Source organism: Lepidothrix coronata, unplaced genomic scaffold (assembly GCF_001604755.1).
Source record: "Lepidothrix coronata isolate B3197 unplaced genomic scaffold, Lepidothrix_coronata-1.0 Scaffold15, whole genome shotgun sequence".
NCBI lineage: Eukaryota > Metazoa > Chordata > Aves > Passeriformes > Pipridae > Lepidothrix > Lepidothrix coronata.
In genome coordinates, this window is record NW_016690195.1 from 171,105 (window position 1) to 314,662 (window position 143,558).

General features: G+C 43.2%; 4 protein-coding genes across 8 annotated transcripts; 1 reads left to right on the forward strand and 3 right to left on the reverse strand.

The window, feature by feature from the left end:
* Window positions 1–5,166: 5,166 nt before the first annotated feature.
* On the reverse strand, window positions 5,167–15,889 carry GDF6 (growth differentiation factor 6). The gene is made up of 2 exons (XM_017806348.1): window positions 15,553–15,889; window positions 5,167–6,080 (listed from the first exon to the last, which is right to left on the reverse strand). The coding sequence occupies exons 1-2, from the start codon at window positions 15,887–15,889 to the stop codon at window positions 5,218–5,220; spliced, it is 1,200 nt and encodes a 399-aa protein (XP_017661837.1). The 3' UTR covers window positions 5,167–5,217.
* Window positions 15,890–48,163: 32,274 nt separating this feature from the next.
* Window positions 48,164–52,801, reverse strand: LOC108493254 (cytochrome b-c1 complex subunit 7). Its single transcript, XM_017806434.1, has 4 exons — window positions 52,734–52,801; window positions 51,432–51,503; window positions 49,587–49,753; window positions 48,164–48,403 (listed from the first exon to the last, which is right to left on the reverse strand). The coding sequence occupies exons 1-4, from the start codon at window positions 52,750–52,752 to the stop codon at window positions 48,326–48,328; spliced, it is 336 nt and encodes a 111-aa protein (XP_017661923.1). The 5' UTR covers window positions 52,753–52,801; the 3' UTR covers window positions 48,164–48,325.
* A 1,432-nt stretch (window positions 52,802–54,233) lies between these two features.
* On the reverse strand, window positions 54,234–68,008 carry MTERF3 (mitochondrial transcription termination factor 3). Of its 2 annotated transcripts, none has more exons than XM_017806433.1 (8): window positions 67,793–68,008; window positions 66,993–67,343; window positions 65,380–65,532; window positions 64,222–64,411; window positions 60,931–61,078; window positions 59,625–59,696; window positions 56,721–56,882; window positions 54,234–54,487 (listed from the first exon to the last, which is right to left on the reverse strand). In XM_017806433.1, the coding sequence occupies exons 2-8, from the start codon at window positions 67,321–67,323 to the stop codon at window positions 54,293–54,295; spliced, it is 1,251 nt and encodes a 416-aa protein (XP_017661922.1). In that variant the 5' UTR covers window positions 67,324–67,343; window positions 67,793–68,008; the 3' UTR covers window positions 54,234–54,292. The 2 variants fall into 2 exon arrangements, with proteins under 2 accessions (XP_017661922.1, XP_017661921.1); XM_017806432.1 differs by having other exon boundaries at window positions 67,891–67,914.
* Window positions 68,009–68,150: 142 nt separating this feature from the next.
* PTDSS1 (phosphatidylserine synthase 1) lies at window positions 68,151–98,884 on the forward strand. Of its 4 annotated transcripts, none has more exons than XM_017806445.1 (13): window positions 68,151–68,387; window positions 73,518–73,609; window positions 75,134–75,178; window positions 77,357–77,481; window positions 80,486–80,644; window positions 83,509–83,660; window positions 85,616–85,757; window positions 86,681–86,793; window positions 88,183–88,248; window positions 92,233–92,332; window positions 93,483–93,551; window positions 94,063–94,132; window positions 95,418–98,884. In XM_017806445.1, the coding sequence occupies exons 1-13, from the start codon at window positions 68,209–68,211 to the stop codon at window positions 95,525–95,527; spliced, it is 1,422 nt and encodes a 473-aa protein (XP_017661934.1). In that variant the 5' UTR covers window positions 68,151–68,208; the 3' UTR covers window positions 95,528–98,884. The 4 variants fall into 4 exon arrangements, with proteins under 4 accessions (XP_017661934.1, XP_017661933.1, XP_017661936.1 ...); XM_017806444.1 differs by having other exon boundaries at window positions 68,152–68,387; window positions 95,415–98,884; XM_017806446.1 differs by lacking the exon at window positions 68,151–68,387 and adding an exon at window positions 71,790–71,860 and having other exon boundaries at window positions 95,415–98,884.
* The last annotated feature ends 44,674 nt before the right edge of the window (window positions 98,885–143,558 follow it).

Sequence of the window (143,558 nt, forward strand, 5' to 3'; positions counted from 1 at the left end):
CTCCTTTCAGACATTTTCCTATCAATTGCCCAAAGTGAGGAAATCTGCCACACAGGAGTCATTTGGTCTTGCTCTCCACCTCTCAGGCCTCCTTTTCCACAGACATATGAGCTCGCATTGCCTTCTAGTAAGCTTCTCTTTCATATCTATCATAGCTTATCTGGCTATGTCTCCTGTAACTGCCTTCACTCTAAAACAAAAGGCTGTCCCAACACATTCAAAGAACTTGAGGAATTTTTTGTGCTGTGCTGTTGGGGTTTGGGGTTTTTTTTATTTTTCTTACAGCAGATAACCTAGTTAGACAAAGTCCTTGATTACCATTACCTCATATCCTCAGGCAATGAGTTGTCAACCAGACCTCCACTTTTCTTACTCACCTGAGGTCTTTCCTGCCCACCCAGTCAAAACCTTCTGTCTTAGGAGCCTTTTCACTAATTTTTCTCTAGTAATAAAATTCTCACATTCTGGAAAACAATGCTTTTTCACTGATTAAACAATGCTCCATAGGATGCATTTTAGGAAGACACAAGGGTCTTCCTAAAAAATGGTGCAGAAAGTTGTTAGTAGAAAGCAGTCTTATGGGATAAAGGTCCACAGTCTAATTTCAGACTTCTCAGTTCCAGAGAGAGGGTTGACAGCGCTCATAGTTTAAATGAATACTAGTTTTGTCAAAATGCTAGCACATGGGCACATATAGAGTCCTATACTCTGCATCAGGCTGACATTGTGCAAAATCGGCTCTGGTTAAAACCTTGGGAGAACTCTTTCTAATTCCCAGCAGTATAACACACTAAATAATAACATATATTAACTAAGACAGTGGTACTTTTCAAGGCTGCAGTCATCAAGGAATAGGCTGATGATGAGCATAGTGGGGACAAGATGTTGATTCTTCTCCCTCACAATTATGAACAGCTGGAACATCCCCAGTTTACAATGGGTCTGACACTGCAAAGAAACGAGAACAAATATTTGGAAATCTAATCACATAATATAGCTGAATGCTGACAAGAGGACCCTGCTCCAGGGGAGTATACTCCTTTATAGCACACGGTTGCTATCTGAGAGAACAAGTTACATATAACTGAAATCTGCTGTCCTGCTGCCCAGCCTCTGAATTATTGACAATGGTGAAGTTCAGTCACTCGACTTCCTCAAAGCTTCAGATGTGCTTCTGAAGCAAAGACTAAGAGGTCAAGAAGGAAAATGTTTCATACAACACAATCAACTCTGTCCCTCAACTAACATTTGAGGTTAAACATTGAGACGTTAAAAGTAAACATGCTTATTTTATAATTTCAGTAAACAGAACAACCTTTCATCTATATGAAGATAACAAGGAGGAAGAGTGGGTCAGCTCTTCATGGGGAGTTTCCAGCTTTTTACCTACACATTTTTAAAAATACACCCCTCCCACAAATAAATGCAAGAGGGAGTCTATGGTCCAACAGAGATGTACTTACAAAGTAAGGACTTAAGTCTCACACTATCTTTTTTCATTCACGTACTCAGAATTTGTTCCAATGCATATCTATACTTCAAAGATGAGTCAGTGGTTTTCTTGTGCTTGAGCATCACAGCCAGTGTGACGGATGAATCATGTAAAGTCTGCTGATATGCATCGCACCATCAGCCAGACCAACTTCAGCTGTCTTCTGTCCATCGGTGTCTATTCCCACTATTTTATAGATTCTGCTCCCTCTTCTGGCCAGTAACATAATAAAAGAAATAATTTCCCCTTTTTAAATGAAATTTTGAGCATGGGGAGTTGAGAAATGGAAAAGAAACTTTGTATTACTTTGGCAGGACAAAGAGATCTGAGCCATCCATCCACTGCATTTCCATATTAGGATTTCTCTGTAACAAAGGCTTGCAGCATTTGTGGTAAAAGCTGAAAAAATAATTACTGGTATTTTTTGTTCCATGTACTGGCTATCTCTTGGGGGGAGGGTGGGAGAGAGGAAGAGAGGTGCAAGGAAGGAAAACCATCAATCAGCTTTTCTGTATCTTTTCACTTCTCCCCCTCAGCATCATATTGCTCCTTTTCAGATTTCTGCAAAAGAATACTGCAGATCTAAAAATGGAAGTGAGGAGAAATTCCATCTTCAGGAATAGCAGACTTGCCAAAATGGGCTCAGACAATGTTATATTACCTATAGCATCCAGAGCACACGCTCAAAAAGGCCAGAGTTTTCTCTCTTTCAGTACGTAAAATCCAAAAAGTGTGCCTCCAAAGCAGATACTGCAGTTTATAATTATTTTTGCCTTTTTTTAGGTTCTTTCACTTACCTTTGAGGTTACCAAGCAGAGACATTTGGGACAAAGGGCTTTGAAACCTTTTCTAGCCATTAAAGATGTCACCAAAAATTCAGCTAATGTAGAAGGTACAAACTGCACTACACTGTACATCCATGACAGCAAAATATTGCCCCTTTGACAACTTCCTTTGATGGGAGATTTCTGAGGCCTCCCACAGCTGAACTTTGTCTGATGAAGCTCCCCAAAGCCACATCTGAGGTGGAGCAGAAAGGACAACTCAGTGACAGTATTGCTTGCCACCAAACGTGTGATAAGCAGGCTTTCAACAGAAGCAGTATTGGGTTTTACATGGAAAGGAAACTGCACTGAAAATCTCAATGTATGGTTTTAGCCAAAGCATTGTCTGTACATGCAATAATTCATTTGCTCAACAAAATAAAGAGATACTCATTCAGCCTTCTCTAGCTGAGAATTTTGTAAAATTTCAGATTTTTACATTATGCTCATTTCAAGTGGCCATTGTCTCACATATCTTGATTACCTTTCCTCAGAGAGTACATTGCAGCCTGTTGGGCTTGAGCCACAGCAAAAGACTGAACTGGTGTGGTCCGAACAGCAACCAAAGTTTGCAGTGAACCTGGCTTTAAAACTAGAGCTGTTTTTAAAGCTGCAATTTCCAAATCTACTACAAGTCAAGAACACTTGAAACACTACTAAGTACTAGAAAGCAATATTCCTCTGGCAGTTATACCAACTCTAAGCCCAGAGTCTTCTACAGGTCTCTGCTGCTATTCACACACTCAGGCCCAACTCTGCACTCCTTTGTTCAAGCACCAGTCCAAGGGAGTGAAAGCTGGTCGGAGAAAAACGTGTGGCATCAGATCTTGTGATATGGTAAAAAAATTACACTTTCTATGAAAGGAACCTTGTTTTCAAACACATTCCACAAGGTGAGCAGCTCTTTCAGTCCTTCTGCATGTAAGATGAGGGGTTTGTTTTTTTCCCTGAGAGTGGGGCTCACAGCCCCCACACTGCTTGCACCATCTTCTCCGCACGCATCACTGAGAGAGGAGGGAAATCCTTCTCTTACTGAAACAGCTACTCATTGAATAGTTCTTCATTATCTAAGAGATAGCCAGGAAATATTTAATAAATATATTACCCATTGCATCAAAATAAATATAATTTATAAAACATTCATTGTCTTTTGCTCATCATCATCATCATCATACAGTGTATATTAATGTCCCCAGTACAGATGAGATTTACAAACGTTTGCCTGAATTCTTCCCCTTAATGCATTTTCCCACTTACAATAATCATTGCATAAAATGCATAAAAACATAATGCAGCTTTATGCCACCGGCATATACGAAAGACAAAACTAAAGACCTTGTGAATACAAAAAGTCTTCAGATAGGAGGAATGGCTTTAGGTACGTCTTCAAGTGGCACTTGCTCCAATTCAACTGTGCAGCATTTTAGAACTAGAGCCAATGTTTACTTGAGAACTCAGAGTTACTTAATCAAATAATAGAACATATAAAAAGCAAGCTGACTTTTTGGAAAAAAAAAAGTTTAATAATACAATAATAGTTGTAGTATCGTCCAGTAACGGTGTATTGTAAAAATGTTCTGAATATTAATTTACCTCAGATAACTTTAGAGTTGTAAATACTTGCATTATAGTGAGGTAGACAGTAAAAAAAAAATCTTTTCTCCATTATTAGCACAGAATTTAAATCTTGTAATAATATCTTAAGGAAATGATAATGTTAAGTAAGGATGAAATATTTGATTAATGCTTAATTCTGTACAACTCAAATATAAACTTTAAAAAATATTAGAAATTATAACATTTCGAGTGCATATCATGTTTTGTACATTAAAAAAGAAATGCATGTTGTTCATCTCCATTTTGCACTTTTCAGTCTGTTTAAATAAACAAATATTTACAACTTTTATATGAACAACAGTGCATCCAAAGCAAAATGTGCATTTTAAATTAATGCTCCTGGTCGAGTCTTTTTATCAGCATTTTATATTATTATTCTATTCTCTTTTTAATTTTTTTTCCACGAGTTTGTAGCTCTGCAAAACCAGATAAGCCAACAATTCTAGAAATCAGTGGGGAAAATCCTGAAACTATGAACATAATAGTTACATTAAAAAAGGGCTAGGCATACTTCGAAGTGCACTTCCCTCAGGTGAAGCCACAGCTGACACCAAGGGTGGGAAAGAAACAGAAATCTTACACAGAACGCCTTTTCCAGCACAACATTTTCGTATAATACTGCTGCAAGTTGTAAAAGCTGCCGAGTCAGAACTACCCAGAGACCTGGCAATGGCATCCTTGCACTGTTCGTGAGATCCGAAGGAGTTTTCTTTCCAATCCACCCCGGTTGTCCTTTCTGTAACACTTCGCTTTTCACAGTTTTTCTTTGCTGTCTTAAAATGAAACCTAGCTGGTAATTACAATCTTAAGCAATTCTTTTTTTTTTTCTTTTCTCTTTTTTTTTCCCTTTAGGGGGTGGGGGCCGTAGGCTATTTCTGGCTGGTAAGCTTGCAGGAATGTGAAAGAGAGAGGGCAGAAATGAAACAGCCCTCTTCAGAGCAACTTCAGAGAGAGGGATCAGTCTGCTCCCTCTCCCTCCCCCGACTCTTTTTGTACTTGGTAAATTGCCTTCACCTTTAGAGGGAGGAGGATAGATCGCCAGATAAACCCCGGGGGGAGGAGACGGGAGCGGGGAAGGGACCGGGCGGGGGCCTCGCCGCCTGCCCGGCCCGCACACCCTTCCCCGCCGCCACCGCGGGCACCGGCACCGGGCCCCGCCCGCCCTCGGCCGGTCCCTCCGCCCCAGCCGCGCTCGGGCGGGCGCGGGGCGAGGGCCCCGCTCGCCTTTGCCGGCGCTCCTCCGCCAGACGCAGACCCGGCTGCCGCCGAGGGGCGTCCCGCCTGCTACCTGCAGCCGCAGGACTCCACCACCATGTCCTCGTACTGCTTATACACCACGTTGTTGCCGGCGTCGATGTAGAGGATGCTGATGGGAGTCAGTTTGGTGGGGACACAGCAGCTGGGCGGCGTGGAGCCGGGGTCCATGGAGTTCATGAGGGTCTGGATGATGGCATGGTTTGTGGGCTCCAGGTGGGAGCGCAGCGGGAAGTCGCAGACCCCCTCGCAGTGGTGGGCCTCGTACTCCAGTGGGGCGATGATCCAGTCGTCCCAGCCCAGCTCCTTGAAGTTGACGTGCAGCGGCTTCTTGCTGCAGCGCAGACGGGACTTCTTGCCGTGCCGCTTGCCGTGCCGGCTGGCGAAGGCGGCGCGGCGCTGGCGCCGGGGCGGCGGACGGCGGGCAGCGGGCGGCGGCGGAGCGCCCAGCTCGGCGCGCAGCTCCCCGAGGAGGCTCCGCCGCCGGGCGCGGGTGAAGACCACCAGCAGCGCCCGCTCCTGCGGCGGCCGGGGACGCCGCCCGAAGCCCAGGCCTCGCAGGTCCAGCCAGCGCCGCGGCCCGCGGTCCGCAGAGGCCCGCAGTTCCAGGCACAGCCGCTTCCAGGGCCGCTGCTCCCGCAGGCCCTGCCGCACGTCGAACACCTCCCAGCCGGCGGCCGAGGTCGCCCGCGGGTCCAGGGCGCGGGAGTCCAGGGGCCGCGGCGAGAGGCAGGCGGAGAGCTGCACATGCAGCGGGGCGGCGGGCGGCGGGCGGCCGCGGGGGGGCCGGCGGAACAGGCGCAGCTCGGCCCCCACGAGCTCCTCCGTCTCCGAGAGGGTCGACACATCAAACACATACTGCTGCCGCCTCAAGGGAGCGGGCGAGAGATCGTCTGCGAGATAAAAATAATTACAGTCAGTTGCGCTCGGGGGGGATCTGCCGAGAGGTCTCTGAGGCGGCGAAGGGCGACCAGCATCGCCGGCGTGCCCGGCCGGGGCCGCTGCTGCCCGCCTCACCCCCGCCCCCAGCCGGACCGGGACCAGGGGAGGGCGGGGAGAGGAGGAGAAGGAGAAGGAATATGGAAGGACCCGCACCAGACAGGAAACCACTCTCCAGCACCAGAGGCACACCCTACTCCACGCACATCCTCTGCCTATCAGTCCCACCAGCAGTGTGAGACTGGCAACATTTGTGTGCCCATGTGCATTACGCAGATACATGCATATACATATATACGTATCTATTCTCCTCTAAGAGAAAAACCTGGACTTCTTTTTTGACACATCGGTGTACAAAATGCAGCGCAGAAAGCAAACCAGATTCCCTTGAGCTGCTTTCCAATAAAATGTTTACAACCCAGCAAATACAAAAATTCCCAAAGCCCCTGTGTTTCCCCAGAAGCTAGTAAAGCTTGTGTAGATTTCTATAGTAAAAATGTCACTGGAGCCTCTGTTCAGCAGCCCCTCGCCGCTTTTCCAAACTCAGCTCGCTCCAGGCATAAAAACAGATACTAGAGAAATATACACCCGCCTGTTATTTATCGATATCAGAGGTCATTGCCATTCCTAATCAGTGTGCTTCACAACCTCGGCTCTACCTGACAGGTCTGGGGGAACCTCTTGCGGGGCATGAGGGACAAGGGGATGATTTATGCAAACGAACATCTTCAGACGCGCCACAGCGATGTAAAAATCAATCCGGATTAACGTGCAGTTAATCAGTGCGGATTAGCATACTCGACAGTCGCCCTGCGTCGCTGCGCGTTCCCCTAGACGTCAACAGGGAGATGGAACGTGGAGTGGAGCAGGGACAGCGGGAATTGCTGGGAAAAAGACCTGCCCCGCAGCCAGGCCATGAGACTCTCTGGCAGAGCCTGCCTGCTTGCCGAGCGCGTCGCCCCCACCCCGCTGCCCGCCCGGCCCGGCATCCCAGGATCCATTCAGAAGCTGGGCACTCGCCGGGCCCTGCACACCTGCCCTCCCCCTAGAGCCAGGCGGCCGGAGCACGGCCGCGCCCCCCGCCTCGCCCTGCGTGGCGCAGGGGGTCAGCGGGAGAGGGAGTTCGCGGGCCGGAGACTCCCCGCCTCCACGGGGCCTGCGCGGCGGCGGGAGCGGTGGGGAGATCGGTCAGGCCCTTCAGGCATCCCGGGGAATTTGAACCCAGGCCTTCCGCATCCCTGCCGCCGCCTCCCCCTTCAGGCTTAGCTGTTTCCTCGCGGCGGGGCTGCTCCTTACGCAGCGAGGGGGCGAAAGGCCGCCCGGCCGGCCGCGCATCCTGCTCGGGGGAGGGCTGGAGGAGACTGCAAAACACACGCACCGAGCCCAAAAAATGTCGTCACAGTCCGTGTGACGACAACAGCTGCTCTATCAAGCTGCTGAAAATACAACTGAAATCCATCGGCAGCTGCCTAGAGGCGCTGGACGGTTTCGTCAGCGCTGCAAGTACGGAGCAGGATTTGATCCATTGTGGATTTGAGGCGGGAAGGGGAGAATAGTTCCCCCCTTCACAGGCTTGGGCCGTCGGGGCCGGGGGTTGAGGTGCACTTGGGTTGCGGGAGGAGGATCCGGCAGCTTGGATCTCTGAGACCATTGCCCCGTCCTTCAAGGGGGTCCTTGGCAGGATTGGGGGCTTCAGATAGAAGGGGATGTGCACCCCTCGGGTAAGAAAGCGCAGGTTCTCTTCCTGCTTCTCCTCCTCCTCCTCGTCTTTGGTTTTTTTCTGCGTCCAGCATCTGTCAGATGCCCGGACACTCGACAAGGCACAGACGGATCTCCTGGCCCTGCCGAACTGCCTCAGACCTTCCTTCATGGGTTCCAGCGACCGTTGAGGAAACCAGATCAGCGCCTTCTCCTGCCCCTAACCCTGGTTTTGCGGTGTGGGCAGAGCCGAGCCTGGGGATAGATCTGCTTTTAGTTGCTCTTTTTGCTTAGGGAATGAAAAGGGGGATGTCACGCTTCGTTTCAAAGGGAGATGATCCCTCTCTTTGGTACTCCTTGCGATGGGGTGGAGGTGAGGAGAGTGCTGCCTGCAGCCCGCCGTCCCTCCGGACACTCCCGTGTCCTACTCTTGGCCAGTGTCACCGTCCTGGGGTCCCCCGCATCCCTGCCGGGGTGAAGGAGCAGAGCAGCACTGCCCGGCAGACCGAGCTTTCAAGGAAAGGGCGGCCCTTTCCCGGGGGATGGGGGACACGGAGGTGACAGCGCCCACCCTGTCCCATTCCCAAGGAAACCTCACGCAGGTGACCGGCCACGGCGCGGGGAATCGTCCCATTGGGGGTGACATCCAAGCATGCGTGTTAGACGGGAGAGAAGCGGAGAGAGGCTGAATTCCCCGCGTATCCTCGATGCTGAAAACGGGTTTTAAAGGGTCTGCAGACCCCTGTCATACGGCGGTGCTGGGGGGAAGCCAGCTCCGGCACTGCCAGTGTCAAAACGCTTGCTGAGGGTGTGCACTCCCCAGCAGCATCCTTTGAAACTCCAGTTTGGCAGGGGTTGAAGGCATTGCAAGGCTGCTCCGGCTCGCTCGGTGGCATGGCACGCTGGGGACACGGCCGAATAGCAGAGAAATGTGCCCCCGGTCAAGCGGGTTTCGGCAGCAACGACTCCGTGCTGGAAAAGTCCCACTGGCTTATGCAGCTGCCGGCTCCCGCACCTCTCTCCGAAAGGGGCAGAGCTGCCGGTTATTTCAAATGAGCAGCTTTGAATCCGATCAGATAAACGCTATTTATTCACTCTTGTAACCTAATAATTCCAGATGAATACATAATCCTAAAACAGTACTGGCTCGCTCCCAGGGCAGTCAAGGGGGTGGGAAAAGCAGCGGAGGGCGGGGAGGGAAAGCGCGACCTCCGGAGCCTCCACAAAACCGGGAGACGGGTCTAGGTTGGGGACCCTTTGTTCCAGCGAAGATGCCGTTTTCTCAGCACACAAAGAGTGGCAGCAGAGACGGCGTGGGGACACGCTGGCTGTCCTTCTTTCTCCCTGTGAGGAGTGCACACGGATCGGGGCTGGTTCTCTTCAATATTCCTTTAAACCCAAGGAGCGGCTGAGGTGTAATCCGGGGTTTCTAACAGCCAGCTCGAGATTTGCTTTTTTCTTAGGCCAGTTGAGGCTGTCATTAGCGCTATTCCCGTTACTGAAATACTTGGTGAGAGCAGCAAAGTCATCTCACGTCCATCCGGGCTGGGGAAAGCCACACTGCAGAAAATGCACCAGAGAGGTGTGTTTATATTTGTAGCGTTAATGTAGATGAATGTTAGTTCCGCAGTACTTAATAGTTCTATTTCGACTCTCCATAGTTCATTTTTTTCGGGCGAAAATAAAATATTGGGAGCGGGAAGGAGGGTCAGAAGGAGGAACTAGGTCTATCTGGAATTTAAGGATGTATCAGTGGCGGGGGGAAGAGAGCAGCCCTACACCGTTCTGCCTTTCCCGAAGCGCCCAGGCAGCGGCGTGCCCGGTGCTCCCGCGGGCGGGCCGGGCCGGGTCGGGCCGGGCCGGGGGTGCTGCGCCGGGTTCTCGCCCACCTTCTCCCACGCTTTTCTCCGCGGTGCGGTGGCTGCGGTTTTAGCATCTCCGAGGTTAAATGAACGACTGGGCTGGGACGTTTCCCTCAGCTCCCTGTGTGAAACCGCTCTCGCTTCCTGGGTCGCTTTCTCGCCGCAGCCTGGGCTTTGAGGCGAGACGGGGGTTAGCGAAGGCTACACAAAGTTTGCCTTTTCATGGCAGATCAGGTACTGGGCTCCCAGCCAATTCATCAGGGCTCAGATCTTAACTTTACATCACTGCAAATTATACCCAAACCACATTCAAGAAGAATTTTCCCATTCCCAAATTCTCTTTCAAGCCATATTTAAACTCGCAAACCAAAAGCACATTTGCAGTTTAAAGACACTTTGCAGGCATTCACACAACAATAATCTGGAAATTAAAACATAAATTGTCCCTAATTGCGAAGGTCTGCCCACACGTTGTCTGCAGAGTCGCAAGGCTGACAGGTATTTCTTTCGGAGCATTACCCAAGCTGTGGAAACAAGGGGCTGACTCTCCATGTGTGGTATTTCTTCGGGTTTCAATTCCGCATCTCCCAGCGCCTGTCTCGCCGTGGTTTTCTATTACACCGAGTGATTAGATTTAAATGTATCGTTCGCTTCGCTATCGAGTAACCGAGAAAGACCACACCTTCCTCGGACGAATTCCCAATCCTGCCAAAACCCCAGCTCGCCGATGGCGGGCTGTTTCCTTTTGTTTTGTTTTGTTTTGTTTTCGTTTATTCTCCTCGGAGCGCGGAGGCACCTGGCTGTGATGTACCTTTGATCACCGCTGTACTGTACCTGCTCCGGGAAGGCTGCCTGCCCTCGCCCCACTGCCCCGCTCGTCGCCGCCTCTCCGCTTCCCACGAGAGACACTCGACCCTCAGGCGCAGAGGGACCGTCACAACACCCGCGGGACATCCCGCTGGGCTCCGGCCCCCTCGGCTGTTGGCATCGTCCCACGAGATGCGCTGAGGCGGCGAGGAGCTTCCTTGAGGGTTTCTACCTGCTGTAACAGACCTTAAGCGAGGACCCTTCCCTTTCCCCGTTTGCGGTGGTTACGCTACCCTAGATATTTCGATGGAGGAGAAATAATTCCTCCAGAATTATTCAGGTTGAGAAAATCGGACTAAATATTCCCAGCGCTCGGAGCTAAGAAATGGAGCAAGGGAACGCTTTGGAGTATATTTCTGAGCGATATATGTGGAAGCGCCGGGATACAGCAACAGAGCATACAGATCTGGCTACAACTAGCAAGAACTGAAACGTCCCCTTTCGCTCATAAATCAGACTTCAGGCACGGGAGGACTCGCAAACTCAGTTCCAGCCTACCCCAAAATCGCAAGGAAAGAAGGATTTCTACGATCGGCTGGTTTTGGGTTTTTTTCTACTACGAAGCGAGGATGTAAATGAGGGGAGCGAGGCGCCCCGCTGCCGTGCCCGGCGCCGGGTGACCCCGGCCTGCGTCGGTTTTCCTCCCCGCGGGCCGCTCGCCTCCCGGCTGGGGCCAGCCCAGCTGCGGCACGGCACCTCCCCGCGGGCGGCGGAAACTACACAGCTCCGAGGCGGAGAGCTCGACCTTCCGTCCCCCCCAGTCCCCTCCCCGCCCCTAAAAAATCAAACGCAACGCCTCAGCAAGTTCCGCAGGAGGGTTTCTGGATTTTAAAAATATGAAAAAAAAAATCAGGAGCGGGTCCGAAATGAGCCACCGGAATGGTGGCTTGACAGGCGTTAACTACTCGTTCCCGTTAGCAGAGCGGCTCCGCGGCCGCGCACCGCCCCGCCGACCTACTTGAGCCGCGGGGCTCCCGGGGCCGGTGTGCGCTGCTCCCCTGCATCGCCCTCCCCGTCCCGCGGCGCTGCCTGTGCGAGCTCCCGCGCCTTCGCAAGGACAACAAACAAACGAAAGGTAAATAAAAAAATACCCCCCCGCCGACAGCCCCGATTTTCACCGGGAAGAGGCGAGAGGTGCCGCCGCGGCTGCTGAGGGGACGCTGCGCTCCGCTCCCTCCTGCAGCTGCTGCAGCGCGGGGGGTAAAACATCGACCCCCGGAACACCCCTCCGGCGCAGGCAGCGCGGAGCCGCCGCCCGCTTCTCGCTGCCCCCGTCCCGCCGGCTCCGCGGACGCCGGGGCCGGGCCGGGCCGCCCGCTCCTTCCCCGGGCGCACGGCGGGGATGAGGAGCGGCTGCCGCGCTCCGGCCGTCTGGTCTGCATTAGTGTTTTTATAAGGGTCTCAAACAAATCGAATACAAGGTCACCAAATAATTAACAGTTGTGAATTCCCTCCTTCCCCATTAAAATACTTCCCTGCTTATTTTTCATTTTCCTTCTGCCAACGACAACATTGCCTGGGCAAAGGCGCTGCAGAGATTACACTACATTGCAGCTTTCGGTCCACCCAGAAACCCGCTGTTTTGCATAACTACGTTGCACTAGATGAACTTCAAGTGGGATTTACACTCTTTTCTTCTGCCACATGCACAGCCGGGCCATTTCCAGTTTCTCTGCACACAGGATCCCCCTTTTGTCCTGCCCCTCTATTCACCCCCCTCCCGACCTTCCTGGCAAGAGCAAAATAACGATGGTCGGACCCCTGCCCATCCAAATCAGCTGCCCTCCTAACTGGAACGAGAAACTGCACAAAGAAAACGGGGAGGGAAAAAGGAGACGATCTCGACCTATTTCGACTTCCCCGTCCCTTAGGCGCGGAGCGGAACATTTCGCATGCGGCCGCGGTCCCGTGTCTGCGGGCAGCTCTGCAGACACAAAAGGGAGAGGCGAGGGGCACCCGCGGCAGCCGGCCCTTGTGGCACTCCCTTCCCACGGGAGATCCCTTCGAAAATCGCGCTCCCTCGCACCCTGGCTATTTCCTTTTTGTTTTCGGTTTGTTCCGAGTCGTGCCGCGTTTCTTGCTAGCCATGGAATTGCTTGTTTATAGCTCCCTTCTCCAGCTCCCTCCCGCTCTATCCTTTTTTTTTTTCCCCTGCCTGGTGGAGTCCTCGCAGCTCCTAATTGTCCTGCCTTACTGTGGAGCTCCAATGCTGGGGGTCCTGAGGCCAGTGAGAGCACCATCTGCGTTTTAATGAGTTACTTCATGTGCCAACAGTAATTTTCCTACATTCAGCTAGGTCCTGTCTGATCTTGCGACCGTAACAAGGGGGAGCGAGTGGGGGGCGGGAGGGGGTGGAGAGGGGAGAATAGCAAACCCTTTACCCCCTTTCTGCGCTCTTTTTTTACCGATGGGGAAAAAATTATATATATATTATACAGTAGTGTGGCTTCACTCCTTCTCGAGCTACCCTGAAAACGATCTTATTAGCTTCAAGCGGGAAGGGAAGAAACAAGAGGCGAAGGGAAGCATTTGTCAGTGTCCACACCGAAGCCTCGGAGTACGGTGGGACGGGCGGGCTTGGGACTGCTGCGGCCGAGCTGCCTGTCCCTCCGGACCCTCTCACGGACATGCAGGCACAGCAGCCCACGTCGTAAGGGAAGGGTATTCTCGGCAGGACTAAAAGTTGTCTCACGCTTCTCTCCGGGCTGCTGTCCCCCCTAAATGCTGCCATGAAGGATGGCGTGCGGCAGGTGGGACAACCACCGTCGTCTCCCCTGGGAGCTGCCGCTTAGGTAAAGAGCAGCTCATCTAATTGGGTCAATTTGGGCAGCTATATTGTCTGCAAATGAATTGACAGAAACTCTGATCCCCTTCCCCGTTTTCCCTGAGCAAAGACTGTTCACCATCAGCACAACTCCAGCTCGCCAATTAACTGGGCTAGGAGCCCACGGGGAGGTGGGCAGTAAAATAGCTACCACTTCAGAGGAACGGAAGCTCTCTTGAAGTTTTTTGGTGATGTGCCATTGGCTGGTTCGCTTCATTATGGGAGACTAGACAATATTTGATATGTTATGACATGAACACTCAATTAGATCACTGAGTTGAAATACTCCAATCAGTGGCTTGATGCTAAGCAACCCTCAGAAGGTCCAGCAGAAGGTCACAGCCTGTGACACATCAAATCAAAATCAACGGGGAAAAGTGAGGCTTTTCCTTAATCAAACCAGGACTTCTGTTAGCAAATCACTTCCCCTGGAGTAGAATCTCACATGCAGCGAGATGAGCTAAATTTGTTAAATTAACTGTCTTTCTTCTGGTTATCAAGAATAAGATGATCTCGAGCGCGGCTCCATTTCCTGCAGCTCGCAGACTTAGCATCCCGTTTCCTCTTCGCCAGGAAGAGCGGGCCAGCTCCTTTCTGACGGCTGAATTTTCGAAACCTTATTTCTAGAAGGCGAGTTCTCTTCCCCCCCACCCCCGCTTTCAACAGCGACGAAGAAAACAACCCCCATAAGGCGAAGGCAGATAGGAAAACCCGTGTCTCGTCTCCCCTCGGAAACGTCTGCGCTCTTCCGACCGTGAGGAGCACACAATGTGGGCGCTTCCACGCACCCTCCCGAGCCCAGAGTGGCTCGACGGGCACTGGGACGGGAGGCGAAGTGCCCCGCCGAGCTCCTTCCGCGGCTAAGAACCCCCCCGAGCCGGGGATAGCGATGGGGCAAGGGGCTGAGCCGTGGGTGCCGTGGGCGGGGAGAGGCTTCCGGCTCGGGGAGGCGGAGAAGGGGATCGGTTTGGGTTCGGTTCGGTTTGGGGGGCGATCGGCTCCTGTAGCTCCAGGGAGCTGCTCAGTTTTCCTGGCACTGCGTTTTGCCCTAAAACGGCTGGGACGCGGGGGAAGGGGGGCGAGCTGCCCCGGCAGCGGCGGGACGGCGCTGCCAGCCGCCGGCAGGTACACGAGGGCCCCGGGGGGCGCGGACGGAGGGGAGGGTCTTCAGAGCTGGGAGAGGGGGAGGAACGAAAGCACAACCTTCATTAAGAACCTGTTAATTAGTCTGTTCTTAATGGCTCACAACCAGAATAACGAAAAAAAGAAAAAAGGGGGGAAAATGGAGGCGTTTTTTATGGAAGGGAAATTTTACTCTGGATCGGCGAGAAACCTGCACCCGCTGCCCCGAGTACGAGCGTCCCGGCCAGAGCTGCAGGTCATGGAGGGGTCCCGGGAGCCCCGCGGCACCGATGCTGCCCGGGGAGAGCGGGGGCAAGGCGTGGGGCCCGGCTGCCCCCGGCGCCACGTCCGCCTCCCTCCTCCGGGGAGGCAGCCGAAGGCCCGGGAGAGCGGCCTCGGCTGCTAGTCCCAGACCGGGGGTGGGTGACAACCAGCCCCGTACACACCAGGCTCAAAGGGTGCGGCCCCGGAGCAGATGTCAAGTTCGGCCGCCCCCCACTAAGCCGCGGGGCCGCAGCGGAGCCGGCCGGTCCCAGCCCCAGCGCGCTCGGATGGGGCCGGGGCTCTTCCAGGTAACCCCGATAACGCGACCCGAGGCGAGGGCAGCTTCAGGCAGCAGATATTTGCCCTCGGTCAGTTTGAACTTTCTTTCTGCCGTGCAGCCGCGGCGATAAGAGCGATCCTTTCTCCAGCGGATGGAAAGAAACCAGAAGAGTGATACTAATTTTCTTTTTTTTCATGACTGAATTTACGCCCAAAGTGCGCCTGCAAAGCTGGGACGTGTTTCCCACCACCTCGTGACGATTCGGGGAGGAACACGCGTGTTTCTCACAAGCAGTGCTTACGGCTGCCACGGCGCCGTTTGCTTTAAAATAAAACAACGCGTCCCCCAATTCACCGAAAAATATGCACTTTTCTGCAATACCGGGGCGGAGAACAGCACCGGTGACCGCTGCAGAGCGCTCCCCGACTCCCCCAGCACCAGGCCCCGCAAGAAGGGGCGCCTGCAGCCCCGGCGGGACGGCGAGGGACGTGGAGGGGGCCAGAACTTACCTCGTCCCCTGTCTACAAAACTAGAGATGGTGTTGGCGGACTTGGACGACTGAAAAAAGCTGGCGTTGATGCCCAGTTTTTCCGCGATGGAGTAAGTCCTGAACAGAGACAACATGTACTCGTGGGGTTCTGCCCGTGGGAGCGCCCGGCCCATGGCGTGTCCCCCTTGCCGCGGGCGGTTCTCTCGTGGAGACCGCGGCACCCTGCGGCTGCGACCACCTTTGGAGGAGGCGGCGAGCTCCGAGGCGGCGGGGAGGGAAGCCGGGAGGCAGCAAGGTAAATCCCAGAGGAGACTGGCGAACAAGGCGGCGGAGAGTAGGGCCCGGCGTGCATTCATAGCGAGAGGCGGCGGCGGTGGGAAGGGAGAGGGAGGGCGGCCCGACGGGCGGCTCCGGCGGCCCACGGAGCGGCGCGGGGACTGCGCGACGGCGTGGCGCGGAGCGGGGACTGCACCCGGCCGGGCTCGGCCCGCAGCAGCCCGCCCCGCCCCGTGGGTACCGCCCCGCCGCGGACCGCCCTGTGGGGGCACCCAGCCCGCCCCCGCGGGGCGGTCCGCGGCGGGGCGGGACACCCCTTGGTCGAGTGCCTGGGGGTCCCTATGCTTTCTCCTTACTGTGGACGCCACCCGGGAAGTGGACACGAAGGCTGGGGAGAGATGCTGTACATCTTGCTGCCACCCCTCGGGTACCGCTTCTCATCAATCTGCCGATGTTTTCATCTGTTCAGGTGCCTTGCAGGTGCTTCAGTTTTGGGTGTGGGCAGACTCGTGTGATGTTAATGACTATTTGAGGCTCTCTGTATTCCCGTGGCTGTGTGCCCAGGAACTTGGAACAAACCAGTGGTCTTTCAAGAAAAAGAATTTTGTGGAGAGTGTCTCACCTTGGGATGTGCCAGGGCCCATCTAGTGAGCAGCCTTGAGGCAGGCCCTGCCACCCATCAGAGAAGGAAGAGAAAGCATAGGAAGTGCCAGAGACCATTCTCCTTGTCTCAAAGTCTGCAAAAGATGCCAAAGAGGGGACCAGTCTGAGAGGAGCACAGTGCCAGCCTGGGGCCTGGGAAAAGGCAGTGCTGGGGGGCACTACTGGGGCAGGCAGCACTGTCAAGATAATCAGGGCAGCCTGGGGCAGGCAGAAAGACTCCTCAAAGCAGGGCACAGATTTGCCTTGCACTGATCATGAAGAAGACAGCAGTGAAGCAGAAGTACGAGTATTCAAATATTCACCCACCCCTTTCAATTTGGCTTTTCAGAGGTGCATCCTGCAGCATAAGAGTAGTGTCACCTCTCCAATGGTTTCACCCAAGCACCTGTCCACGGTTCAAAGCCGTGGTAACACACTTGCGTTACCCTATCTGTCCTGATCACTATTTACTTTCTCTTCACCTTCTCATCCTCCTGCCTGAACCATGTCAGTGCTGCTGCAGGCAGCCACAAACCACCCTCCTCTGCTTCCCAGTGTGGCTTTTCTTTGCCCTATGCCAAGCTTCCCTCCTCTCCTTTCCTGATCTCCCATTTTCTAGTTCTTCCTACCTCTCCTATCTGCCCCAGCTCTGCCACTGGTGGATTTTCCTCTCATTGCAGCAAGAGGTCATGTGCATTTAGCCATGAAAGCTTGGTCCATAGTAAATAAAAGGAATCCGGCTTTCACCCCACATGGAGACCACGCTCCTCCATCAGGTGCTGTTCTTCATACGTTGGACATTCTTGTCTTTTTCTTCCCTGTTCTCATTTTCCACCGAGAGAGAGATTCATACCTGGATTTTGGCACCACTCCCAGTGCAACACAGCATCAGTGAGATCAGGCAGACCCTGACAGGGCATATGGAGCAGGTATCTAGCTTGGCAGGTCCCAGCTTGCCTGTAGGGTCCTCAATCCCACTGTTCTCCCCAGCTCCTAGGGAGAGATTCTGGGGGAGATGAAGAGCATGAGGGGAACGTTCAAAGCAAGTGAAGGACTCACGTTCCAAGTGACCCAGGCTGCATCTCTACTAGGGAAAAAGATAATTCCGAGACAGAAGGTCCTGCAACCCTCCATGCATGGCTTAGAGAGCTCCCTGGTGTGATTTTGGCCCATGCCAACAAGTGCTTTCCCAGCTGGTACCCAGGCCTGTTACAAGTTATGGCTTGTGCCAGGTGCTCTCCCCAGACGGCCATTCGGATGTGACCATGTAGATGTGAGACACATCATATAGCTGGGATTAGAGAACAGGGTCCATCATTGCCTTGGCTTCTTTTTAGTAGGACAGATGTACTGCAAGGTGCTGGCAGATGAACTGTGAAGAGGCAGGGCTACAAAAGAGTATCAGTGACAGTGCAGAAATGAGGCAAGTGTTCTGCAAAAACAATTCCTGCATCATTTCATCCCATTTTTTCACCCCATTTTATTTATTGCGCTTTCAATCCTCTGGCCTATCCTCTGGCTTCACAGATATCCTCTTGACCATTTCCCTCCCTTTTCATCAGCTGCTTTCTGCACTGAGACCTTCCCCTTTCCTCCTGTCCCTTTGGCTTCACTTTTCTGATGCCTCACTTTTGTTACTTCTGCTGCCCTTTGCCACTTCCATCCTTTCTGCTCTGTACTTAGCATTTTCGCTATTTTTTTCTAGCCATGACCCAGTTACTTCTGGCACTTTATCATCACTTTTTTTTTTGTTTCCTTCTGCCCTTTTTGTGCCCTATTCGCTTATTCCACACTCCTGTCGACTATCTCCAATCAGCTGCCCAGCTCCAGTTTCTCCTCCATCAACTTCTGCCCAACCCTAGACCCCCAGGCTCTTTCTTTTCTCTCCTGCTGCATTTCATTGTCCTATTTTCCTTTTCTGATATTGTTCCCACTTCCCACATCCCCTCCTTGTGGTCCAAAGTGCTGCTGCTGCACGGCTGCCCTTTCCCACTCCCACCCTGCTGTTTTCCAGGGACCCCTCATTGCTCCTGGAGTGTCTGTTCCCTTCCTGCCTTTGTCTCTCAGTCTGTCTCTCTTCTTCCCTCTTTGTTCTCAGCTTTTTCCTCCCTTGGCCTCCTCCTCTCCCAAGGGAAGGTGGTTTCATACTAATGCAAAGCTTCAAGGATTGGGTGGTCTCAAGAGCAACTTCCATCAGCCTGATTTAATTTCTACCTGCTGTTTTTGCATGTTTTAATGCATTTCTCTAAAATTGACTTGGATGGCTGCTTTTCACTCTCACTTTTTTATCAGGAGCCTGACTTGAAGCCCTCTGCAGCTGACGGGGGCCTTTCCCCTGGCTCTGGTGACCTTTCAGGCAGTGTGGAGGCCGAGGGAGGCAGACACCCTGCTGATAGCACCCCAAGACTGCGTTGCTCACCAGATAGTAGTACACACACAGGTAGTAGTAACAGTCATAAAGCAGGCAGTGTTGCTTTCCTGCCTCTTTCTCTCAGAGTTAGGTTGCTCAGGGTGTCCTCTTGCCATTTCGGAAGACAATGCCATTGTTCAATACAGCTAATTGCTAAGACAGTCACTTAAGGGAATGACAGTGCAAGGAACTGTGGAGATACAGCACTTGTGGCACCCTATGCAGCTACACGGTCAGGTCACTGTGAGGGACTTGAATATATCAAACCATCTTAAGAAATTTTAGTTTTGATTGTCACTGAGAAAACTGTGTGGAACTGGACCTGGGAACTACAGGCAGGAGTGGGCAATTTGCAGGGCAGCATGGAATGAATCAGCGCCTGTGAAATACTTGGGATCCTGCCTTCAGCGCTCAGCAAAGGGCGTAATAATGGCAGAAACAATAAAAAGAGTAAAATAATAGCAGCCACCAGAAAAGAAGAATAGCATTTTTTGAAATTATGTTCTTTCCGGTTTTCTCAACAATAAAAGTTGGCCGGATTTCAGTTTATAATTGCATCATAAATATTTTGTAACTATTTTTTTATTTCAAATATGTTAGTTTGGAGACAGCAAAATTGCAGTTTTAAAACCAGTTTTATTAATGTCCTTGCACTAGCATGCACAGTTTTCACATCTTTCACATTTTTTACTTTCTCTGAATTTCCTATGCTGGGGAAAAGAAAAATTAATGGAGGCAAATTTGAAAGTCAGAAAGCAGTGCAAATGAAAGGTGATTTTTTTTTCACCTCGAAGTTTAGTGGCAATGTCTCTTGCTATAACCATAACATGAGCAGTGATGTTGAGGAAGAGTGTCAGAGGTTAAAATTTGTCCCTGCACAAGTGGTCAATCCAAGACCTAAGCATCACTTATTTCACCTCAGGTTTGTGGCCATTTGTAAGAATTACGGTGGTGCATAAGGGGCATTAGTACAGAGTCGATCAGTTTGTAGACAATCCTTCTTAATATCTTTTTATTTTTTGCATCTAGGTTGTGGCTTGTTTTAACATGAACTATCCATTGTAGGATTTTTATTTCTGTGAACCAAAATCATTCTTTATTAGGATGACTAGAAAATGTACCCACTCAAACTATGGACTTTTTCCCCCTTTACCACAAAAAGCTTCAAAAAGACTGTGGTCACACCACATAATCATGGGGTAGTGATTCCTACCCACACAGCAGTTAGCACAACATTTTCTGAAATGCCTGTGTAGTCCATATGTGCTGGTTTTCAGCAAAACACCAGCCTTCACAAGCCTTGGCTTTCAAAACAGGACTTGTCTTTCAAAGGCCCTGGTTCTGAAGCATTAAATTCCCATCGCTTTTAGCCTCAACATTTTTAGCACCTCTACTTCCTTGCTGCAGTGCTCCTGAAAAGCTTGGGTTTCAGTGCTTCATACTGGCAGGAATATTTATTTTCAGTAGGTATATTTTGACCCGGGCATTGTTTCCCCTTCCCCAGGTGGACTTTCCCTCCTGGGTAAGGTGCCAGCTCCTCTCCCTGCCTCCCTGCTGGCTGGGCTGCCCTGATCTTGGCTGAGAGCATCTTCTGGGATGGAGCACCAAGCTCCCTTCTCTGCTGCCTGCATCCTGAACCATCACATTAGCCAAATATATATTTTTTTTCCTTTTTTTCTTAATATGGAAAACCCATGATTTTTTTTTCTGAACGTATTTATTTCAGCCTACCCCATCTCCAAACTGTCAACATAAACCTCAAAAGTCTATGCAGACCAAGATTTTTAACTGCCAAAACTATGGTGTGCAAGCTAACAGGAGGTAAAGGGGCATAGCCAAATAAATAGGGTTGCCTCAGGAGAGTCTGAACTATCTCCCACATTGTGGTCCTCCAAAGAAAGTTCAGTTTCACTTTCCAAGCATCCCACAAGGGATCTGCACCTCTCCCAGCGCCTCACAGCCCACAGGGCTCTTCCAGGCAAGTCCTCTGCGTTCCAGCTCAGTGGAGGCTTGTGCAGCCCCACAGCATGAGGACAGGTTTTCCCATTTCTCTTCCTTTTGCTCCTGCTTTTGGTGGTTAGTCTTTTCACAAGAAAAGTCATGAGAAGGAGCAGGGCTAACCCTACGCACCGCTGTTGCTTTTTACAGTGTTTTATTTTGCCACAAACCAGTGGCAACTTTGCTTCTCTGCAAGCTCTCTGCATTTTTGTCGCTGTCGTAGATTAGAACCATATTGTCTCTCACTCACAGTTAAAAATTTAATATATGGGCACGAAGAACGAAGCCACTCCTGCATTCTTAGTGCACCAAAACATATCCTGACATCAGGGAAACAAACTGTGGCACATAGATCAGGAGAAAGGGAAGAGGTTTGCAAGAGTGGTTCTGCTTTCATTTGCTCTGATGTAGAAAACTAAAATGGTGTAGGAAATTGTTTTTCCTGTTTAGGATAAATTTGGGTCTGAAAAATTACTGCTAACTTTGTAAACATTAAAATAGATGCAATAAAGATGTGAAATTTCACACAGGGGATCTACAATGTTTGTATAATTATAAGCATATGGTTACTTTACATGAGGTCTCTGTTATACTTTTATTTACTAGTGCTTGGGGAAAACAGAGGTTCTCAAATTCAGTGTTTATTTACATGTGTAGGGAATGTCACAGTTCCCATTAACCTGTCATAATCTGTATTTCTGTCTCGGAGCTCCAGCTATATAAACCGAACCCCCACTCATACTATCATTTCTAATTTGTTCAGCTACATTGCTAAATCAGACAATTTCTGTAGTTTCTAAAGAGTGCATATCTTGTTGCCGGTGGCAGGATGACAACTGCTTACCACTTCAGTGCCTGCTCATTTCAGCTCTTACGGGTGTAAAAGTGAAAGGCTATTGCTTCAATGCAGTTTTCTTTGTTCTCAGGAATTCAGTGGCACTTAAATTTGCTGTTTTCTTTTTAGTCTGACTTTCCACAAGGCTACGAACCAGCCCCAGAGGATACTCAACATTTCTTCTTTGATATCCAAAATTCCTAATTCTGTAGGACACAAAAGGAACTCAGATCCAGCAGGATTCAGCCCTGCATTTATGGGCTGAATTACATTATTTGTTGTCTTTAATACTGAGTGACCATATGTCTAGGGCTGCTCTCTGCTTCAGTGAATGCAGGAGCTCTTATATGCATAGTAACTTCTGATCTTATAAAAATGTGAAATAATTTGCAGACATTTCTTGCACTTTTTCATTCCATGTAAAGATACTTATAGTTTTGATAAGCTAGATTTAACTGTGTGTTTGGGTTTTTTTGGGGGTAACTACCTCAGCTCAGTCTTCCAGCTTTGGCTTCACTCAGGCTATTGCTAGTAAATGATGCTCGCTGTCACGAATTATCACAACCACACGTTCTGACTGGAGAGGGACAAGGACATACAGCAAATTCCTTTTTAAAGAAGATGAAGGTATCTGTACTAAGTGTTGCATCATCACAGTCTGGCCTAACAGCACAAAGAAATTTATTTGCATACTTTTATTTTACAATTCCTTTCTCGCTCCTCTCTTTTCCCTAACTTCCCTCTTATCACCTCAACACTGCATGGCCACTTGTGGCACGGTAGCTGGGTTTTCTGACAGACCCTGAGATGACTTCAAGATGTCTCATTTACTGTTCTGCTACCAATTCCAGAATGCAGACAAGCAGCTTACCTAAGACCACAGTGACGTGTGTACCAATCTCACCTATACTCACACTACCTCAGGAGTGTCACTACATCTCTTCTTACTGTTATTTCTGCCTCAATCCTTGTTTCAACTGCAAATACTTCAGGACAGGATCTGCTTCCCACCATACCACTGCTGTTTACTTTTTTCTTGGTAGGAAAAATTTAATTTTTCCTTACACTTATGCAGTTCAAAGCAGTCTACCAGTGCCAGCTCTGCTGAGTCCACTGGGTGTTACTTACTGCCTTCACAGCCACTTCCCCTAAAGAAACCCTTTAGGAGCAATGCAGAAGAATCATTGCATACAGACCCAAACCAGGGGCATGCCAATGGAGCAGCCCCTGGCAAATAAATCAAACTCCTGGGAATTACAAAATTTATGTTGACCTTGGCAACACTTTGGTGTTGGAAGGAGATGAGCTGCGGCAGTCCTCAGGCTTGGGATGTTCCCTGGTCCATGGAGGTTATGCCTGAGGATAGGTGCAGGGGAAGGAGAGGTGCAGACTGAACTGAATTCCACCTTTTCCCCCCCCTCTTCTCTTTTTTGTTTGGTTTACTGAGGAAGGAGTGAAATGCATAGATGGGAAGAGGAGGGGATCAAGGAAGGAGAGGAAAAGGCAGGCTAGTAGTGGGTTTATATCGAAAGGTTAGCTATCAGCTGGATATTCCCTACTGAATAAAGGGGCACGCTCAATGTGAATTCAACTCCGTCTCAGAAAACATGCTCACATGCCGCAAGTGTTCCTTTCCCTTGATATTTCTTTTTTTTTTTTTTTTTTATTTTAAAATCTCTGTGATTTAAAAAGTTGCTTTTGCTATTCCTCGTACAGCATGAGAGACAGGCACAGCAAAGAGAAGCTGATGACTTGCCTTGGAGAAACACGAAGTATTTCTCCAAGGGGCAGTGTTACAGCACACAGCCCCATCCCTGCCAGCTGCCACCGAGAGCTTCCATGCTCCTACTGCAGCCAGCTGTGGTGTCCACATCCTCTCCTAGTCCCAAATTAACTTGGCTATTTTGCTGAGTAAAAGATGATTAAACAAGCAATAAGATGTTAACATTAGAGGCTTCCTATTAAACTATGACTATAAATACTGGCATAGGGAGGATAAAGCTTCCTCAAGCTAAGCATGTTGGAAGCTAATGTTTCCTTAAACATTGTCCACAAAATGCATTGGTTGACCGAAGTGTTTATCAGTACTACTTCTTAGGAAACCAAACCAGTTTATTTTCAGTTTTTCTGACTGCTTTATATTTAGTGCAGTATATGTGGTCACCTTTTACATAAAACTACATCATTAAATAGATTCCCCAAACCATTTTCAACACCACAAATGCAAAAGACTCATACAAAAGAATGCAAAGGCTCAAAAAGAAGCATTCACCAGCTAGAGCACAGCAAAAACCTCTCATGCATAGCATATTTCATTTCCTTTGCAGCTTAATCATAATTCTGGATTCCCTTATATGAAATGCCTTTTCTGGGATTAATTAAATCAGCTGGTCTGATCCTGGAGCTACTGATGTGTACACTTATTCTTTCTTAATGTGCAGCAGGTTTTTTTCTATATATGAGGAGTGGTAACAAGCCAGAGCAACACCAGTGTGCCACAGCAAACAAAGAGCTCTAAAGCAGAAATGGATATTGGAATATCTTTTCTCCCCACAGATGCCAATGCTGCCCCGGCACAGAGAATCACACTCCTACCATGTCCATGGCTGCTGGTGTGGGCTAACACCAGTGAGGCAGGAAGGAACTGAGAGTGACGGCAGAGTAAGGGTATTACTGCATTTACAACAAGAAAATGTGAGCATGGCCTTTATCCTGGGTATTTTATCCATGCTAATCAAGCAGCAAAAAAGCCCTTTAGAAAAACCAAGCTGAAACTGTGCAAACAGTGCAGATAACAACCCCCATGCTTGCTGCGGATGAACAGAGAATAAATATGCAATAGTTCGGGAGGTGTTGGTTTGCCTCTGAATTTCCGGAGTTTGGAGAGATTTATTCATTTTGGGCCAGAGCCCAAAGCCATCCACAGGCAAGGGGAGTCTTGGCTGGGGCAGAGAGCTGACCTTTTTATTGTGGGGCTGGTCTACTGTGATCAAAATAGAGCTGCTGCCGTTCAGCCCGCATCTTCTTCGCACAAGGAAACACATCAGTGTTGCTCTCACTGACATTAATGGGAATTATTGTTGCAGTTTAACTTTCTCATGTGCCAAGGTATCCCACAGGTAATGACCCGGGTGTGTGTATATGAATTAGTTCTTAAAGCCGCACACATTTCTCCTCTTTATAAAAGAAGACCAGGCACTCTATAACTGCTAAGAACAGGCTGTCTGAAAGGTGTTTTATTAACTAAAGTTGGGGAAGAAAATGAAACTGAAAAGAATACGACTGCATATTAAACTACATGAAGTGGTCATGACAACTGGGGATCTTGGTATCATAAAATTTTAACAGCTGGATGCAATCAGTGGGGATTTTCCATTTTTCTTTTTTGTTAAGCTTAAGAAAGAAAGAGAGAAAAAAAGGGAAAAAAAAAAAGGCTTCATTTTACTCAAGCAAGCTCTTTATCCAGCTCAGCTTTCTTTGCTTAATATCAGAAGTTGTCTTTACTTCTCTATAAATCTCAGCACTGCATGTGCTTGGTTGACATCGTCCTTTTCCCAGGGCAGGGATTCCACAACAGGAGGTGTTCAATATCCCCAACAGCAGCACGACAAGGAATGGAAACCAGAGAAATGCATGTTATAAGGAGACTTCCCCAGCGTGTATGCAATTTTCAGAACTTACCAAACAATTAATCAAAATCAAATTTTGCCTCACAATTCATCAGGACTCATTTGTGCCTGAAATGCCACAGTAGTTCTTCAGCAACAGGACTAAATTCCAGGGTAAGTCAACAGAAATATTTTAATGTTTGTCTGGGCATCTTCCATTTCATTGTATATAATCACAGCCCAGGCTTTCCCTTATATACATTTATTTTGCTCTTCTTGGTAATGTCATCACTTGCTTTGAGGTAGCTGAAGAAACATTTCACAGACTGAGCTCTATCAGAACTATAGAAATGGAGAGCATTGCCAAAAATAATGTAATTGACTTCCTACCCTCTAAGAAAAGCATATGTTTAGAAAACAAGTTCAGAATTATATATAACTTACTGGAATTGTATTCCTTGATAGCTCCAGTGAGGACTGGCTTATTCATCCAGGGAGTAATGGGATATTGTTCAGCATAACTAAGTTTGATGGCTCTCTGTCTGATTTGTATGACTTTGCTCAGGCAGCCTTACAAACAAGCAAGTTTCCTCAGTTTGTTGTAATTTCTGTGTCTGTTAAAATGCAAATCAACGGCAAACTTCTGACTTCACCTTCCAATGGTTACATGTGCTTGTTTGTTTATTAAAATAACTTAATTTTTCATTTACTGATGGCTCATGAAGCCTACAAAAAAATCCACACATCTGAAGAAAATCTGCTGCTCTTGCTGCATTTTCAGCCTCTCCAAATCCCAGTTGTCTCTGAAGTCACAGGTTTTCCAGAACAGAGGTTGCATTCTGGATAAACTCCTAAGCCCCTGTTTTGAGGACTGTAGATGGGTCTTGCCCCTCTTGAGGGACTCAGCACTGCACACTCATAGCAAGGCTCAGAGCAAGGCAGGATGGAGCACTGAAGCTGCAAAAAGAGCAGATGTCAGCCTGCGGAGTTTTCACCTTCAGTCTCCTGATTCCTTCAACGGGTTGCCCTAAATAATGTTTTCCACATTTCTCCCACAAAAGTAGTTTGGAAACACCTGTAGAAGGGCCAAAATAAACATTAGCTGATGGTGGTTGGAAAAGGTCACAGGCTGCCCTTTGCCAAGGTGCCTGGGAAGGGAGTGGAGCACATCACCTGGCAGTGCCTGTAGCAGTGAGCTATGGAGAGAACTGGTGAGTGATAAAACACTGGTTGGGCTTGGTTACTGCTGAGACCTGAGATGGAGATCTAGTCTCTGATTTTGGGTGAACATGTCTGGACTATGAAGGACTTCTGAATGGTATGATTGCTTCACTGCCAGAAGTCTCTGAACTGAAGTAAGCCGTTTCCAAATGATATTGTGAAGCTGATGCATGTACTTTGAGCACTGATGTGAGCTCAGAGCCACCAGCACAGGTTAAGTGATCAGAGAGAAGAGCCAAGAAACATGCTTGTCTATGGAGGACTAGTTACTAGTAGGACCAAACCACTGTTATTAAAATACATGATGTATTTCAAAGGCACTGGGCAGGGATAAGGTTTTTACTTCTATTCCAAGAGAAATTGCCTCCTCAGGGGTCCTACGGGAGGATCACCGAGTCATTCCATGCATTACTCAAAAAGAACTAGCAGGACCCAAGTGAAAACCCGGGCAGCCTATGAATGAACATCCTCAGAGGGAGATGTTCGAGTGAAAAAAAGGATCGTGCTCAGACCTGACGGGTGTCACCAGTGGGTGACTCGGAATGCGCTCTGTTGGACTGGCACTTGGGCTCTGAGCAGAATTTCCCCCCTTAAGGCCAAGGGTGAGCCAAGGGAGCGTCCCTGCTCCCCTCCCGGCTCCCAGGCAGCCTCCCTCCCTCCCTCCCTCCCTCCCTCCTTTTCCCTCCTCCCTCTCCCATTCCCGGCGCCGCCGAGGGGCGGCCGGGCCGTGCCCGGGACGACAGCGCCACCTGGCGGCTGAAGCGCGCCGCGCCGCCGGCCCCGGGGGAGCCCCCCCGCCCCTCCGGGGGGTCTCCGAGCTGTGACTCCACTTGTGACAGACGGGCGCACACACAGTCACGCACACTGCTCGGAGTGTCCCTGAGCGCCGCTGTGACAGGCCTTTTCGACGTCGGTTCCCTCAATTATGTTTCCATTCCCTGGGGTAAGGCTGGGGTGCATCCACTTCCAAAAAATTTCCGAGCTTTCTGTGTTCATTTGTTCCGTGTGCTCAGTCCTGTCCCTAATGCAGCAGCCTGCAGACAAATTTTCCCACATGATGCTTGCCTTGCAGAAATGACAGCAGAGACATGAAGCAGCTACAGAGAGCCCCCTGAGGGGGAAGAGGAGAGGCAGAGGTTGAAACAGTGGCAATCCAACCTGGAAATCTCACAGCATAGGGGGATGATGGGATCAGGGTTTTTCTTACAGTAATGAACTAGAGAAATGCGGGGATGTAAAAAATCGAAAGTTATTTTCCTACACTTATTGTAAGTCCTGGAAAAGTGAAAGGTTTGGAGAAAAGCAGCTCAGTGTGTGCTGGTCCGTGACCACTGGCAATCTGATGGGTCCAGCAGCTGCCCAAGGGACTCATGCAGCCTTCACTGCAGGTGTTCCTGCAGAGGATGCAAACTTTCCTATGATTCATGCTTTTTTTCCACATCCTCACAGGACAGTTTATAAACCCTGTGAGAGTTCTGCCTGAAATCATAGGCTCTCAAAGGTACACTACAAAATGATAAAGCCAGCATGAGCTTCAGATACAGATCTGAAACACGAGCGCATATTCTCATGAGGCTGTGCTGAAGCCAAAACTCTGCCCTGTGTGTCACTAATCAGTATCAGAAACACCACTTGAGTTTCCAGATTACTCTTTCATGATGGTGTAAAAGTGCTAGACCACAATTGTGGCAGATAGAGGCAGGTTATATTCTGTTGTGTTGCCCCTGCTAGGTAGCAATGACTTCCAGCAAACCACCAAGAGTCTGACACCTCAAGCAGGCATAGTGATGTCTAACAGCCTGTCTGTCTGCAGGAACCATAGACACACAGGCTTAGCATCCAAATGGTCTGTGAGATGACACATAAGGTTCTGCACTTCTACTTGCACAGCCAAGGCTCAGGTGCAGAAGTAAGGTTCTTCTACGGCACCTAAGCCCTGCAGGTTGCCGTTTTCCACTCCTTGAAAGATTTATTCTTGATGTAGAATGAACTTTGAATGATTTTTTTTTCTAACATGCACATACATTTTCTTCTTTCAACCTACTGATGAATATAGCAGCCTGCTTTCCATTTTCCCAATGTGTTTTGCCCATGAACCTAATCTTCTCATCGGATGTTGAGAGCTGCAGAGGCACTTGGAAAGTTCTTGGCTCACATGCACTGCCCCAGACCACACCTTCTCCTTGAGGAATTCACAGGCTTTCAACTCCAGACTGTGATCTCTGTAAACCCTTGTCTGTGATGTCTGAATATTTGTAATGCTTCTCATTGTTCAGGATTTAGCTCCATCCAAGTGCATGGGGTGACTTGCCTTTCACCAGCAGAAATGTTTCAGGCTTCCTCCAGAAAGTTTTTCTCACCTCTCCAAGCTCTCCTTTGTACACTGGCAGGCTGTCAAAGACAGCTGGGAGCAGAAAATCGTGGTCCCCTCAGCAGTCAATAGAAAACTTCCCACATGCTTTTGCTGAGTCCATGCTGTGCCTTCCATGCCTTGCTGACAACCCCAGTTCTTCAGCAGTGTCCCGGATCAGCTCCCAGTGAGGACTTTGGCTTCTCCCTGTGGTAAGCTGTGAGGTGGAAGCGTCCATGGCCAGGCAGCGAGTCTGAACCTCCCTCAGTGCTGTGTCCTGCTGGGTCAGCCACTGGCCATCTTTGCTGGATCCATAGAGCCACACAGTTGAGGATCCTAAAGGATTTTGTGGGTGAGAGCAGAAAGTCTGCTCTTAAACACACTCTCTCTGGGCATGTGAAAGATCAAGTCTTCAAATTGTACTTGGACTACTTGGTGCTTTGTAAGCTTTGGCGCAAGAAATGGGAGAGCCTGGGAGTTCCAGTGAAAGAAAAAAGCCCACAGTACATAAATAAAATTTAAGACTAATGGAGCTGTAAGAACAATAATTGCAGAACTACATGCTGGTAAATTTTTATCACACAATAATACATATGGCACCAGCAAAGAGAGTCTCTGATTTCTTTGCTTAAGTATACGAAGTACCACACATTTATAAAAGCAACCATTTTTGTTCTCCTATGCTGTTTGGAATATGTTTGAAAAGCACATTAAAGTGTGGGGAAATGTCCAAAAAAGTTGCATCTGTCTGGTTTATGACTGACAGGAAAAGCCAAGCAATTATCTGAACTCCTGATGGGACAATTTTGTTCAGATGTATTTTGGGGTCAGGAGGCAAGGATTTCATCAGAGAGAGTTCTTCAGTTTATGAAACATACAATGTGTCCAAAACGAGGTCTGAAGTTGATTAGACATAAGTATTCAAAAGGAAATGATTTACATGACAGCCCTGGATGTATCGTCCTCTCTGTAAGATCTGACCCATCAAGGCTGAGAAAACTCACTTATGAAATAGGGCTTGTGGGCCCAGATAGACAATTTTTTTTTTCATTATAATGCTTTGCAGGGAATTAGTTTATAAATCTTCAGGAACCAGGTGAAAATATAGGAACAGTTCCTCAGCTGGTGTAAATCAACATAACTCCACCAACTGTGCTAGAAAAATGGGGACATGGTTTCTAGATGGGCTGAAAGGTTTTGCTGTTTGGATGCTTTTGGCAGGTGCTTTGAAAGAGGCATTTTGGGGTATTTTTGCCAGATTTCTAAGTACCTGCCACAGACAAATGACAGGTTCATGGATTTTAGTGAAGCTCTTGTAAAATGATGCCAGCGTGACTGTTCAGCACTCAGGTTGCCCGGGCAGTTATAAAGCTGAGCATGTGCGTGGCATGTGCTGCATCTTCCCCTTCTATGCAGCCCATGCCACACACACACACAGCCTTGTCATGGCCACTGAGTCCATGGGGCCTGCTCAGGAACAGATACCAAAGACAAAAGAAGCAGCTCCCTTGTCACACAGGGCTTTGCCACCATGAGCACACTGGGGACACCTGCAGTTGGCGCTACAAGGGAGCAAGAGGACAGAGGTTTTGTCTGCAGCAGCATTCCCCTCTTCTTTATCACCCACAAGACATATAGTCTGAGTGCCTTCCTAGGAACAGATCACATAAAAAGTATTAAAAAAAATAGTTTCCCTTCATGTTCTCCTTTTCCTTATTTTTCCAGTTACTTTTCTAGGGGGGAGGGGGTATTGCAGCAGACAAAGCAGTCTATTTGCAAGTGTTTCATCTTTGCTGTGTTGAAGCATTTTTGTTTATTTCTATGAATTTTGCATTTTTGTCTTCCAATTCTAGTATGCACGTAGAGTTTAGTGTGAAAGATGAAGAATAGGTATTTTTAAATACAAACAGGTTCACTTTTGAAAGCTTTCTTCTTACAGGTGAGATCTCTTTCTCACACCTTCTTAGAGGGCTTTGCAAAGGTCCCTCATGCTTTTAGCAAGACAGGCTTGATGTCTCCAGAAGATTTATTATGAGTCACAACTTAATCAAGGAACCAAGAAAGATTCATTTTTCATGCAACTTGTACAGCATCATCACCTGAGAGGCTCAGCACTAGTAAATCTTGCTGCCATACTGTGAAGGGTGATCCCAAGTTTTCAGAGACTCCCCAAATGCAAACTGAAGGGATACACTGCTTTATGTCTCCTTCCAAGCCAAAAAGAAATATGTTGGAGAAATAAGCCCTCTAGATGGTAATTTAATTTGGGGCAGATGTGCCCAACAGCTATGATATCATCCTAAGGCTGGTCTTTTCTCCTTCTTCACTCACCCCCTCCCCAGCTTTACAGGAAAGATATGGAACATAAAGGGATTTATCAGGTGTCTTATCATAAATGTGCTTTATATCCTGAAGTGCATCTGTGAGCTGGTTCTCATAGGTAAAACCAGCTGTTAGCTTTGAATCAGGACAAATAAACAGAAAACAAAAAAAGACTGTGCACAGGAAAGAAAGAATTTCCAGCAATCATATGTGTTGTGGGAAAGAAGAATAAAATCAAATATACATCTCATTGGTCTCTAAGCATGTGATTTCTTTCACTGTTAGAACTTAGGTGAATTTGCTTTCATCTGAAAGTGAATTCAGCTCTGCATTTAGCAGCAAGCAGTGTTGCTCACTAGGAACCTGGAGAGACCGTCTTTGGCTGATGGATCAGGCTCCATCCATTTAATCATTGGCACCTCTGCTGGGGCAGCCAGCGCAGATGTACAGTAACGGGTTCCGGTCTCTGAACTCCCCTTCTCAAAACTTCCAGCCACCACCAAATTAATTTAACATTCATTAACAATTACCATTATACCTGAGGGACACATGGATGTCAGAAGGGGCCTGGGAAGTACCCGATTAATGTAAGTACCTCCTGGGAGGACGTGACCCTGGAGACTAAACCATAGCCTAGGATCTAGGTGGATTTTTGAGTCTAAAGTCCCAGTTTAGTTGTGTTTTAGGTGGCCTAGATCTTGCCCCTGTTTCATACCACAAGAATTATACTAGAAGGAAGAGACATGGAGCTTTGAGCTGCAGAAGGCATAAAGGGATCTTGTAGAATGCTTTTGTAGGCATAGCATGGAAGGGATTTTTCTCCATTTTCCATAGCTGTACCAGGAAGCATAGAAATCCCTTAATCTTAGAGAGGATTTTTTTAATGTTATGATTTGGGGTTTTTTTATGGGAAGGTCTTTAGGTTTTCAGAGACCAATAATGTCCCGCCTTTTGACAAAAATGCAGAGATCTCTTGGCATAGTCCAGCTTGTAAAGGGGAACACATAAGATACCTTATCACTTCAGCCAGTGCTTGGGCTGAATGCTGAATGTGAATCCACTGCATGACAGAAAAAACCCTATTCTTTCACCACCCAAACCCCACATGTTTTCTTGGGTAAGGCGGAAAAGTTTATTGCTCATCACTGCACAGTGCTTGCTTCATGTCCACAGAAGCATAAATATCTGCCTAAATGAAAAAAGGAGAAGGAAAAATGCTAAATGAAAAAAAAACTAAACCACCCAAAGTTAACTTCAGTACTTGCTCTTTTTGCTCCTTAAATATCTGCAGCCAGCAATGCTCACAGGGAGTGCCAGGAATACGAAAAGGTTGATGAAGGGTGAGCACCAGCGATCTCAGTCTTTTCACACTTGTTGCTGCTGAATCATACATAATTCCACATAACTCCACATAGCCCCATCTGGGGCTGTGTGAGCCATTGCCAAGAGAGTGACATCTTTGGGCCAGCATAGCTCTGCAATGCAGAGAGCTGCATTGACCATTCTGAGAGAACTAGTGGGGGCAGAATTTATCCAAGCATAATAGAAATCGTGTATCTTGGGAAAAAAAAAAAGGATCAGGATAAAATTAATTTTTACTGCAACCATTTAGGCCTTGGCTTTGTGAGAACTGCTTCAAGTCATTGCCTTTCCTTAGGAGGGTCAGCAGGCCAAGTCCAATGATAAATACAAAACTCTGAGATCATTATTCCCTTCTTGGATTTTAACTGATGAAAAGCTCCATTCTGTTTGGCTGGGCTGCAGTCCAAAGACCAGTGACCACCCTGCTGCAGCAAAATGCTGAGTTAGGGTATTCTTGAAAACCTAAAACATTGCTTTTCCTGATAGGACACAGATAAAAGCCCACTGTGTCTCTATCTTTAATTGTCTATACCCTTGCAGTCCTCTTCCTCTAGACTTGGTAGACCCCTATTGCATTTGAAGAGTGTAGCAGTTTGGGCTTTTGGTGCCAGCAGAGGTTTTAGCACAGGGATTTCACTTGAAGCCTGGGGAAGGCTGGCTGCTGGCCAGGCAGTGCATAGGCAATGCTGCCTTAAGCCCCACACAGGCTGAGCTGGTGCTGCTGGCTGAGGAGTGACTAGGACACCTATCTTGCCGCTTTTTGAAGGTACCCACCAAAATCTGGGTTGAGAGCATCTGTTTCACTGGTGTTAGCAACATCTATGGGATCATGGCTAAAGTAACATTTACTTTGTCTTAATGTGGGGCATGAGCTCAGTGCATTTTCTGCGGTCTTAAACACTGAATTCCAGTTATCCTGTATGTTGAAGCTGGAATATTTTAATTTTAAACTCCACCGTACTTCTGATTTTAAGTGAGGATGAACATTTCAGGACAAAGAGAAACCCAAACCCCTTAAACCTATCCACCTCCACTGCAGTAGGTGAAACTTGCTTTCCACAAGAATTCCCAAGCAAATTATGGCAAACTTCCCCAACTTCTCTGCAGCTGTGCTGGCAGGGGGCCAGCAGGCTAAAGGCAGTATCAAATTGAATGTAAAGGTGTAATATACATAGCCCAGAGCTACCAGCAGAAAAGACTCTGCTCCAAATCCTGTGGCTGCAGAAGCCACCATGGCACCCGATATACACCCGGCCCTGGGCAACCAAAATGTGTATTAAAAATTATTTTTCTCTTCCCTTATAACAAAGTTCTGTCAATCCTGGAGCATCTTGTTCAAGCCTGAGCCTGAAGAGCATGGAGAACCTTCTCCTATGCTCTCCCAGGAGGACATTTCTCCTCCCTTTGAGGGATCTCCCATTGTTGGAGGTTTCCCCAAAATGCACGTGAGGGCTGCATGGAAATGCTACTCCTTTCTTGAATAAAGGATAATGATTTTTACCTTGAAATAACAACAGTATGGCATTCCTCGGCCTTTCTGAGTCTGAGAGTACTTCTGCTCTCACTGCTGACTGCCAGAGGTGTTGGGTTTTGGTTTGGAGTGGCCTATGTATGTATGGACCCAGGTGTGGATCAGGATGAGGGAAGGTGCCTCGGTATAGGCTGCTGCTTCCCATACGGGACGCTGCCTTGCTCTGCTCTTCCCTTCTTAGCTGTTTCCTTGGGTGCTTGCTGGTAACATTAGACTCATGATCATTGCAGACCCCAGCACTGATCAGCAGAAAGAAAAAATGTATTTAACAATTCATTTTTTTACAGTTTTAAAATAGCAATTGCCCCTATTGAGTGGGGCATTTGAATGCATTCCCATGGTGTTCTCCTAGACAGCTAAGGAAATACAGGCTAGGTGAAATCATTAGGCAGTGGGTGCACAAGTGGTGGAAAAACATGCTGAACTTATCACGGTTTGTCATCAAACTGAAAATTCATTTTTAATAGGGTCACCCGGGGTCTGTTCAGGGCCTGTTTCAGTTTGATATTTTCATTAGTAACTTGGATAATGGAATAAAGTATGCTTATAAAATCGGCCCATCACACTAAGCCAGGAGGATTGCGAGCATATTGGGGCCCAGGATTAAAATTCAAAATCGCTATGAAAAATCGGAGAAGTTTTCCAGAATCAACAAATGGAACAAAAGAGAGATACATGCAAAGTGCTAGGAGGTCAAAAGGACTTGTACTGAAACAGGGGGTGACCAACCAGGAAGCAGAAGAGACCTGGAGGTAAGCACAGCCCAGGTGACCACAATGACACCCACAAATGACACCCATGGGGGTGTGAAAGGGAAGGGTTGGGTGGTAACTTCATGGCACTGGAGACTTCTCAGAAAGTGTTGCATCCAGAAACTGGACATCACCTTTTAGGAAAGACATAAATGAAATAGAAAGCCCTGTGACACCAACAAGGATGTTTAGAGATTTATAAAACCTGACCTGTGAGGGGAGATTGAAAGAGTTTGGGATTGTTTAGTCTAGTGAGGAGAAGATAGATAGGTTTGAAGGGAGCAGGGTAACAGCCTTCAAATCTTACTGTAAAGAGGATGAAAATATGTTGCCTTGATGTTCACTGAGAGTGGACATGGGGAGTACTAGATTTAACAGGATGCAAGGGAGATTTAGATTTGATATTAGGAAAAACGTCCCAATTACAATCAAATAAAAGCTCAGGAGCAGGCTGCCTTTGTGGACTGGAGGAGTGCAGTCATTAGAGGGTTTTAAGAACAGATTAGATGAATGGCTGTCAGAGACAGTCTATTACAGCTCTTCTCACCTCAGCACCACAGAATAAGCCACATGGTCCTACCTTGATGGGATTATTTTATCTTTCCGTGCAGTAGTTGACAGGACTTCTGCAGGAGCTGAGGAAGCTGTGCCAATGGCTCTTGGTCTGCTGCTCAGGAAGCAGAACAGCTCTGGCAAGAGGAAAACCCAACCATCTACCTGGGACGTGAGTAACATGAGCATGTGTTATCTGGTAGTTACACAGGCATTAGCCACAGCTGCATGCCTTGGCTTATAGAGCAAGTCATTGCAGAACTCCAATTCAAGCTGTCCTTGGGCTTCCTTGCTCAGTTGGGTCTCCCTTAACACATCTCCTAAGGCACCCAAAGGCAACAATGAAGTGCTTCTCTCAAGTCATTCCTGATGTTTAAGCAGATTTGGTCCTCAGAGGCAGCTCTCATAGGCACCATTCTAACACCACAGTACTGAGGTTTTAAACTGAGTCAATCTCCATGACATAGTTCTTAACTAAAGGGATGAAAAGTAAAATATCACAGCTGTAAATGGCAAAGGCAACCATACTGCTTTGTACATTAAAACAAGTGTATGCTGATAATTCGTTGTCTTCTGACTTCCCTACCTTTTTTTTTGTGTGTGATACAGCCTGTGATAAAACATGATTTAAAAAGCAGATGGTTAAACAAGATGTGCAATCTGCTTACTATTATAGCTTCTACCCCAAGCTGTGAATTAGTGCCTCTTCACTGTGACAGTCCAAGATTATTCAAGCATATAAGTTTGTGTTCTAGGAAACAGTAAAAATTGTCTACTCAATGGTAAATAATTACTTCTTCTTTAGAAGCACTTGTTATCACCTCCTCATACTGAATATTTTTAGTATAGCAAAGTATCTTCTTTTCAGCTCCCTTGAGACATCTGCTCTCCATATGGTGGACTTGCCTATGCTTATACAGCCGGTTTCTGGGAAGGAGTCTCCCGGTATGAAAAATTGGAATTATTTCCAGGTCTTCAAACACTTCACTAGTTCCTGACTTGTGTAATTGAGCCTAACAAATTCTGCAATACTGTACATGTTTTAATCCCTCTTGCCTACCTAATTTTTGTCATATTGCTTCCACTGACAGCAAGCTGCCCTTAAAACATCAACACCAGATTGTCAGCAGTAGAGCCACTTAGGAGCCAATGCTGGTGCTGAGCCCCGCTAGGGTACATCACCTCACCAAGCTGTCCCGCTTCTCTGCTCTTTGAAGTAAAGCTGCTGCAAGCAGCATGGTCACCCCATTCTGGCCATGACAATGGGGCCACTAGCAAGGGAGCACAGCCTCTTTGGGCATCTGTGCCAGCTTCTTAGCACTGTGACTCTGAAACAAAAAAGGGGCCACCCCGTCACACTGTTTGCTTCCCATGGTTTCTGAACTGCATTCTGTGGAGCAAAGACTCCTGCAATCGCACAGAAAGGGGACAGTATTTTTTTTTCCATTGGTTTGACAGCAAATGCCAGAGAATGGATCAAGACCTAAAAAATAATCACTCATATTTGTGTTTTATGCATATATCTATAGTTACCCTCTTATTCCCCATTGTAGCCTGTGATGTATGTATACTCTCTGACCTCGCACTATAAAACATATGCACTATTCAAATATATTTCCTCATGCCTTACTACAGAAACTGCCAATTTTAATTTTTTCTAGAAGCTGTTACGGTACAAAGAGACACAAAGCTCTGTCAAGTAATTTACTCCACACAACGTGATATTGCAAGTAACAGTGGAGGAAAACCACACAGATGATATTTTAAGAGCAAGACCTTTGTATAGAATCAGTGGACAGCACTGAATATTGATACCTCTGACATGCAATGTTTGCGTATTTTAATAACACTCAAAGCACCCGTTCTCCTTCTGTGCTTACAGAAATCAGGGAAGTGCCACATGAGCTGATGGGAAGAAAGCTGTGTGCACGGGGAGGACCAGCACCAATGCCCTGCCAAGCTGCAGAGAAGCAGGGAGCACTTGGCATTGGCAGACCTCCATCGTGCTGAGCCCCCAGCATGCGCTGGCCGTAGGTTATACTGAGCGAGCTGTGATTTCATCTTGAAAATCTAATGCTTTAAACTATTCACACAGCATTTTTTCCAAGATCTATAGCTAAAACTCCAAGGATACTATATGTAGCCTTGAGAAATGCATCTAGCCATACTATCTTTTCTATGGTACGTATTAAATCCTTCTTAATTAGAAATAAGAGGAGTCAATTGTTTTGGCAGCTGAATGACACATACAAAATACCTGAAGAATAGAAAAGTATTCCGGATCCTACTGGAAATACTGGGGGCAAAGTAAAAGCAGAGTAACCCAGATGAAAACTAAAACCTGAGAAAAATCACAGTGTTTTTCTTAAATTTTTGGTTAGTGAGAACCTAACCTACCTGTCTTTTTATCCTTTAAATAAGATACATGAAACAAAGATTTCCTTCTTTGAAAAGTAAAGTAATATGTGGACTTGCTCTTTCGAGACAGCTCAGAAATCTGTGTTTTATGGAGTTGCAAATAAATTTGCTTATGAAGGAGCAGATAGGGCACATTCAGCAAGCATGTTATTACTTTTCTCCGGCTAAACAATATTAAATGTTTCAGTAAATCATTGCATCGTTAAGGACCTAAAGGGCAAAGATGTGTCAAATTGAGTATGCTGCTTTGTCTCAACTTTTCCTACATCCAAGGTTACAGCAGGACAGTTCAGTGGCATGTTCCCAAACATTGAGCCACTGCCAACATTTTCTTAATGGGATTAAATTGTGCCTTGTTACTGTACAAAGACACATTTTAAGTACATTTGGCCATTTATTTGATGTATGATTCTCTTTGGCTGAATTATTAGCCTGGAATTGTGAATGGTAAAGTCTGTATTTCATTACATTCTGTAATTCTCCTAAAATTTATCTAATTAATGATAGAGATATTAATAGAATGGAGAAGTAAGATGGGTCATTTAGCACTTCCATCAGGCTAAGCAAATCATGCAAGAACTGCCTGTTGCAGAGGTGGGGAGGAAATCAGAATTTAGATGCAATTAGATGTGTTATATGTAGGTGTCAACTCCAGGCAGGTGACACTCATGCAGGACTCCAGCCAGCAGTGCTGGAGACCTCTGCATTCCCACAAGTGGGTGGCTTGCAAGATAGCAGCAGCATGCTAGAGCATCACAATAGCCACAATTGGTATTAATCCAGACCAAGCTCTTACTGCAGAGTTGTTAACCATCATAAAATCTATTCTACAATAATTTTTGGGAACTCCACACTCACTATGAGCATATCACGACCAGGACTCTACACTGCTTGGTTCCTGCAATTGTCCAGCAGTTGACGTCCTTCGCTCCCTAAAACGTTGATTTATTAAGGACTTGATTCTGATCTTATTTCACAGGTATATAACTCTACTGCTATGACGTTATCCCAAGTGACTTTAAAATACAATGCATAAATGTTGAAAAATTAGAAAGATTGCCAAATGATGCATAGGCAGAACATCCATGTATTTCATTTTGATGCTGAAGACCATAAGCCTGATTCTCCCCTCTTGAAGACTAGTAGAAACCAGAGGACACATATATTGCATTTAGGAAGATAAATACAAGAGTTTAATCAAGACAATTATTTATATCACAGATTAATTTTCTGTCTTTTGTTTTATTCTAAAAACCTTTCAATTTCTGTGTATAATCATCAAGAGTGAGTATTGGTGACTAACTGCTTTATAATGAAGCAGGGTTGCCCAGCTCCTTTCTACAAAGGATCCAAGTCAGCACTACCAAGGTCTGCACTGCTAACAAGGACTGTATCACTTCCAGTGCAAAAGCCACCATTGGTAGAATTAAAACAAATTTATGGCAAAAATTAAAACATTTATATTTTAACATCTCCAGACTTTATTAGGTGTTCTTTATACAGTCATCTGGTATGTTTAAAGAGTGAGCAATCATATAAAAGGAAATATGGTCATAACTGATTGAAGTAATAAAACCCTGGAACTAAATAACATCTCATAACTCATTACACAACATATATTAGATTTCATTACATCAGCATATGACTTAGTAGTAAATTCTCCTGTTGGTCATAAACCTCTAAAGTGTTGTCATCCTGAAAAATGAAATTAAAAAAGGGAAGAAGACAATGCCTGGACACTCCAGTGGTGCTTGTACTGTTACAGCACAGCCCCACCTTGAGTCAGGGTGAGCTGGCCTTGATGGGTGATGCTGGAGATCGGTGATGTGTTTCTCCCCTCTGTTGCCACTGTGTCCAGGACAAAACCACCCCTCCACATGGGGCATTGGCATTGACAGGGGTACATTTTTTTGCAGCCAATCTGTTGCTGAGTTTGTCACCCTCGGGTACTGCTGAAGCCACATCCATTTCCATCACTGGTCAGCTCCTGCAAGAGTGATAGGTGAGCATACCCCTCCTGTGTACACCCCATTCTGCTGGGGGTCAGCAACCCACCTGAGCAGGTGCTGGTAAGGCAGCAACATACCAGTAACAGATGCCAGAGCCACAGGTTTCCTCTGCTGTGGCACCAGGCAGTGTGAGCTGCTGGGGTTGTTTGTCACTCACCGCCTCAGGCAGGGCACGTGGGGGGGTGCTGCCCACCTATCCTCCTCATCTTCTGCCAGAGGCCACATTTTCACTTGCCATTGTTCACAGCCTGACCTACTGCTGTGAGCCAGCAAATGCAAGCTGGTAGCTCTGTCACGTGCCCCGAGCTGCAGGTAGCTGGCTGGACACCCCAGCTACTCACCATGTAGGAAGCGGGCAAACAGCCCAGAGGGATGGCATGGCTGGAGCCCAGTAGGCCTATGAGCTGGGGCTGTCAGAAGGGACCTCGGAGAGGCAGCTCACCAACTCACGTTACCCCATGGAAACACCAGCATGGGGGATTTCCAAGATCCCCTCTCTTTCTGAGGTGAAGCTTCTCCCAGCACTTGGGTTGCTGAGTGCCAAAGGCTATTCAGGATGCTAGTGTCTTCTAGCATCCTTCAAAGGGCTGAGCAGAGGTTCATTGATGACCTGAGCATGCCCCTCGAGGCCAATGCCCTGCTTGTGGGTGCAAGGATGGTAGCAGCCACCCTAGGGGAGGAGAGGAGTCAGGGCTCATTCCTGGCATAAGCTCACCAGCCCACAGCTTCTCTATGCTACAAACAGCAAATGCTGCACAGAAACTGCACAAAAATGAACCTTTGAGCTGGAGACAGGCTCTGGTAAGTGTCTGACCCACCCAGCTACAGCATCAGGGACCTGCTCCCCATCTTCTTGCAGCTCCCAAAATCTTGAACTCCTGTTGTGCTGCAGCACAGCACAACACCTCATCTGGAGTTCCCTCCTCCAGCTGCACAGGCCCAGTCCAAGTGGGGGACCAGCCTTTGGGCTGGGAAAGTTGTTTTCCCCTAGGGCCAGCAAGGTGGCAGTTCTTCCCTGTTTCCCCTTCCCCACTGAATGTCATCTGCTGCCTCAGGATCAGATGGGCTTCTGCTAGTGAGGTGAGGGGCAGGTCCCTCACCCCAGGCTGGGAGATGCTGCCAAAATTATTTCTGAGCAAATTTGCTAGGATCATCCCACAGCAAACTCCTTGCTGAAAGGCTCATCTCCTCTATGCAGTGTGCCATAGCTCAGGCATAAGTTAGGCTCTGAGGCATGTCCATGACACCAGTCTGGCAAAGCCCAGTATAAGCAGAGGCTGTTGCGGCTCTGGGTGTCAGCTGTGAACAGTGAATGTTCTACTCTTTTCTTCCCGAGAAAGGTCTTATGTTTTTTCCTCCGAGAACCAATGTCCCCTCCTCCATTTGACAGTTTATAATTACCCAGAGCAACTGATCGGCAACTGTAGCATTTGCAACATCTGGGAGATCTTAAGGCATATCCCAGTCCAAGCTGCACTGATGTAATTGTTTTGCTGGGTGAAGGACGATAACTCTCCCTGCGTGTGTTTATACTCCTTCAAAATAATCCAATGGTTTTTTTGAGGCTCACTTATGTCAACACGTGCTTTATTGTGTCTTATGTGTTTTTAAAGTGCTGGGTGGAAGCAGCTGGAGGAGAAGTCCCCTTTCAAAGCATACCTCCACAAGTTCTTTTTGAAGTAGCTCGTTGAATAAGGCTTTAATGGCTGTTTTGGAGGTGTCCAGACACGCCACTAGGTTCAATATACTTATGAAAAACCAAAGAGAAAGAGATCCCCCAGAGCTTCAGAGGCGGAAGGGTTACACCTCTTCTTTCCATAAGAAAACATAAGAGCCTGTGACCAGATAAGAACAAAGCTGTGCAAAGTCAGGCACTCTGCTACCCAAGCTCTGTACCAAGAACCAGCTCTGGGGAACAGCTGCCAACCTAAAAGTTGGCAGTTGGCCCAGCAAAAGATGCTGCTTCCAGCAGAAGTTGCCCTGAAGATCTGGGCAACAGAAGGGGTGATACTGATGCTCTTTGAGGTAAGCCAGGTGAACATGAGCTACCTCGTGCAAACATTAAACTACAAATCTAAATGTCTAATCTGTCATAATGACAACACAAGTCCTATAATAGGAATAGCAGCCTTTCTGTAAGACAGATGTAAAACATGTACTTTGAAAGGAAATATGCTCTGTTACTTTTCCCCTGGAATTTCTTTTATTCTGGTTTGTTGGTTTTGGTGGTTTGAGTTTTTTTTGTGGGGGTTTTTTTTTGGTTTTGTTTGTTTTAGTTTGGGGTTTTTTTTATAGAAAAATTAAGCATATCCATTTGCTGCCAGTGACGACTTGACTTTGCCCCGCTACAGCCTAAGCGCTCCTAGGCAGGGATGACTACCTCCATCAAGCTCTGAAATGCTGATCTCACCCCTCCTCTGGTACCTCGGCTTTTGCAATGCACAGAGCAGAGCTGAGTCATTCCTCACCTGCCAGCAGAATGCATTTTGCTTTTTATCAGAGCCACCTCCACACTGCTGTGACAGTCTGGTGAGCTCCAGCAGGCAGCCTGGGCACAGAGCATTGCTGGGGGCCTGCCTGCACACTGATGGAGTTTTCTTCCATCTTCTTCAAGATGAGAAACTGCAGCTGAGAAACATGGAGGATTTGGAGAATTTTTAGTTAATTGAAGTAAACCAAACATATCAAGCCGCTTTTATGACTATTTCATAACAGAATCTTTTTAAACTAATACTCCACTGGGGAACACAACTTGCAGACAGAAAACCCTCTGAAGTGCCTTGAAGAGATCTGAGCTTTGGACTCTGAACTTTGCTGCCTATAAACAATCACTTCAATCTGCTTGGCCGCAGTGGGAGTATGAGGCTTCATAAAAGGGCTTAGGTGTTGTAATACTAAGTGCAGCAGTGCTTAACTCCATGTCTCGCTATCCAGCCTCCCCATGCAATCCAGAAGATTTAGACACAAAGAACCAGATCTGTGCAGGCCAGTAGGGAACCGCTTTAGGAATGGCTGAGGAGAGCACAGCCCAGCTGTGCTGAGGTACCTCTTTCTGATCGGGTTTCAAAGTCCAGATCCTTTCCCAGCACAGGAACCAAAGCAGCACACTCTCATAAAAAAAAGCAACAGCAATTCCACCACTTGCTTAGGGTTTGGAAGAGAAAGATCCAGTGCTCTTTTTTTGCTGCAGAGATGCAAGCATCCAAAACTCAGACCTACCCTACAGCTGTTGGGGCTTATTCTTGAAGCTGCTCTAGTTTTCACAAAAGGAAACAGATGAGGTTGGGCCACAGGAGATGGGCACTTAGGCCATGTCCAGACATCATGGAGGCAGGACAAGGACAGCTTGGGTTCCACTCATGTTAAGGTTCAGTGGATGATCCTTAAATATTTTTTAGCGAAAACTTAAGCCTCAATGAGTGCCATGAACTTGGCAAAGTTAGGACACATAGGTGTCTCCCTCTGCAGTGGCCTGCAATCACCCTGGCCTTTGCCAAACCACCACATACCTCACTCCTCAGTATCATACTCAGTGATTCCATTTCCCAAAATGCATTCAACTGTGTTTGTGCATAAATGCATCAACTTCATCTCATCCTCACCATGCACCCTCAAAGCAGGTAAAGGGGATTGAGGTCTACTTATTTTCCTTATACTTCTTTCAAATCCCTGCACCTGGTTTCCTAATCCTGGGTCTGTCTCAACCCCTCACCCACTCTGCATTCCTCGCTCAAGCCCTTGGCATATCTCCTTGATCTGGGTGCCAGGCTTCAGATACTACAGGAGAGAGCAGGGCAGAAGCTCATGGGCAGTAATTGCCCAAGCAGGCAAATGCCTCTAGGCAGGTGGAGTCAGGCATTTCCCTTATTTTGAAGCAGCTGGTAAATGAGCCCAGAAAGCAGCCGTAGCCAACCAACCAGTAGTGTCTCCTGGTACAGTTCATTAGACCTTTCATGCAGAACAGCTGGCCAAAGGGACTAAATAGCCCCACTTGCACTCCAGAAAATATATAAGTCAGAGATCTAAAGCATTTTCAGAGAAGGGGACTGTGAATCCATACCTTTTGTGAAGAAAAAGGAACTGAGCCCACAGGCTGCCAGCATAATATAGCTTTAAATCACCAGTGAGCAGAAGGCACTGAGGGCTCCTTCTCCAGACGCACCATGAGAACACTCACCTTGCCAGGAAGGCAGAGGTGCAGATGCTTTCTGGCATTCTGGGGCATCAGACCATCACGTCATCTAGTCCCAGCACTACCAGCACAGAGATTCTGGGTGAGCCAGGAACTACCCAACACTGAAGGAAGCTTACAGCTCTGCATGGCCTGCAGGAGAGTTTGAGGAAACAGAGTTTTGGGATCAGGCCCAGTTCAAGGGTACTTAGATGCTAACATAGATTTTTTACAATGGAGTTGGTTGCCTACAGATTTTTCAAGACATTAGCCCTTTGGGCCCTAGACCAGCTAAATGATGCTTTGAGAAGTGAAGAAGTCACCCTGGTCTCACGCTGGAGCAGCAGTGGCTCAGGTTGCCTCTGCCTGTTCTGCTCCACAGGGTCAGCCCTTACCCCGGCCACAGTTTTAGTCTGTGGAAACTGACTGCAAAGGCACAGCAGCACTGTGGGGAAACCCTGAAGATCATCTTGACCTTTGCTATCTAGAGAGAAAATGCTTCAAGTCGGAATGTGTTTACCATATTAATGCTAAAACAGTTCCATTATAATGACAAGCATGATGTTTCATCAAAATTCTTATGAGATTTATATGTGCTGTAGCTCTCCTTCAGATGGAAGTTGGATGTAAAACAAGCATATGTTTCTTGTTACAGTGCTGAAAAAAATCCATTGTTTCTGGGTTGACCGATTCAAAATTTAAAGAAATCAGTCTGACATAACAAACATGATCTTTAGCAATCAAAATATATTTTTATATTTCACTATGTATTTAATAAAAAAAACTTCCAAGTGAAGCACAGGTTTGCTTAAAAGTGATGAAAAATAATTCAAGATAAAACTGTCATCAAACTGCAGGATTAGCAGTGTCAGCTCAGACTCTTACACACATAATTTCGATGTAGTGAACTCAAACTACAAAAAGATCTCAGTAATTTATGGAATCTCTGTAAAATTCATATAAAAAACCCTACATGAACCAAGATGAAGGTTTCAAAATCAGGAATTAGGAACTGCAAGATTCACTATTGCCTTGTGCATTTTGATATGACCTTAAATTGCAGGCTCGCATTTTTCTCAGTAGGCACTCCTCTCATTCAGGAATTCTTTTCAATCCTCTTCAGTGCACAGCTCAACTTTGCTTCCCGAAAGCACTTGGTACAGAGGTCACAAATGTATCAGCTTCTTTGTAAGTATTTCTGCACTTACCATCAGAGGAATAAGGATTGTGAGAATCCCTGTGAAATTTGCTCCTTGTACCACCACTGAGTGTATGGCCGAATATCAACACTTTCACCTAATATTTTCAGAACAGATCTACTGAACCTAGATATAGATGTGATTACTCTGCACTTCTGCAGATGTAGCCCCAAGCACCCACATATTAAACATTTAGCAAAATTCTTAGTGGGCTTCTGTGAGCCAAGTGACTTTCTCAGTGTTATAGAAGAACCTAGTGACAGCAGCAGAAAGAAAATCCAGTTCTCCTAACCAAAGAATGGTCTTTCCTTCTGCATCAGACTTTTCTTCTTTTTACACCTCTGGCAATTTGACCCCCTTTACTGTTATCAAGCTTTTCCTTAAAATGAGGCAACTTTGCAGATAGTGAGCTAACGGCTGCACAGTCTGCAGTCATTGACTGAGGAGCACATAGCCTGCACAAGGAATATGGCAAGATCCCACAGAGAGCTGTACAGGTGGGAAGGAAACATTACAATTAATGGCAGAGCTGAAAACCAATTTTTACAAGTCCATTCCTTCCCATCCCAGATATTTTTAACGATAAATGCAAGTATTCAAAAATGGGAATCATGCTGACCCTTCAACTTGTCACCAGCAGGATTCAGATCTTACATACAAGAAAACTCCAGTTTCTTCTAGCTACAGATTAATGCTTGTTTGCTCAGTGTACGCCCAGGGGAACACCACAGGGTGAAATATGAAATGTCTTCCAAGTTACTCATGCATTAGCCAGAAGTATTTTTTTTGTATGGCCAGTCTTCGCGAGCGAAGATTTGGGAAAGGTCATTAACCCTTCGAGCCTGCGCAGTGGATTTTTTAGGTGAGACCCAGCGTGCGCTGAACTGAGCCCACCCTTTAATCCTGAGGTTCATCTGCCGGGGCCGAGCAAGCTTGGACAGTGGCAGTGAGGGTCTCAGGACGTAGGTTTGTTTAGAGTGACCTTCTCTTAGATGGATGGCCTTGCAGAGCTGACGAGCTCCATCTGCCCGGAGGGCTGGGAATCGAACCCGGGTCGCAGCGGTGAGAGTCCTGCACCCTAACCACTAGACCACCAGAGGCCCCCAGTACAAGCATACAAATCTCACATCACATATTTTAGAAGAGTTTACAGTCTCTAACACAAAACTGCTACAGCTCCTGGTTCCCAGGCAACAAATATCACTCTTGCACCCACTTCCTTCCTCATCATTTTTAGATAATCCTAAACGTTTCAAAGAATATACCTCCATCTCTGTTAAAAAAAAAAAGACATATAATATTTCCTTCAAACACCCTTCTAAAATACAATAGTATTCAGTGAAATTTTTCAAAATACTTCAACAGGAGATTACTGCACATTATAGAAATTTAAAGTTAAAAATTATCACTCCAAGTCAGAAGCATCTGGAAACACATCTAAATGAAAGCTGCTAAACAGCCTCAGTGAACAGGCAACCTCTTCACCTGGCTTCATTTTCCCTCCTCCCCTTGAGCTGCCATAAAAATGTAGAAAGATTCTTTTATTAACTTCTACTACCCATCTCTGACTCTTAAGATGTTACATTTGAGTGTAAGGGCATCAGTGATTTCGGATGCTTTAGGCCAACTGGAGCATGGCTGCTTTGCACTTCACTCAAAGCCTATTTTTAAGTGCCTGATGCCAACAAAGTCCTTTTCTCTAAACCAAGTAATTTTTGAGGGATTTTTTCCTCAATCCAAACTTACAGTCAAATAAGCAGTGACTGTCTTTCTACAAAATTCTAACTTTTGTAGAAATTTGACCAGCTATGCCTTTCAATTATCTAACAGAAGTAGCTCTTTAGACTTCTAATATTATTCTAACAGATAATGAAATAGTTCTAATTCCATTAGAAAAGTATATTCTAATAATTCCATAAAGAGAAGTGAAACTTCACGTCCTATTTGTCTCCTGGGAGAAAAACAGAAAGTTCTCAAAAATACATCAAATTATATATGATTCAATCACTAATTTTACTGTAGGAGATGTAAGGGACTTTAGCAAGCAGACAAAGGTTCATAACAGGGCAATGAGCAAAGCTAAAAGACAGCTTCCATTCTAGCTTCTAATCCAGTATCATATTTCACTGATCATATCAATTGAAAACTGCAGGTGTGTTTTCCTCTTTTTTTTTTCTAAACTACTCTAGCTTTTTGGTAAATGGAGCATTGCATTTGGCAGATAAGCATGCGTAACAAAATGAAAAAGATAAAAACCTTGAGACTATCACAGAAGTTGTGTACTTCATACAGGCACATCTAATACCAATATCTGTCTCAAATTAATACTACTGTTAAACTATGGAAGACTAAAGGTCTTCAGCCAGTAAGAGCCAGTACTTTCTGGACACCAAACACTGTAAACTACAGCATGCTTTAGGTGATGAAAAAAATACATGGGAAGTTAAATATGTTCTTGAAAGCACATCAGAATACCACTTTTACCCTTTTAAAGAACAAAAATTCTAAAGAAGCTGAAGTGAGACAGTCATTACAGTTTATATGAAAATAGTCTTTTAAGGATTAACAATGTATATGATACAAAAAGCTAGTGAAATATTTCCTATTTTATGACTAAGGAATCATCTATATTTTCCATTTTTTTTAATATGTAAGTGCTCAGATGCACAGATATTACACTCTGCTGTCTTACAATACCATTGTAACATCAAACACTGGTCCAGTATTGTTATCTACAGAGAGAAGTGACAAATGAAATACAAACTCCTTTTTAATTTAACAAAGCAACTAGCACCAGCAGCCTTCAATGTTTCTTACCTAATCCTACAACTGCAGAAAACAGCTGTACTATGAAAAGAGTAAGAATCAAAAAGCTGGACTGAAGACTGCATACCACTAAACTAATATGTAACGTATATGTTCATAGGAAAGATCTGAACATTAGCTTGTTAACATTCAAAAAGAACTCATCCAAGATTTTTTACTTCGACATGTTTATTTTGGTTGGATGAACAGACTCAATGAACAAGCTGAAATAGTATTCTTCAGCCACACAATTGCCTCTCTGTGGACTTTTATAACTAAATGTTTGAAAATATCAGAAATACGTGGATATTTTCATGAAGTAGTTCAATAGTTACTTCTTATTCCATGCTTCCTTTTCACGTCTCTCACGGATTACTTCTTTTAGGTATGGTTCAAGATAATGGTTATCCTAAAAAAGAACAGAATATATTTAAATTTATAGTGAGGTCCAGAAACATCTCAAGTCATTCCTACAGACTACTTGTCTCTCATTCCTCCTCAGATTTGACTAAACACCAACCTAACAAGGGGAAAAAAAAAATCAAGCCTTCCTTAGTCTGAAAAGGTAAACTTTCTATCTGTCAAGTCTGCATTGAGAAGTTTTCTACTACAGCAACCACTAATGCCTAATTCCTCACCAACATTAACAAGCAAAGGGATGCTTCCAGCTACAGCTCTAGAAGCAATGTTCTTTTGGCAGATACCCAAATGTACAAGATCCACTTTAATTAGTTTAAAGTCCAATTATAATAATCTGGAGAATCTGTTTTTGAGCTTAACTTCTAAAACCTGGGATTTGGTGGAAACTTGTAAACTTGAATTTGGTGGAACATCTTGACCATGTTTAACACTTACAAACCAAACTGCTGCTTTAGGAAATATGTAACTGGTTATCTGATGGAGCAGTTACCCAGATATACCAGCAAGACCACAAGAAAAATCCTCTGCTTACACACAGACACATTAATACTCTTATACTATCCTATAGTCAAGGGTTTAGCAATAAGATTCTTCTCTGCCTGGTAATCTGGAGAAATCTGAGGTGGACAGTAATGCAAAGTATGCGAATCAATTCACTTCTAAAAATAAAAATTAGTTAGATCTGAAAAGGAAAGTGTAGTTTGCTTTTCAAATTACAAGATGATGCTTATTTTAGTGCAAGATTTCCCTTTAACTTATTCTTCCTTGGCACCTTCATGAATAAAACCTTTGGCTCGAGATTTTCTATAAGATTAAGATATTAATCAGAAAAGCAAGAGACCTTTTGTAAGAATTTCCAAGCTATTACAGAGTATTTCTTTATCTAATAGCTTAGAAGAAATATTTTGTCTGAACACAATGTGCTATGATTCTGAGCTGCAGCTTGAGCTTCTGTCATTGTGAGAAAAATTTGGTAATTTCTACCAAAAACCAGAGATTTCTAAAGAGCCATCAAAAGCTGTGTTTTCCAGAGGTGTTCTGTGAGACACTGACTCATGTACTCATTATAAAGAACATGTAAGCATGTGTCTCTTCAGCAAATGACAATCCCAAAGGCCAGTCACAGCAGTGCCATCTAAGACCTCCACCCTGAAAACGCTCTGTACACGCACCTCCTCATACTTCACCCACTGGTCTTTCGGAAGGATCTGATGTTTCAAGCTCAAATCCAATGCTCGCTTTATGCGAAATATTCTTTCGTTGTAAAGATGTTCTGGAAGTCTCTTCAGTGCTTCTTTTACATCATCGTCTTCGTACAATGTATCATCTCGCATTAATCCTGTACCAAGAAGTATCGCTGAATAAATATTCCTAAACAAGATTTAGGATTGACACAAGTGTTTCTAAGTACCACGGGCAAAACACTTCCAAATGCAAAATCATGAAGAAAAACCAATCCAGGAGAACCATTAATTGCTCACAGACAACATGCAATTCTAAACACTGGCTTTCACATACTCTACCTACTTTTTTTTTCACTCCTTTTCTTAAAGAGAAATAAGGAAAATAAGTATTTAATTCAATGTGTTTAATAAGAATGTGTTTAATACAGAACAGTAACTTTTCTGGATCTGAGGGGTGGACTTATGCTCATCTATTTTTATATCTATATTTAAGATGACTCTCTAGGCAAAGGGTTTAAGAGCTCTGAATCCATTAGAGTTGGTCAACCACAGATGTGACTCCTTCAGTACTGAAGAATTATGCTCTAAACTCCCCTATCCATAATGACCAGATCTCCATTGATTATATTAAGCCACGGAAAAAGCTCTATGTTTGTGCATGAGTTCCAAATCAGAAGTTAAATCGGGGAGAAGCACCCTGTTTTCTCAAAGCCAAGAACACTCTCACACCATTTGTGGAACAAAGAGTTCTTGAAACTCAACCAACCCCGCTTAAAAGGTTCAGTATTAGCAAAATAGGACAAAATATTATTTCTGTAGCATTCCAAGACTGATGCAGATTACAAGAATATACCTACTGACTTGTGGTCAAAGGTTTTGGTCTCACAGTAAAACAAATCTCTTTTGAGTCATATATTCTTGAATTCAATTTTATAACCTATTTCAAAGGCACAGGGAGCACTGCTGCTACTTTAATTACTACATTAAATTTGGTGTTTCTCAGTTTTTAGTCACATTTCTAGAAAAGCAGCAGAAGTAAGAATTTCAGCAGGCAGACATAAAAAGAGGCGCTAAACACTTCAGCTCTGGAGGAAAGGTCTAAGCTTATTCCTCTACAGTTGTCTTGCAATTATTTTTTCTAGCTTCCCCAGGACAGGTATATTAAATTCCTTTAAAAGATTTGCACTTATTGTGGTCAGCAACAAATTACAAGCACTGAATATTCAGGTTCTTATTCAAGAACAGTTCTGCCATCTAAATGGTTGAAACAACTTTGGTAACAACTCTGAACAAAGTGAAGACAATACCATAAAGACAATCTTCTCTACTTAAGGAAACACTGTTTTGACACCTATTCCAGCACTGTTCAGGCCAGGGAGACAGCAACTGAAGTTATGGTGACACAAAGGGCAGAACTAACTAAAACCTCTTGTGCACTTTGGATACTTTGCATAAGTATTGTGGACGGACTGCTATCAGTGGGAACCTCTCCAGTTTCAAGAGCAGTCTTCCAGTTAGAAGATACTGGCTGGTGAAAGTGACTTGGTGAGGAAAGGTAAATAATCAAGCTTTCAGGACTGCTCTGTGAAAATTTTTTCAACTGCTCCAGCTTGACCTTAGCTGTTATGAGTTAATTCACTGAAAACGTGAGCAAACACAGAAATAACAGAAAAGTCACTGATTCATTACTAGATAGAAATCACGATGAGTGAAGCTACTGCCAACCTTTTTCCTCCACAAAGGTAGTAGCTAATTTTGATCAAAAAGACTTTAGCTAAACTGCATGTACATATGCCAATTATGAACCATAGCTAAATTCAATCCAACACTTACCAAGCTTGTTGAACCCAGCTGCATTATAGTACCACTTGCGAATGCTGTCTATCAGGCGACCACCTCCTGTGACTGAACGTGACCATCATCAGTTGCAGAGCAAGACAAAAATGAACATTACACATTCCTATGACAGTACACAAAAATTCGCTGGCCTCCTTCATATGCAGTAATATAACACTGCATCAAGTTTGAATCTGAACATATACAACTTGGCCTCTCACTTCTCAACATCCCTTAACTGACACTGACCAGGTAGGACTCTCATTATGTACTGCAGTTTGACCTGTTTCACAAAATTTCAATATGAGACTGCTTTAAGAGTTTAACAAGGAATTGGTCCACTGTTCCAAAACAGCACCAGCACTTCTACGCTCCATAACTCTTACATGAGCCAAAATGGTAGCGTTCTACAGAAAGCAAAACCGTCACGCTTTTCAAATAATTTATCAAAGTTCCACAACAGTGGGTTAATGTGATTTCAAGGCCAGTATATTAATATGTTGTTAACCTTTTGCTTTCCTCTCCAGTCACTTGACTGCTATTCCACAGCTTCCTTTATCAAGAAACTGCCTAAGTGAACCAAAAAGTCAACACTGAAAAGTACCCCCCAACAGAAAGATCAAAAAACAGTTTTAAAAAGAAAACATAAAAATACACAGACACCACATATAGCACATTCATCTTTCATTAAATGTGATTCTGGATGGAAAAGGTGCATTAAAACATAATTAAGTACGATAGTACAAATACCATTGAAGTAACGCAACAAGGGGTACAGCACAATATGGGCAATGCAGCCCGGGCAAGCTGTCTTATGTGACTTTTAAGACGTTTGTCTTACCAAGTCACCCCAAAAAAACAGTGGTACGTGTGATACCAGTGCGTCATTAGCGCACTATCCCATTCGGTTATTTTCTGACTCCTGCGTGCTTTAGGGCCTGAGAAGGAATAATCTTCCACCAGCCATGCGTGCAGTCGGTACCCGCGCAGGACAGCGACACCCGAGGCCCCTCCGGAGCTGCCCAAAGGCTCCTCCAATGCTCCCGAGCACCCAGAAAATCCCGGTATCGGAGCCAGGCTCCCTCCACTACCACGGGAGGGACGACAAGGAGACCCGCCAAGGCTGTGCCGCAGCACTCGCTACCCCCGTCAAGGGCACACGGTGCACATCGGCTCCCCGGTTCTCCCTGCCCCCGTCGCGGGCCGCCTCGCTCCCCGGCGTTGTGCGGGTTGAGCGCAGCCCCGCAGGCGGAGCGGCCCCTATCGCGGCCGCGGCCCCGGCGCCCCCCGCCTCCTCACCAGACGCCCTCGCCGCCATCTTGACCTCTGCGCCGCGCGGCCTCCTGGGTAACCCGCAGGGGCGGGCGCGGGCTCGCCAATGCCGCCCCGCCGCCGGCGCATGCGCCGGGTTAGAGTGGGGGAATTTGTGTGTGCGCAAAGATGAACATTAGCGAAAAATAACGACAATAAAATTTATCTTTGTAAAGCACTGTAAGCAAAGTACCGATCGATCACAGGAAGAAGCAGAAACCTCTCTCTGCTCAGGTATCGCAGCTGCCCGGTGAGCAGCTCTGCATTCTGAGGCACAGATAGCTGCCTCTCTTCCCAGCAGTTCCTTCAGGAATGGATCACTGCGTTTTAAAAGAAATAAAATAAATATGCGGGATTAGTCCAGAAATACGGCTGCAACAGGCAATTTTTAGTCAGGAAAGCAAACAGCAGAGTCCAGACTGCACCAGGCCGCGAAAGGTCTTTGCCGTGTTGTACCCAGCGAATCAACGTGTTCAGTCCAAGACTGCCAGCCCTTGTCAAGAATAGCCGAATTCTAGCCCAAACATTTCTTCTAAAGATTCTTTTTTCATCGTAGAGCCACAGATTTTTTACATGATAGTTCTTCTATCTTCTCTTCTTTTCCCATAAAATCTTTTGCTTCCTTTCTTCATAGTGTTTCTGGGAAGCTATTTTGGCAGAAGCACATGCATTTAACATTTCAAAGAAACTGGTTTAGCTCTGGCAGCGATCATTTTTACATTTAAAAATAACAAGGGAAGTAAAAGCTCAAAGCTTGAGGCATTCAAAACAAATTAAAACCTCACAAATCTCTTTGGGGTGTGGGGAAAACTCAACAAGGGAAAGAAAAAAGTAACTTACATAAAGATCCTTCTAGATTTCAGGGACACTAACAGTTTTCTTTCTGGAATTTGCCTTGATTCAGTTTGCTGATTTTTTTTTTTTTGACATTTCAAACCAGGCTGCACAGCTTTTAGGATATTAATTTCAGCAGCCAGCTTCACAACGGAACACCTTTGTAACCTGTTGAAAAAACGCCTTTTTGTATGAGGAACTTCACATACGTAATGGTGTACTTTTTTGTACAGGGAAAATAATAACATTAGCTCAAGCAGGTAAACACAACACTTCTTCACTACTGCATTAGCTTGCTATTCTAACTTTTGGGAAAGAGGGTGAAGAGAGAAAAAGGTAAGGGGCAAGACAGGGAATAGGTCACTAGCTAGTTTTTCCATTTCTCAAAACTCTGCCATTATCGAAAGAAAAAAAAAAGAAGAATCCAACTTTACTTTTCTGTTAGAGTGCTGCATCATCCACTTTGAATAAAGTTAGTGATTAATTACAAGGATTGCATTAACAGCAATCCATGGAATGAGTATTCACTCAATCCTTCTGAAAAAAACTTTAAGTTACTATAAATATTACTGTGAGCCTTTAAATCCTACAAATGTTTCATAAGCAATGAAGTCTTAAACGAGTAATAGAAAAGTTTAGAGTCCTTAAAGGGGATTGGTTCCATAAAGTATGTTTATTTCATAACTTTATTCTATTATTTTTTACATGTGTTACTAAAGTGTTTTTAAGAAATTTTCGAAGTCCTGTATAGAAGCTTTGGCAATCTCTGTACAAAACACCTCATCAGGCAGGGATACCAGCTGGTCCAGAGAGATGTAACTGGGTTGTGCTGGGTCATACTGGGCTCTTCCCAAGAATGCAAGAAACATGTGCCTCTCTCTGATTCGTAACAGCTTTGAGTTGAAAACCTAAGAAAGAAAAAAAGGGAAGCAATTTTTAGGCTGTCTAAATTTCAGACTACAAGGCATCTAAAATAAGAGCATTTTTTAGACCAACTGAAGATCTAGGAAGAAAACAAATCATTTGCGTATTTTCTTCTAATTTATGTCAAACACCAAGTAGGTTACATTTATATATAAATTACCTAAACTCTGAATGCCTCAATACAATACACTGACCTACATACACAAAGACAATCAGACAGATACAACTTTCAAGCACGTTAGGTTTTTTACTTATATATAACAACTATATTATTTTTGTGTAATCACAGCCAAGGAAGTGGAGAAGAGATATTCAGAAACAGGGAGCATTTTCCCTATACTATCAGAAGCATTTATTGTTACAGACAGATTCAGATGAGCATTGTTACAAGGAAGAAATGAACAGGTGACCACATGGCATAATGTGAACCAACAAATGGCACAGTGGCAAGGGAAAAGGTGAGTGGCTGCAACTGCTGTCATAACACAGCTAAAAGGCAGAGTGTGGTGGTTCAAAACAACCGCTTGTCTTCTGCTGCACTGCAGTGCCTACCTTTGAAGATACCTGCCACAATAAAAATCTAGACAGTGAAAGGTGAGAACAATGGTAAGGGAAACATCAAAGAAATCAGCAGAACATCTAAAAAGAGAAGGAAGTAGAGAAGATGAGATGCACAGTTAAGTCTTAAAGGCAGACATCTAACTGCATTTCTGAGCAGTACTATTGCAGAGAGAGAGGATAATGGTGAAAATATGAATGCTACAGCAAGCAGAGATTTTACTAAAAAAGAGAGACTACATTGATGAAAGAAGGATTTCACGAGGACGCAAACTAATTGAACTAGGAGAGAAACAAAACTACTGTTCCTCCTCTGCCTTCCTTGAATTTTAAGAGAGTGTCAGAAGACAGGAGAAAAAAATTTCACCACCTTTTGTGGAGTTAGCTGATAGAAAGAATGGTTACAAGAACAGCTGTAATATCAGAGAGCATTTGATGAAAAAAAAATCCTGTATACCTCTTATCTTCAGCATTATTGTAATTTGGGATAGAAGCAAGTACAGATAGAGACATATATACATTTGTAAATGCACAAGTTAAAGGCCAGACCACCAGACTGACTTGCACTAACCATATCCTGAAACTCGCAGTTTTTGAGGATGAAAGGGAAGAACAGGGAAGAGAGGAAGTGACTGTGCCAAGAACAAGGAATAGAGGTCTCCACTTACCCTTCCAAAGAAAGAGAAGAAAAATAATGAGGTGAACCACAAAGCTAACAATAAGACAACTGAGAAGGAAATGAGAAAGACCTGTGGTCACTTATATATCAAGGAGGGCAAAACTGACACAGATTGGAGTTACTGCAAGCATCCTCCTTAAGTAAAGATATATTAAACAGCAAGAGAAGCAATCAAAATCCTGGGAAGTAGTTTTATTTCCCCATATAATTTTGGCTTTTTAGTCAGTTAGATTCTCTACTAGACTTGCTTTAAAAGAAAATTATTTCAGTTCAGAAGCTGCAATTTGTCCTTTCACTTTTACCTTCTAAGAAGCTATTGCAACTGCATGTCAGCATTGAATGAAGTGACTACAGCTTTCAACTTTTGAGACGAAATAACAGTAATGAGGAGATAGAAAAAAATTAGTAATCAGGGAACCAATCTATTTTCAATCCTGTGGTATTTTAGCAATTGCCACAGCAATAGGAACACCAATGAGAATCTGAGTGCCTAATGGACAGAATTTCTCTTCTCTTTACACTCTTTTCAGATCCTAAATCTCTAAAATTAGTTTAAGTAGACAAATCTGAAAGAAATGTTTATATGTATACATGTTATCTAATGAACAGATCTTCTGCATAATCAGTCTTCCCTTGTGTCTCTTAGGTAAGATTTCAGGACAAGCAAATCCCTAAACAGGCAGTAATCTCTCTTGCATGAATCCAGAAGAGATAAGCATGACTACCTCTGTTGAAAACGTAAAAATTCACAAGACTGGGGTTAGTGATGTAACGTGTCAGGGGAAAAAAAGCAACACTTCCACACATGAATCCTCCATGGTTTCTGAATTGCCAATATAAGTTGTCCCAGTTACTCACAGGCAAGTTGAAGAATTCACACCTGAATTCACTGCATACAGTGAGGCTCCACCTTCAGCACCATATTAGTGAAGTGGCTGTGACAAAAGCACCTACAATTTATTCCCAGATTAACAACTCACCTGAGGAAAGCGAGTAAGCATGTGGTGGGGAATGCCCATTATGTTGTGTAAGTAGTCAAATGTCTGTTTGAGCCTCTTTTTACTTGCTGTTAAAATCTTGGGGGTTTTATACACTATCTGTTGAATTTCATTGCGTTGAAAACCAAGTTCAATCTGACAAACCTGAAAAAGAGCACAATTTTACCTTTACAAGTTAGCTACAGCAAACTTGGCTTATTTAAATGTCCACTGAAATAAACTGATGTAAAATTCTTCTACCCTTTGTCACACAGCAACAAGAATGCATCCCACAATAATATCCACCCCTTCAGTTGTTCTGAAGTCAGACAATGCAAGTTATCATTCTGGATTAAAGTGTAATTTGTTTACAGAGTATCCCCAAAGTAAAGATGACTTCTGTGAATGCTATGTTTTTTTCAGCTTGTCTGAGATATCAACAAAAACCAGTGTCTACATATGCGTGGCAGTCACAAGCATAAAAATTCTCCCCTAAGATCCTTCACCAGTTTCAATACCAAGCTGTCAAAAGACTGACTTTCTTGTTGTGGAGCTGCTGAGCTCTGTCAAACACAGCAATGAAACATTACTTCTTTGCTAATGTATCCAAGTTACATTTTTTATAATAGGGAGTATAATTTCAGTCCTGTAGTCTTCAACTGAAGACTGTTGAACCTGAAAGAGCTGTGTAGAATATGCAGTGTTATCAACTTATTTTACAGTTCAATAATGTCTAAAGTAAGATGTCTTTTTCAGAGACTGCCTTGACTTCAGTTATGATTTCCCAAAAGGAAAACAAAACACATTTTTTCAATAAAATCATAAGCACTCCTCCCAGATTGCAGAATGGCAAGCAGTTCATTGAGTTGTTGAGAAAGGAATTCAGCATACAGGAGTGTCTGGTAACTCAGCCATTTCTTCTGTCTTCCAGTGACATTTATAAGCAGCTTGTTTCCAGCCATGAAGCGGGTATGCTTGTCAGTCAACATAACCAGACTTTTAAATCCAACCCAGGTACTACTTCAATTGGCAAAAATGTGGTGCTTTTTGTTTGTCCAGTTTGATGTGCCAAGACTGCAGCTCTCTTCCAGAATTGCTTGGCAAATACAAAGGGAAGGGCTTAGAAACTGGGTTTTGAAGGTACCTTAGGACTTACAGATCCTCACAGGGAATTGCTTCGAGAGGTGACTATAATCAGGTCTTTCAAATCCTGGTTTTTCCTTATCTGTTTTATAAATATTTGTGCATCACACAAAATACCAATCAACTAAGACAGCATTCAGGCATGAAAAGAAGTGTTTGCATTCAGAAGTATCTTCCATGGATCTGAGCTGGCAGTGGTAAGTTACTGCATTACGGTACACAACCTGATAAGACCAAATGTTAAATCACTGCAGTTGTAAAGCTGGGCCCACTGTAGGGGTAACTGTGACAAGAATCCTGACCTTTTATCTTCTACTCTTTGAAATGGAACAGCTCCCTCATGCCAGGATCCGTGAGCTCAAGTGTAAATTGCTTTGACTGCACTCAGTTTGACAGCAAACATATTTAATATTCAGTAACTCTCTAGGCCACATATGCTAATATTCTTACTGTGTAAGTCTCAGCAATATTCAACTTATTCTATATTATTCCCACAATAGGCAGTGGTAATGCAAGCTGTCAGGTTTTCCTGTGTTAATCTCTAATCGTGCTGGATGAAACCTTCAAAGGATGGAACAAATAATAATCCTTCAGATCATTTATCATGGCGGGTATCTTTTGACAGCCAGTAGTTGTTTCTAAATAACAGTCCATTCAAAATGAAGGAAATTACCTGATCACTTTTGAACTGGTGGTACTTGGTTTCACTTTCCAAGTACTGCCCTCCCACCATCAGTTTAGGACATACAGGTCTGAACCCAGATTCTGAAACCGAAATATCCAACCTCCTGAAAGGCTAGAGCTTCTAATTACGAGCAGATTTCAACAGTGAGAACCTAAAAATCCTACCTCTTTCTCCCTCTCTCTCACACACATGTTAAAAATAAATGCTATTTATATATATATATTTGATAGATAAACAAGATAGTCACATAGAACATAGAATCTTAAAAACACATTCATTATAATATACTGAATCCCTAGCCTGTGGAAACCATGTTCATTAAAAAGAAAGCACTATTAATTAGAACAGTCTGCTACTTTCCAGTCTCCTCCCTTACCACACACACATTTCAGATTGCAAGATTTCTAGTGTTTAATAGTTTCAGAGCAGTGAGTCCGTCTGAAAATTATACATTTTAATTCACAGTTATGCATTATAGGATAATGGAATTTCACAAATTGTTATAATACATCATGCTGTTTGGCCTCGATGGCTTTACAGCACAATAATTAAACCAATACATAGTTACATTTTCAAAAGGGAAAGGAGTCTCTGTGGGTTTGAAGTTATTTACCCAACAGTTGTTAATAATGACCATCTGCTATCAGACAATAGGTGTCAAATGCACATTTTGGCAGACTAGCTACCTGCCAAGAGGAAAATAATCAACTGCACATTTCTTGCTCCTAAATACTCATGGACAGCCCAAGTTAGCAAAAACCCGTAATAATTAAGGGGGGGAGTGTTTTTCGACTCATAAAACACGGGTAACAATTTGTGTCATCAGATAGCAACTTTTGGCAGGAGGACACTGCATCAGAGTACAAGACAATAAGATACTGCTCCATGTATTCTATAAGCTTGCAAGATATAGAGGAAAACAAATTTTTGAACAAAATCCTCAGTTATTTTATATCTCCACTAAAATTATTTCGTTAAATACTTTCTATGCATGAGTCTCCTCTAGGAATTTTATCTTCTGACAACTCTTGAACTATATGGATACACAATACACTTTTAATATCTATTCACAAACTCACCTGAAGATTTTCTTTTACAGGTTCTAATTTGCCAGTCAGTAGCCTTGGAAGACGAACTACCAGGTCCTTTGTCTACAATTAGGGAAAACACAAAAGGAGTATTACTGAAAGCTTGTTTGTGAATTCATTTGTGAAAGAAAGATCTCATATAAACTTTTTTTTCTTTTTTTTTTTCAGCCGGAAGAGGGATGCAATTCATTTTTATTTCTACACCAAGGAGGAGTTTGTATGAAGCAGCAGTATATTAAGATGCAAAAAGTTACTCAAATGGAAAACAAAAAACAACATAGGTGTTGTGAAGCAGATGGGAAAAGGGAGTAAAAGCACGCGTCAAAAGCATGCTCAAAAGCTCTGTCTCTCTCAGTGCTCAAGCTATTTCTTCCCATCTTTTTAAAGAAGTTAACAACACACTACCCAATAAGGCTATAAAAGGATTTTTCAGCTCAGTGGAGTTTGTCTAATTCAGGATCTGGTTAGACCATAGTATAATGGCAATACAAGAAATTACTCCACGTCCCCTAAGCCACGTAATCACTTGTAATCCACCCCGAGCACAAGGCAGTGACTAAACCCTTTTCTGGGGAGGTGTCTTACCTCAAGCATAGAACGGCCAGCAACAGGCACTGTGACAGCTATGACTGTTCAGCTGATAGAAGCCAGCAAAGCAACCCTGATTCCACTTGGAATTTGACATTCATTGCAATCCTCACCTATTGTAGGAAACACCTAACACTGCCCACTTATTCCAAGCAAGTCCAGCTACTACCTCCCCTGAAGATCCCAAAGCAGAGTGCTGAATACCTGCTAAGCACAAAGCGTGGTACACAGTCACAAGCAAACCCAGAGGTTACTCATGGTGAACTGAGTGTATAATTTGGCATTTAGTTTGATATGATATAATATTCACAGATTAGACAATTTTTCAATTATGAGTTAAGTATTGTGCAGTATCTTGAGGAGATGAAGAGAAGCATTTAATTTTCCAGAATTTATAAAAGGTGCTTGCTGTTTCAGTAATGAATTCAGTCCTCTAACTCACCTCAAGTAATAAAATTGGACATATGCGTGCTTGTTTGTAAATAATCTGTAGCGAGTCATCTTCAAAACCTGTACTTCAGGACTTCTGAATGTTAGGTGTCTATATCACTTCCATAGGCAGTTAAAACCATGTTACCCTCTTGTAACCCTCTATGTTCTCATGGTAACGTCACTGATGTTTGTGGATAACCTTCAAACACTTGAAATATTCATACTGCAAGCCCTTACAGTTGTTAATAAGAAAATAACTAAAGACTTCAGTCTTTACCTTCTTTACACTGAGACCAAGTTCATTTTTGAAGAAACCCAGTCTGTTATCCAGTCTTTCCACTGAAAACAACAGCAGATATGGAGCTCTCGAGACCATCTGAGCAATTTCTGACTTACCAAATTTTTTTGATTTTAGGTAAGCCACTCTAGAAAGAGAACAAAAACAAAATAAAATCCAGTGATGAAAATTTTATTGCCTCCATTTATTCAGTACTGCTTAAATTCCTCAGTGATATCTTATAAATGGACAGATGTTCTAGCATTAACATGCAACCCTGCCAAAAATAATTAGGATGAATTCTGCAGTTATCGTAAAAGCAAAATACCCTCCCTTCCAATTAATTAGAAGTAAAATAAACCTCAGAGCAGAATGTCAATACTGAAGACAGATTTTAATTCCTTCCAGCTGTACTTAAGCAGATAACTATGTTAACCTACATTTAACTACCAGCCCGTCTCCTAGATTGCAAACACATTAATAGATCATCATAGGGTATGGACAAGAAGATATATACAGCTTTTTGCTATTTTAATGAATTCCATTTCTACTGCTGAAAGAACATTGTACTATACCTCATACATCCCTGTTTTGCCAATACCCTACAACAACGTTATGTGTAGAGACATTGTCCGAAAAGACATCTCTAGATTAGCTGAAGTTACATTCGTTGCAATAGGTCCCTACTTTCAGTCAGTGGTCCAATGATTAAGTAACAAATATCTGGTCATCGGAAAGGAAAAGGAGCTGACTAAAGTTTTTATGTTTAACAGAGCTTTCTTTCTTTCCAACTCAATACTTTTTCCAAACTTTGTTAAATTCAGTGAATGTGAAATCTTATTTCAAGTACTATTTGCAGTAGATGATTATCATACATGATTACCAGAAAAAGGAACAAAGGAGGGCCAATACAGCACATAAAGAGAGACACAATTAATCCATGTCTCCATCTACAAAACAACTGAACTACAGTTTGGAGAGATATCCTTTGGTTGTAGATGAGAGTATATGGAAGTATTTTCTGTCAGATGAAAGCACATAAGAATTGTTTCTATCTGGCAGTAATTTAGATACTAAATGGATTGCAGAGTATTCTGCAGAAGCAGGTATTCAGCAAAAAACAGGCTCTGTGTTAAACCACATCTTGTGCAGAGAAAAAAAAATTACCTTCCAGTCACTACAGCCTCCCTCTTTCCACAAACCCTCAAAAATGAAGTCATCACAAGCCAAAAAATGTCCAGACAGAAGATACAAGAACAAGCTCTAGATGACCAATTCCTGATTGAGCAGGCACCCCAACAGAGAAGGTAGCAGCCTAGGCTCCAGACAGTGCTGATGGAACTGGCTGCAGAAACCTCAAAGACAAGGAAAGGTTAAGAGGGGGAGAAAATCAGAACACAACAATAACCACCTGGCCCTTCAAAAATTATCCCATTATGTTTCGAATGCTGCAGCTTGGCTACACTATACTTCTTCCATTCATTTTTTCAAGGACACAGCTGCCAATCATCCCAGAAACATAGCTAAATGAGCAGATGAAAAATAAAATCTTTTGGCTGTCCTGGCTCCACTTGTTTTCTCTTAACAAGTCATTAAGATTCACACCTGAAGCATTTCTTCACATTCTGGAAAGGCAAAAACTTAAAAGAGGGATGGCAAGATTGTAATAACCTGACTCCAGAAACTGGTATATTAAAGAAACACAATCATCCAACTTGGCCAAAGTTTGAGATACATCTGTGAGTGTTGGCACCAAGGTTAGCCCTCGTTCTACTACAGGGGTCAGCAGTTCTATGTAGCATGTTAACAGTTTTAAGTCATCATTAACAATAACGTAAAACAAAGCATCTGGTGCAGCTGCAGTACAGACACTGATTTGCAACTGTCAAAATTGTTATGAATTATGGAATGTTTTGACTTTTATGATGTTTATCTGAAGTCAAATGCCAAATCTATTGAAATTTGTGTTTTGTTTCCTGGCAACGTGGAATCCATAGCAATAAAACATTCCAGAGTGATGTAACCAATACCATGTCCATCTGCACTGAACTGTTTATGCAAAGGTGATACTCAGCTTTCAAAAGACAGCTATCTGAGACACATTCACTTCACAGCCTTCACAGCACACTTGCTTTAAAGCTTGCAGGAAAGCACTCACCAGTGTCAAACTTACTGAAGAATTGTAATGCAGAAAATTAAGGAGAAATTGGACTGCTCTGTTCAGTCCCTACTTCGCAAATTTGCTTTTCAGTGCCACAGGACTGTCAATGAAAAGCGAATTTGACTTCACTGAAGTGTCAGGATATTTATCATAGCAAAAAAAAATACTCTTTTCAGCAGAGTATAAATAACTCTGATATCTAGACTCAAAACTACTGCTGAAAAATTATACAGGTTCTCTTTGGATATTGTTTCTGAAAGGCCACTTACTGAACAGGAGGTTTGAAGAACAGAGAAAAAAGAAGTCAGGTCTATCTTATATATCCAGATCATGTGCTTGTTTCCAAATATCCGTACTTTCAGATTTCTGTCTTGGACAGCTACGACATGCAAGAGCCAAGCAGACAGACTTTCTTTTCTGGAATTTTTAAATAGTGAGAAGTTCTGTACATACATTCATTAAAAAATGTATGTACATTCACACACGAGTTCTTTTGAAATAAACTGTTGAATTTGAAGTAATGTTAAGAATAAAAGTCCATTTTAGGGACTGAGGAACAGTGTAGGGCCATAAAGGTGTGAATGAAAACACACACAGAAATTAGTTCATTGTAATCTTGTGTTCAGTCTGAGCTGGACAACAGGAAAAAAGAGTGTCGCCAAAACGTTCTGCTGCTATTAGATGTCATCACGGAAGAGATCTGGTCTGCTTCTTTTACTGCAGAACTTACAAGGCAGATGTAGCATCTAGAAGAGTGGTTTCAAATCGTGACTAAAGAGGTTAATATATTTCTATGAAGCCTCAGGGACTGACATTTTGGAATCCAAGCTGATGCAGGTAAAGCAAGTGGCCTAGGAGGGCAAGCTGCTTCCTCTGTGGCAGAGAGATAGGGATGGGCAGTAAAATTTTTTAACGGTCAGTTTTCAGGCAGATCAAGGTGTTGACTTGACTTATGATATCACCACACGTCAGTGCCAACAGATGGGAAGGCACAAGAACAAGGAGCCAGGGATTGAGTCAGAAAGGAAGCAGGAGGCAACACACGATCATTCAGGCAAGGTTAAGCCATAGGGGAAAGCAGATCTTCAATGCAAGGGGCTTAACACCCTGCTGCTGTTTGAAAGTCTTACCTGGTTTCTAAAGCTTCCAGATCTTCACCAAGGATGTATGGATTTTTGGTCAGGAATGGTCCCAGCTGATTGTCTTCTACACCCACATCCTTAAGAAACAGAAGTATTTTTTTTATATCTTTTTCAAAGTCCAAGGTCAGTAAGAGCTGACCTGCCTTTTGACGTTTTTCCACTTGGGATAGGTCAACTCCTACAACAAACAAAATTAAAAATTGTTTTAAATAAACTCAGATGTTACTTCCTGTAAATGTTTCACAAAGGCACGTTGGAATTTACAGGACTACTCCTTTTTTTGCACTGATTTGGCATACTTTAATTGTTCAACACAGCAAGGTCATAACACCTTGTATATTGTGGAAAGATTCCAGATAAAACAAGCAGTCACTTTAGACACTTTTGCTGAGTTTATTTTTTGAAGGAAGACATTTGCAGTGAATCCTTCATGTGCCATATGCTCTTGTTGCAAAGAAGTATGTGTGCAAGAAATTCCCAACTCCATTATACAAAGGAAGAGAACAATTGTGCAGTGAAGTGCCTTTATATACTGACTCACACATAGTAATTTGTTACTACATGGGGCCAGATTCCCCCCTCTCAAATAATTATTTCTCCAACCTTCTTCTAGTGTTCCTTGGATGTTTGGGCAACAAGGAGGTGGCCAGCAACCTTGAACTCAGATATACCTGCAGTCCAACTGCTTTTTGATGAGAAGTAAGGTTCTTTTCCATCCTTCATTCTTGCCTCTAGTTTACTGTGCCCCACTTCTAAGGTTCTGCACAGCAACCACTCTCCTTCTTTCCAAGGATGGAGAACTGCATTTTCTTTTGCAGCAAATTAAAGCAACCTTAGCCAGCCCAAAAGAAGAGAGACCAATTAGGTTACATAGAGTGTTCCCCATCTCCAGAAGCTGTGAGAGATGCCTCCTCCTGGCACCCAAAGCGCTAAGGGACTAAAACTAGCCAGCTTTGTTTTCAAGAAATATGACATTGCTATTGAGTGACACAGTCCCCTTCTTTTTCCATTTACTCTGGATAATATTCTGCTGCTTTTTGCCATTAGTCACCATTCTGTCTTTCAAGTTTACAAGGGAACCAGTAAAACACAAGAATCTCCAAAGCTCCAGACATAGGCAAACTACACAAATAAAATCACACATACCTAGGTGGACAAGCTTTGCAAGGGTTTCTGAATGATCAACATAATCTCGGAGCGTGGTAGACTGAAGGGGAAGAATCGGTTCTGCGATGATCTGTACAGCTTCTTCCTCAGAAATCTCTTCCAAGGCAGATGAAGGTGGGATGTCATCCCAATCTAAGAAACAAATGTGGATGACCCAAATGCATTTTGTGAAAGACAAAGCTGCTCGCACCAAATGCTATACAGTTCTCCTAAAATCCAGTTCAAAATGCAGGAACACTGTGCATGAGATGAATATTCAATCTATTATTTGAAAACATAAGCTGTACTCCCAGTTTTTGCCTCTGTTCCATCTCCTTGTCACTGCTCATCAGCTCTTGCTCATGTGTCCAAATCAGTGTAGTACCCAGCCAGCCTGCCTTCAGTCTGCAGACCATATCACCTTCTTGAAAAAGAATCTCCTGTCTTCACAAATGCATTCTTGCCTGATCATATCCAGAAAAAAGGCTACCGCAAAGATTATTTTTCATAACCTGACAAGCCCACTATTTTATGCCTCTTTTGAATCTGATGCCTGAAATATACTGAAAGTTAAAACAACTGCATTTCACAGCCAACTCCAAACAAGGTATCATGTCTTATCCATTACAGAATGGTTGCTGACTGCCACCACCATTAACAGCAAAAGAAATCAAGCTCCATTTCCTACTCACTAACGTTTCAAAGAGAACATTATTATGCTTGTTCCCCCTTAAGTGTTTGAAGTCACAGAGCTTAGTGTCCTTTAAAAAATACTTCTATAAATGGATCTATTCTTCCACTGACAGGAGCTCACAGCAGCTAGATTTACTGTTTCCAGGCTGGCTGCTAGCATCTTCCTAAATTATCAGATTGATTATTGATCAACAGCCCTGATTATAAACTCTTCAGGAAGGGGGTTTTCTGTCCCCTGTACCTTTGCACAATGCCATCCTAGAGACTAGGGTAACACTCTTCCATGTCAAGAAAACAAAGACACACCAGAACTACCAAGACAGATTCCACAGTAAGTAGCATGATCCTAATGTTTCAGGAAGAGCTGCACATTGTATTTATCTTCTTTCATCTCCTTTCCTCAGGAGACAGTTGGACGAGCATTTCTCATCAGAGCAGTGCTTAAAGCAGGCTTCACACTGCTGCCTCCTGTTGTTCGTTCCTGATCATTCAAACGGCTGTATTGCGTGAGCTGCTTCAGGCGTGGACTCCCCCAGCCTTGTTCAAAAAAAAACCCAAACAAAACACCCAAACCAATCCCCTTAGTTTGTATCAGCAGGTATGTGAGGGAAAGGCAAACACTCAACTGCTGCAGGTAGATTTATCAAAAGAAAAATCCTTCAAATGGCAGCTCCAGACCTACATTTCTACCCAAAACATTTTATCTTCATCTCACCTTAAAGGTATGCTTTGGATGCCACGGTGACCACAAGAATATTTGCATTAACTACGGGGCTAAAACCAAGTGAAAGTCAGGAACTCCAGATAAGTGTTTTAGATAAACGGGCCAAAAAAAAAGAACCCAGCTGGGGTTAAACCACAACATACTGAAAACATGATTTCAAGATTCGGGAAAAATGGTATCCCTTAAAACCTCTTACCTTCATTCAATATTTTTGCATTCAGATCAGGTAATGCTTCTACTTTTGCTTGTTCCTGTTTTACTGGTGAAGGCAAATTACTTTCCAGAGGAGAGAAGGATCCATCCTTGGCACTGTCGGGCGCGAAACAGCTTCCTACAGACGCATGCCTGCATACCTGTAGTCTCCACAGAACACCGTCCTTTCCGGCGGGCAGCAAAGCCAGAGGGGCGAACTCACGGCAGGTCCGTGCGGGGCTCCCGCAGCTCCTCAGCCTCCGAGGAAACCCGGCAGCGCGGGCCGTGTTCAGCAGGCAACACCAGCGGGAGGCCTGCCGGGCCCACAGAGCCATCTCCACCTCAACACAGCATCCTGCCGGGAGAAAAAGGGCTGAGGGGCGGCAAAGGCGCTGCCTGCCTGGCCGCAAAGCCGGGAGCGCGAATACCCTGGGCGCTACAGCAATGGCTCACTACAAAGCACCAAGGAGAGGCTTTAAGGCTTTAAACGCGTGGCAAACAGAGGAGGCAAAACTGGGGAGAGAAGCCGGGTCTGAAGGCCACTGCCCGTCGTCCTGTACGACAGCTGTCCCTTTGGAAGCACGGGGGAAGCCCAGCCAGGACCTCAGCCCTCTCCGCGGGACAGGGCCCTCTGCGCAGGGCCGTCACCGCACAGCGCCGCAGGGCAGGGGAGGCTGGGCCCGGGCGCGCCGCGCTCGCCGCCCCTCGCAGGCCTCCCCATGCCGGCAGCCTCTGCGTGTGCAGGAGAATGTGGAGACCATCGAGAGACCATGGAAACACCCCCGAGACCCGCCAAGACCTCACCTGCCCCGCTCGGCGCGGCCTGACCACGTGTGTGCCCCGCCCCCAGCCCAACCCAGGCGAGACCATCCGCGAGGAAAGGGGGGGGAGAGGGAACATACAGGCACCAGAGTGCTTCCCACCGCTTGCTCAAAGGGGGCGGTGTGGCTCCACCTCTCCCCCTCCGGCGCTGCCTTCGTCCTTCCCTCGCGCGTGGGCGCGGCCCGGCGAGTTCCTCCCCTCCCCTGCCCTGCCCTGCCCTGCCTTGCCTCGCGCTCCCCTCAGCGCGGCGGGAGCGGCGCTGCCCCGTTCGGCCCCGCTCGGCTCCCGCAGGGGGACGCGGCGCGGTCGGGCAGCCGGGCTCGGGCCGCGCCGCCCTGCCCTGCCCCGCCCCGGGAGAACCCGAGCTGCGCTGAGACGAGGGGAGAAGAGGGGGCGAGATGGCGTCGTGCGTGGGGAGCCGGACCCTGAGCAAGAACGACGTGAACTACCGCCTGCACTTCCGCATGATCAACGAGCAGCAGGTGGAGGACATCACGCTTGAGTTCTTCTACCGGCCGCACACCATCACCCTCCTCAGCTTCACCATCCTCAGCCTCATGGCCTTCGCCTTCACCAGGTGCGCTGCCGCCACGACGATCCCCCTCCCCGCCCCCGGTGCTGCCGGCTCCCAGCCGAAGGGGATTCCCAGGTCAGGGATGGGGAGGGTCCGTGCCCGGCCCCAGGCCGGGCACGGGCAGCGCGGTCCCTGCCGGGGCCAGGCTGTCGGCAGGGCCAGAGCCGGGCCGTTCCCTCCGGGCGGTCCTGGGCCGGGTGTGCCGGAGCCCCGTGCGCGGGAGGCCCATGTTTGGAGAGCGGGCATCCTCTCCTCCTTCCCAGAGCTGCTGTCCTCCCCACTGCAGTTCCTGGGAACTTGATGATAGTTTCGAGGCTCTCTGTTGAAGTCTTTACTAAAATGCATTTCAAGTAGTTGCCAAAAATGGCTTTTACTGGGCTATCAAGTGGCCCAGCAGTGACATCACTCAAGCAGATGATCTACAAGCGTGCAGTAGACGGGAGTGTTGTGTAGCATCATTTCTACACAGCACTGTCTGTGGCCAGTCACAGGTCGGCTTAGGCCCTGGCACCGATAGGATTAGCCACATCCTTTCCACACTACAGGGAAAGCTCTGTGGGCATCGCCCCTGCAGTCATTCATGGCAATACTGCTAGGAATGGACACAGTCTTTTTCAGGAGCCTTGTCTGAAAGCAAAGGGTATAGCAGTGCAGTCTGATGAGTATCTTGCATGTTCTTCTAAGTTGTACATACTTGTTATTGCCTCCTACTGAATGGGGTTGTGAAGAGGATTGCACAATCCTCCTTTAGAGTAAATTGTGCAGTCTATAGGGAAACAGTGATCCCTGGGAGATTTTGACTGAGTAGTGCATCATGTTTGGGGCTCATTTAAACTTTTGTGGCGTTGTGTGCACACAATTGTGGACTTCAGTGGCCTTGTTGCTTAAACTTACCATTAGATGTAAGAAAATCAGGATTTATCCCTAGGCCTCATGTACAGTTCAGTGTATAATCTTATATTTCATTCTAAGAATCCAAATGTATAGTTTTTATTAGCTGTGGAAATAATGGTGAAGCCTGGCTTGAGCTGAGACAGAAGCATAAGGAAATGTAAAATAGAGTAACTGCAAATGGTCTGAGGAGTGCCTTTTCTTGTTTCATCTTATGCATAGCCCCAAGGAAGATATTTTTGAACACATCTCTTGTTCTACTTGGATCCCTTCTTAACTTCTAAATCAGAGACATGTTTCTGTGCTTTGCTACCATGTTTAATTACAGACCTTGCTACAAGTGCTCCTCTTGTCCTGTCTCCCCTCACCAGATCACTTTTCCTTCCAAAGGGCCAATTTAGGTCAAACTTGTGAGTTAATAAGATATTCTCATCAAGACATAATTCTGAAGGATTAATGGAACCAATGGCTCACCTTTGGGGAAGGAATTTTGCCAATTCTTTCAAGCAGAGGATGAGTCAAGAGCGATTTCAGAACTATGGTGTTTTCTAGTCCCAAATAATACTGCTTTGCTTCTGGGATGTTGCATTTTTTCAAGAGTACTGCTAGCTCTTCATTCCATTTGTTTTGTTAGCTTTCTAACTCCAGCTTCTTCGGTTTCATTTGCTTCCCTCTGTTTCTCTCTGCCTCACTTCCTGTGTTTAAATGCCAGTTGATTTCTCTTTATGTCTTCTCTGTTTCTCCTCTTCTCAGGTTGTGGAAGCTACTCAGATTTTGTTTTCTCCCTTATCCCCCTTTTGCTGATTCCAACTATTGTAGGAGTTTCCTAAATCAGAGTGCTGCCTCCATGCCTTATTTGGGACAGTACCCAAATTGTATCCAGTCTTTGAGAAACTGGGGGAGGGGAGATATTTCCTTACGTGCCTACAGCGTGTGCTCCTAGGTCTGGTCGTTCTGCTTCCATCAGCTTATTGCCTTGAGTCTCCAGTGACTGTGTTCATTTTTCCACCTCCTGAATGCAAGGCACTGTAGACTTCCCACTAAGGTGTCACAAGTGATTCTTTGCTTCTCCTGTGCTGTCAGTTGTTCCGTAGCTCTCCTGGTCAATTTATTAAGCAGGGGATTTTCTATGATAAATTCCTACTGATGTTGTTAAGTAAAATTTGTTTTTTCAGGAACTTCATGAGAGGAAATTCCGCTTCCCTTAAAGTCTTTCTTGTCACTTCTGTACTTCTTTTGTGTCAGAGAAACTTGAAAAATGCTTTTCCCTTGTATATACTAAGCCATAATGTGGAGTTTCCCTTAGGATCACTGAGAGCAGCTGATACTGTCTTTGAGCTGACAGATAAGGGTGAAGCTGAACTTCAGATAGCAGTAATTTTCAGGTAGCAATAATAATAATAATTTAGGAAAAGAAATGTGTGTTTCATTGCACTTGAACAAAGTGGGGAATAGAGGGTGTTCTGTTCTTTAAAGCACATCCTTCTAGTAGTTCTGACAATGGCTGCAGCTGCCTTGGTTATTTCCTGCTGAATGAGCCAGACACAGGCTCCCCTGCTTCTACTCTGCACCTTGGAGCAGAGGCATGGAGTGGCTGTAGCCTTCCCTGTCCTCCTCTACCCTAGAGAGAGTGATGTGGCCTTCTCTGAGCCCAGAGGCAACCAGCAGGAGGGCAGGTGAGTGCTGGAGGGGATATTTTGTGGGATACAACAATAGGACTGAGAAAGGTGACAGATTAGTAGCTGCTCCCATGAAGTTTCAAGGGTTTGTGGAAGCAGGAGTAAGACCTATGAGGATGTAGGGCTGTTGTCTTTCATGTACCTTATTTAATGGAATTGATTAAACTGGATTATTGTACATTTAGATTTGCTTGAGTTTATGGAAGATTTCTCCCCCACCTCCGCCCCCAGTCCAAATTTAGTGTTGTAGCTATTTTTAACTCCGTTGAATATTCTTTTTTTTTCCTTTTTCTTTATGATGTAATAACTTATTAGTTGACGTTTTTGTAATGTGCAAGTGTAATGTAGTGCTCTCAAGAAGACCAGGAGAGAGAGAAAGATTATGTGCTTTATTTTTTATTACTTCTTCTCTAAAAAGTCACAGAATTGAAATATACCATGATAAAGTGGGTTAAAATTGAGAGAATTCTCATCTGTCCTCCCACACAAGCATTAGAAACCTTGTTTTTACTGCATGAATGCTTATATTTCAAAATCAGCTTCAACATTTATGGGGCTGAATGAGGAGATGATTTAGCACATTTTCCTGATTGCAACTCGTCGTAATTGTGTCTTTCCTTTTGGCATTCCTCAAAATAGTTTTTTCGGGCAAACACTATACTAACTAGTGCACAGCAGTGAGTTTCTTGCTCTCACCTGTTCTTACCTGCTTCTGGCAAGGAGATTGGATGTCTGTCCCTTTTGAAATGTATCTGCAAGCCAAAATGAAATGCCTTTGCCACCCACTTGGAATGAAACACAGTTTAACACTGCATACAACATCTTTGGTGATTTTGGGGGTAGTGCCAATATGACTTGGACAGCTTTCCTGAAGCTGAGTAGTACTCCGAATCCTGATACGCAAAGGTGAGTCATCTCAGCTGTGCAACAATTAAGTGATGCGATCACAGTGTCACTTCTTTCTTGGCCATGATGAATTGATGTTATGTGACTCTCATTATTTGTTCTCTCTTAAAAAATAAATATTCATCCTCTTGGTGGCAGCCATGACAGCACATTTGTATGTGTTGTTTGCCTGCGTTAAAAGAGGAATATGGTTTTGCTGTCTGAGCCATCAGAGCCTGAGACGCTGGCTAGGAAGTGCACTGGATGGCATGAGGCTCTTGGGATTGCCAGGGGAGCCACAGTTAAGCTCTGGAACCTGGGGTTTATAGCTGGTGTAAAGTGCCATCCTGTGCAGCATGGCTGCTCGAAAATGACTGGTAAATCTGGACTCAGCTGATTTAAAAAAAAAAAAATGCTGTGGGGAGCCCCAAAGGCCTGCAGAGAAACCATTCATGTTTAATGTATTTTGCCTGCCTGACACAGTGCTTAAATGCCTCACAGTGATGAAAACCTGCTCTGGAGCTCTTAAGGTTCAGTTTTGAGCAAAAGAGAAATAATTTGGCTAAGTGAGAAATATTTTCTACCACAGCAAATATCTAATGTGGAGAGCATTTATGCTGTCATGGGTTCTTTACTGAACCATCCAGAAATTTGACAGATAATCTGCCAGGAAGACCTTTGTCCCTCTAAAGTTTGCTGGGAATTTTTTATTAGCATGTGGGGAATAAGTAAAAAGGAATATAGTTAAATAGATAAACTAATCCTAAATACATGAAAATTACCCAGATAGTAAAACTTTAACTTCAATTGTAGTGGATGATACATTATGAAATGGTAGTTGTTAGTACTATGATAGTCTGAAGTTTGTTTCTCTTTGTATTACTGAAGTACCCCAGAAGCTTTCTGCTGGTTAGAAGACTTGGGTGAGGGTTAATCTTGCTGCTATACACTGTATTCTACCTACCTAAAAAAGAAGAGCTTAGTCAAGTTTGCCTTGGCATTCCAAACTGAATTCTTAAGTCTGTCCTCTGGCCGTAATATGACAGTAGCAGAGATAATACCAGCTATTTTGTTCAGAGCTTTGGCTTAACAGATCTAGAAGCAATTAATATTTTTCCTTGGCTCTATTAAGTTTTGCTATGTCTCTGTTACAGATTCTAAGCTGTATATTCATTATTTCCAAAGGCTGATTATAGTCATTGTTTTTGCCCTCTCTGCACTCACCTCAGGCATTTGGCATTGGGAATAGCAAAGGGAAATGAGTTGCGAGTACCACCAAAACAGCAGAGAGAAACCTAGGAATTGCATCCAGGCTTCCAGAGATTTTAGTTTAGGTCTGTTTGCTGTGTAAAAGTACTTTTGATGATGTTTCTGTGAACATTAAAGCAGGAAGATTTTCTCACCTTGTGTTAAATTTAGTCATTGCTTCTACATAAACTTCTAACAATGCTTATGGCTTGCATGTGTTGATTAAATATTTAACTCTCTTGTAAGAAAGGAACACCCAGAAGTGTAGTGTGAAAATCATTCAGTGGAGTTACTATCTTAACTGTTATATAATCAGCATGCATATTTTTTATATTTAATTTCCATGTAGTCTTTATTTGAATAATATATCTTCAGAGCCTTCTGGCTTCATCCTCATAATGTACTTGACCACTGTTGTCTGTCTCTTTAGGGATGATTCTGTACCAGAGGATAATATTTGGAGGGGTATCCTCTCTGTGATTTTCTTCTTTCTAATCATCAGTGTTCTAGCTTTTCCTAATGGTGAGTAAGGTTTACACAGTTTGTACTTCACTTTTTTTTTTTTCACATGTGAATTTCTCCTTATTGCCACTATATTTTGATTTTTATTTAAATACCAATTTTCAGTGTACTTTTTCTTTACTCTTTTGAATTCCTTTATGTTAAGTCTAAAAATGTTTTGCAGTCATACTGAGCAGAGATAACAGTAAAATGTGTTATTTATAGCTTGCCTGTGTTTAACAGGGAAGTCAGGTTCTCAGAACTGGTGTCCTATTTGCAGATGTGCAGTTGCAGCTCAGATTGCTGAGTAATGATGCTAACAGACCCTTAAATAATGTCTAAAAGGACTCTGCCTCAGTGTTTTAACAGAAGTGTAATTCTGAAAATTCTCAGAGACAACACCTTACATACAGCACCTTACCAGAAGGTAGTGAAAGAAATGGTCTAAGTCATATTAAAATGCAAAACCACAGTTGCTCAGTAGAAGGTTAAGTTGGACAAAAGTTTTGGTAGTTGTGTGAGGAGCAGAAAGTGCAAAAAGGTAAACAAGTTTGTGTGTGAATTCTGTGGATGAAATGCTTCTACCTGGTTTGCATGTTTTTGGTTTTGGTTTTTTTAATTATTATTTTTCATTATTGCTGTCAGCAGAATCACGATTCTTGTGTCAAGTCTAAACTATCTCACGATTGGCAGCGTTCAGGAAGAAACCGATTGTGGTCAGGGCAGCTTTGTACTTCAGAGGTGGCTGTGTTTTTTCCATATGTTAAAAATCCTTAATCCACACTTTCCACTAAGTATTCTCTGAAAAACTGAATGCCAGAGAAAAATGAGCTTTGTGCATACAGTGGTAAACAGTCCTCAGTGTGTGCTGAAAATATTTTTCAGCCACTTCTTACTACCTAAATGTACGTTTCTGATTTAGAGTTTTTCCAGTTTCATCAGACTTACCTTCTCTGCTCTTCCTATTAACTGAGAGGTTTTTAATCTAATAAATCAGTTTGATCACTGGCTCTAAAGTAAAGAATATGGACACTGGTAAGGAGCATAGGTATTTTACTTCTTGTCAGATATCTATGATACTCAGTTTGGAAGCTTCAGGAGGCCTCTTTGGTAACATTTCATGTTGGTCTGAAGGCTCAGCACCATGTATCTTTGGTAACACGCAGAAATCGGTATATTTTTACTTAATTGGGAGCAAGTTATGTGTGACCTGTAGTCTAGAAACCAGGTCAGGAGATCCCCAGGTGACACTTGAGATGTGGTGTCTGCTGAACAAACAGCATTCTACTGTTTTGAAAACAACTCCATAAAAATAGTGGAAAATTTTGTCTACACGCTACTAATTGGCAGTCTCCTTTTTGCACTCCAAAATCTGCTATTACTTTTTTTTTTAACATAGCTGCCCCAACTTTCAGGTGTATTTCATAGTTTGATGGAAAACTGATCTGTGCTCATACCAAATCCTCAGATGAGATATACTAAAAAATAAATTTTGTGGTTCTTATTGACTGGCTTCTAATAAGCTTTTGGTTTTACTGTCCACAGGACCCTTTACACGTCCTCATCCTGCAATATGGAGGATGGTTTTTGGTAAGTTTAAGATATGTTTTTGACTTTTTCACTGCTTCTGCAGGATCTGCCATTTTCTGATAAAATGGAATTATCACAAAACATAATTGTGCATCAAGCCTCTATGAAGCTTCTCCTGCATCTGAGCAGTTGCTTAAAATCTATTCATAGTTGTGTTTGGGAATGTCATTGTAATTACTGCGTGTCAGGATGGTGTAAACTGAATCATCAAAAAGAGATCATTCATTCTGATACTGTTTTAATCCTGTTTGTTTGTGCTTCCTAATCTCCTTCCCCCACACCTTTCCTACTGCCATCTCTTCCAACCCCAGAAAGGTTTGGCATTTTTATAGCTACTGCATATACTATCTGACTTCTAAATCCAATCAAGTAGGGTGCTGCTTTTCATTATTGGCAAAATATGCTCTTACTTTATATGCTTATTAAATCGTGCCATTGTATGGCTTAACATACCTTTATTAATATTTTAACGTATATATTCATATTCTTAACTTATAATTTCATTAAAAGTACCTGTAAATATCAGTCGCGTTCGTAGTTTGGAAGATAGTTCTATTAACTGCAGAACTAACAAAGTGAAATCCTGCTCCTTAAATACCTGAATTACACAGCAAAACTGTAAGGAGTTTCATTTTTAAATAATTCATGGTTCACAGAGCATATCCTAGACTGCATATGTGCAGAGAATTAGGCACATCTGATTTAAAAGCTGATCTGTTTATTTTTAAGGATACTGAATGTTTCTCTCTCCTTATATAGCTAAAAATAAGTAGCCTCTCAAAGTAGCTGATTAGTCATCTGTTGACATTGAGAGGGTATTGCTAACTAGATAGTACTCGTTAAAGAATCCTGCTTCTTGGAAGTTTGGGAAACTCAGGTCCTACTGCTCATTTGTGGTTTCAGCAAATGTAAAGTAAAAGGTCATTCTCAATGTTGATGCTGTCAGAGCTTGAGCCCTTGTACTTTTGGAAAAAGGCTGCACACAAAACCAAGAGCAACATTTTCCATGTGTAGTTCTGCTTCTTCTGGCATGGTTCATTTAGCCATGCTTCAGTTCTCAGACCTGTTCAGTAGGTAAAAGGAAGGAGTAGCATGTCCTCCACATTTCGAGATGCACCCTCACCTGTAGGCTGTGCTTCTTGCAGCAGTGTGACACTGGTTTATCTGATGTATTTTTAGGAGGGACTGCAGAGGACTGTTTGTGAGTACTTGAACAAAAGTTGCTTTCTAGCATAAAGTGGGGATTATTAACACATGAGTTCTGGTTATAGTTTAAAATACCATTTTAGAATTGCTGTAGTTTATTTTGGATGGCAGATACTAAGTTTATTTGCATTAATCTTTCTGCCTTTCATGACAAAGCTGCAGGATACGAGTAAGTTCGAGACTGCGGAAATAGTGTTTATATGCCTCTTCCAAATGTGCTCTTGGATATTGGTGAACCTGTGAATATTGTAAAGATATGCTCCCAACAACAGCTTCATCTACCCACGGGTCTGTAACCAGGACTCAACTTGTAACAAGTTTTTCTTTTTAAAAAAAAAATCCATATTCAGGCTTTGAGAGGAGAGAACTGGTACTCCCAAATGCAAGTGTTTAATAATTTATAATGGTGAGAAAATAAATAATCATATTTATCTTTAAAAGCTTCAAGCAGTGAATTTTCCAGCTCACAAAAGTAACTCAAACATGCATTAGTTTATATTTATAATTACTTTTTATTACCAGCACAGCTCAGAATTGCCAGATGGCATGATTAAATTGATCTTTGTGTTGAAATCTGCATATAGGCATTAGACATGCATTAGTTGAGACCAAGAATACTTAAAGCAAAGAGGCAGAGCTAATCCAATCGTGGATCCTAATGTATCTCTTACTAAAGAGCTTCCTGATTACAGACTTGTACTACGTGTCTAAACTGATTAGACTGATTTTGTTTTGATTAGGTTCATGCAGTGGAGCATATATTGTATCACTTCTCCCAGGAGGTGATATGAAGGGCTGTGTGCTCAGAGATCTGACTTGTCTCTTCAGCTTTTTTGCATGTAGCTGCTTTATAGAAACTCATCTGTGCAAACTGGGCACATGTAGAGCAAGTTTGAAAGCAGCTTTTTGGACTCTCTGTGTTCCAAGGAGGTTTGTGAGTGAACATGATTTTAAAGCTGAGTCTTTTTGCAGGTCTCAGTGTGCTCTATTTTCTGTTCCTGGTGTTCGTGCTCTTCCTTAACTTTGAGCAGGTAAAAGCAGTGATGTACTGGCTGGATCCTAATCTTCGATATGCCACAAGGGAAGCAGATATTATGGTATGTATCCATGGCACTTATTGTACATTTTGGCTACGTCAGGCATATTTTACCTGAGTGGAAAGGGATAAATCTGAATTTGCTGGCATCAGCAATGCAAGTTTGTGCCTATACTTGACAGAGTCAACGAGCCCTTTGTGTCACCTACTGTTTATTTACATTGAAATTAACTGATGTGAAAAAAAGCTTTTTTTTTCTAATGCAGCTGTTCAGATGAGTGTGCAATTTGAAATGGGATATGTGTTTACAGTGAAGTGACTTTGGATTCCTTTAAGTAATAGATATGAGCCTGGATACTGAAAAAAGACTTAGCAAGGTTGTACCTAAATGCAGCCTCTATGGTGTGTGTGTCCCAGATCATTGCTGCTGCAATGCTGCACTCAGAGAACTTGGGTCTTGCCTTGTTGCTCTGAGGTTAGTACATGACTGGCATGCTACAGAGTATGTGGAAATGCAGGTACAACAACTGCAGGATTCTGCTGCCTTCCAGTCACTCAGCTGAGCACTGATGCTGTTACCATTGCGAAATTACTTCCATAGACCTTAGTATGGAGTGACATGGAAAGCCAGGCTTGTTCTTCTGCCTATTGAGCAGCTTGCGAAAAGTTTTCCTTACAGAGAACATTCCCCCTCAGGTGGGGACACTAGCACAGGGAGCTGAGGTTTGAAAAGGAGGCCTGGGAGAAGTATGTGAGTTACGTTGGGAGGCAGGCAGAAGACAGTGTGAGCAGTTGGGCACCAAGAAGAAGAGGATTACTGCATGGGGAGGCAAGAGTTGCCACTCTTGTCTTCCTCACTATTCCATCAAATTACTGCTCACCACCTGACCAGCATGCTCCCTTGCCCTTGGGTTTGGGCATCTGGCCACCATGATCACCTGTTGTATAGTCTTATAGGGTTCATGCCTCGTGAGTGAGGAAATACTCTGGTTGTCTTTCGCACAGAGCAATTTACTGCATGTGCCAACCACTGCACAGCACCTCATCAGCAGTGGCTGCAAACTGTAACACATAATCAGGAGTGGAAATATTTACAATGCAGTAAGCTTACGTTAATGAATTGATAGTGATAGGCAGGCTCCTTACCTGGAAAATTCAGGCACTGCTGATCAGCTGATCAGCCGTACAGATTGTGCAACTCCAGCACGTGAAGTAGGGCCGTGACTTTCGGTTCTGCAGGAGACCTGTGGTGATGACATGGGCAGCTTGCTCCTAGGGTGGTGGGAGGACACATGGCTAAATGGAGCCTGAGCATGGGTGTTAGTGATGTTGCTGAGCAACAAGATGGAGCTGAGACGAGGAGTCTGTTGATAAGTCAGGTTCACCTGGCTCTCCTGTCATTTAAGTTAGAAATAGATTCAAGTCACGGGAGGACTAGTATTACTACTGGCACAGAACCACAGTACAGCAGATTCCCCAACTGTAGCAATCAGCGGAAACTTACTCTGTGCTACTTTGCAATCCTGATATTGTCACTTAAAGTTGGAGCAAATTAAAGTGCAACTATAATGAAGGTTGCAGCTTGGTTGCTTGCACAGAACCGGCAAAATTACTTTGGTATAAAAGAAAGTTCAACACATTTTGCTGTGTGGCTGGCAGAGCTGCAGCCGAAAAGATGAGATAGAGAGGAAAAAAGCCCCAGTACAAATAAAAGCAAAAAAGCAAAAGCCTTGGAAAAAAACTTGCTTTTGGAGTAACCTCATTGTGCTCACTCGTCATAGATATCATGGTGTAGCTAGGAACCTGTACCTTCTGTGGTGCCCTTCAGGCTTCTCCTGCTGGCAAATGAGCCCATTTCAGTTCTTTTGGGTACATGCACTAAAGCTGCAGGTTTGCCATCCTTAGAACAGGTGGTGCACCTTTCTCTGAAGGACCAGCAGCATAGGCATGCACCAGAAGCAATACCGTGCTTTCATTTCAGGGAGCACCAGCAGTAAGGGTTTTATAGTGAGATTTAACTGCCTGCTGATAGAAGGATTTGTGTGACAGTGTGCATTCTTCTCTTTGTGGTCGCCTGGATTCAAATCTTTCTCTACATCTCCGTTTTAGCTTGATCAGGATTTGTTTGTATGGGATTAGCAATAGTTCTGGCCTGAAAGAGAATTCTTGGTTTAACGGTGTTGAGTGGTGCCATGTTGTCACCTGCAGATGGCAATGTATATTTTAGCAGGATTGGAGACCAGAGGTTTTTAAATGTGTGTTTCCTGTTAGGAATAGTTAATCCCAGTGACACAACAGAATGCCACAGCTGCAGCCTCCTGATGGCATACAGATTTTATTTCTTGTTGGGCAGTGTTTTCTTTCACTTGCTGTACAACATGTTGAGAGAACCTATTTCCTTTGTTATTGGAGACTAGAATATTAATTAATATTCTTAAGGAATCTGTCACTCATCTGTGACAACACAGTTGCAAGCTCCCCTTGATTTTTTTTTTAATTTTTTCAATTCAGGCCTGTGACTGAACTTCCTCAATATGAATGGGTTCTGGAAAATTGCTTTCATGAGGAAAATAATACACAAAAGATACTCAAGTAACCACTGATACAAGTAACATTACATCACAAACTGGTGAGGATTAGCCACTGATGAGCCACATCTGAATACCAGACAGCATCAAAATGGGGAAAGAGAGTTATTTCAAATCAAGACTCCAAAGAAGGGTTTTATTGTTTTGTTGTTGCTGGTTTTATTGTTATTGATTTTACTGTTCTTGCTGTTTCTCTATCACATAAGAAATATATGCTTCTTCAGGCACCAGGATCTATTGTATCTCCCTTTAAATTAGAGCTGTACTGTGATGGCACTGAGTCTTAATACTGGAAGTTTTCTGGCAGAGTTTAGAAGGACAAGAAAACAAATAATGCTTATTTTAATACCCGTTTAATTTCAGATTTGTTGCACTAAATAGAAAGATGTTTCTTCATCCTAGTTTTTCTGAAGTTGTGTGTTGATTGAGTATTTTTGTTGGGTTTGGGTTTTTTTGGTTTTTTTTTTTTCATAACAGGAGTATGCAGTGAACTGTCATGTTATCACCTGGGAAAGAATCCTTAGCCACTTTGATATATTTGCTTTTGGACATTTCTGGGGCTGGGCTATGAAGGCTTTGCTGATCCGCAGCTATGGGCTCTGCTGGACTATCAGCATCACCTGGGAGCTCACTGAGGTAGGCCATCCTTGTGTCTTAATTGTAAGCAAATGTATGAGATGTGTTCTTGTGGGAAGTGTGGACGTTACTAGAAGGATGACTCTCTAGTCCTCAGCATAGATTTACATTTTAAGCCTTATAAACCAGGTGCTGAGTAATTGATGCAATTGAATTAGTAGACAACAGCAAGCTGGGTTTTAGGTAAGTGGCTTATTATTGCTTGAATGGGAGGGAGATCTAGGCCAGCCTGTTGGTGCCATTCATAATTTATTTTTCTGCTGTTAGGGAGATCATGCTACTTTTGCTACTTCAGGTATTTCCTGATTCAGAGCAACTGTTCTCCTTTTTCACTTTGCAATATCTGTGGTCTACTGTCGTGATCCCCTTACCCCACATACAACAGGATTACACATTGTGTATAGTCATGCATAATGTACAAGTGAAATGCAATTGGGGATTAACACCTGAATTTAGTCTTTAAAATCAGTTTTCTGTAAAGCTTGCCGTCTTGAGAATGCTTGCCTCATCTGACAAAGCTTTTATAATTCAGAAACATAAGGATTTATTTGTCTAAAATTAAACTTCTGGGTTTCAAAATACTGCTGCCATGAGTTCCTCTTCAAAACATGTTTTTGTTCTGTGGCATTGAAGGGTATGCCATTTTCTAAGTTATTTTGAAATCACTTAAGATTGGGATTTCACAAGTACCCATCTGCAAAAAAATAATTTTTCTAGTTATTATATTCATATTTTCGCTCTGGAAAAGAATGTATTTGGATTTGTTTCACTTGTGCTGTTATTGTGCATTTGATCATCACACAACCATCGAGTGTTGTGTGTTGTCGACACACCACATGGAGTGTCTTCCCCTTGTTGAAAGGCAGATTATTGGAACAGACAGTGTGTTGGATAAGGTTCAACATATGGATATGTTATCACCACTCAAATGGATTTTTGATGAATTAGACAATTCAGGAGAGTAATTTGAAACCTACAGAAGTTGTCAGGGCAATTACATAGGGATTTAGCTGTGCATCTCCTATTAGCATTTATGGATTACAGCTGACTCCCCATTCTGAAATGGGAAACTTGGCTCATGCTCCATACTGTAGGATTAAAGTTGGGATGCAGGCAGACCTTGGTCTCTCATTCTGAGAAAGCATCTAACACCTTAGAGGTGATCTGGCTAACACCCATGCTCTGGGCTTTGCTGCCTTACATTCTGTAATTTCTGGTGGTTTTGGTTGGGTTATCGTAGACTGAGATTTGTAGCCTATTGTCCCTTTTAGGTTAAATTAGTTAAAAACATGAAAGGGAAACTTCAGCAGGAAATGAACAACATTATATTGCTTGGGTCCTGAAGAGAAATTCAAGTTTTCTTTTTTCCAGGTTGAAATTCATATAACCTTGTCAACGTAAAACAAGTGATTTTGATATGCTTTTGCAAGAGTTTTCTAAGGAGCTGTCATTGCCAATAATAGTCACTGTAATGTGCTATAAATGGATCAGTATTCGTTCTTGCTCTATACAGAAAACATTCTTCTTGTTCCTTTTCCCGCATCTGACTTTTTCAATATTTTATTTATACATCTGTTAGTAAAAGATACTTTATTATAAAATCATATCAGTAATCTTCCACGGAAAGAGTCTGTGTGCACTGACTGACAAAAGTTGTACTGTTTCTGTGGAGGTAAGAATATACTTTAATTTGCTATGTATCTCCTTGAGTGTTCCAAAGAGACTGCTTAACACATGGCTGTCTTGATTTCCAGTCTATAGCTAAAATTTTCTAATATTTTTTTTTGTTGCAGCAATTTTTTTCATAAAATAGAGTGTACAATTATTTTCTCTTAAAGGAAAGCAACTGAATCCATTTCTAGTTCTTGGTAAATTATATTTATATCTTATTTTAACTCTGGCCGGTTGTTCCCCTCACTCCATCAGTAATGTAAAGTCACCAAATGTATCTCTAAGTACATTTAATTGCCTTACTAATGCCTCATAGTGATTTTCAGTTGAGTATTCTGAAAGGAGCGGATTGCTCCAGAGGTAAATGATTTGCGCACTTTCCAGAGGAAATCTTGAAGGCATGGGATATGTTTTGATACATTCAGGTGGTGTCAGCTCTTCAGTCTAATAATGTTTTTTTCTGGCCTGTTTTCCAGTATCTTCATCATAAAAGTGCCTTCATTGTTATAGTGCTTAGCAGAGACCAAGCAGGAAGGCAGAGTGGAACGTCCTCTTAAATTCTTGACACAATCTGGATCGAGTCTAGCAGCAAAGCTTGTAGAGTCTGAATTGTTGGTGAACTCCTTATCTTTTAGAGTCACTAAATTTAGATGAAAATAATAAATGAAAGATAGGGTTTTGAAAAAGAACAAGTATTTAGTCCTGAACACCAACATGCTTAAGTACTGACTGTTGTTACAAGTGCATCCATTCCACTTACCGCTGTTGCTGGTTTAGAAAACATACTTCTTGAAACTATTTAGCAGAAGTAAAACAAAGATTCTTTTCAACTTACTTTTAAAGCACAAACCACCTTATTTCCTCCAAGAAATGCAGTAGTTCTGCTTGTTTCACGCATTTCTATGAAGGTTCTGTGTATCATCTTTGAGAGGCCAAGAGCTGCATGATATCCTTATATACAGCATAGCCCCAACAGGAAACCGTGAGAAGGAAACCTCTGATATCTTGTGTGGTTCTGTCCAAGGCCTTCTGAAGTTAAAGGAAAGATGTCTGTCAGATTTCAGTGGTTGTGGCTTATGCCATTGAAGTATTCTGTGTACTGAAAAGCTGATTTTTGAATGTGTACTTAAAAAGTGAATTTATATGAATTCTGTGCTGTTCCTCACCCAGAATCTCTTTGCTGTATTCTGTAGCTCTTCTTCATGCACCTTCTGCCTAATTTTGCTGAATGCTGGTGGGATCAAGTCATTTTGGACATCCTGCTTTGTAACGGGGGTGGCATCTGGTTGGGCATGGTAGTTTGTCGTTTCTTGGAGATGAGGACCTATCACTGGGCAAGCTTCAAGTAGGTCTAAATTAAAGCTTGGTAAACATTATGTTCGATGTTATAATGTTAAATTTGTTTCCTTGGGAAATAGACCACCTTCTTTGCTTAAGTAAAATACACGTAGTATAGAAATAGCACGCAATCTACCTGTGCTAACAAGGCTGTAATTTTATTTTAAATGTTAAATATCAATCTCATCATGATACTGTACAGCATATATTTGTAAATATGACTGTATATATAATTTTCCTTTGCAGTCCTAACTTCCAAGCATTGATGCCAATGGAAAATATAATGTAGTAAAGCTATTTGTGTTTTCAGTTAATTTTGTACTTTGAGGAAGGCAGGGAGCAAAACAAATTGTACTTGTTTTCTCATTATACATTTTTTAAACTAGATTTGGGCTCAGCTTGAGGATGCATTAGTGTGGCAATCTGTCAGCACTAGTTGTAATTGTAGAAGAGGCTGATTGTACCTATTCTGTGAATTGCCTTACCCCATTGCTGACCCTCTGAAATAAATGGAGTAATTGCAAAATAAAGAGGTATTTGTTGTGTAAAAGGGCAACAGATTGTGACCTAGTAAGTGTCAGTTCCTAGCTGTCCACATGGTTTCTTCCATAGTTTTTAACATCTCTCCAGCCTTCTTCCCAGCCAGTTGGTAGCAAGCATGGTTATCTGCACATTAGCAGTGGTATAGATGAAACAGATTGAGTACAATGAATTGCCTGAGAGATGGAAAACGAGCTCAAATCTTGACTTCCAAATTTGTACGCCATGTGAATTTCTGTACCGATTTCTTTTCTTGCTCACAAATTTGTTAATTGCTCTAAGCACCATCCAGCCTTTAGTCTCAATTCAGTTTTCCTTCATTTCCATTAGAGTCCATGATCCTTCTGTTTTTAGAGTTCACTGAAAGTTTAAACAGCAGAATATCTATGGCACAACTAGTCTTCACTGTCTTTGTGGAATGATTTTTCCTCACATTCTTTTAAATGCATGAGTAGATTTTTTTATCTTTAATATGAAAGTGCTGCATAAAATTAGAAGCTTTTGCTTCGGCCCTTTTAATTTATTTTTCTCTTTTTTTCATTGAATAAATATAGATCTTAAAATTTAGAAGATATTCTCTCACCCAAGGTCTCTCTAGCCTAAAAGAACACAAATATCAGAAATATCAAATCTGAGTCTCTTTTTTTTTCAGAAGGGCCAGAGAGATAACAGGGTGAAAACTGACTTCTAGCCCTATTAGTCTTCCTTCATAAAAAGAAGCTCTGAGTTTTTGTTAGATTCCCTGTCCTTTGGATGCTGTTGCTCATCTGAATCAATGTTATCAAAAGCAAGAACCAACCAGTAATACATATGTCAGATGAGCCTCCATTAAAATCCCCTTTCAAATTGGAATTTAATAGATTTCTAGCTTTTAACAGTGCTATTGCACCTCTCCAGGAGGTCCACATGCATCTCATATCAGAACAGCAGGGGCTATATGTACTGGAAGTGTAGTAAAATCTGTATCAGAATTTTTAAACGTGTGGAGCCAGCCCTTTATACAATGGATGAATAATGAATCTGACAGATTCTTGAAGGATTGTTGTCAGCGAGCTCTAGCACAAGGAGTCTTTGGGATAACAGTAGTGGCAGCATAGACTAGGAAGAAATATCCTCTAGATTTTCCAAGGGGGTTGCAGAATTTCAATCTTTGTATCTTTCCTTTGTGGAGAGGATGATAAATGTTTTGTAGTTTGTTAGTGACTGAGGATAGAGAAGGGTGGGTTTTTATAGCAGAATAGCACCCTGACTGAAATGCTTAGTAGGTAGTTCCTTAATTCACCCTTGTACATAGTTGTGTCTGTGAAGGTCTCTGCTGTCCATCAAAAAAGTGCAGTTGTTCCAAAACATCAGTAACACGGCTGTTGCTTTTTTTCCCCTTGCATATTCCTTGTATTTACTCCAGCCATTCTTTTTTTCTAGGGACATTCACACAACCACAGGGAAAATCAAAAGAGCTGTACTGCAGTTCACCCCAGCCAGCTGGACCTATGTCCGCTGGTTTGACCCAAAGTCATCATTTCAGAGAGTGGCTGGAATCTATCTTTTCATGATCATTTGGCAGGTAAGAAATAAATTCTGTGGCCTCAAAGCTGCCATCAGCTCAGTTACTTGTTGGCTATGTTAGACTAGAAAATATTCTAATGCAATGTAGGTCTGTCATTGAAATACACAATTAAATGAACTGATAATACACAATTGGTCAGGATATTGCTCAGAGAAGTTTCACAATAGTTCATGAGTGTAATTGCAGAACCTATGGAAGAACCCAATACAGGCCATCAGATTGCTCTTCCCAACTGATACAGATTTAAAAACTGCTAGACAGTGGGGGCTTGAGATGGTGGATTTTTAATTTATTTTGGTTTTGTTGTGTTGATTGGGGGATTTTTTGGTTGTTTGTTTTGTTTGGGGTGGTGGTTTTGGTGGTTTTTTTTTTACTTTCCCATTGACTGCTGAATGGATCAGTGATGCTCAGGATACTGGCCTTGACGCTGTAACATGTCCCAACTGCTTTGGTACTTCATCATGAAAATAAAACTAAAACTTTTTTAATTTTTTTTTTTTTACTTTGCTAATTTAGTTTTTAAAAGGAGATTTTAAAAATTTTTTTTAATGTGTGATCTCTTCTGCTTCTCTCCCAAAATTGCCTTTGTCATTCATACCCGATTTAGGATATGAAAGTTTTCAAGACCTCTGCAGTGTGAATGAGTGTCTGGTCCCTTAATTTGTTTCTGGAAAGATAGCAAATACTTTCGTAGAGGTGTCTAGGGCAGAGTTATTTGTTTTACTTGTATATTCCTTGCTTGTCCTAGAGCAGGAGTCTTAGACTCTTGAAATGTTCAGTCTAACCAGCAGGGTTATAGTAGAGCATAAATAGTTTTCCTTCCATGTTTTAGTTTCTACATTAATCTTTGCACATTTTCTGTAGTAATTCATTAGGAGTCATGTAAGTTGGACACTATTAACCACCTTTTTTTTCCCTAGCTGACTGAGTTGAACACATTCTTTTTGAAACATATCTTTGTGTTCCAAGCAAGCCACCCTTTAAGCTGGGGGAGAATTCTCTTCATAGGAATCATTACAGCACCCACTGTAAGGTAATTTTTTTGATGAAGTGGTTTTTTTCTTCATTTTAAAGTAGTTTAACTTCTAGGCATCCAAGAACTGCATAGAGTTTGTGAATAAGTATGGCACACTTCAAGAAATTTATGCTTTTGCTACCATGAAAAGCAAAACAATCATATTTTTCAAAAAAATGTATTTTCTCACAAGTAAACTGAGTTAAAATGTATATAAACAATTGCGTTGCCATAGGGATACAGAACTAATCTGTTCCATCTTCTATTTCACGACATCTCCCTGTTTTGTGAGATAGCTGCATATGTTGTCCTTGAGAACTGCTTGTGAAAGTATCCAAGTTAATGAGTCAGGTGCTCACGAAAGTGTAGATGAGGATAAATAGAGTTATTTGTTTTTCTAACAGCTCCTTACTGTGTCTGTCTACAGGAAATATTAGCGTGTTATAAGGAAAGAGAGCAGTAGCATATTGTGAGAACAAAACAGTATATATGCAGCATTAACAGCTGTATAGAAACACTAATCTGCTTTTAGTCATGCATGTGATTTCATGTTATTAGCAGAGTACCTTCTCTCCTTTTCCCATGCCATAGTTGGCAGTAGACAGAATGCACACAAATCTGAAGTTACAGGCAGAGAGTCACATTAAACATCCTGTGAGCTGTCACATAGGTGCACTTTTGAGGGTTTTTTTATGGCACTTGCACACCTGTGGAAGTCTTTATTCTTTAGCAATCCTTGTATTGTTGGAATAATAAGACTTGTCTTCTCGATCTGTCAGTGGAAATCGGAGACTGGGAAAAGGAACTTTGGTTCCACTTCTTTGTAATTCCTCTCTATAAAGTCTTAAAATTCTAGATCATAAAGAATAGGGCAGAATGGTCCCCTGACTGTTTTCAAAATAGTGAGAAATTCTAGTGGTTTTGAGAGGAAAATATGCCGATGGTTAGACCACTCAAATAGGATATAGAATAGCCATATTCAGTTTCTTTCAAGACTTAAACCCACATTTTTCAAGAAAATGCAGTTGTTAATAAAGACAAACTGTGGATAAAGTGGAGGATTCTCTAATTCTTTCAAAGCTGTTGCGCTTTGCCCATAAGAACTGGAAATTCGCTGGAGAAGCAGGAGACAAATTTGTTGCTTTGTTAGCCTACTAGTTTGGGGACTTTCCCAGTCCTCAGTCTCAGGGTTATTTTCTGCGTTGTTTCAAGCTATTTGATCTGTGTGATAATCTGTCCCACTGGAAATGAAGCCATCTGGTAGACATCCAAAATGATTGCATGTGAATTTAACCATCAGCACTTCATTTTCAGTATAGATACATCTGTAACATAAAGTTGTTTTCTAAGTGTAATGACTCTGTGACTTTCAACTGTACTGAAGAATTTTCTTGCTTCCCTCCTCAGGCAATACTATGCGTACCTCACAGATACACAGTGCAAGAGGGTGGGAACTCAGTGCTGGGTGTTCGGGTAAGTGTTCTTGCTGCATTCTTGGAGCACTTGGATAAGAGCTAAGTATGGGTCCAGCACAGGAACAGGCTTTCCATGAAGACAGTCCTTGTCTTGTGTTGGTTTTAATTTTGCAAGTTCAGAGGAAAGGAAAATTATGAATTTGGAGGTAGAACATGGAAAGTGATGGAATGAGTAAGGAGAAGAACAGAAGGAAGACTGGATAAAGCTAGGAGCTCCTTCAGAGTAGCATTGGCCTTGCTACCCATATTCTCAGTCAGGTGAGAAGGATAAAGCTTTTGCCTCTACAGCTGGTTGTAAGAGTAATGTTTCCCAGGCTGTCAAAGTGGGCATTGCTGCAGTCAGCAGAATCACAGCAGAAGACAGTGAAAGAAACCACAGTTACCAACTATTTCTATGGAATGGTGTTATGAGCAATGGTTACCTTGGCTACAATCTCTTTGTCTCTTGGAGTAGATTTTTAAGTGAAGAGTTTGCATGATTGCTTCTGGTGAGAACTTCCTTCACTAGATGGCTTGACTAAACCGTTCTGAAAACCTGAAGCATTGTAAAAGCTTCTAGTAAACAAGCAAAGTAGTAGTGTCCCTTTTGATTTAGGACTTGGAAAGATCCTAAATCATATCTTAAAGAAAAAAGAAAAATTAAGAAACTATTCAAGAAGGTAATTTCTGATGGTAATTATTTTGATTGAAAACAGCCATTTCATTCTCTTTGTCAGGATTAGTGTATATCTTACTTCTAGAGTTGTCTGAACGATTTTCACGTTTTATAGAAGAGTCTATTACTGTTTTAAATTGGAATAGCGTTTCAGTGAGCCATAAAATACTCATATCTAATTTAGAAACAGTGCTTTGGCAAACTTATCTTGCCTTTACTGTTAGTCTTAGGGATGTTAGTTTTAGGAACAGTGTTAGGCTGGAAGGTGTGTTTCCATGTGCGCTACAGCAGTCTAAAGAGTGCCCCTTTCTCAACATTTAATTGAGTTCAGAGCACAACTTGCTGCAATGTAATGGAAGGAATTTCTAGTCTTGTTTTAAATGTACTCTGGAGACCATACCATATCTCCTTGGGCTTGTCTGGCCTTAAATAATCACCTCTTTCACTGATTTATCACCTTCCTTCTTCATTGATGGTTGGACTGGATGATCTTAAAGGTCTCTTCCAACCTTGATGATTCTATGATTCTATGATTCGTGGATGGATCATAGAATGTGATCAACTGTCTTCAACTCATGACTGTAACATCCAATGGACATAGAAAAGGTAGTAATTCTGTTCTTGTTCAGATTTAGTACTGAAGATAACTAATTAATCACACAATTAATATGACTACTTAATATACCATTAGAATTTCTCTGTTTGTGTATGAGTATCTTAGCAGTTACTGATCAACTGTATTAATATTTTGCAGATATGCATTTGAATACAGAGGGCACTGAATTATGTATTTAAATTATTTAGAAATTGAGATGTTTATGTGGGAAAGGACATTTTCTCAACTATATATGGTAATTTTAGAGTCTTATAGAAGACACATTTTAAACAATGTTATCATCCTGGGGGAAGAATTTTCAAGTTCTTCATTAAAAAGAAAGGAAGATGAACTTCTATTTCATCCAAAGGAAAGAATGTAAACATATTCTTTTGTAAACTGAAGGGAGATACAATGTTGAATGTTTGCCTTCTGGCTCTGAAAAGTTGTTAAGGATTACAGAAACCATCATCCTCAGTTCAAAGCTCTCACTGAACACATTAATGTCATATATGTCAATACACAGATGCCCAAAAACATGTCTGTACGATCACATAAGAACCACAATAGAATATTCACCTACAGTCTGATCTACTAGTGGGAAATGTGTGTGGAATAAGTATTCTCCTTGATACTGCTTGCTTCTGTAATAATTTCCCAGTAATTTAATTATCTGGAATATAATTTCTGAAGCAATTCAAAGCAAATATATAGAATATTTGTATATGTGGTGACCAAGACACACTTCTAAAGGCAGAAATGGAATTCTTAACAGCCTAACCATGGAAATAATTAAATTTAGTGCCTTTCATTAGCACAAAACTGTTTCTTTTCAACTTGACATATACTAAAGCATCACTCTTGATAAGCAATGTAAGGTATGAAGAAGGTCAATGCAACAGCCCCACTGGAATTGCACCATTTTCATTAAGATGGAGCCTTCCAAAAAGGAATATCTGTTAGGATGTTGCAAGACCATTTTGATTGAATAAAAACTTACTGTCTTTAGTTCTAATGAGTAGTCTTATCACCCTTCAGCAGGACACTAACACCTTTCACTGTTAGCATTCTTCTGTCTTTTGTTTTACCACTTCATAAACTGTAATAGTTGTCCTATTGTACAGTGTGCTTAACTCAAGTATTCTTGACGGGAATAACCGAAAGAAGGTATAAATGCCAGACAAACAGCTGTGTTGTTTTTTGAGTTGTTATTGAAAGTAGTCTATTGTTTTGTTTATACCTTTGAGTATATTGCAACTCCATGTTTGTTTCCTTTGTTCCACACTATTTTTCTGATGATGGTCTTTCTGTTCCTACTGCTGTAGTATGGTTTAATGATTTTTTTACTCTGCAGCTGAATCAGTAAGAATAATATAAAACCAAGAAAGAAAAATAGTTGATAACCCAGCAGAGTAACACTGGTCTCAATTTTTTAGTAAAATGCACCTCATTAATTTTTAGTATTAATCAGTTGGGTGTTACTTCCACAGTTGTAAGTTTTGGCCCCACTCGTCATGCTGCAAGTCACATTAAATAGTACAGAGAAAGCTGTCATTTATTATGTGCACCAGGATCATGTCTGCAATACCAGTGGTTTAGTCAAGCACATGTCTTTCCTCCTTCTTTGATCAGAGGAAACTGGGTCTTCTTGGACAGGTAGTAGTGCCATTTTTGGGAACTCCCTGGTTTTGGAGAGTGCTGATAGGAAATATGTCCTGCAGTATCAAGCTTGGCAGACTGGAACACTTCACATGATGTTAAGTGTGTCTGCACAGGAGGAGTTTTCGTGCATTGCTCATGTGTACAACCTTGAAGTCTCTGTTGAACAAGTATTAAACTTCTATGAATTTAATAGTGGTTTTCATAATTTGCTTCAGATTAAGACAAGTAATTTTTCTACACTTCTGCTGCACCAGTCATGTTTCTACTCTTGTATTTGTTAAACATATCTGATTTTGTATTCAGGACCTATACAAACTAAATGTATTTCCATGGCAGGGGATGGAAGCTTTGGATTCATAACCCCATGTTCCATGCCAAGTGGTGGACAAGCCTCCATAGCTTTGAACCTGAAAAGGAGTGGTGGCAGGGAGAGAGATGGAGACACTTTTTTGATTCTTTCATTGTCAGAGAGGAAAGTAAAAACTGAATTTTTTTTTCCTCTCGCAATTCTCCCCCAAATCCTCTGATGCTGTAGTGTGGACCTGAGTTTACAGATGAACATAGCAAATGCGTGAATTCTCAAAGAATTTGAAATGCTGTTTCTTATGAATTTTCTCATTAAAATCCATGTGAGGCAAGCAAAGTATACAGTTTAGAATTGTAGTAAATTTACATCCAGTAGAGAAATACACAAAGCATATTCTGGTTCATCCAACAAGGGAGTCTGTTGGTTGTTCAGCATAGAAAAGAAATTTATATCTGATGAGAGCTGAAGCATAGTGGTAGGTACAAACAAAAATTCTCTCCTATTGGCACACACTCCTGCTTGTTCCCTGGAGCCCCACGGAACAGTAAACTACCACTTTGTGTGTGCTGTTTATGCTGAAAAAAGTATAGAAAGAAAAAGAAATTTCTCAAAGAATTTCAGTTAATGGTGGTGTCAGGGAGGTGTGTGCTCACTAGAGGGTAGTGCTTGTTTAGGGCTGACAGTCTGGGATTTGGGTTGTGATCACGTGAGTTAAATCCTTAGTGTTTGTAACCACTCTCCCCCCTTTTTCATTTATCCACAGGGCTATTGCTTTCCTTGAAGCTATTGTGTGTATAAAGTTTGGACAAGATCTTTTTTCCAAAACACAAATACTTTATGTTGTGTTTTGGCTTCTCTGTGTGGTAAGTGAGATTTCTCATGTGAAACCTAAAGCATGAGAAAAGCATTGAAAGCATCTAAATAGCTTCCTCTGGAACATTGGCAGCAGGGGATCATTGTGGGGAAATGCTGGTAAAGAGCTTTGTACACGTCCTAGGAAAAGCAAATGCTAGATTGCTTAGAGCTCACTTTGAAGGGACTAGAATAACTTATTTTCTTGTATCTATAAATAGCAAAGTATAGCGACTTTACTGGTGCTTGACAATGAAAAAAACACTAGTTTTAGGGTGCTTTATCCTAACGAGAGAAGGTGTCAATTTGACTGAGCCTAACTTTGGTGGTGCTTGCTGTAGTGCCTGTTGGAAGTGAACAGGAGTTAATGGATAGTGCTAATAAGTAATGTGTGTTGTGTCACACTGAAGTCTTACAACTACATAAACAACCGTGCTCTATTAGGCAAATCATTCACACTCAGCCTGTAACTTTCTGTACTTCAGTGTGATTACTGCAAATGCAGCATGAAATGCCCATTTTATAACAGTAAATGGGTGTTTGCCTTGCCAGACTTGTAACTCTGATGCCAAACGCATTTTTCATGGTCAGTGAAGAATAAGGCATTTATAATGGGCTGACAGATAAATACTTCTCCCTTCTAGTTGGGAACACAGTTTGAACAGGTGATGGGGAGTCAGAACTTATTGTTCTCTTATTTAGTGTGTTAATTTTATTCCTGAAGCTTCAGAAGAGAAAAGTATTGCATTGTTTCCTGGATCAGAGCACCACAAAAACAAACATGCAGCCTAGCCTGAAGTATGGGGCAGGGAGAAGGAGAACTCGTTTTTCTCCTAGACTGGTTGTTCTTGATAACATAAGTACAAGTGCCTACTGACTCCTTTTGTCAGGTTGTGGACAGAAACCGTGCTGGCACTGTGGGTGATCTGTATGTATTTTCATGCTCCCGTTGAGAATTGGTCTGCATACCCCATGGTGGTAGAATCCATGGGTACCTTGAAGTTAAAGCACGAGTCTCTACTCATCTGACAAAAGATACAGGGAGAAACAGAGCATGAAATCTAAATGTGAAATCTCCAGGGACTCTGAGACCTTGAACCAGCAAGAAATTTTGAAAAAGTTTTACAGATTATTATTTTTTTCTTCTCCTCCCTTGTTTAGGCCTTTACAACTTTCCTTTGTCTGTATGGCATGGTTTGGTACGCAGAGTACTACGGCCACCGAGAAAAGGTACTTAAATTAAAGAAACCTGGTTTTGTTTTATAACAGTTAAAACTGCAAAGCTCCTAGATATTAGAATTCTTTACCAGAGCTAGTATAAATGGGGATGAGGGGGGATGGTCCAGAGTCTAACTGAAGTCAATAGAAAGAGCTCTGAATTCAGCAGGCCTTGGACAGATCCCAAATTACACTGTGGTTTCTAAAGAATGCTGTCCTCTTAGTTGCTCAAAATGAGGCTGTAATTTTAGCAAAGCGTTCAAGGATGAATGGTTAGCTAATGTTCCCATTGTACAGGTGGAATGCTAGGGGAATATTAAGAATACTTGGTTACACAACATATCACGTGGCAAGTGGTGAGTTCTTATTGTATCATTTATGTTGTACCTTCTAACTAGGAAGGGAAAACTCTTAAGTACTGTATGAATGCTTTATGAGGACTTCTGCCACAGTTTAAGTTTACAAGTCCAATACTGATCACAAGAATCACCAGCATCCCAATGACGTGTCCTTGATTTTGCAGACCTTGTCAGAAAGTGAAGACAGTCCATACAGTCCAGATGCTTCCTGGCTTCATTCTAAATTCACCACAGGTATTGGCACTTTTGTAGCTCTATTCTTGAAATGGTAACATTAAGGCTCAACACTAGAAAATGAGGCTTGAGAAACTTAGCTAGCAAACAGCTGGACTTATTTAATATCCCTGCAGGAGCTATGTGGATAAATCATCTGCAAAGCTATTTTGCTTTACTGCCTTTTTTATTCTAACTCTTGGAAAAGTATTTATTTTTTAATGAATCAACTGAATTTTTCTGCTGTTACTCCAGGTCATTCTTGTATGTTTTGGGCATTATGCATTTCATAACTGTTTTGGACAGGTTTTCTCTCTGAACATTTTGTGTTTTATTTGAAACATATTAATGTGAATTGTGCTTTTATTTCTGCTTGTTAAGAAACAGTCAAGAATGTGCCCAGGAGCTTGTGTTCTTACTGACACTTGCCTAGTCAGTGCAGTGCTAATGGTCATAAACAGCTTTCTCTGTACTAAGCAAAGGCAGCCTCCTTTTGACTTCTTTTCCCTATGCTAGAGGTCAGTTATCTGCCTCCTCCATTGGCTCTTTAGCGTGGTCATGCTTATTCACACCTGGAAGTTGTCTCTGTCAGAGTTTATGCTCCAAATGTTTGTATCGTTAAAAATATTTCTTATTTATCACATGCTTGCAAAGCACCTACAGCAGAGCTTCTTTATATTTCATACGTGATTTTTCTGGATGTTTATTCTCAGTTAAGTAGATGTATGGACTTTTATATTTTGGAGAAAAATTACTTGCACTCAAAATGTTTTTCCCGTGTATGTATGCTGGAGAAATCTGGCCAAGCAAGTCTTTTTCTCTGACCTCTGAATTACACACTTAAGCCTCTTTCACATTTTGTCGTCATTTCTTCTTTTGGTCCCTTCTGTTTTCTCAGTGTCAAACATGGCCTGTCATATGAAAACCTGAAATGTACTCTTGCAAGGATCTGTGACCTCGTTCACGTAGTTCTTAATTTCTAATAGTAGTACCTGCCACTAAGAAAAATGTGGAAGTTTAATTATTGATGTGATTTTAAATGGAAAATATTTCACCACTATATTTTGCTATAGCAAACTTCTGATTTTATTTTTTTTTGGTGGAGGAAGAATTTTACAGGAGTCTTGAGAATTGCTTTTTAAAAAAAAAATATAGGCCACTAGATGGAGTACAAGTATCAACCAGTTTAGCCTGAAATAATCCATACTGTTGTAAACACTGTAGCTCTCAAAAGCCTTACTGTCTTTCAGACAAGAACCTGACAATGTCAACTATATATAATAAAAAAATATTTATTTCTCAGCAGGTGCTGACAATAGTCCACCAAAACATTCAGTCAATAGTGAAAGCCACTCATCTAGAAGGAGGAATCGGCACTCCAAATCAAAACTATCAAATGGAGTTGGCAAGAAATAAGAGTGGTCTCTAAAGACATCTTACAGTGTGACCAGAGGTCATGAAGATCAGACCTGGCTCTGAATTGCCAAATGGAAGGTGGATTTTTAAATTAAAAAGTTTAAAATAGGATGAAGAAGAATGGAAGAAAAGGATGATGAAGATGGAGCCACCAGTGTAGTGCAGATAATTGCCTGCTGACACTTGCCATTCACTGATATAAATCTAGTTTCTTCAGCATGTGGCACCAAAAGCTCATGAAGGGTATGCTGGAAAAAAGTGTGCTTTTGTCATAGTAGGTACACCCTGTTTTGCGTTCAGATATTGCAAGTGCATTTTTAATATCTTAGTTGAGGACTTAAACACAAAGGTTAGTAAACTGATAATGGTCACGGTTGGATTTTTGTTTGTTTGTTTTGGTTTACTGTATTTGTTGTTTTCTACAAGAGTATGCAATCCTTTGACTAAAAGCAACTCTGCCCTTCTTTCTGAGTCTCACAACAAAACTTCTCCATACAACAGTTAGTAAAAGCAGTTACTTGTTCTATACAACAGTTAGTACTGCTTGCTTTTGCTTAAAGGCTCTTTAGACCTGGTGTCAGGGTTTTACCAGCAAGGAAAATGAGTCCAGAAGATCATGTGACATTGATCTTCTGACAGTTTTTTTGTTCTATACTGTCCTGCTTCATTGATACATGCTCAATTTCTTTTGAATTTTTAAAATACATATATACAAACCTGCTCCATAGTAGAGGGACATGCCTCCTGTCCTCAGAGACAGATGTCCTGTTATTTCATTGTTTTTCCTCCTTTACTGCAATGTGTTTTGCATTTTCAGGTGTAAATATGTCATTTTCTCAGCTGTGCCACATTGTGTACAGTGGTCCTTCCCACTCCCTTCTAATTTGCCTCCATCTCAGCTGGAACCAGAAATCCCATTGTTTTCAGACTGATACCAAAACTGCTTTGAAGGCTCAGATGCCCTGCTGAGCTTGGTGATAAGGCAGTCTTTCCCTGAAGCAGAGTTGCTTACCATCTCCATAATTACACGTGAAGATTTGCTGTAGTCTTTGGTGTCTGAGAGGCAGCATGATGTTACTGTGATATACCCCATTGCTTTGGTATTTCCTATCATGCATCAGACACCCAGCAGCAAAGTTGTTTTTTCTTGCAGTTTTGGTTTTTTTTTTCTGAGGGCTGTGTGAGGTTTACTTTTTGTCTGGGTGTTGTTCTGTTGCCTTGTTTGTTTTTTTTTAAATGTATTAATTCTGACATCTGACAGTGGATAAATCTCCAGCAGTGAATGTAATTATTAAGTCAAGAGGTAAACAATCATGAGCAATCAGTTCCTGTATTAAGTTATCCAAATGTTTTTGTGCCAATTAAATTTTAGGATTCAAGGTGTTCAGAGGGGTAGATAGCTTAAGTTGCTTAATTTTTATAAGAAAATGAGATTTCCTTTTTCTTTGAATAATATTACTGTGATTTGCCACAGGCTAAGTACTAAAAAAAAAAAGATGCAGCAGAGAGTTTGTACAAGTGTATGATACTGTAAATAGAAAAAAGTATCCTCTGTAATCCATCAATTCCTACGTGCCGTAGATTATCAATGTTTTCAATGCACTTACGTGTTGCTGCTGAACTCCTCAGAGGCCTTTCATTTCCCACCCTGCTCTTCAATCAAACATAAGTGTACAACTTGGGAAGTAACACAGTAGAAGCTGCAATATCATCATTGCTACAGTGACATTAACTGTTACATGGGAAAAATGTAAGGAAGATTTTCGGGCTCTTCTACAACTACATGGTTTTCATTCATGCTATAAGAATTCCACATATTGCCTTCCTGTTCGTAATGTATTACATATGGATGAATGTATTTGTAGATTTCTTTGGATACTGAGACTTGTTACTTTTTTATTTCCTTGGCTAATAACTCAGTCTGTGTAAGACTGAAAAATGGCATTGTAAATTTTCTATTGATTCAATACCAAAGCAAGAGATTTGAAGTCTAATGGTTTAGATATTTTAAGTACTGTGGTTTTCAAAGGTGAGAGCCTGTTTTGTACTTGCAAGGTGTATACACACCAACTATGTATACAAAGCTTACATGTGTAAGCACATGCTGAAGTACCATATTTACTTGCCTGTGGGGACAAACGCATATTTTGTAAATGCAGACCTGGTGCTCACACTGCTGAACTGCACCCTAAAAATATTGGAAAGATCAATATGAAGTGTCATCTTGTTGGAAGCTGACTTCCGTATACTGTTGTAACAGCTTGGCCTTGAAGAAATGTTGTTTGACAACACCTTTAAAGATATTTCCAATGAAGTCTTTTTACTTTAATTTTTTTGTGTTTGATTGGTTTTTTTTGGTTTCGTGGTTGTGGGAGTTTTTTGTTTCGGTTTTTTTTTTTTAGTTGGTTTGGTTTGGGGGTTTGTTGTTGTTTTGTTTTATTTTTATTTTAAAAGAGGGATGGCTAGGGAGAGGTGAAACTTAAGTAAACTATTCAAGTGCTGCTTGGAAAATGTCACTTTGTCTCCTCTATCAGCGGTTCTTGTCACAAGTCCTCCACTGACTGACAAATGTATTTTCAGCCCATCATTTTGGATGTGAGCTTTGCACTGGAAGGCATTAGAAAGGTGCTTTTGATCACTGCTGTGAAATTAGTGATCTCAATTTTATCAGTTACTGTGCTGCTGCTGAATTCTGTATGTGTGTAACACCTGTAATGACAAATCACTGAGCTGTTTAGCAACAAGCATCCATGTATGAGTTCTGCTGCTTAAACAGTATTTTGTAGCAGTCATGGATGCACTGTCCTGTTTTCAACTACTTGTTCTGTCACAGCCACTCATTCCTACTTTCCTGCTTCTGGCATTCTTTCCTTTCTCTGTCCTCTAGTGATCTCTCCTGCTGCTATGGAGAGATCTGAATTGGCTCTCCAGAGGCTGACCATCAGTAGTGTCAGTCATTGAAGGGAGGCTAATTCAAGGCAGGGTGGTGTAAGCAGAGGGTAGTGGCAAGAACTTTAAGTAGTGGATTAAATAAAAATGGAAAGCTTTAAAGTGCAGGTGTACAGTGAACTAGAGCTAGCCTTGAGTACTGAATTCCAGTATTAAAGTTGCTGCGTGGATCATACACCGCATCTAATTAAATGTTTGGAGTGTGATTTCAACCAGTTCTTTTGTTACTCTGCTGTGAAGATTATCATTTCATGTTCCAGCTGTTAAAATTTTAATATTTTTTACTTTGTTATCGTAAGAGGATACAGATATTGCCACATATTTAGTAGTTTTTGAATAGAGTTGCTCTGTATTGATTGCAAAGTACTGTATTTTGCAATAATTGAGTAAATCAACCCATGTCACCAATATGTGTGTTTGTCTGTACGTATAAGGCATAGGAAATGATTACATACTGCTTTTAGAAGCCATTATGTTTTATTCTAAGTAAATGCATTCTGACAAATGCAGTGGTTCTTGAGCAGCTTACAGTAAACTCTAAAGTTTTGCTGTAATTTATTATTTTGGAGCAGCAGATCTGATAATATGAACAGGTATGTTACCCCTTCTGAAGTCTTTCTAGTATACAGGGTAAGTTCTTGTCTTAATTATTCTTTCTGGATTTGTTTTACTATTGCATGGGAGAGCTGAGTTGCAAGATGATCTCATGGCAGACCTTCAAAAATGAAATGAGACCTCTTGTAGAAGGACCTGTAAGACAGGCTAGTGGAAAGTAAACTTTTGCCAATATAAAGGTGTCATTGAGTCTCAGAAACACTTTGCCTTGGTTTTTACTGCTAGCACAGTTTCCACAACAGCAATTTCCAAGTTTTTTAATACCTAAAACCTATTGTGAACTGGTGATTGCTCCTCTGCTGTTGGCACTAGCCTGTTGTCTAGTCTGTAAAGCAGCATAGCTTTCCCTTTCTTCCTCAGTTCCTTCTCTATACTGACATTGAATACTGGGACTTTCTGCCTTTCTGGGAAGGGCTTTTCTTCAACGTGACTTATCTTTTTGAATACTGATGTATAGAGAGCCCATAAATTCTGAGGTTGTAGTAAAATCAGGAAGAGCGAGAACTTAACCTTGTTCATTCCCTGGGAAAAACAGCTAAGAGGCAATTGTTCAGCTTGTAAATCTCTTCTGAAGGGTGGGAAAATACCTGATTAAACAATTTTTAAAAGCCACCCCTCTCACAGAACACTGCTTACTACATTGAGTCATAGAATATACTGAGTTGGAAGGGACCCATCAAGATCGAATCCAACTCCTGGTCCTGTGCAGGACGGCCCAAGAATCACACCATGTGCCCGAGAGTATTGTCCAGACACCTCTTGAGCTTTGTCAGGCTTGGTTCTGTAACCACTACTCTGGGAACCTGTTCCAGTGCCCAGCCACCCTCTGTTCCTGATATCCAACCTAAACCTCCCCTGACTCAGCTTCATGCCATTTCCTTGAGTCCTATCACTGATCATGAGGGTGAAGAGATTGATACCTGCCCCTCTGCTTCCACTTGAAAAATGTGCTCCTTTGTAAGCATTGGGCTCTACTATATTTGAAGGATCAATCTTTGTTGTGTGTCTTGGTAGTTGCTGTTGTGGGTGGAGCTCTAATGAGCAGTGTCAGGATAGGGTCAAATGGGCCAGATGGCTTCAATTTCTGCTCGGTTGCCCTGTGACACAACTTGCATGCTATTTAGATCATGTGATTTGGCACAGACTGGAAGCCAGAGCCAAAAACTGGCGTCGTAGTGATTGAAGTAGGTTTTGGTGTCCATGCTTACTTTGGTGTCTGCTCACATTCAGCTACATCCTACTAACATGTGCAGAGGCCTAAGAACTCTCCTGTGCCACTGTGTTCCCACTGGTATATGCTGGAGCGCTATAAGGACTACATGATTAGGTTTAACCAGAGGTTTCTGAGCTGCTTTTAAGCCTTGTATGCTCAAAATACCTCCTGCAGTACTCTGGCTCCCTCTCCCTGCAGGTCTGATCTGCTGCCTTATGTATACCACATAGTTCTGTTTTCTGGAGCCCTGTCAGGGCCGGGTCCTAATTCAGCAAATTAAGGTAGTTCCCTTAAAGTGGAAATGTGTTTTGAACAAACACCTGCCCCCCTTACTCACTTTGCATTTGCTTTTGAATGGCTGGTCAGGAATTGGGGATGTACATCGTTACTTAAAGAAAGTGGAACTGAAAAAACACAAGCTCTTCATACACTGGGCTGAAAAGCACAAAAACAACCAGACTCGTGGCTTATGCCCAACAAGCTGCATGGTCTGTTATCTTTATGCCTGCTCACTCATCTAGCAGAGCTGTGTCTGTGACTGCAGGTGCACCTGAGGTGCCTTCCCCTGTGCTGGTTTCATGTGCACGAGCCCCTTCTGAAGCCAGTCGATAATCAAGCTCTGCTGCTCCCAGGTTTTTTTGGAGTAAGTGATACACCTTTCAGACTTCTGAGCACATCTGGGACCAGAGAGCTTACCATTGACAGTGTGAAGATAGTGAGTAGGTTTTCAGGCTTGCTTACATTTTATATGGTACCAGTCAAGCTAATGACCTGCCTGTATGTGAGAGTTCTATGTATAAACAACAAGGCTGGCTCTAGAAACCCAGTTTGGGTCTGGAGAAAGTACTTTTTATTTTATTATTCTTGTTTCTGGACAATTCTAGACCCGCTGTTGCTTTTGGCAATATACAGTTTACTGTACATTTCCAGAACATCATGAAGAGCAGATTCTGCACAAGTCTGTAGTGTGTTTTTCACCTCTCTGTTCACTTTGGAGAACTGCTCAGGAAAATTCATCAAGTTCCCTCATACTCTAAAGATGAGTCCAAGTCATGGTTATCTCAAAGGACTTTTGAAATTTTGGATATCAATTTTTATTTCCAGCTCCTTCCTGTGTCTTTAATTTGGACTGTATCTTCTTGTGTTTCCATCATCTCTCAACGAAAGTCCAGAATTGGTCTCATCCTTGGATTTTGTTTCTCTCACAGAGGAGTAGTCCTGCCCTCAATAGTCTAAATTATACTATGGTAAGACCAAGTGAGTTTTTACTTCAATGCAGAAAAAAAAGAAAATGTGGGAAAGAATGCAAATTGTAAACATTAGATTCCTATAATCAGCAACAATGTAATTGCCAGACTATACTAAGGATACACATGGGCTTAATTTTCTTCGTTTTTGAGGATCTCAGTTTGCTGATGATCATGAAATAACTGGATGGCTTATTTAATGTTTTTAGAGTAGGGGAATTTACAGCAGTAGCATTCCTATGGCTGTGATCCAAGTATGTTCTACAATTGCTGTGCCCTCCAGTTCAGTATTTCAGTGGTTCTTGCTTAAAAAAATACATAAAATACTTGTGTGTGTTTGTATATATATATATAAATCTACCAGATGAACTTTCTCATCAAAATTCTCAAGGCCTGGTTCACTGTAGTCTCTGTGACAAAGATTACTGTGCATCTAGACATTGGAAGCATCCAAGTCTGTCTGTACCCTGTAAAGTCCAGGATCAGTAGGCATTAATCTCAGTTGCAGCCCCTAGGGGATGCTGTAACACAAACCCACAGAGAACGTGACCTGGATTTTCAAACATTGCTTCTAATTTGGGGTGACTGGCTTTAGCCACCCTGGCTCAGTTTTAAAGATTTCATAAGTCCTGTTGACTTTAATTACACGTGCTGTACACACAGGCCTGCAAAGTGCCCTTGTTGTCAAACTTGCTACAGAACAATCAAAGCATAATAAAATCGAATGAGTAGCTTTGAGGAGACTTTCAATTAGTTAAATGATAGCTCTGGTCTTTGTAGAGCAAGGGCAAGAGACTTCTATTTCAGTTTCCACCATACAAGGACTACCAATTTGTTGTCTGGGTACTTTCCCCGTTTGAAGGGAGCACTAATTTCTCCTTGAGGACTTTTGGGATGAAGCTCTGGGCAGGGTTCTTCTGGCTTTCCTGCTATTCCCACTGCCCTTTGTGTAGGGCATTGGGGTGGGACAGGGTGACTGCTGTTTGAAAGGATGGTTTGGTTTTTGCTCTCAGGAACTCAGCTGGACCAGGGCACAATCTCCAGTGCTTCAGTTTCTGGCTGTAGCCATGAAGTTGTGAGTCTTATTGCTTGCTCAGATGAGCCTGTTCCTCATCCCTGCCAATCTCTTTGGGACAGGGAAGCCACTGTGTGTAGAGTGTTATTGCCTCATATCTTTGTGTGGCTCAGAGTTTTGGATGGTTCAGAGTATATATCAGCAAGCATTCAGAACTTCATGCCATCTGCAAAGAATATCCGTTTTTCCATTAAGAGCCACTAAGTGTTTTTTCTAAAGATTTGGAAAATTCTACTAGCCACAGACCTCAACAGGGCATCCGACTTGTTCCAATTACTATGATTTCTGTCTGTTAACACTAACATGTTACTATTGGCTCAGGGAAAAAAAATCATTTAATTTTTATGTGATCAGCTGAAAGAAAAAAATTGCAGCCCTTATTCCTTGCAGGAGGAAACAGTGTCCTTGCTCTTCTCAGTCTGGATCTCTATAGAGTAGCCACTAATAATCTAAATAAGCCTGTGTTGGGTTTTTTTGCAACCTGATTTCAGGATTTAATGGAGAGGAAAAAGAATACAGTGAAAAATTTCACTAAAATGCACATATTTCCATTAAATAAATAACCTAGAAGAAAACCAAGACCTTTTATTAAATTAGCTAAGACATTTAGGGTTCGGGTTTTTTCTTATTTATGTACTATGAGGGTTGTAGGTGATGCAAAATGATGCTTACAACTTTTAAAATATTCTTATTTCTGCCCATTTGCTGACTTCTCCATATTTGGCTCCCAAATCCAAATCTGCACATTACCTTTGCCCACATTTAAAATGCATCTGGAATAGTAGGATAGAGGTTGGGGCGGAGAAACCAGATAAAGCTGAATGCAACTTCCTGGTGACATGTTCTCGAAACATCCCAAAATATCTCTCAGAGTGAAATGTTCACTTGTTGACTTCAGGTTTCAGCAGCACACGCTGTTCATTCAGTCCCGGTGCTTCTCACAGGGATGGTAACATGATTACCAATAATGATCTTTCATGCTGTAGAGTTTTCTTCTTGTTGGAGAAATTTCTTTGAAACAATGCATAGGATATTGCAAACTTGATTGGGGGAGTAGTCAGTAAGTTCATGTTAAAGAACAGAAATGGGGACAAAGGGTAAGTCACTTGTCTACATTTCCTCAGGAAGCTGAAGACAAAGAGAAGAGTAAAATCCCAGACCTTTGGTTCCCATGCTGTTAGCAGGAAATTACCATGGGATTTGCTAAGAAAGGGCTTCTGTAGTAAATCCAAGAATGTTATCCACATCTCTTAGTCCTTACAAATGAAAATATAATGCAAGAGGGAACAGGAGGTGATATATTCTGTTTCTCTGGCTTACTTCAATTTACCTACCTTTTCCAATGAGCTTTCATGACCAATACCTTGGCTGTTGATTTAAAAGTAGGGTTTGCTAAAGGTGGGTCAGGTAGGGCAAGGTAGAAGATCTTGCATACAGACTGGGAGAAGAACTAATTGAGAGCAGCCCTGCGGAGGAGGACTTGGGGATTCTGGTGGACAAAAAGCTGGACATGAGCTGGCAATGTGCGCTCACAGCCCAGAAGGCGAAACGTGTCCCGGGCTGCATCAAAAACAGCGTAGCCAGCAGGTCAAGGGAGGTGATTCTGCCCCTTGTATTCTGCCCTTGTGAGACCCTACCTGGAGTGCTGCCTCCAGCTCTGGGTTCTCAGCATAGGAAAGACATGGTATGTTGCAGTGGGTCCAGAGGAGGGCCACAAAGATGATCAGAGGGATGAGCACTTCTATGAAAACAGGCTGAGAGAGCTGGAGTTGTTCAGCCTGGGGAAGAGGAGGTTCCAGGGAGACTTAATAGCACCCTTCCAGTACCTGAAAGAGGCCTATAAAAAAGAGGAAGAGCAACTTTTTACATGAGCAGATAGTGGTAGGATGAGGGGGAATCATTTTAAACTAAAGGAGGGCAGGTTTAGATTAGATGTTAGGAAGAAATTCTTTAGTGTGAGGGTAGTGAGTCACTGGAACAGGTCACCCAGAAAAGCTGTGGATGCCCAGTCCCTGGAAGTGTTCAAAACCAGATTGGATGGGGCCCTGAACAACCTGGTCTAGTGCAAGGTGTCCCTGCTCATGGCAGGGGGGTTGGAATTGAGTGTTCTTTAAGATCCCTTCCAACCCAAGCTCTTCTGTGTTTCTGTGATCTTTGGATCTCAAAGGCATGCTGGGGCACCATGGTTCTGAATCAAAGTATTGACTCTCTGCTGTTCTTGTTAGCACTTCTAGTCCAGTACATTTGACTTTCCAAGGGAACGAAACAGGCAGGCTATGTTGCCTGCTTCACACTTCACAAAGTCCAATGGTCCTGGTTGAACCAGGGCTGCAGAAGGGACAGCAGCCAGAGGTTGTGAGTGGGGTTCTTGTTCTGTGTTGGAGTTGGAACTGATTTCAAAGGGAAAACTTAGTCCTTTGAAAGACTGTTCGTTCTCCACGTACATAAAAAAAACCAGCAGCTGGAACTATTCTGAAATTAATAACAAGACAAACTATTTGGATCTCACGGCTCCTTATACTTCTTTGGGCACATGCAGGTGCTCTACCCATTCTCCCTGCAGAGCTGCACTCTCTGTTGAGATGCTCCACATCTCTCTTGGGGTATGAGGTTATTTTGCCTTTCCCAGATGTGTCCGTTTCTCATGAGCCCAAATCAGTTTTGTCTCTCAGCTTACTGCCAGATTGTCCTTATTTGGGCATCCACAGTCACCATCACTTGATTCTTGCTTATCTGACACCTGAACACTAGCAATTTTCCAGAGGACCTTTCTGAGAAAAGCTGCTGTGATTAGCTGATAGCACACTCCTCCTGTGTCCCTTTCAAAAGCAAATCTTTCAGATTTCATTCTCCTTAGCTTGGTTATGGAGATGGCTATGAGTAGTCCTTGTGTGCTGCTGGCTATTAAAACTGGCGTGGGTCATGGCTCCATGCCAAATAACCACAGTATTTCCAAGCAACTGCTGACTTGGAAATACACTGCTATAGATCCCTTGGAGCACCAAGCATTGAAACATCAGTTGTCTCTCTGAAGACCCTGATGTCTGCGGAGTCCAAAGCTGGGATGAGGTAGGAATCTGACCACCACTTTTTTCTTTTTTTAATGAATGACTCCAGAGAAAGTGGTTTGCTGTGAGTTTGTGTGCCCAGGCATGCATTGCCTTCTTGCATGAAGAAACTGTAATTTGTAGAAGTGGATGATTTGGTACAGTCCTGCTACTTAACAGCAGGACCTTAAGGCTCTCATGGTTTTGGTTTTGCATTTATTGTAATTGCTAAGTGAGCTGATCTCCTTTGCATCATGCTGTTTTCCCTGTTTTGTTATAGCAAGAATTAAGGAGATGATGTCACGTGTCTTTGTGCCAGGTTCTTGAACCTGTCCAGATCCTGGAATTTGCTTCCATCAGCCCTACTCCTCTGCCTTGATATGTCAGAGATCTTTCATCAAGGATTAATTACTTTTTGAACTTGATGGGACAATCCCAGTCATTTTAAAATGAAAAGAAAAAGGAATTAAAGTACAGCTTTTGTCTCTGAGCAGGGTTCCTGGCTCATCTCTATCCTTCCACCTAATGTGACCCCACAAGGCTTCCGCTTTCAGCAGGTGACGGAGGTGTTCTGGTGACAGTCTGGTTCAGCCTCTGTTCTGCTCCCCTAACAATTACTTTTCATTCCTCTCCCTCAGCAGCCATATCACTTTCCCACACACAGGCAGCCAGCCTCTCCCCTTCTAGCAGCAGGATGGGATGCCTGGATTCATCTCCACTTGAGACAATTGACAGAAGAGCCTTTATTAGGTGCAGAGTCCCTGTAGGCTTCCTTGACAGTCAATAACATTCAGTAGGTCCCTTCAAAGAGCAGGGGAGGTTGTACATGGTTTAATCATCCTTTGGAGTTGAGGTGGCCTCCAAAGGATCCTCCACTGCTGATAGCAGGTGTGTAGCTGTGCCAGCCTTCTAAATGCATCACCTCCTGGTAGCATCTAAATTACAAGGGATGAGTCCAGGCCCTTGCTCCTGTTGCTCCATTGATTTGAGCCATCCATCCCTTTTCCCCACTGGTTCTCACAGCATGATGCTGTTTTCCAAATGCAGAAATACTGTACTTCAGCAATGGACAATTCCATCTAATGGGGTGAGAATTACTTGTCACCTTTCTTCCTGATGGTGTGCTTTTAGGATGCTCCTGGTATTCTGAGCCCATCACAGTGTCAAAAAGGAAACTAAGGGTTTCATGGTGGAACAAACATGACATTCACCTGCTTTCTTACAGGACCTGCTAAATTTGAGGCTGTATTCCTGTTAGTGTGATAAGCAATACTCAGCATGGGAAAAGATAAGAGACAAACCTATTTTTCTTTCTTCTCTCAACTCTCCCAAGCTGTAATTCATCTTCTCCAGCTTCCTTCTTTAGGCACTGCAGCTGTTAGAAGAGGGTTAAACAATCTCACTAGGAAGCAGAGAACTTTATCATAGCTAAAGAGGATTAACACACACATAATCCCCTTACAAAGCCACTTGCCTTCCAACTCCAGTGCGTAAAAATAAAAACAGGATTGCATCAATGTTATTTTTCTTATATCTAATTTGAGAAACAATAGAGCACATTAAGTAATTAAAATGTTCACCTGTAAGGTGCTTAAAGCAAGTCTGCTGGCAGATATATAATTAGCTCCAGTCAGCTGCTTGCTTATTTACTTCCATTAATTGACATAGTGCGGGGTCTTTGGGCTTGGAGCTTTATTTAGAAAACATTTTATTATTGCATAAAGTAATGCAGTGGATAGGCAGGGACTGAAGATAGAAAAACAGAAATTAGATCATTTACTGAGCAAATATACATGCTAATATAGGGTATTTCAGGTCCTTCTTGTTATGCCGTCTTCAGATACTGGCAATTTATCTTTTGTCAGAACTATAGTTCTTAATAGGCTGGGTAAAATCACCCCAAACGTTACTATTTTTCATGTGTTGTTTTTCTTCCACAGAGGACCCAGTCTGCTCTGCCTGTCTCTGCTCATGAAATACAAAGCAGTGGGCTTTCAACTTTCTTTAATGTAAGGATGACTTAGAAAGATGCAGAGCCATGCATTCCCAGACCATGTGAGCATTCTGAAAACAAGGAACATATCAAGACTACTACCTGTAATAAACAGCAGATAGTAAAAAACAGCATTTAAATTATGGGGATTCACTTAGTATTTGTATCTAGTCCTGTTTTCTTTGCTTGCATTCATGGGGATGCACATGAAGGGGTGGAGACCAGGATTTTTGCCTTGTTTCCTGTGCCACTTCTGCCAGACCCCTGGCTGCCGGCAAGCCAGGGGATGCACATTGACAGACCATGGCAGGACAGACAGAGATCCGAGTGCATGGAAAGAGAGAGGAGAGAATGGCAGGCTGCAGTTAGCAGCTCCATTGCCATGAGCTATAGGCACCACTGCCCATTGGTCAGGACCATTCATTTCACATGGTTTTTATAGAGTCTTAAAAAAATCTGGCAGCACTGGGAAAACAAACCTTGGGAATGATTTACAGTTATTTATTGTTCATCTGTGTGAATGGGTGACTCTGTAGAAGAGCCCACAGTTAGCATTTGTGATCTGGGTAAGACATATGGGAGGCTGGAAGGTAATGAATGACAATGGGAAGGAGGGGGAAATATTATTGTACTGATGTTGAGTGAGCACTGTAGAGGAAGTGAGCCTTTAGAGTGTAAAACCTCTAACACTGGAAAAGATAAGCAGTGCCTACAGAAATCAGCTGCCTCTGAAGTTTGGGGGGTTGTTTTGCTTCCAGTACCCCCAGGGAAGCTTTCCCGCCTTTCAGTCTTGCTGGTTGATCTGAGCTACATCCCCAGACCTGTAGGTGTCTGTGCTCCTGTGGCAGGCTATGGTAAAGCCCAGTGGTTTTTTCAATAGTATAAATTATTGTACCTCCCTGTAGGTCTCGAGTTCAACAGCCACAGGAGACTGAGCCTGTCAGCAAATGAGCCCTTCATGGCTTCTGCTTTCTTAGTGAAGTGTTGGTTTCATGGCTTCTGATAAGTGCATCTCAATATAAAAATCATGTGTGCAAGTTTACTTTTCTCTCCCCCCCCCTTTTTTTTTCCTATGGAAAACTTTTCTTTGCCTTCCTGTATTTACTCTCTTGCTTGGGGATCAAGGACTAAACATGTGCCTGCCAGCTCCCCTGCTGAGTTCAGGGCTCCACCTTCCCTCCAGGGACTGCATGTACTTTAGGAAACCAGTTGATGTTCAAGTGGCCTTGGATAGAATAAAAATGTGGAGAAGCTCCTCCATCACAGAATCACAGGAACACAGAATCACAGAATATTCTGAGTTAGAAGGGACTCACAAGGATCATCAAGTCTGACTCTTAAGTGAATCACAGCCTGTTTCAGCCTTTCCAGCTGTCAGCAAGCTGGAACCAGATGCAGATAGCTGCTGATCTAGGATAAGGTCACCAAACCTGGGGGAGTTTTACCAAAGGTGGATCCAGCCATCCATCCATCCGTCCATTTAAGTGAATTCTAAGGCCAAGTAACTCAAGTTGCCTATTTACACCCACAATTAGGTTTGATTCAAAGAATGAACTAGAAAATTTACTATCCTGGAGACAATCTCTTTTAAACCTGTTTCTCACTGTGAGGAGAGTTGCTTAATGCAAGGTTATCACCTTGCCCCTGTGACACTTGACTGATATTACAGGTCAATACCTCCAGCATCATCAAACCTACCAGCTCAACAGAGATGAATACATCATCTCACCCAGCCTACAGCCACATAAACACCTGTTCCTTGTAGAGTAGCTGCTGCCTTTCTGAGCTGGCCCAGCCATGGAGACAGCCATGCCTGGAAAGCTTGGGACCTGTTCTTCCTGCGCTGCTGTGGAGCTTGCCCACCACCAGCACTGCAGGATGTCACAGCCCAGCTGCTGCTCCTGCTCTCAGCCAGCAGCCAGGCACATTACAGAGCCTTGAAACTCAACTCAGGCAACATGCACAGGGGTGGAAAAAGGACAAATCTCAGACATATGGTATTTCCCCTCTTTCCTATCCCTGAATGTTTCCTCTGGCAGCCTATGTTTGATTGATAGTGAGTCCACATCAGCTAATTGGTCCTCACTCAGTGTGTCCTGAGTACCTCCAGCTGCTCCTCAACAAATGGTGAAGAAAGTTGCAGAGCTTGGACCTCATCAAAGAGACCCCTGGGCTTCTCTGGGCTTCCCCATAAGGGGATGGAGGCAGTGAGTGGAATGCTCAGCCACTGTCACATGCAGACATGCTCTCTCCAGCCTGGCACACACAGCGCCACATCAGCAATGGGAATTCCTACCAGGGAGCCCCAAACCAGGCTTGATTTGTTCTTGAGGCCTGACAGGAGGCTGCAGGAGAGAAACAGGGGTTTGTGTTGACCAAGCACAGAAACAGCTACCTCAGGGAAGGGCAGAGGTGCTTCAGGTGCTGGGTGAGTACAGCTAAGAGCAGCCCAAGAGGACACCAGCTCCATCAGAAACGCCTGTCTGAACAGCTGGGTTCCAGCAGGAACTTGAAGCCACATCTCCAGATGAGAAACTACAGACCTTGAGAGACTGACTCGGAAATGGGACAAAAGGTAGCAATTGTGTTTGTTTGCCTCGCCCTCTGACTTCACCCTTCCTGTTTCAAATGGGGTCACCCTGACCTAATTTTCAGACAATATTTTCAGACTTCATATGGAGTCACGATGAAATCTGGATAAGGAAGAGCACAGAGGGCTTTCCAAGTAGGTTTGCATATGCAGTTAGTCTTGGATTAAATGTGGTGGAAAAACTTTTTTCTTTCCCCTGGTCCTGGAGTATGGTGTTTCCTTTACGAATCTTTTAGGTCGCTGCTGACAGGTTGCAGTGATGTGACCAAAACAGCCAGTACGGGAGTGCATGGGGCCATGGCTGAAGAAATGTGTTGTGGGGTTTACCATTTAAGTTAAATCTATTCCTCCTCAACAGGGTTAAAGTTAACTCAGCTGTGCAAACTAATTTATATTCAGCTGCACGTGGCTATAAATGGTACTTTTTGTTCCTGACAAATATAAATATGGTATTTGCTCTGAAAATTCACCATTTCTCACGCAAAATCTTTCCCCTTGCCATTTGTCTCCAAGATGTTGAATTTTATTTGGCAGATGGACAGTGCAGGAGGGTGGCCAGCCTGCGTGGGAAAGAGTGAGTGCCTGGGATACGGGGCATCCTCTTTTTCTGAACTCTTGTGCAAGTTTTGCTCATTTAATACAGTGAAATGCAAGTGGGAAAAAACCTCTGTTCTTCCAAACTGTTGAGCACAAAGGGAAGACATCTTCCAGTGAGAGGATGGACAGAATAGTGGGCGATATAATCGCTGAGAGAAAGCTTGTTTCAAGCCATTTTCCAGCTTGGAGATTGGATTTAAGCAAGGGATCTGTCAGGACTCAGAGCTGTTATTCAAAGGCGGGGTGTATTTTTTCAGCTGCCCTTCCTGTACTGCTAGGTCTTTACTCTGGATGTAATGGCCTGGCATACAGATTTTCCTAACTAACTGGTAGGAAACACCCACCTTCACTTGACTGATGGTTGTTACCAAAGAGCATCCATCCTGACCAGCATATCACAGGACTCATCCTATAATTTTTTATAGTATTAAGAGAGCCATATCAGACACATCTCTCACTTAATCAAGCAGCTTTGGCACTGCATAACAGAGCTAGTTGAAATGGGTCTGTTTCAGTCTGGAAGTTACTCAATGAAGAATTTTTCAAGGATTTGAAAACTTAATTTTTAAAATCTTCCCACTCTCTCTCAAAATTGGCAGGCTTAGCACCCTCTTTTTTTTTTTTTTCTGGAATTATCATCTCTATCCTGTAAAAACTTTGAAATTACCTATATAATGTCAGCCAGACAAACTACTCCAAGAAATTTCTGCTCAAGCTTTGGAAATATGGAAAAACTCTGCACACAAATGTTGCAATGTCAGAAAATACATATATTCGTGCATATATATATGTAAACAATTGCACATCGTTTCCCTTGCTCTGTGAGCTGGGAAAATAATGAAGAAAAATTATTAGATAATATTATGCTGTTGCCCACAGAGCTGTTGCTCTCAGCACAGAAGAGCTGACTTTACATTCTGCTTGTTCCCAAACCCATCACATTAAACACAGGAACTAAACCACAGGCACAGAACTGAGGAGCACGGGAGAAATGGAAAAGCTATTCAAGAAGCTGGCAGTTGACAATGGGATCTTGAAAAATTATTTCCTTGGATTCAACTGAATTTCTTTTTCCTCTGTTCCAGACAGGGCTCTGCTAGGAGACAGCTTGGTTCACTGTGGTTGAACCAGCTGTTGAAATCCCAGCCAGCTCCTGAGCAAGCACAAAAGTAATCAGAAACTGCCTTCAGCAAGCTTTGCTTTCCCAAGCACTGCTGTCTGCTCACTCCGGCAACGTGCTGCCCATCAGCAACAGGCATCTTATTCCTGCTTGGCCCTTCAGCAGGTGCCTCTACCTCCTGGGCCCATGCTATGCCCTGATTGTAAGCCCCCCCCCACCCCTCCCTGCCCTTCCATTCAGCCCCTTCCAATCATCTACAGCAGTGAAGTATTTCTGATGCTCTAATGGTTTACCCACTAGATTTCTGCCAGCAAACACTACTGATCTAGGACAAGGGGTACTTGCAGACCTTACAAACAGTACGTCTTTGATCAAGAGATCAAGGGGCCACGAGACACAGCCATGCTTTGGTTTGATGATGGGCAGCATATTGCTTGGGCAAGGAGGTGGTAGTGCTCAGGAAAGCAGAACTTCTTGAAGGCAGTTTCTAGTTGGTTTTTAGCTCATTCAGGAGTTGGCTGGGATTTCAACAGTGGGCTACAAATGCTATTCATCAGACTTCAATTCTGCCTGCTCCTTTGCCTTAGTGTTAAATACATCTGTACACCTAAAAGACCAGTGCCAGCTCTGGATTTAAAGGCTAAAGCAGAATTCAGGCTCTGGAAGTACAGGCTCTCATTCCCGTTAGCATTTTCTGACAATTCCATCCCCGTGTCCTCACCTTTAACCAAATGGAGAATACTTCAAGAGAGAGGCATGTCCCTTCTCTATGCTATTGCTTGCACAACCAATCTGGATTAAAAGGGGCTTGTGTTTTCCTGGTTGGCTGCCCGCCTTGGCTCACTGTGTGGGTGTCTCCACCATGGCTGAACAGGGCACTGCGGAGCCACCCCATCTCTTCCAGATGCACAGAGCCAAGCTCAAGTTTGCCCTGCCATACAGCTCTGTTGCTAATCCTGTGGAAAAAGCAGAGATGCTGAGGCTGGATACATGGGTTTAGCAGTTTAAACATAAGCATAGCTAGGGCTTGCACTGAAGTCCTGGCCCTGATGTAGTCCTGGACACAAGGACACCTGTGGCTGGAATACCTGGGGTCCTCCTGCTGCAGAGGTAGCCCCATCTGCAGCCCTCCAGCAGTCCTTCTCACTTACATGTGCTGCAAACTCTTCTCCAATGATTAGATAAGAGGAATTGCCCATTTACTTTCATTTCAGCTGTGCGTGACTGGATCAAAGAATGTATGCTCTCTTTCCTTCAATTACGCATTTCGGTCTAATGTAGTCCAGATGGCTATTTCATCTCAGCCTTTATATTTATTCACGGCCTTTCTATTTAACTTTTCTAAAACAAATACTCACTCGTAGGCGTATATTAATTCAGGGAAAAGAACTGCCTCAATCAATATGTTGAGGCTAAGTTTCTATACCACAATAGGTCTTATGTACATAATTTCTATTTTTATTACCCCACTACATGAGCAATTTCTTCAAAGTGTTTGCTTTGGCTTTTTCCTAAATTGACACAAATTACATCTTCCCTGATTATTAGATTTACAATATGCAGATATTCTTTCATTGACCTTTCAGTTAAACCTTTCTGCAAGCTTTGGCTGAATATAAGTAAATCTACAAAAATACCAGGGTGTCCAAATGTTTGCCAGCATGATATTGCACCACCTCTGACCACAGTGTGCCTGTCCAGCAGAGGATAAAATTTGTTGTTGAATTTATATGCAATCTTGCAACCAATGTGTGAACACAAAGAGCGGAAAAGCTCAAGAGACCAATGAGATAAAAAGCCCAGACTTCTCAGCTTTCATTTACGTGGTCTTTTAAAATGGAGCTGCAGGTTGGGTGCTGTGAATTGGCACAGAGGCTGCTGGTGGAGAACCAAAGGCAGTGCCCGGCAGGAGGTGTCCAAGGGGGGGCAATGCCTGGCTCTGGGCTCAGCATGAGAGAGGGGACATGGGAAGCCACTGTTTAATCTGTCTGGTATTTGATTTGGGCTTTTGGTCCTTGTCTGGATAATGGGATTGCAATTCCTCTTGGTACACTTACAATAAGAACATCTGAAACTCAGCTGCAGCCAAGCAACAGACCTTCATTTTGGGTAATCTGATTTTAGCTTTGGTGATTAGCTGCTCCATTGTCAATGGCCAAATCTAATTGTCATTGTAGTTTCTCTTCTGGAGCCAATACTTGTTAATGTCTTACAAGCCGGGTTTTGCTTCGCACCTTCTCTTCTTAAGTAACTTCTCCCAACGTGTTTACAAACAGAGAGGAAGTGATTTCAGACCTAAGCATGAGGAAGCTGGTAGCAATCACTAGTCAATTTTTCTGTTGCATGAAATGGACACAGTGGAGCACCTTTAACATTCTGGGTTTTAATATTGGCCCGAATATCTTATATATATTTATATATTTAATATTCCTAATATAAACATACTTTTGATTATATAGATTAGATGAAGTTTCCCAGAACCAGATCCTCTTCAGTATTTTACACCCATATTTTTATGTGAGTGACTGCTCCAGGAATCAGTGTGAAACTGGGACAAAACAGGTCTCCAAGTTTCATTGAAGACTGTTTTTTGTTTGTAAAACAATTTCCTCCAGGGTTTGTTTGATTTAAAATTAAAAAAAAAAGGATGGTGAGACAATTCATGACTTTTTAGAGCTTTTCCCTCTCCTGCCAACCCTATTAAATCAGAAAGACAGTTAGAAACGTAGAGTTAACCTAAGTACAAATCTTTAGCCTGGGAGGAAAAGGAGACAGCAATGATAGTATCAGGACAAGTTTTTTTAATGCCACTTTCCTTTTGGCTGGACTTCTGCACCAAATGAAGCTTTAGGTTTAGATCCGTAGCCCAGTGGCTCTCAGGAGACACCATTCCAATCTTTTCTTAGGCTAAAAGCAGAAATAAAATGCTGTGATGGCTTGGAAAGGCAGATGAAAGACAGCCTGCTCTGTTGCGTGTGGTGGGATAACATTGCTGACACCATATGTGTGTTAAACAGGATCCGCATAGCACTGCTCAACAGCCTTTGGACTCTCTGCCCATGGAGCTCCCTTTGGGAAACCCTAAAAAGCCAGTTAAAATTCTCCCCCCCCAGTCCATGCTTCAGAGAAAACCCCACACGTGAGAAAACAAGTGCTTTCCAATGAAATGACCTCAGACTAATTGGAAAAGCAGGAACAGTATGCAATTGCCCTCAATGCAGTGATATTAGAGTTGGCCTGCACGAATTGAAGTCCACCCATCTGTCAATATTTCTCCAATTTCTAGGCCACCAGCATGTTTGCTTATTCCCAGCTCTGCATGGGGCCAGCTGCTGTGGGCAAGCACACACTGTCTGTGCCTGCCAGGATGGATGGAGGCAGGACCTGCTTAGCTGGGTGCCATCCACAGCAGCCTGTGGAACTTTATAGGTACCTAAACCACTCCTACCCCCCTGCTGGTGAACCTGAATGAGGCATCTTTTTTTTCGAACAGCATGGGCAAGACTGGGGCTGGCCTCAGGTGCTTGACACTGCACAGTATTTCCCCCTTCAGTTGGGGTCTGCTCTGCTCACTCCCGTTGGTTCCCTGTCAGCAGTAACTGCTACAGGCGAGGAACCACAGTCTTGCAGAGATGGTGTAGGAACGATAGGGAAAAGAGAAGAGATAAGGGATTTTCAGGGCTTAAGAGATAGTCTTTCCAAGGAAAGATGGGGAGACTGTTTCACTCCAAAACCTCCACTGGCAAAGGTCTCAGTGAAGAGCCTTGGAAAAATTCAGACTGCAGCTTGGCTTCAGAGTCACTGTGCGTACCCTGGGCAGCGTAAATACTTTCAGTTGCTGTGGCTACAAGAAGAATTGTTAATTAGTCAATTTTCTGGGGAAGCAATAAATACACGTTACGATAAAATCTGACCACAAATTTGCTGGTTTGAATTTCTGTCCCTCAAATAACAACCTTGTGAGCATGTTTTCCAGATCCCTTCCCAGACTTACCCATGCCAAACTACCCAGTACTTTGGAGGGTGTAGGCTCATGCAGGGCCAGCAGCAAGGGAAGTCAGCACAGTATTTTGGGTTATTCTCACCAGTTCCTACATTAACAGCTGAAAGCTTCTGGAAGACTTTGGATTGTAACTATTTGATGCATCCTGCACACACATACACCTGTAATAATCACACAGAAATGTAATAACTGTTAATGGTGTTGCAAAGAGGAGCCAGGTTTCTTACTCTTTACTGTTATGCATATTATCTTGGATTCACTTTATTGCTGTGATTTTCTTTCCTCTCTTTTAACACAGCCCCACAGGCTGTCTTTAGCCAGATTACTGACAGCTGATTTGATTGGTGTTATAGGGATGAACTCTGAGAAAGTCTGACGGCATAGTGTGAGCTGCCTGGAGCTGGCAACCAGTCGTAACATACCCCAAGTAGTTTTCCTTTTCTTTTTATTTTTGTAGTCTTGAGTGATGATGCTCTTCTTCATAAATGAATTGGTTTTGGACAACAACAGGATGCCACTCTGTTTTGAGAGGTTGTTGTTGTTTTTAATAAACATCACTGTAATGCCAGGTGGGAATTTAACTCGTGGTTAAATCAAGAGGCCATCAGTTCTATGCCCAGCTTAGACAGGCTGAGTCAAATCTTCTTTTGAGTACCTCTGTGCGGAATACGACAGTGTGAGTGCAGTGCTAAGGAGCTGGAGGCAAAACAGGTCATTCGGAACCTTATGTAGGGTGCTGGGGAATGGACTCTGCAGGACTCTGCATGGGCCAGCTTGGGCATGAGGGCAGGTTTGACTTCTGGTGAGGCGTTGGCTGGGTAGAGTGATGTATGCGGGTGGCTCTGAGTCAGTGGTGTTACCAGCTCTTCTGCCATGAGATCAGTATCCTGGAAGCATTAATTTTAGCAGCAGAACGTGACTTTTGTTGAGGGGAAGTACACAAAGAGCTTTGAGTAAAAGGCACATGACTACAAAGAAGGGTGATTACTTCCGAATTGTGAAATAAATGAAAGTGGCTTGTATGTTGTCTTTCTGTGGTGATGCTTATAGACAGCAGTTGTACAGCAGCACTAGAGTTTCCTTTTTGGAAATATGCTGTAGACCACAGGAAATTGCTAAGTCTAAATAAACGGGTTTATTAACTAAATAAGAAAGCTACCAATTCCGGACCCTGTGTGATCACATTTCCCATTACATTCTGGTAACTGTTTGAAATTCAGGCAAAAATCCTGAAACTCCAAGTAGCAGAAGCCACACGGACTGTCCCTGACTTCAGCACAGCTGCATGTGGAGTCTCTGTGAAGAGGGACTGAAGCACTGACTCATCCAGCCTTAGATATCTCACCCAATCTTCACAGCATGGAATCTCAGATGGCTCCGACTACCCAAAATTTTGGATTGCAACTCTCCTATTTCCTTGTCATTTTCTCACTTCCCTCACTTTGACTGGAGAGTAACTTTGCTCTATGGAGCTAATTTGTTCTGGCAAGTTGGAATGTGGTACTTGTCATATGCCAGAAATTGCTGCAGCAGAGCATGCCTGTTTCTGAGATCCCACCAAAATGATTTGACTCACCTTGGAGACACTGGAGGTAATGGCAGGATTGTATTAACTTAATACTGCCATGAGGGGAAAAACAAATCACATGGGGGCAAGCACAAGAAGCTTCTGACAACAAGACATAATGGAAAAATATTATGCTGAAAAAAAGTTGCTTTAAGGCCATTTGATTCGTTGGTTTCCTCTTTGGAAATGTAAAAGAAGTGAAGAAAACTACCCTAGAAACAGAACTGAACTAAGCAATACCCATATTCAGGAATAAGGAGGAACCTTTTGCTGCAGTGGTGTGGGCAATGATTGACTAAATGCCATCATCAAGGGTTAATATCTGAAAGCAGTACTGGCCAGCATTTCTGTGATTCTGTACAACATTCCACAAGTCAACCGTTTGATGCTGCCAGACATGCTCTGGGAACACAGCTGGTACTACACGGGTGGAAAAACACAGACCCTATAGCTTTCTAGGAACTTTGGTCTCTCAGGTCACTAAGCAGTTGTCCAACAACTCATTGAAGTCCTTTACTAAATAGATCAAACTCCATCTTAAAACTCATCAGCTTATTTAGTTCCCACTGCCCTGATTAGGAAGCTGACCCACAGCCTCCATGTCCTTGGATGGCCAGGAAAGGATTTAGAGAATGCAGTTTCCCGAGCCTTGCTTTGGTGGGCTGGAGGAGCTGGCCCCATGCATTTCTGTCTAGTAAGAATAGACTGGGACAGCCGGACAGCCAGAAACCCAGAGGTGTTGGAATGCTCTTCAGGAAGCTTTTGAGGTGTTACTCCTCTCATTACCCTGGTCAAGGAGCTGCCTATCTGTGCTGCATTTGTCCTGACCATGTTCCCAGGTTTCACTCCTACTAAATCCACAGTGGGAAGAGGAGGGATCTGTGCTGCCAGCTCGTGCCTTGTTGCAGGTCAGGATGCACCTGGCACACGTACTGATGCCCAGGAACTGCAGTCTTTCTGGTTTAGACAAGTTAGACGTTACCTGTTTCTCCTTCCTTTCACTTTTTCAGGCTTCGTTCATCCTTTCTGAGTGCTGGTAGCCAGAATTGAACACATACCTCTGGGTTACATTTTACCGGTGCCTTGAAAAATAGTACCAACAATTCCCGTTTCCACTGGAAATGTCCTGCACTGTCTGTCACATTCTATTGGCAATTTATAGCCTGACAATAACTGAGGCACCTACATCTTTCCCTTCCTCTATCCCTTTTAATATCCCGTTTATTGTAGGAATCCTCATTTGTTATCCCTGAAATCCTGGATTCTCACTTTTCATTCCACTTCTTTAAGTTCCATCTGTTACCTTTGCCTTCAGAAGAGTCACCTCATTCTCTCTATCCAATATCCCATTCCAATCTGACAATATTCTGGAGCTCTATGTCTTTCTCACTGAGATTCCTCCTTGAGTTCCCCTCTTCCCCATTTCAACAAATAATTCCCTTTCTGTCCTCCCATCAGTTGTTTCACTAAGTCCAGACAGATGAGATCTATGATCCTTAAAATTTCCATCATCTATCCAATCAGCTCCTTATCAAAGAAATATCTCTACATCTATCATTTTATCCCATTTTTCAGTTACCTCCATGCTTGTAAATACTTTCCCCCACAAAATGTGTTTTAAATTGTCCAGAGCCTTCAAGAACTGGACTTCTTGGAGGTTAGGGAAGTAGTCTGGGGGTTACTTAGTTTGTTTTCCTCTCTGCTCCCTTTTTAAATATAGGGCTTTCATTCTCTTAATTTTGAAGCTGTCCACTGCTGTTCCTGATGCGAGGTATTTATTACAACTCTACATTGCTATAAAATCTTCACTTTTGTACAGTGGCTCTTCAAGCAAAACTCAAGAAGACTTTGCTCTCCAAGTGTTGCTTCTCACCTGACACATCACAGTATTTGGTGATAATGAGGGTGACTAAATGATGCAAAAGGTGGGTTGACTGGCATCTGGGATGTTTGTAACCTGCAGGGAAAAGACAAGGCACAGAGAGAGTAGGAAAGAGCATGGACCCGTCAGGATGGCAGAGGCCAGCCGAGAGCCACCTTCAAGCATCCACCACTTTTGCTCGTTGTCCTGGGCTGAGCTGTGCTGGAGATTGATGCACCTGGCTCTGTGTCATCCCACACAGCACATGGCCACAGGGGGCAGAGCCAGCCCTGTGTCACTGAACAAGAGCAAACATCTGACTCTGCCAGGGAGAAAATGAGTTCAGGCCTTAAAGACAGCAGTGACAGGTCACCCTTCCTTTGTGGGAAGGAGCTTTGATGTGCAGTTATGATGTGCAGTTATCTCTCTGTCCAATTAAGAGGCAAGGCTAATGAAGGCAGTCCTGTGGAAGGCTGCTGGCCATTGCCTGAGCCTGTGCACCGCCCAGAAGTGCAGCTCCAGGGATGAGCCCAAGGAGACTTGGCTGATGTTCACCCAAATGCCCTGCAAACCCCTCCGGAATCAACATCTCCAGCAACTTTTTAAAGAGCTGGATCTCAACATAAATTTCAAAGGAGGTTTGAATTACTTGCAAATTTGTATTACAGCCATGTTACGCTTGAAGGCTGAAGTGTTCACAAGGGTTGTTCAAATGCTATTTTTGCTTCTGCAAACAAAGGAGCCCTTGATACCAAATGAGTGACTATATCACCCAAGTATGCTGTCCTGTCTAAAGATGGAGATATTAGTAAGCATTTATTTTCATTGTCCAAAAAAGGAGGAATTGCTATTTCCATTTTTTTTTGCTAAATTTTAATACAACGAAGAAAACAACTTTTGGATGAGGACACTTTTTTATTTTCCCAAGAAAAATTACTTCTGTGTGTGCAATACTGGACTTGCTTCTGCAACAAAAAATATTCTTTCAGGATATTTTGATGATGTCCCTTGGGGGGACATCATCATCAGCTGTTTTCCAGATGTTTTAGTCTTTCTTAATCATACTCTTTCACTAGCCATGAGATCTGATTCAAAGCTGAAGAACGTCATTCCATCCGGCACAGCTCTTCTGAGTCCCCAGGAAGTGTTTGGGTTTTACAGCTTACAGACATGAATTTAATTAAAAGATAAACTGAAATAAATCTATTTACAGTGTAGTTATGCATACAACACACTATTGACAGTCTAGAGCTACCAGCATTGCCGCTAGGAGATACATGTTCAAGAGTTTACATCTCATGTGTTTTATGATCACATTGAACTTTGTAATTCTGCCATGGGGAATGCAGTGTGCCTGGCTATTCTGAATACTTACAGAAAATGTTCTCATCTTGCTGTCCACCTCTTTGTCTAGGTCATCTATGAGTCTGTTGAACAGCAGGTCCCACCACAAATTGCTAAATTCTTTTGGTGACCTTCCTCCATTGCAAAAAGTTGTGGTTTATTTCCTTCTTTGTAACCAAACCTCAGGAAGTCTTCCATCATCCCCATATCACCATTGGCCAATCAGTGCTCAAATCAGTCCAGCAGTTTAATTACCTAGGTAGCCTCATCTCCTCAGACGGTAAGATTGATGGAGAGATAGACAACAGGTTATCAAAGGCATATAGTGCTTTCAGAAAGCTTCATAAAAGAGTTTGTCAAAATAAGCACTTGAAGAAAAGTACCAAGATCAGTGTTTACAGAGCCATAGTGCTGTCTACTCTCTTATATGGATCTGAATCACGGGTCATCTACCGCCACCACCTGCGTCTCCTACAACGCTTCCATCAACGCTGTCTCCGTTCAATCCTAAACATCCACTGGTCAGATGATGTGACCAATACATCTGTTCTAGAACAAGCAGCAGTCACATGTATTGAGGCCACGTTGCTGAGAACATGGCAGGGCTGGGCAGGGCATGTCTCAAGGATGAAGGACCACCGCCTCCCTAAGATCTTGCTTTATGGTGAACTTGCCACTGGCTGCTGCAAGAGAGGAGCCCCGAAGAAAAGATACAAGGACTCCCCGAAACAACATCTCAGCCTTGGCCACACTGATCAACATAACTGCTCTACTCTGGCCTCCAGTCGGGAGGTCTGGAGACACACCATCTATAACACTGCTGTTTCCTTTGAGAACACACGCAGGATCACTCTCGAAGAGAAAAGACAATGCAGAAAGAATCGTGCCTCGCAGAATATACCACCTAAGGAGTCTTTCTGCTGTGCCTTTTGCAACCGGACATACCTGTCTCATATTGGCCTTTTTAGCCACCGGCACGCCTGTGACAAACGTGGGTAGAGACCTTTCCCTAATCTTCATTTGCGAAGCCCAGCTGTGATGATGATGATGATGTAACCAAACCTGCAGCTACCCAAGTCTGTGGTGAGGAGTAGTGCCAGGAGCCTTTGGTCAAGCAGCAAAGCGGTCTGATTCTCTGCGTCTGCCAAGAATCAGTGCGCAGTGGTTCCTGCACCAGCTCCACAATGCAGGGGTCTGCCTTTACCCAAAACACCAAACTTTGGCTTTTAGACTGAAGATCTCCATTAAAAGGACTGTTTCCCCCATTGCTCCATTCTCTGTATAGTTATTTATTCCTACATGTAATAGAGGTAAACTGTTCCTTAATCAAAACCATACCCTCCACATCCATTTCCTATTGTATAATAAGAACAACTTGTTGTATACTTCTGCTCTTAAAAGTAAATTGGCTGTGCATGTCTCAGGGAGTTTATGCAGGGTCTTGTTTGGTCCAAACTGTGAATGAGGCCCCTGGGTTTCTTTCCCCTGGAAACCTAACATGCAGATGACAGCCCTCTGTGCAATTGGGATCATGTCTGCTACACACATGGCCATGCTGACATTTTCCTTGCTCCATCAAGAGATGTAGTCCCCAGCTAGCATAACAAAATGTAGGAGAATTTTTAAAAAATTAAGATCTTATTAGTTCTCAAAAAGCAGCTTGGGGATTTTTTTTAAAAGTATTTTTTCCATTAGTTTCTCTAAAAAATGAAATATTTTCTTTTCATTGTTCTTATATTATTCCTTCAAAAATCTTCATTTTATTGAATTCGATTAATTTCTTTTGTTTTCATTCATAAAGGACTGAGTCCTACAAACACCTGAACACAGGAGAGCTTTATGGGAAGCAGATATATCCAGCTTTGAATGCACTCTCACTCTTAGCTTCCCAGAAACGTATCAGCCAATATCTTTTTTCTTTCAGACACATGTGAGCGCCCTCCCACGGCTCATTACTGACACACATTGTCAGGCTTTCATGCTAAGGCCACCTCTTTGTTTCTGTCTCTCCAAATGCATGTTGCCAGCCAACTCGGATGGCAGATCTTATTTAGGTGTCCACGCCTCAGCACTGGGGTTGTGACCCCATCCATCCTTGACTTCCCCGTGACATATTCAGACAGGAGGAAAGGGCCCAAACATAAAAATTCTCAAAAATGTAAGGTAGACTAATTATTTTTCCTGTCATTTATTTTCATATGGAGTCTACCACTGCTGTGGGAGGAGAAGTCGACAGAAGTGAACAGCAGAGTAGGTGGATTATTCGAGCTCACAAGCAGTTCCTATTACCACTGACCCATCTGCAGGGGCTGCAGGCTCCCAAAGAGTTGGAAAGGGAAGTTTTTCTGATGTGGGAATGCTTGAAATTGTTTGGGTACCTGCTCACACACTTCCACAAGTCTTGGTTAGGGGAAGGAAGAACCAAAAAACATAGGAAGAAAACACATACATTGGAAAGTAAGAATTGCTGAGGTCTTTTGTTTGTTTGTTTGTTTGCTCTTGTAAAGGAAGCAGATGCAGGTAAATAAAGGAATGCAGATTCTAATTTCTTGGCATTTGATAATTCAAGTGCATTAGAGATACAGCAAAAATCTAAGCCACAGTTTGGCAGAGTACAATACTATTATCCCATAGGAAGTACAGACCATTTATTTCAGTGCTATCTCTTCCTGATTTATAACTCCCATGTAAACTTTATGCAGACTTCACAGAGCAGGACTGTGGCAGGTTCAAGGAGTAAGGTCTTTTCTGTACAGTTACATTAAAACAAACCTCATATTTGCCAGAGGCAGTCTCCAGCTTGTTTTCATAAAAAGGAAGTGTAGTGAACTTCTTCATGCAGCCTTCACTTACGATCTTCCTCATTCTATTTCCCCTTCATCTTAAAATAGACCTTTTAGGCTGAAAGTTAATGGTTCCACTTTGTACACGGAAAACATAACAGAATGGTGTGAGGTGAAATGTAGGAGCTAGTCCAGAATGATGCAAGGAAGAAAACAGCTTCAGCTGCAAATGCTGAACCAGTCAGGGTGTGAAAATAATTTCCTTCCTTCAAAGTGAAACAAAAATGTAGCAGAAAATATACTTTCTGGGAGGCATGAGCAATAGTCCTGGGATCAATTGTAAAAAAAAGTAAATTATTTAAATATATAAAGTTTGTGTTAGGAGCTGTTGCAGGGCAGAGAAAAAGGAATTATTTGCTGATTGTGCCATACATTTTAGAGGTTCTCCTCATTTATTCTAGTCACATACATACACACTCTTTTACTACAGAGAGCTATTTTCATTCAGAGAACCACATTTCAACGTGCATGCATTGTAAAACCACTATAGGAAGAGTGTTTAGTGAGCAGCTAATGACTTCCTTAAAAGGACAATACAGTTAACAGTTGAGAGGATGTACAGCTAAATATGGCCCTTATAAAACTTAGAAGATTCCATTAAAAAACAGACGTGCAGGAAGTGTCTAGTTCCTATTAGAATGAATTGTACACAGTTGCATGGGAAGAAATAAATTTAGTGTACAGAATTTTACATCACATCCTTTGAAAGCTCTGAAATTCTCTGGGGTCTGCAAATCTGTGCATCTGGTCCACATACAGATACATACACACACAAACAATTAACTGGCGTGCAATTACTTTAAAGGAAAATGTGCATCTGAAAGTCAAAGCCTACACATCCTGAAGTGGAGGATAATGTTCTACTGACTGCAGCAGGCTTGGGTTTGGTTGTTAACTTACAGCCGAACCTGTAAGTTAGGCTCTCCTCTTACTGATACCACACTCACACGGAGGGACTCCAGGTCTGTGCAAAGGAGGGAGGAATGCATTCCTGTAGTTTCTGTGTTAGAAAAGTAATCCCATTCTCTTCTTTGATACAATTTTCTACTTTGAAAATTAAAACAGAGCTAATGCTAAAATTTCCTTCGTTGATCATTTATTCATTTCATTTATTATGAACTGCAATTATGCATCCAGCCTTAATCAAGTTAAATGATTTTATGGGACTCTGCATCTTTATTTTTAAGGTATTTTCAAGAAAAAGATCGGGAGCCAGAATCATTTAGCATTGAAAGGTCACTGTTCACAGGAACCTGAAAAACCTTTCTCAACTGTATTTGAAATGATTTTTAATTCATTTGCAAGGACATCAGAGAATCAATTTGCCTCTAGCCACAGTCCCGACGCCAGTGAGTAAAGCCAAGAAAATCACCCAGAGAGCATCAAGACAAATCCCTGATGAGCTACAAGGCAAAATTGCCTACCGGAAACCTAAAGAACTAGGGTCAGATGTTCATGGACGCAAATCCAAGATTTTTTTCCCTTCAAAAGACTCAGTTTTCATTGACACAGTGAAGCTTCAAGCTTGTGCTGTGAGGATGCCCCAGCTGGGTTCAGGACCTTAGGAAGGAGTGACATTTCGGGCAGGTGGGCTGCCTGCAGACAGTGAGGGCTCTCACTAGTTACTTGGACTGCTCTGCAGTCCACAGTGGGGACAAGACCCATGTTGGGTTTCCTTGCTCCATGCGGCCTTTTGATCTGGGAGCTGAGGAGTGATCAAGAAAAGAAAAGTTTAAAACAAATATAATTATAGAATCATTAAAGTTGGAAAAGACCTCTAAGATCATCAAGTCCAACTGGTAACCTGGCACTGCCAAGTGAGCCACTAAATCATGTCCCTAAACACCACATCTGCACATCTTTTAAATACCTCCCCACTTCTTTGGGCAGCCTATCCCAATGCCTGACAACTCTTTTGCTGAAGAAGTTGTTCCCAATATCCAAAATAAACCTCCCCTGATGCAAGAGGGAAGTGAAAAATATCACTGTTGTGACAAAGAAGGTTTAAAAAATGAAAAGGAGGACTTTTCATTGTGAGGCCTGGATTTAATGTTGTATTTTTATTACTACAGGTGGTTTTGTGGGGAATATGATGGCTTTCCTGCTGTGATGGAAGAATTACGCTCAATTTAAAAGCCTGAATTTCCAGTCTACAGGTTTCATAGGAAATAAATAAACAGTTTCACACAGGAAATGAGCAGAAGTCTCTCTGTGGCACACAGCATTTACAAATCATCGATTTGTCATCTGATATTTAATGGATTACCTTACATTGAGAATATGGCACTGACATAAGCTTTACAAAGAGCACCAACAACCAGACTCCTAAGAGCCCATGCAAAATGAGTGCAGTCCCCAGCATCTCTTGTCACATCCCTTTTCCAACTCTGCTGAAGTGCTTGGGCTAACAGATGCTCTACTTTGTGGCTTTTGCATAGTTTGTTCTGAGCTGGAGTGATACATTTATGTATTTACAGACATAAAAATAAAAGCAGGTAACAGAGGTGCTACTTAGAAGCCTCTTTTAACAACAGAATCAGCATAGAAGTGCTTCTGCTGGGTCTGAGTCATAGTGACTTAACAAGGGCAACCAAACACAAGCCACTGCACAAGACAGCAATTAGCTCTGGTGGGACTCTTGTAGAGCAGTCACCAACCTCTTCCTTGCCCTTCCCAGTCTAACCAAAAGGTCATTAATATTATTATTATTAACACAACAGAAGTTGTAGCACATATGAAAAACCTTATAATTTGCCATATTTGCCCAAGATGTCAGTGAAGGCTCAGTAGTTTCTTGCCTCTTCCTCCCCAGCATTAGTATTTCTGGTGGGATTCAGGCTCCCAGACCAAGGGCAGGCAGCAGCTACCCAGTCTCATGACCTGCAAGGTTTACCTCATGTCCCTGGGGAGAGACTTCATTACCTTAGTTCTGTAGTCACATCACACACATCATGTTCCTAGGCACAAGGACGCCAGAAGCCATGGCTGTCTCCAAAGACTTCTCAGGCAGAGTGGCTGTCTCAGGAGCATTTCTTCCCCCTCTTGGGGTCTGGAGAAGTTGAAACTTTGCCCACCCACGAGGTGACATCCTCATACAGCCTGAGCAACCACCCCCAAGCACTTTCTCCACCTTCAATGCAGGAGATGTCTATCTTCTTTCCAGCTGATGGTTTGTTCACCTTGTTGCTCCAAACCATCAACCCTCTGAGCAGTAACATGACAGACACTTCCAAGCTCATGACACGCTCTTCAAAATGCCCTTGATGGGTGGAGAACCTGTAGTGTCCCTTCTGTTCCCTATGTCTCTCTGCAGGGCAATGTGGCTTTTCCCAGCTTGTACTATTTGTTGCAGTTTCTGTGTGCAATCCTAATTCAGGCTCCCCAGATTTTCTGCCTGATGCTTCTTTTCCAACAGAGCCATAGGGGTGCCTTGCAATGCCTGCAGGACCAGGTCAACACCTGTCCTCTGTAAAGTTAATTCTGCATAGAATGATTTCCTTTGCCTGTCACAGGTCAAACAGAAGGCTTCCAGCTCCCTATTACAAATGCCTTCAAGACACAGTCCTCTCAGTAAAGATCAGGAAAAGGTGGGAAAGAAAGGTTTTATCTTTATAGCAAGGAGAGAAGAAAGAAATTACAATTGTCACAGCTGAAGTGGCTTTTTCTCACAGCCATTTTATACACAAATGCAGTGACCCATGAAGTTACACCACCACACTATTGCATTAACACCACCAAAGAGCCATTAGCCCAGTGTCCTCTCTGTAGTAGTGATGGATCACGGGGAGGGTCAGTCCTTCAGGAGATGTCCATGTTACCTGCTAGAAACAAGAGCTGAGGGAGGCAGCCACATGATCACGTTATCTCTTAAGAGCACACACTTGGGCTAACTGCCTGAAAGACCTCTAGGCGAGGTTCAGCATGACCCAAATGATGTAATCCTAGGGAAATCTCACGTATATCTTCAGGGGAAGGGTATTCTCCAGCAGCCCCAGCAGACAGCTTGAGTGTCCATCCTTCTCCTAGACTAATCCACCAAGATTGTCCTGAACTGCCCCCTCCCCCCACCAGTTCACATGGACACTAGACCACTACTGCTGTATCTTTAGCATGCCACCACTATTACCAGGCTTCTTTTACCTATGGAGATGGGCAATACCATCTCTGTTATTCATTTGGACAAGCTGTGAGACCCCAAAACACCTTCTAGAGGACCCACCCTGAGTTCCCAGGGAGCATATCAGGGGCAGCCCTGGTTAATTGCTGGTGACATCTGCACTTAGCACAGGTCAAGCCCTGGCCCTGCCTTTCTCAAAACAGGCTTAATAATTATTAACTTCAGGCTGGATGAGAAAAAAACAAATTTTAACTAATAACCTTGATTTCTGAGTATACACAAACCAGGGATGTTTTTCAACATTGGCTCTGCTTGACTTTCTATTTGCCTGGGAAATATTGATTTGATGCTTTACCCTCTTCCTGCAGTTTTATACCAAGGGAAGCCCAGAAAATCTGGAGTGATGAATCAACAATGCAAAGTGAAGTCAGAGACATGCTCGAGTCAGTGGGTATGTGGCCGCACTGACAGAACCGGAGCTTCCTTTCTTCCCCTTTCCTTATGAATTAATTCACCATCATGTCAGTTCACTTGTAACTAAGCCGGCTTTTTTTCTTCCTGTTTTGTTCTTAATGATGCACTCTGCAGCCATCGTGTAGCCTGAGGGGCTCAAATGGCATGTAAATGGATATTGCCCTGCAAGCTGCATTCTGTCATACAATTGCCATCGTCTCCTAAGTCTTAAAAGGCAGGGCATGATGTGAATTACAGGCTTTTCTTCTCCATGTGGGGCTCACAGCTTATAGTCCTAAATTACATTTTGTCAGCCTGTTGTCAAATCAAGACCATTAGAAATAAGCTGCAGTTATGTAAGTGTTTATGAGTGTCTAAATATTAATGTCAGGACTCTGCATAATGGCAATGGTCTAAATAATCCTTTTTAGCCTTTGTAGTTTAATCTTCGTTCATATTTTATCCATTAGTTACCTCTAAATAGCATGGTTCTTTTGATAAGTAAGAGGCTGTGAAAAACAGTCACTGAAATTCCAACATTCTTGTCTTTCACTGCAGCAATCGAAAACGACTGTATTCCTGGGGCTGCTTGGTCTTTGGTATTTTAATTGCAAATGAACTACACAACCTACACAACCTGCAGCAGTTTAAAAAACAACAACAAAAAAAGAACAAAAAGCAAGCATCCCAGTGCCCATCTCCTGCCTCTATCTACCATCTGCAGAGGTATTTGAAATCTCAGCCCACTCACAATTATCAGCACTTAACTCGCACCACTTTTCTACACAGTGGTATTCACCGACTTTCGAAGCTTACCAATAAAATGCTGCCTCCATGACAAGGTGATGAGATAAAATTATAAAAGGCAGGAATTGGAAGCTTTCACACTGTGCCTAACTAGCTGCCAGTGTCCACAACTGATCTGTTAAGTCAGTGAATTGCTGGGCTTGGATGGAGGCCCCAGCTGTGGGCACCAAAGATGGTATAGCATCCAACTGTGGAAAAGGAGGGTTTCATTTATTTTATGTGCTTTTGACATGGTACAATCACTACCCTACCAGGGCTTTCATCTGGGAAAAAAAATATTATCAATACCTGAATGGAAGGGGTGGAATGTTCTGTGAGCATGGTTTTGGTAAGGGAAAAATGAATTCCATAAATACCTTGGCCCTCCATTTCTCAACAAATTCAATGAGAGTCTCATTGCTTCAGCATTTTGTAAATAACCGACTACATCAGCTGGTTATAAAGTTTTGAAATCTGTTTTCAAAATGCTCAGTAATTTGTTTGTTAATTTATATGACACTCACTTAAATAAAAATAACCAAGCAAGAGGGATCAACAAACTGCAAGAGGACTTCCAGTAGGAGAACTGTTACCATTTGCATCCATCCATTGCCATTGCTTAGGGCCTTTCTCATATCCCCCCAGTGTCAAAGGAATGACATGTAGGTAGCCAAGAAAAAAAGTTGTTATTAGGGAATTCCTCACCATTGGATTTGTGGACAAGAATATTTTCCAAGTTGAGACACAATCTCGTGTCTGGAGATCCTATTGTGCAAGATTTGCCATTGGGGGTGGGTTGTAAGGAAGTTCTGACAAGGATACATGCTGCTGAAAAAGCACTACACACTGGTGTTGAATGATTCACTGTGTCACACTGGAGCCTGTTGCAGAAATAACTACTGGTAGCAGGGAGCATTTCAAACTCTGGCCTACGAAGCAGATCCTACAGTGTGAATCATGTCGGAGTGATCCTCTCTCCTTACTTCCAGATGCTAAATTGCCTAAAAGGTTGCTAAAAATATGACCATTGCTTAATATTACCCTTATATGTAGTCTTTCTGCAATATCATCTTGAAAGCTGTATGGGGAAATCCTTCCACCCATGTGATAAATATATTTGATAACTCTTCAGAATCTAAATTTTGCAAAGTGAATGCAGAGGCATTCACTTTCCCTATTTTAAGCACATCCTTCCTAGTTTGGTCAAATGAATGTGAGCATTAGTTCATCAATGAGGTGAAAAGGAACTCTCAAAAGAAAACACACCCAAACCTTCACTTTTTTTTAGCACTGGAACCTGCTGATGTGGGGAGGACTCACTGCCAAGCTTTGCCTTTCCACAGCCTCAAAATCCTGCTGGGCACCAAAGCTGCTCAGCGCTCAGCAGGAAGAGTTGTGGAGCAGCAAGGGGGGCACAGTGCATTACTGCCCTGACCCAAAATGCCTGAGATAACTATCACCATTTTTTGTAAATATGCATGTGAAATAGCTGGGTTTATGGTATATCAGGGCTTCTGTTGAAGGTAATAATTCATACATTTTCAATTGTATTATCCAGGCTCTCTAGAGCGGTCCAGTGTCCTGAACGAAAGCAGAAATAATTAGATACCACTGCAGTGTCTAAATGTTATTTGATTTTGAAGACCAACTTTAGGGAAATCAATGACAAGTAAAAATTCATCTCTCTGATCTTTTTTGACAAGGATTTTGGGCTGCTAACAAAGCACTAAAAGCAGCATTTAGCGATTCTGTACCATAGTGGGTGACACTAAACATTTCTTCAGACTTTGCAGAGGAGTTGAAAAATTATATTATATTATGTTATACATCTAGAAACTGTTTGTGTATATGGTATTTGCACAAGGTTAATATTTTCTTTTTCTATTTGTGCATCCACACATGTCCCTACACAAATGTGTACAAGTGTATGCAGACACATGAGGCTAGATGGTAAAAGAAATCTATGCTTTTAACGCATTTTTTTAATAACCTGGGTATGGTGGCATTGTCTTACTGACATTTTGGCAATACTTTGACCACTGTCAATGCCTAAAAGAATCCCATGGAAGTTGATGATGAACTGCAGAAGAAATGTGTCTTCACAGCAGAACGGCATTGTTTTCTGTCTGCTGTTCTCGCCTCTTCTCTTTAAAATACTTCAGCCATCTAATCCGGGATCAGAAATGACACTGTGTCACTTAAATTGCCAATTGCACAAAGCAAGTCCTGAATAGTGAGTGGCTGAAACAAAAAAAAGTTTGTGCAGAACCTGTACTCTACAAATTATCTGTCCAAGCAATTCAGTGGTCACCTGAAAATAACAAATGGGTTTGAGGAAATGGATGGGGGCTCACAAAATGACCTGCTAACCACCACCCAGGACAAAGGGTTCACACCCCCCCACAATATCTACTTTATCATCATGGAAAATTAGCATGTGATACCTAGGAAATACTTCTAGGGGAGTCTGCAGTGATCTCTCCATGTTGCCTAATATTTTGAATTGGGCAAGGTTTTTGCAGTCATTTCCTATGAAGCTCTGATACCACACCGATGTGCCCCTGCCTTGGGGAGCAGGGCTGTGGGAGAGAGGATTGCCAGCCACCATGTGCTTGAACACAGCTGAAAGCGGAGGAAGGATGATACTCACCCCATGCTTTTGGATGTTTCCTGCACTGGGCATGATGTTTTGCTGGAAATGCTGGCAGTAGGTACTGAAGACTTTTGCAGGTGGCACAGAGAGGGATGCTGAGGGAGGAGGGATGCAGGGAGAGGTACAATGGTGTGAGCACGTGAGCCAGAGCTACTGCCCAAGCAAGGTCTGGGGCTCTGTGCCTTTCACATGGCTCTAACCCACATCCCAGGCCAGGGAAACTGCTCCCTTTCTTAACACCGTCTTGCACGTGGCCTGCAGAAAGCATACATGAAGACACACGGAGTAGCTCCTATTTTCAGCAACTGCTGTATGTATGCCAGAAATAGGCTTTAGTTCTTTGCTGGCTTCCAGTTTGTGTTAACAAAATACAGTGAAAGCGATTGCTGAGCAAAGGCAGAACTGGAGAGAGCTGCAGAGGGCTGGGAGACTGGGAAAAATGAATGGCATCCGTGCCCTGCTACCCAGCAAGAACTGCTGCACGGTACCACTGGGATCCTACCAAGTACAATCACTGACCAGGCATCACATATTTTCCACCTCCCTAAGCAACAAAAACAAAACTAAAAACAAACAAACAAAAAACCCACAAAAAACCTCCCCAAAAAAACAAAAAAATTTTTTAAAAAATTGCTATTTTCTCTTTGAAATCCTTGGAAACTCTGCTGGAATAAACCCTCTAATCCTGTTTGAACAAGTGTGATTTTATATTCTCAATGTTTGCTTTGCGTTGTATTACAAACCCCCATAGCCACTCACTTGAAAAAACGCTTTTGGCTCAAATACATCAAATAGCCAAAAACAAATACTGTTTATTCATCTGATTGAATTAAAAGCATTTTATTTAAAGTGTTTACAAAATCTTCTACATGTAATAGGAATTCACTGCAAAGCCAGAACAGTGCTTTTAGGACTTTTTGAAATCATTGCCGAGTAATCATGGTAATTTGATTATGTTAGCAAGACTGTTTAAAAATTCAGGAAATTGGGTCTCTGTTCAGTAAAATGAAAATAGGTTGTAGGAAAGAGATACTTGGGCATTAAATGCTACAAGACATCCTGCTGTAGATTGCCAGATGTTCCCATTTGGTGAACTGAACATAGTGAACCGTTTCGATTGAGGATTGCAACATGCAGTACAGAGTAATCAAACCACCCTCAGGCAATGGGATGAAACTCCTCGTACCCTGCTGGGATTATCCAGTGCAGTAAATTCCCATAATCTCTCATCTCAGTGCATGTAAGTGGCTCACGCAACCAACTCAGGTCACACATTTAGAGTTTGTCACTTCGGTTCTCAATATCCTGTGCATGTGCTTGTCAATAGCTATCAGTTCTGGACACACACTTCTCATTCAAGGTCTTGTTTATATGACTGCATGCCCTGTTCCTGGAGTTTCACTTCCATTCCTGCCCTCCCTGTGTGCAGGAGACATTTAAAATTAAAATTGCTGTGAAATAAGTCCTGAAGAATTTGGTTTTGTATTGCATTTTTCACACTTGGGTTATATAAGACTGCAGTGGAAATCCATCAGCTGGTAGCAGCCACACAACCATGTCGTGTAGCTAATTCTCAGGAACAGCAGCTCTGGTGGCTCTGGATGACTCTTTCATCTTGTTTAATGGTGAAAAGGAATTTTGGTGACATCGCTGGCGTTACACATTCACTCTTCTGTTTTTTAAGGAATGCCACGGGATTGATCTCTGACCTGGAGGGCTACACAGAGGTGACCTCCACCTCTGACCCCCACTACTCCAAAGAACCCAACTGAGTGATGGTCAGAGCATCAGCCTGTCAGCCCTGGGCTGCTCTGTGAGTACCACTTTCAAGAAGAAGATGTCCTGTGATCCTGAAGCACATTTTCCCACTTGTCCACATTTCAGTTTCAGTAACAGATATACTGAGACCCCACGCTGTTTGGCAAGGATGTATCACTGGAGGAACAACAGGAGCATTTTTATGCAATAGGCACAGCTGGAGAAGATACCACTGCACTGTACCCATTGCAGGTTTGGCCCCATTTCCTGCTGAGCTTCTGAAATTGTTCTGCACCAGTATGGTATCTGGATGGGCAGCACCAAGGACAGGGGAGTGTCCAACAGCAGAGGTGCAGTGGTTCAGCTGCTCTCTTGAACCTAACCTCAGGGTCTGCTTCTGGTACCAGAGGGCAAGTAAGGACTATCTAAGCTAGATGAACACTGAAATTCAAAAGCCACTAAGAGAAGGTAATTTTTCTCTGAAATAACTGTGGTCATGCCTGTGTCTTCCTTGAATCCTTCTTGCTGGTGTCGATTTCCACGGGAGGCTAAACCTTTCGCTTCCCCTAGTGTACAGATTTTGGAAATCTCTACTGGAAACTCCCCAGTTTCCCTTAAGTTAGCATGCCATCACTTATGCCTTCCTCATGTCCACCATGATGTGAACAGGCATTTCTGGCTCCAAATGATGCTCAACTGCTCTTTAAAATCTGAGTTTCCACATTTATTGTGAAGCTGATACAGATGTGAACCTCCACCCACTAGATGATAACTGATGAAAGTTCCTACACCATTTATACCTCTGAAGGGTTTTTCTTTAAGCACTTTTGTCAGCAGCATGTTTTGGATCAATTTCAAATTTACATTAAAAAGGCACACTCCTTATCCCTTACACTGTCACTACTTGATACAGTTTTCTAATACTCCTCAAAGAGCAGGTGCAAATTAGAAATATGTGGCTTTTGCACTATGTAGAATACCCTTTAACATTTTCACCACAGAGCTATATCACGGTGAGGTTATTTTTCTTTATTCCTTTTTGTTGCTGCCATGACCATAAACTCCAGCACGCTCCTCAGAGAGGTGTCAGGCAGGGCAGGCACCCCGGCAAAGCAGGTTGCAGAGAAGAGCAGGAGGCCTAGTCTCCATGGCTGTGACCAATTGTGCTGCACCATGGACCATGTAATGCCTGGGAATAAAAAGTGCAGTTACAGAGGCACCAAAATGCAGCAAGAATTTGCAAACACAAGAGTGGCTGCATGTTGCCATCACAGAGAGCTGGAAATGCAGGGAGCTGCACTGGATGTTGATGTTGGGTGTTGATGTGAGGCAAAACATCACTGTGTGGCATTTGTGGCGTTCAGCCATCCTCCCTCCTGCCATTGACACCAACCAGGTGTAAATTCAGGGTCTGAGAGTCTCTTTAGAGAGAAAGAACCCATAGTAGCCTGTTGTGGATAAGAATTCCCTGCAGGGGCTTGCCTAGCCACATCAAGTCAGATCCTCAGCCAGCTGTAGGTGGAGGGACTTGGTCCATCTTGGTCTTCCTCCTTTCCTGTAGTCTAAACCCAACAATGATCCTAGCACTAGCTCCTTCTGTGCAAAGCAGTCCAGCTGCCAGTACCTGGGGGGTTTAAAATCAAGCTAAATGTGTTCATTCAGCTTTATCTTCCCCAAGCAGGACTGACTGCAGAGGCTGGAGCAATGCACTGTCATTGCCTAACAGCACAACATTGAGGACTCAGCACTTCACAAAGCCCTTGAAGGCATTGGTTATATGGTGCTCCTTGGGCACAGAGTGATGTGCACACAACTTCTCATTGATGTGATACCAGAACACCAAGAGACAGCAAATTGAATTTAGCCTCTTAATAGCATTTATTTAGGTTTGCTTTAGTAACAGGCAAGAATAAGGGCCTAATAGCCCAGGAGACTATAATCCTTTTAGACACTCAAGCTCCTGAGCAGAGTGAGGTGAATCTCCAAATGTCGTGTAAAAGACATGAGAGACTCATGACCATGGGAAATTCAGGGAATCCTATTGCCTCTGAACAAGATAGCAGATGATGGATGCCTCAGATGGTTTTTCTCTCCTGATTTTTCAGTAGTACTGGGCTGAAGAACAGAGGTCATAAAGACAGACTGAACTGGAATGAAAATTAAGTTTCTAGTATATATAATGAGCTGTCTCTCTTTTCCAGAATTTTTGTGAGAAAAAAGGGAGATTTTGATAAATCTGCACCTTGACTATTAAGGCTTGAAGACACAGTGCTCCAAGCTGCTGAAAAAGTATCAAATCCTTCAGCAAAGGATTTGCTGAATTCTTAAGTGAACTCTTCATAATGTGAAGTGGAGCTAGTATCCTTGATAATATGGTTTCTTACCAAGTTAAACAATAACGTAGGAGTTTTGAAGCAAATCAGCTCTGGGAGTCTACTACTGTCACTGTGCTTTTTCATCTCAGGAAATTCTGGGGACTATAACTGGAAAAGATTTATTTCATTGTGTACTTCTGAAGAAAAATCCATGTTAGAAAACAAGGGCTCGAGCTGTGGCAGATGGTGCTTTTCTGGAGAAGAAATTAGTGTTTAATAAGGACTGTAATAGTGTGAACCAGATGTTCATCTCACATTTTATCTTTGAAAGGATTTGGGAGGATGCCATATAGATACATATGTGCATCACAGATCTTGAAAAAATACACAACTGGATCTCCAGGGGCTCATTAAGGGAGGAGTAACTTTCTGTGAGCCATCACACTCCACTGAAAATCAAGGTCTGTTTAAACTGTGACTAAATATCTCCTAGGAAAGATATCTCCTAAATATCTCCTAGGAAGATATCTCCCTTTCACCTCTCACATAGAAAGGGCAGCACTCCAGAAGAATAAGGGTAGCAGTAATCTGGTTTTCCAAGCAAAACGGTGACTCTGCTTCATCAAGTATTTTGCAAAATAATACTTAAGGAAGAGAAGCTCATCAAGGAATGCTACTCTTACTGTGCTTTATCTAGCTCTCCACCGGGATGCAGAGGTGAGTCCCTAGCTATACATATTGGGCCTTCCAACAAAACACAAAGCTGTGTCTGCACTGCTCCTGCTACATGGAATCCTCTCATCCTTTGGTGAGCTGTCCCCATTTCTTCCCGTGCAACGGAGAAGGGCTCCCCTCCTTGCTCTCTCCAGCAGCTGAGCTACCTGAAGGCTCAGTCTCATACTAGGTGCTCCTGGCAGAGCAGAGGTGTGAGATCAGAGCTCCCACTTTGATGCTGAGGTTTTGTGGCAAGACTATTTTAACCCACATGTGGCTGCCACTCCTGTACCTGTGCCATGAACACCCTCCCACAGTGACACATGGCCTTGGCTGCCTGGAGCAGCACAACTGTGCCTGTACTTCTGCTCAGGTACGAGGCTCTCCCTCCATGCAGCCCCCGGGGCTGGCTGGTGTGACGGTGACTTCACTGGCTGTGGCTGTAGAAGATCGATCATCTTGACCTTGTTACCCTTTTGCACTTGCAGTAAATCAGTCCTTGATTCCAACTATGATCCTCTGTCTTGCTATCTTCACTTAGCAAAACCACACTTTGCTGTAGAAAATGAGCTGTGGATGGATAAATGCCTACAAATGCCTTTCCACATGCTGCATCAAGCCAGTGAAGCTGCCATAGGCATCTCTAGGAGTCGGACACATTACCTTTATTTTAAGTGGAGGGTAATTCCCAAAAGAGCGCATGCAGTGAGTACCAGTTAAGGCAGCCGTGTTACTGCAGTGAGAGCAGGTGCCCATCATAGGATGCAGCACTTATTATCAGCTCCTGTTGTTACTGTAAAAGCTGCAAATTCTATCTGTATCTGTGAAAGACAAGGTTAATCAATGACCTATAAGGTGCTTATTTAGCATTATTATCTCTCTGTGTATACGTGTCTATCCACATGGGAAAAATCCAATTAAAAATGCAGGTGGCCAATACTTCATCTGAAGCACAGCTCTGCAGCAGCAGCAGCTCCTCACAGTGCTGGGAGCAGTGTCCCAGGACCAGGCAGTGCTGGGACAGAGGCACACATGCGCCCTCTGAAACAAGAGTTACTCCTTTGTTTGGGCTTCAGGCCTGGCTTCTGGATCCTTGTGGGGTGTGTGGAATTCAGGGGCGTTGTTCTGTGTCAGGGGTCTGGTAGCACCTGTGGCAGCTGACCTGGGAGTGGGGGAAGCTCAGAGCCCTGGAGGAAGAGGTTGGTTCTCCAGCAGTGGCTGCTGACCTGCTTCAGTCCTTCTTAATGCAGCAGCTAGAGCTGCTCTTTGTTCCCAGTTTTTTAAACAAGGATTTTGTCATAGCACTGAAATAATAACCAAAAGGCTGTGCATTTAATTAGCCCTACTGTGATTTCAAGTCTCTTTCCTGCAAGCCAACAGGAAGACCAAGTGGGTACATACAGGAGGTTCTCCATTATGTTGAGGGAGAGCCTCCGTGATCCTGCTGCCCTCCTTTCTTGTATCTCTGCAAGTCTGCCTCAGCATACAATCAAATTCAGAAAGAAGGGATACTCAGATTATGTGAGGCACATTGGAGAAGCACATGGGAAATTATTTTACCATAGAGTTCACGGTGGATGTAATTGCCAGGATCTTTTTTCTGGGCATGGAATTTGTACTTCTGCATATTGCTGGGGCATTCTATGCCATGGGCATTTTTGCTGTCAGAGCTCCGTTATACTATATGAAGAACTTTGCAATATGTTTTGCGTAAATGGAAAAAAAGCATTAATTAATAGGTTTTTAATTAAGAGGATGAGATACATCTTGCACACTTAAATTGTTTTATAACAGATTGGCATAAATTTTTTTGCTATTAGTAAGTTGTAAATCAATTCAATATGACCACACAGAGGACCTGGTTGGTATAAAATGCAAGAATGATTCACACATTGCTTGTACTTACATTCCAGTTCAAGGTCTCCTCACAGTTGGGCTAAACACTATCCTGTAAACAACAGGCTTATCTTTTCTAGTTTATTCTTTTCTTGTGACTCAGATACAAAACTGAACTACTGTCATTCAGTTTTGAAGGAAATGCTTTAGCTTAAAATGCTCACACCAGGGTTCATGCTGAGTTGCCTCACCTTGCAATTAGAACAGGTGAGGAGTGCACATAAATGATTATTGACATCTCTAGGAGCTCAGCTGATGTAAGATTAGTTACTTCATTCAGTTATCTGCTGGAGCCCTTGAACCAAAATAAAGGTTATTCTCACAGACAGCATAATTTGCTTGTGCAAAAGCACAAAAGAACTCATTAAGGACTTCATTCTTTGAAATTCTTAGGAGTCACACCAAAACCCCGTGGCTGCTAAATATGTCTTTCCAGAGCTGGAAGTTAATGAATTTAAAATGTTGTTCATTACAGAAAACAAGAAACAAGGAAAAATAATAGGTGTCACCATCATTAATGAAGAATTTGGAAGGCAAATAGATATTTTTTTCAATGCAAAGATATTTGCAAGTTTTTCCAGCTTTCCTGTGCTGCTACAGAAGCATTGCATCTTGTACTGTCAAGCAAATCCTACTTCTGTAAAGAATTTCCTAAGAACAATAGAGTAAAAGCATCTGTGATCTCTGAAGTGAGGTTTGCTTGAGAGAGAGCATGCCAATATTCAGAGCCCTCCAGCACAGCTTGGGAACACGGGCTCACTGCTGACTGAGGCACAGCTGGCATTACACCTGGAAATCAACAACATCATCTACCTAAACCACCTGCACGTCTTTAAGACTTAAAAAGGACAACATGATTCTCCTTCTTCATGCCCATTGCTGTCAACATAGTAAAGTCATATCAAATTTACACTGGTCAGAACTGTAGGAACATCCCTCTCTGCTCATTTCTGCCGGATATTGTTGCCCATTTTCCCTGATCCTTACTGTTCATGAAACATCTGAACAGTGAACCTTGTGGGACAGAAGCAATGATCTCCCTTGTGCCTAAAGATCTGTTGTAGCATTTCAGGCTGTCTACGCAGATAATTTGAACAGCATGTGTGTTTACGATTTTGTTGGCTGCCTCTTCTTTGCCTTTGTCCTGGATTCTGTCTTGAAGGACTCCAACACTGTGCGGTGTCCACTGCAAATTAATGTGCTGTCAGGGCCAGTCACTGCAAGCCAGCATGCAGAGGAAGGCACTCAAAGAGCAATCCCAATGGCACGTGTGAATATTCAGGGGATTTCTGTTGCTCATATGGGTTGCCATTAACAACCATGAGCCTTTATGATAAAGTTTATGACTGTGTCTACTACCCCACATAAAGAGAAAGGGGAAGGAAGAAAGCACCCACCGCCTTCGTCAAGGTGATAATTCCCACTGCAGTACATATTAGTCTTTTTCTTCCCCACTGCTTGCATCCTTCTCCCTCCCTCCTATCCTCCCATTTCCTTCCGCCACTACAAAGCCCTTCAAAGATCAAAGTCATCATTGACCATGAGTTTGCACAATGTTTCTGCTTCAACACTGGCTGGGAGCCAGCTGGCACGTGTTAAAAACCATCATCAGTATCTGTTTAATTACTGTTCCCAATGCAGTATTTTAACAAAACTCTGGAACAGACACAGTTCCAGCAAGCTGATGCCCAGTGATGGGACACTGCAGCAGCACAGCCATGACTTTGACGTTGACTGGTTTAATTCTTTTTTATTTTGTATTATTAATCCACTTTTTGGCCTGCTTTGCAAAGATGCCTTTGCAAACACAGTAGAAGGCTATCTCTTATTTTCCCCAATTTAGTATAAATTTACTATTAAAATAGGTCCCAGGTAGATTTGGACTCAAAATATATCACTCGCAAAAAAAAAGATGCTCTTCTGCTCTGGCTCCCCTCTCTGTGACCTGTTGCTGGATAAGGACACTCTCCTGGCTAGCCTTGGAGCTGGGGCTTAGCGTGATGATCGACTGCTCCAGGAAGTGCTTGCAATTTATCCACTTGTTAAATTGAGCCCATTGTGGCTGTGTCTAAGCCTTTTCCTGACCTTTGATATATGTCCTGATTTCTGTCCTGCCCAAAATCACTAGGTGGTTCCTCTGGCTCATACCTTCTCTGATTCTACCCCAATACATGACCATGTATTCTTGCTGCCTTCAGGGAATCAATCACATGTAACACAGGCCAGGTCAGCCAGGCCCCAGGTAGCCAGTGGCTACTTGCATTGAAGGACCTCATGTTGTACATCCCTCTAGACAATGGCAGCTTCCCCCCACAGTCTCAAACACCTGCAGTCAGCCAGTCTGGGCACATGCCACCTCAGTGAGCAACAGTCTGACACTGCTCATAGCTACCATTGTAACAGGACGATCAAAACCTCTACCCTCTTCATACTGTGCAGATGGACACCCTCCAGGTCAATCTCCATATCATGTCTAAGACTTTGCATGTCTGGTTACTTTGCCCATGTGCCTCTGGTTACATTCACTTGGTCAGACTTGACCTCTTTGACTATCTGTAGGTGCATCATCTCCACTATTGCCCAGAATTATAACACAGGATTGACAGCCACAATGCTCAAACCAAGTGCAGCCTAATCACAGAGACTCACGGGACAGGAGAAATCTGAACTATCTGGTAGCAGGAGAGCATCCATCCCAAAGTACAAGGGAAAGGGAGCTTCACTGTGCCACTCAAGCTGGAAGTTACATCTGTGAGACTACAGCACCATTCAGTGAGAGACATAATTGGAGCGGTCTCTGGCTGATGCACAAGTTATCCCTGTTTTAAGGAGTGATACTCTGTTCTCATGACCACTTTGACCATAGCTGTGTACCTGTTATGCTTCTTGTCACCCAGAAATTTGAACTGCAGGTACCAGGACTGGATGGGGATGACAAGGCAAGTCCTGCAGCTGAGGACATCGCTGTCCTGTCAGACATGACCTGCAGCCAAGGCCATTGCTGTCCTGGCAGACACATCCTCACATGAGCCAGGGAACCACTCCTGCTGCTCTGCAGTGGATGGCCTCTTTGGCAGCTCGAGGGACTGTGAATAATCCTTTTGAGCTCCTGCTACCAGTGCCAAAGTGTGATCAGTACGCAATTACGCCAATGGCATAGTGTGAATCTTCTGCTTCAAGTGTCTGGGTTTGAATAATGGTGACGAGAAAGAGACGGTATGTACGGGACATTCAAAAGGATGCTTCTTCACACAGATCCCATGATAGGAATACAGTCACCCCTTCAGATCACGGGACAGTGTTGCATGCAGGTCATGTACTATGGACATGTTGTCCTGGCATCCTCACCTTGCCCTTGGATCATGTGATAAGTACATCTTCTTGTCCTTCCTCCCTTGTCCCATCACACAGCCAGATGTGGACCTCAGCCCCAAGAAGCCTGACTCCTGGCATCTTGCCATAGGGCTTTTGCCCATGCCTGAAGGAAAAAGCCTGAGGCAAAAATGTGTCTTCAAGACACCCACGACGCTGAATTGTGACCTTCAGCGTCCAGGGTTCCTTCTTGTATACTAATGAGTTTCACCTCCTCTGTGGTGGATTTAATTGAGGTTTAACTGCTCAGAGCTTTTGTTCAAGAAGACATCAGAATCTTCAAATCTTTGGTCACTCTATCTCAGCAAACAGAGTCTGAAAAACTATCTGGGGATTATCCTAAGGATGAGGGTAAAATTTTGCCCTTGGAGAGATCAAGTGAGTATTTTACCATATATTTTATCATATCCCTGGAGTTGGGATTTTCCCCACTGAGATTTCTTACGCTTTAACTGGGCGTTCAGTTAGAAAGACCGCACATGGTGCTGTCTGACTGATGTTTAGCTTTTCTGCTTCCAAGACTGGCTTGACCTAAGACGAGAGCTATGAGTGGAGGGGAGGAAGGGGAGACAGGCTGGGCAGGAAACAGAGTCCAGTGAACTTTTACAAACCTTAAACAACCACAGTTGGCTGGGAGATGGACCAAGGTTCAGGGCAATTTATTTTATCTGGAATTGTTTCACATTTCTGAATGTGTGGGGTTGGCTCCCCCTCCAAAAGAAAGTAGCCTTCTGAAGAAGGCTTTCAAGATGATCATTCATGTATCTGTAGTGCAATATTTGTCTTCTCTGTATTCAAAAATTTGGAACTAATTCCCTGTATGACATAGCATTTAATGAGTTTGTCTCCTGAATTCTGCAAAGCATTTAAAATACTTTGATGGCATTTTCTCTTTGGTAATTAATGTCTTATCAGTGAGTTTTGCAGAGAATAATGGCCTGATTCTCCTCCGGTGCTGTTTTACATCTCTGTAGCTTCACTGACTACAAATGAGTTACTCCTGCTTCACATAGTGGGAGAGGAGAATTAAGACCTTAAGCCTACCACTGTTTAATCACATGCTTTGAACTCATTTTCTCTCATTCAGAATCTGTCCTTTGCTTGCAGCCCTGCATAATTTCCATTTTACTATCATTAGAAAGCTGGTCATCATCTAGAATGTGTGTGCTACCCTTTGATTTAGGAAACCCAAAATGAGGGATACTCCATGAGGCCATGAGGCCCCACACCGCATCATCTTAAGGTGGTAGGTGGTGGGTCTTCTCACCTGGGTGCCAGACTTCCCCTAGAGACTGTTGTGCAAGCACTGAGGGACTTGGTTATTATTTCATTTCATCCCTAATAAGCAGCCTTTTCTACATACCTGAGGAGTTTGCAATTAGACCCAAAAAATAAAAGCTTGTTGCATGAAAATCAAGCTTTTTCTCTAGCATGAGAAGTCCAGCTGCATTTTCTCTTGGAAACAGACCACGGACTCTCCTTTTACTGTAGACTAATTTGTTTTGATGCTCACAGGATGTATATCCTGAAATTGGAATAAATATGCTGAAACATGCACAACCTGGACACATCTTTATTTTTTTTCTTTTGGCTTCAGATCCAGTTCCATCTTGAGAATGTAAAAACAACACCAATAGAGAGAGAAACAGAAATGCAATACCCCTAGATAGCTGTGATAACGCTTGACATAGACAGATGCTCACTTGCTGTTCAAATATATGTTTATTTAAAATATAATTATATCTGAACAATAAAGTATGAGCAGGCAAGAGGTAGCAGATACTGTTTTAAAATACTTTCATTGATTATACACAAATCTGGACTAACTTTAGCATGTTCAGTGAATTATATGGGCAAGTACTTCAAGATCTGTTTACTCCCGTAAGTTAGGAGGTTATAAGTG

Excerpts from the sequence above, each read along its gene's own strand:
- PTDSS1 (XM_017806444.1), top strand. The coding sequence starts at position 68,209 with ATGGCGTCGTGCGTGGGGAGCCGGACCCTGAGCAAGAACGACGTGAAC. Across the intron at positions 73,610-75,133 it reads TGTTCTAGCTTTTCCTAATG|GACCCTTTACACGTCCTCAT; the intron begins GTGAGTAAGGTT and ends TACTGTCCACAG. Across the intron at positions 88,249-92,232 it reads ACTCAGTGCTGGGTGTTCGG|GGCTATTGCTTTCCTTGAAG; the intron begins GTAAGTGTTCTT and ends ATTTATCCACAG.
- GDF6 (XM_017806348.1), bottom strand. The coding sequence starts at position 15,889 with ATGAATGCACGCCGGGCCCTACTCTCCGCCGCCTTGTTCGCCAGTCTC. Across the intron at positions 6,081-15,552 it reads TTTTGTAGACAGGGGACGAG|ACGATCTCTCGCCCGCTCCC; the intron begins GTAAGTTCTGGC and ends TTTATCTCGCAG.
- MTERF3 (XM_017806433.1), bottom strand. The coding sequence starts at position 67,323 with ATGGCTCTGTGGGCCCGGCAGGCCTCCCGCTGGTGTTGCCTGCTGAAC. Across the intron at positions 65,533-66,992 it reads TGCAAAAATATTGAATGAAG|ATTGGGATGACATCCCACCT; the intron begins GTAAGAGGTTTT and ends TTTGTTTCTTAG. Across the intron at positions 61,079-64,221 it reads CTGGAAGCTTTAGAAACCAG|AGTGGCTTACCTAAAATCAA; the intron begins GTAAGACTTTCA and ends TTCTCTTTCTAG.
- LOC108493254 (XM_017806434.1), bottom strand. Across the intron at positions 49,754-51,431 it reads AGCTGGGTTCAACAAGCTTG|GATTAATGCGAGATGATACA; the intron begins GTAAGTGTTGGA and ends TTCTTGGTACAG. Across the intron at positions 48,404-49,586 it reads AGTGGGTGAAGTATGAGGAG|GATAACCATTATCTTGAACC; the intron begins GTGCGTGTACAG and ends GTTCTTTTTTAG.